Source organism: Acipenser ruthenus, chromosome 8 (genome assembly GCF_902713425.1).
Source record: "Acipenser ruthenus chromosome 8, fAciRut3.2 maternal haplotype, whole genome shotgun sequence".
Taxonomy (NCBI): Eukaryota; Metazoa; Chordata; class Actinopteri; order Acipenseriformes; family Acipenseridae; genus Acipenser; species Acipenser ruthenus.
Genome location: NC_081196.1, coordinates 13,994,208 through 14,110,695, shown reverse-complemented (window position 1 = coordinate 14,110,695; position 116,488 = coordinate 13,994,208). Strand labels below are relative to the sequence as shown.

The 116,488-nt window shown below is 37.9% G+C and overlaps 6 protein-coding genes, 1 long non-coding RNA gene and 2 pseudogenes across 7 annotated transcripts; 2 read left to right on the top strand and 7 right to left on the bottom strand.

The window, feature by feature from the left end:
- Positions 1 to 4,651: 4,651 nt before the first annotated feature.
- On the bottom strand, positions 4,652 to 5,980 carry LOC117972615 (uncharacterized). Its single transcript, XR_004663640.2, has 2 exons — positions 5,840 to 5,980; positions 4,652 to 5,143 (listed from the first exon to the last, which is right to left on the bottom strand). It is a non-coding gene; the product is annotated as an uncharacterized LOC117972615 (long non-coding RNA).
- Positions 5,981 to 12,965: 6,985 nt separating this feature from the next.
- LOC117972739 (olfactory receptor 1L4-like) lies at positions 12,966 to 13,948 on the top strand (annotated as a pseudogene).
- Positions 13,949 to 27,157: 13,209 nt separating this feature from the next.
- LOC117972741 (olfactory receptor 51F2-like) lies at positions 27,158 to 28,132 on the bottom strand. Its single transcript, XM_034922745.1, has one exon. The coding sequence runs from the start codon at positions 28,130 to 28,132 to the stop codon at positions 27,158 to 27,160; it is 975 nt and encodes a 324-aa protein (XP_034778636.1).
- A 5,730-nt stretch (positions 28,133 to 33,862) lies between these two features.
- On the bottom strand, positions 33,863 to 38,220 carry LOC117406253 (olfactory receptor 51I2-like). The gene is made up of 2 exons (XM_059029545.1): positions 38,189 to 38,220; positions 33,863 to 36,373 (listed from the first exon to the last, which is right to left on the bottom strand). Exon 2 carries the CDS (start codon positions 36,337 to 36,339, stop codon positions 35,368 to 35,370), a length of 972 nt encoding a protein of 323 aa, XP_058885528.1. The 5' UTR covers positions 36,340 to 36,373; positions 38,189 to 38,220; the 3' UTR covers positions 33,863 to 35,367.
- A 6,629-nt stretch (positions 38,221 to 44,849) lies between these two features.
- Positions 44,850 to 46,023, bottom strand: LOC117972742 (olfactory receptor 6F1-like). The gene has a single exon (XM_034922746.2). It carries the CDS (start codon positions 46,021 to 46,023, stop codon positions 45,046 to 45,048), a length of 978 nt encoding a protein of 325 aa, XP_034778637.2. The 3' UTR covers positions 44,850 to 45,045.
- Positions 46,024 to 60,795: 14,772 nt separating this feature from the next.
- On the bottom strand, positions 60,796 to 61,770 carry LOC117406256 (olfactory receptor 4E2-like). Its single transcript, XM_034922747.2, has one exon. The coding sequence runs from the start codon at positions 61,768 to 61,770 to the stop codon at positions 60,796 to 60,798; it is 975 nt and encodes a 324-aa protein (XP_034778638.2).
- Positions 61,771 to 65,475: 3,705 nt separating this feature from the next.
- LOC131737849 (olfactory receptor 52K1-like) lies at positions 65,476 to 66,709 on the bottom strand. The gene has a single exon (XM_059029632.1). The coding sequence runs from the start codon at positions 66,707 to 66,709 to the stop codon at positions 65,720 to 65,722; it is 990 nt and encodes a 329-aa protein (XP_058885615.1). The 3' UTR covers positions 65,476 to 65,719.
- A 2,305-nt stretch (positions 66,710 to 69,014) lies between these two features.
- On the top strand, positions 69,015 to 71,692 carry LOC117972743 (uncharacterized protein K02A2.6-like; annotated as a pseudogene).
- A 13,985-nt stretch (positions 71,693 to 85,677) lies between these two features.
- Positions 85,678 to 87,356, bottom strand: LOC117406339 (trophoblast glycoprotein). Its single transcript, XM_034010281.3, has one exon. The coding sequence runs from the start codon at positions 87,148 to 87,150 to the stop codon at positions 86,077 to 86,079; it is 1,074 nt and encodes a 357-aa protein (XP_033866172.3). The 5' UTR covers positions 87,151 to 87,356; the 3' UTR covers positions 85,678 to 86,076.
- Positions 87,357 to 116,488: the final 29,132 nt, after the last annotated feature.

Sequence of the window (116,488 nt, the reverse complement as noted above, 5' to 3'; positions counted from 1 at the left end):
TAGTTAAATGTGAAGATTATAATTGAAGCTAGGGTCATGTAATTATCCCAAATATTGTACATCAATTGTAATTATTAATGACAATTGTTACCAGATTAACATAAAATGATACCCCAGTACCATACATTCCCTCTAATTAGCGTCACTCGTCTGAGTGACATTCTGCTGCTAGGTAGAAAGCCCCACACCAAACCCATTCATACCTGAGACAACAGAACAAGATCAACTAAAATATTATAGAAAACACCCATGGCAGCTTACAGGTCAGTAAAACCCCTCATGTGTGCTGACTCACCATTGATCTCAAAGGGCCTCTTCAGAATCATCTGCCCTGTGGGAAAACTTTGGCTTGTACAACCATGATCATTTATTTAAAATAGTCAACAACAGAAACCTTGACAGGAGCTGTGAGGTTCTGTATTCCGGGACTCCATTCAGAATGTAACTGTAAATGGGCTCTTATCCTCAATGTTAAATTAAATTGAATTAAATTACAATGCAGTCATTAAATATTTGCAGTGACTGTCAAATCTGGTCCATTCTACAGGATTATGAGGTATAATTAAATAACTGAACTGCTTAGGATGTAAATAAAGGTTACATTTGTTTAATAAAAAAGAAGATCAAGGCTAGACAGGAAGGGCCGGAGTTGCCCATCCCTGATATAAAGACACGGCAGCATTACTAGACTTCCATTCTGTTCCTTGACATGCAAGAAACATTAATATTTGTTCAGAATGCACTTTGTCTCTATTCCCTCATCACATTGAATGTGTCCCTGAAAAAAAAAACTTACCTATGAGCTCCCTCTGGTGGCTTATTTAAACCTAGCACTATTTACTGTTGTCTTCCAGTTATGCAAGTTACTTTGGTGTCTATATTTAGATCAGTGTCAAAGACTTTTCATGGATATACTTTCATTGCAAATTCCATTACTAAAATATGTCTCTGAATAATCTTTTAAAGACACATTTTAAGTTACAAATACAGTATACCTTAAACAAGTATTGTGATGGATGAATAAATGCAGATCGACTGCAGTTAAACATTTGTTGCCTGTTTTACACCACTCAGACCACTCTGAATGTGTAATCGTCACAACATGCAAATACACAAGGAATTATTGGGTTTATATATATAAACAGGTTTCTGCTTGCATTGCCTTTTACATAAAATATAAGCTTCATACTAAAATGTTCATCTTTTATATACAGGGCTGTCATGATATATTGAGAGGATATGTCATGAAAAAGGGTTCTACTAAACTGAAGGACACCTATTGAAGTGTGTATAAATGGAAAAGTGTGAAGGACAGAAGTTTCTTAGAATAAAGGACAGAGTTTACTTTCATCCTTTTATAGTGATAACTTTGTCCTAGGTGTATATATATATATATATATATATATATATATATATATATATATATATATATATATATATATATAGTGCCTATAGAAAGTCTACACCCCCTTGAACTTTTTTTCACATTTAGTTGTGTCAGTGCCTCAGAGTTTCATGCCCCCTTTTTCTATTTATCTACACACCATGTTAAGGGGAAAAAAGTTTTATTGAGAAAAAAATTATATATTAAAAATACAAAACTGAAAGATCATAATTGGATAAGTCTCCACCCCCCTGAGTTAATACTTGGTGGAAGCACCTTTGGCAGCAATTACAGCTGTGAGTCTGTTGGGATAGGTCTCTACCAACTTTGCACACCTAGATTTGGCAATATTTGACCATTCTTCTTTACAAAACTGTTCAAGTTCTGTCAAGTTCATTGGGGAGCGTTGATGGACACCAATCTTCAAGTCATGCCACAAATTTTCGATTGGATTTAGGTCGGGGCTCTGACTGGGCCACTCAAAGACATTTACCTCTTTGTTCCTTAGCCACTCCAGTGTAGCTTTGGCATGTGCTTTGGGTCGTTGTCATGCTGAAAGGTGAACTTCTGTCCCAGTTTCAGCTTTCTTGCAGAGGGCAGCAGGTTTTCCTCAAGGACTTCTCTGTACTTTGCTCCGTTCATTTTCCCTTCTATCCTGATAAGTGCCCCAGTCCCTGCCGATGAGTAACATCCCCAAAACCCTATGCTTCACACTTATATACTGAGAAAACCCTGTCCTTCAGACTTCTCCATTAAAATAAACATGTCCTTCACACTTTCACATGGAACGTGCTCATATATGTAATTTTCTCTTTTTTTCCCCTATTTTTGGCCATTAACCTTTCATGATATAACATAAAAATAACTAATAGAAATGTATTCACATGAGTGGTATATCCTGTACACCCTGTATAGAAAAGCCAGCACGTCGGCAGCCTCAATGCTGGTGGTCATTTTAAAAATAAAGAGAAGAATATCATCGCTGGAAGTAAGAGTAGCACTGAATGGTTTCAAAGACCACTAATTTATATACCTTTCAATTTACAATGTCATCTTCATTGCAGACAACTGCAGTTTTCAGTCTTTGTTCTCCAACAACCACTTTGCTGTCTTGCCCTACACAAAAAAGGTGCATGAATGCTTTACTATGCATGTTTCCCTGTCAATTCAAAGACGACCACCAACATCTGTATAATGTATAATGTGAAATATGTGATATCTTGTAACAATTGTAAGTCGCCCTGGATACACTCTCAGGGAGAACACCGTTCCTCTGCCGGGGCTCGGCTTTGCCGTATCCCTACCGTTGAGTGACTCCACCGGCTGTTGATTGCACAGCTTGGGCGAAATAAAAATAAATATTATTTGTGTGTGCTGTTTTTGAGTGTCTACCTGTGTGTTGACCTGGTCGCACAACCTCTCTTTGCCTGTGTCTGTGCTGTGAATTTTTACTGCGTTGCAGTACGGTACTCGATGCGCATGGTACTCGGTGCTCGGTATGCACGGTGCCCTCCTCCATGCTCCCGACGTCTCTGAGCCTTGGTGCTTATCCCTCAGTGCTTTAACACTAACTGCATTGGTGCCCTCCATGCCCCCTGTCTGTAGGCAGTGCTGCACTCTGTTCAAAGCTATGCGCTGCACCGGTTGTGTGACTGCACGCGATCCAGACTAGGCACCCTTGCCAGTACCCTCGGTGCCTCGATGCCCTCTGCCTGTAGACGGTGCTCCGCTCCACTCCGCTGTAGGCTACGTGCTGCCCCAGTTGTGTGACTGCACGCAGTCCAGGCTAGACACCCTTGTTCAGTTGCTGTGATCGAGCTCTCTCTCGGGTTTTCTGGAGTTCCCCTGCAAATCTTATTGCTGGAAGCCTGCTTGACACTTCCCTGGAATAAGAAACTCTGCTTCTGTGAACTTAGCTCTAAACTGCACAACTGCGCTGCATTTCATCTTTTTCTTTTCAGCAGACTACATCGCTTTGTGAGTGTATTCTGCTTTTCTAACCTTACAGCAGTTGCTGTTTTGTGTTTTTTCCTCTGCTATTGCAGCAAAAAGAAAAAAAAAAAGAGACGCATGATCCTCCACCAGGCCCCAGCTCCGCCGTGCCCTGCTATCGAGTTGACTCCGCTGGATTGTCTCGGTCCGCCCTCCCGGTGCGCTTACAAATTCAGTTCACCCGCGTTGCCGTGGTGACTGTTCTGTTTACCCTCACAGCTTTGTGTGGGTGTGTATGTGTTTTTTCTTTTACTGCCTTGCAGTTAAAATAAATTAAAAAAAAAAAAACGTGATTCCTCCACCAGGACCCAGCTCTACTGCACCCCGCTGTTGAGTTGAAACTATTCAAAGGCAATTAGTAATGGACTAATAAATGTGTGCATATTTATTTATTAAAAACATTTTCCATCCAGCTGAAGAAAGACTTGTAGTTCAAAATGTCCTGATATCATTGATTTTATTTTTAATCAATTATTCAGTTATGTACCTACATTACCCTTTTATTTATATATATATATATATATATATATATATATATATATATATATATATGCTTGTTTTTCCAAACCACAGCATGTATCTTAACAATTTCAGTGCCATGCGACTGCTGAATGCTGCCCCCCCATGTCACCACATAACATTGCAAAGTTACATCTTCCAATTGCAGTAGCTGCTATTATTATTATTATTCATCCCATTGTTAAAATGAATTTACTTCCCCATATTACTCCCTGTGTCGAGACACCACCTTTTAATACAAAAAAATGTATTTTAAATATACCTGAGGTTACCCTATACTTGAATCACCTTACAACTTACTACTGTATCCAATGAGCTGGTTAACATTGAGAAAGCTAATCGGTCTTCAGTATGTTGTTTAGCATTATGAGATGTGTAAATACAAAAAAAATGATATTGTTTAAAGAAGCACTCACATTAAAAAATGGAAGCAAAGCAGGTAAGATTACCTGCAGAAACGTTTTAAATAAAAACTATGCAAAAAACACGTATGTGACTCCTTTAAACAGAGAAAAAAATATTCACTGTACTTAAATGGATTGTGATACTTCCTTACATGATGTATCCTATACTGTAGGCCAGCAAATGGTTCTACAGTTTGGCTTTTAATAAACAACCCATCATTGATGATTTTGCATCCTATTACTCATCCTACACATTTCTTATGACATGCACTGTATTATCACAAATATAAGCTCATTGCCTGTATTCAAGTGTGTGTGCTTAGATGAAGCAAAAGACAAATCAAACCAAAACTTCAGGTATGAAAAATAATACATGTTCCTTTAATAATACATTATCCTGACCAGCATATTGTGATATGCATAGTATTGTAACTTTACACAGGTCTGTATCCCACGCATGTCCATTTAACCTCTGGCCAGGTACTAAAATAGTGAAGGTTTTAGGTGAAATGACCATCAAGGACCCAATTTACCAAATCCTGGTTAAACAAAACAATGTCTGCTCTAATATCATCAGCTCTGTGTCTGTGGCAGTTTCTGTCTGTGTTTTGTGAGTTCTTCCCTCTTTGTTTTTTGATATGCCACCATACAGTTCTTAAAGGTTTGAACTTGCAGCTGTCACTTTCTCCAGTCCTGGTTTTCAGCCATACAGTCCTGCACAGCATAATGCAACTGGGCACAGCCTGTTTTAACAATCATGTGATCCACTGGGTCCTCCTCATCTTCACTCGGCCTCCTGCGGTTATGGGGTTGAGGGGTAGGGGAGGTCATCGTGAAGGGGTATCTGCAATACAAAAAAGGGGAAATAACTGGGAAAAAACAAAAAGCCCCACCTATGTTTGTTTGTGTGTGTGTGTGGTCTGAAATCTTTAAATAAAAATAAATATATATTTTTATTCCTGCTTAAATGCAGTGTCAGAACTTCCATGTTTTGTTTAAACGTGTGTAATATGTGAAAAATGTCTGTGTGACTCCAACTTGTTCCTCTTACCTTGAAGCAAAAATGATATGAAGAACTTTTGTGGCCAACCCCCCCACTTTGATCACATCACAATATAGAAATGATTTGATTTTTTTTTTTTTGTTAAGAAATTATTAAATCAAAAGTTGTGACAATAGTTTCATAAGCAGGAATCACACCATTCTGATTTAATTGGCTTCAGCTTTCACTTGGTGCTGTGACACATTTTTGATCTCTCAGCCAAATTCAACTGAAAGTAAGAAGCCCCCAAGACTGCTGCTAGATGATCAGAAACTTTTTTTTTTATTATTTAACTTGTAACATCTCTTACAAAATATTTTATTCTGACAAACATGTGTACTGCAGGTGATACGCACACATTTATGATACCGGTATGCTCCAATACATGATTGAGTGTTGTTTTGTAATTAAAAACATATATATATATATATATATATATATATATATATATATATATATATATATATATATATATATATATATATATAATGTACAAACCTGTGTTAATGTGTCAAACTGAAAATACGTCCGTTTTCTGTTGATCTACAAGCAAGTTCAAAGTCATTCTTCCGGTATCCGCTACAGCAACAGCAGGAATGATAAACCGGGCGGACAGGAAGTGTGTTGATTTAAATTAGGAACGACTGTACGCGTTAAATCGCCATCTTGATAAGGGCCAAACTTCCAAACACCCATAATAAAAACCACAAAATATAAAGCATGCATTACAATGTAAATCCACTAGAGGTCAACATTTATTCAATTTTGAGGTAATTGTGCATTGAAGAGGCCAAAGCTTTCAAGCATCCTGAATCATATTATGTAACGCTGGCTTTTCTCTCATGAATCTAAATTACCTGTAATGTTTAGTGTCTATTTTTATTTGATCTTTTTTTTTTTTTTTTTTTTTTTGTATTTCAGTGTGTATTCCTAAACCACACTGTCTTCTTAGTGTTAAGGTCATGCCATTGTTAATTTAAATTTCAACCTGTGAACTCTGTTTAAGAGGCTGTACAGTTGTTGGGGAAATGGGAGTCAAGGAGTGATTGAACTAATAGGTGATTTAGGTAAATTGCTTCAATGTGTATGTCTGTCATCATCTTAGCTGGGATTGACTTGATACCCACAATGATTGAACTATTTCTTTGCAGTTCAGATTTAAAGACATATATAGCAAAGTTCTTTGGAATCTATTTATCTTGGTATATTTGCATACGACAGATTAATAGCTATATGCTTTCCACTAAGACAACATACCATTACATACATATGATCCCTGCCAGTATAGCTTAAGGCCAGCATCTATAGTCCCTAATTACTTCCTGTGGAATGGTGGATGGGAGAGGTGCTCACCTGCTTGCTATAATACAGTAGTTAAATGTGTACCTATGCCAATTCAGATGTATAGGTAGCATCTGTTACACTAACAGAGGTAGGCTAACAGAACAGTGATTGAGGGGTTGTCAGTAGCTGTTTTATTATTCAGAGCAGTGCAAATCTGGCCAACACATGTTACATGTACTAAGACAAGAGAATAAAGCGATCAGCCTTAGCTACAAAAGGGGACACACATTATTAACTAAAGTTTTGGCCCCTTTGTAAATATCCCATTTTATATCCTTATTCTTGTTTTTCCATATGGTCTGATATCACTTAGAATGCGTGACTCCAGGAGAGAAGAATGTGAACCTAGCTAGCTACCTCTAGGCCATACTGACTTTTTTCTTTTTTCTTTTATCCAAACTTGGGGGTACACTAACTCTAAAAGGTGCATGTGTGCGGCTTTCCAGTTTGCAGCTTCACTTAGGCTGCATTAAATCAAACAATTCCTGAAATTGAAGGTGCCGCAGAATGGGAGGAGAGAGATATCACGCAGGCATGTTTTTCCTTTTGGGAGGGAACTAAAGTTACCATCTCCACGAATCAGACTAACTTTTACTGAAATAAAAGAAGGGTCTGAAAGCACACAAACATACGTGTTATAGGAGCATTGGAACAACGGAAGGAAAGAAAACATGTATTTAGTATTTTATTAATTGAAGCACCTCGCCCAGATATGTATGTATTTAGAAGCATATAGAAGTGTACTAGCCCTTTATTGTTGTTCTGGGTAGGTTATTGACTAGATTTACATTTCAAATAAAGATGACTAACAAATGGTGATAGATCTTTTTTTTTTAATTCACTTAAAGATGTTTTCTTAATTCACTCTAATATATGAAAGGCTACATTATGTTTATATATATATATATATATATATATATATATATATATATATATATATATATATATATATATATATATACATTAACAATGAATATGTACCTAAAAATGTATAAATGACAAACTATTTGAATAGTAGTACTGTCCAGGTTTACCCCGTAATTCAAGGATTGTATTCATTTTTATTTCTCCATTATGTAAACAATAATTTTACTGTAGATGTACCATAGTCACGGGACATGTGTGTATGGATGCAATATACTTGATTTAAAACTTAAAAAAAAAAAAAAAAAAAAAATCACTTAACTTGATGCCAGATTGCTGTCATATTTTCATTGATTTTAGACAGACACGAGTTACAAATCATGCTGGATTGCATCACTGACAGGTTCCACATTGTAGAGGGTATCACACCGTTGATTTCAATAGGGATTTGGTCGGGAGCCGAACATTATGCAGAAAAATTTTTGTTTTAATACCAACATTTATCCCACTAAGATTGAATCTGCCTCATGGCTATGTAACCCCCTAGTGGCCAAGGTGACCATTAAAAATTCAATTATAAAAATCAATATATGTGCTAAATGATTTAATTCCCTAGATCATCTCAACCCCTGGAGGATTCTGTCTTCATATATGTTTTTTCACGAAGAACAGGCTGAACTCTCTCCAACACAGTAGCTTAGCAACATCTGCTGCTTAGACCTGCTGGGTGTAAACAGACGCCGGGCTGGCCAGCAGGAACAGATTTTCAGTTCTCCCGAGTTGTACATGGATTGCTAATTGGTAGTGTCAATAACACAGACACCACATGGAATGAATCACTCTTTAAATGCTGGGTAGTAGGGTGTGGGAATCCACTGCGAGAGATTAAGAGACACAGGAGTTTGCAGTAGCAGTGTGAGGTCGTGCAGGATAAACCACATGACTGGACCCACTGCTCCCACTAAAAGGGAAGTCTCGCTACAGGAACCTACGCTGACACTCCCTATGTGTACTTTTGCAGGATTTAACACTAAAACAACCGAAGGGCCATTTTGACACCATTTTAAAACATTGTTACTCATGAAATCCACAAAACTTGATATTAAATCCTCCTACTCTGGTACATTTTCTTAAGTTTATAGTCTATATGAGATTAAATGGAAAGCACTTCATTCATTTTTTTTTTAAGTAACACACACACCTACCTACTGTAGATGGAGGGGTCATTTTGACTCCTAATAGTATTCTTGCCTTTGAATAGTATTTGAAAATAGCATTTGACTTTGAATGCAGCTATTGTTGTTTTTTTTTTCAGTCAGTGATTCAGATGATGCTGACATTTCCTCTTGTGATTCTGAATCCTCGCAATGGGAATAGGACAGCTAACACATGCCTTCAACTGTCTGTGGTTCATGGGCATCAAAGAAGTTGAAACAGTTCATCTGCAAAAAGTGTGACTCCTAAATCAAGACCTAAGCCTCTTTCACACTGGCATGATCTACCCGGGTCAGGACCCGGTGTCATGCGGGTCAGATATGCGATTTCACACTGCTTTTGATAAAGCAGGGTTGACCTGGGTGACAGACGCAAGAACGCAATGTGCGTATCAATGCCCCACAAGCAGCTTGTTACAGACTCTTCCATCCAAGCTTCTCTGGATTGAACCGTCGGCCGAAATGTTGATTAGAGCAAATGTTTCTTCATCCCTGCTGCAATATGGCTCATGGGGTGTCTCAAGCAACAAAAATATAGCTAAAAAGAATAAACAGAAACGTTTCTTGCGGAAGTGCAGAACTTTCACGCAGCAGTGGCTGTTTGTTATTGCGTCGGCTCACGAACGGCTGTCAAGCATTTTGTCTCGCTCAGCCCGAGTAAAAGCATGTCAACCCACATCCTGAGGTGGGTCACTGGGTTAACCCAGGTATGTGGTTTCACACTATGCAGGATTGTGACCCGGTTAGCCAGGATCCTGGTCCGGACCCGGGTAGGAGTGCCAGTGTGAAAGGGGCTCTACACCATGCCTATCTGTTCAATGATAAATCATTCTTGGGTTTCTTAGTCAATTGTTTTGATTTCATATATTCCCAATGATAGAGTTATATAGGAGGTTGTGTGGTCCACTTAACCTCCTTGTGCTTCGTCTTTCGGGTGAGACGTAATTGTAAGTGACTCTGCAGCTGATGCACGGTTCACACACCCGAGTCTCTGTAAGTCGCCTTGGAAAAAGGGCGTCTGCTAAAAATAAACAAATAAAATAAACAAAAGTTATAGTTATGATTGAATGTAAAAGAGAAGAATACACAATGACTTTATTGATTTTGTAAATGTACAGGTTTTGTTTTGAATCTTTTTTCTAGTTTTTTTTTTTTGCCATAAAATAATTAATTAGCAATGTTGGAAGCAGAAAACTATCAGAAATGATAATGGTGTTTTTAATTACACCACTGGTAACTATAACATAGGAAAACGCAATAGGGGTTGGACCGTCATCCCCAGCTCATCAGCCTGGTGTGTCAGCAGCTCCCTTTTATCATGAGACGCTCTGCTGCCTGAAACCCGCCCACTGGCCTGTCAGGCATCTGCAACCCACAGTTGCCATGTCCGCTTATAATAAGCGGAATTGGGGTTGTTTTTATTGAGAGTCGCTTTAATGTTTTGAGAGTTACAGGTTTTTTTGTAACAGGTGAAGTGACTTCAACAGTTAAAAATGGTTGTAGGAGTGGTTTTGGTGATTCACTGGTGTCAATGTATATGCACGTCATTAGAAAAAAATATGGCATTTGTATAAACTCCCCCACCGCTGCAATCAAACAATCCCTCGCTGCCATTCCCTGTCCTCTGGCTAAATTAAAAAAAAAAAGATTTACAAAAACAAACGAAAAGAAAAACACACAAAATACAAAACCCCATTCTGTCCATGTGCAAGGCCTCAGCCCTGCCCCATGTTGTCAGACACCTTTCTTTATGCTGCAACTCAATACATCATTCATTTGCATACCGTGGTCCAGAATGGGTTATTCTTTCATCTGTATAGCCAAATTAATCAGGAAGATGATGGGCTTTTTATTATTTTTTTGCTTGATTTGTTACATTCTCAAGCTTTCCTGTCATTAACCATTCAGTTGCTTCTTACAGTGACTAAAATGCTTTGCTGCTAGTGGCATGCATTCCCTGAAGACACTGCTAAGGTAAAATGTGAAACCATAACAGACTACCTTGAAGAGAAGGATGTACAATTAGAGCTTTCTTTAACTTAGTATGGCACCAATAAGAGATACACAAAGGATATCCCTAAGCTTAGTAAATTATGCTGACTGTCTTTCTCTGAATAAAATGGAGAAGAAATACATTTCCTTAAATAATTGATTTTAACTGAGCAATAGTCTGAAAACAGATTTGAAAAAAAAGAACACATCAAAAAGACAAAACAAGAACAAGAATAAATTACTTTTTTTTCTTTTTGTTTAGACGTTTCAAGTAGTTTGTTCCACGGCGCTAAAATGAATTGCCTTTTCGAGGTGAATCTTTATGAGTGATCCTTTTATCTAGTTTTAAACATATTGCATTCCTGGTTCATCTCAATCTCTACAAGTATGTCGAGTTTCATAAAGATCCGTCTTCATTTAATGTTTTGCATCTTCAACAAGTAGAACAAAAAGAAGAACAAGAATAATATTTATTCAGCTTTTGGAGTGCTTATTTTTCCAAAGCTACTGTTATAGTGTTAAGACATGTACTAATAACATAAGTAGATGCCCGGGACACAGGTTAGATGGACAGTCTGGTAATATCAAATAAACAGTTGCTTAGATGTGACAGCAGGGTCCTATTGGGAGTTCGGTATTTGGTATTAGGATTTGTGTTGTGCCTTCCGCCTTGATAAAAATGTTTCCAAGAAAGTTACAGAAACTAATCAATTTATTCAAACCTGGCTGGAGTAACTATTGCAATGCTCAATAAAAGTAGAAAGAGACAAATTATTTGCAGGATACAGTGGTTACATTATTGCTGTCATTTTTCCAGTTTTATTCTCTTAAGATTATTTTGTTCCCCTCTGCACTGGCTTCAAGATAATGCCCAACATGTCCTCTCACAAATCGAAAACTGCACCTAATTTACAGTAAGTGTCCTAACACAGTGCTCCCCCTTTTTGAAGGTAGGCCTTTATACTACAGCATGGCCATAGCCCCCATTTGTCCCACAAAATCCTTCCAACAGCAATTTCATTCTCATTATAAGGTAGAACACACATACCACTACTGAACACTCAGCTATAGCAGTATGGAGTATGGAGTAGTGGTTAGGGCTTTGGGCTCTTGACCAGGGGGTTGTGGGTTCAATCTCTGGTAGGGGACACTGCTGCTGTACCCTTGAGCAAGGTACTTTACCTAGATTGCTCAAGTAAAAAGCCCAACTGTATAAATGGGTAATTGTATGTATGAAATAATGTGATATCTTGTAACAATTGTAAGTGCCCCTGGATAAGGGTGTCTGCCAAGAAATAAATAATAATAATAATAGAGAACATATTACAATACAGCTTTTTCAGTTAATCAACCTTGTATTAACCTAAGGGACTTAGCTAATGATGTACAATTTAACATTTTAAATAAATCTCCTGTGTGTTTTTAATTTTTTTTTCCCACAGTGTTTGCAAGATAAATTCTGCAGCCTTCTCTATTTGTGGATGTTTATGAGGACAAGCCTGCACACAGTACAATAGCTGTGAGGTTTCTGAAACAGCAACAGCAGTGGCAAACTGGTAAGTAACCTTTGGGGTTACAACTCAAAGCCTGCATTTAAAAAAAATGTATTGAGTGGATTTAAATACTGGCAGAGAACTCACTGTATTAAAGGAATGTACTACAGTACTGTAAGACATTTTGGAAACATAAAAAACTATGCAGTATTCATATATATATATTATTTCTAAATATGTTGCTATGCAATACTACTACTAATAATAATAATACTATTTGAAGCAAATGCATAACAAATTGTATTTTTCCAAATACTGTCAGAAAAATGACTTATTCTGTAAAACATTGAAGAATGCAGGAAGGCATCTGACAGTTTAGTTACACTGAATGTTCTGAAAATCCTGTTATTAATGTGTTTCAAAGCAACTGGTAAATTAAAACACAGTGTGTATTTTTGTATAGTTTCCTTGAAACAGTATTATTCCATACAGTGCTTGCTTTGATAACACTATCCTAACAGATTGTCTTCGCAATACGTCTGTTTCGATCATTTGCTTATTGATAGCCTTCAATGTTTTTTAACAGTACTATCTTTGATTCTTTATTGAATTGTTAAAATGTTCACACATGTGTATTATTATTATGCTTATTATGATTGTCGTTATTGTTTCTACAGAAACAGAGCCCATTGAAGAAAATCAACTCTGGCATCAACAATGAACACTCAGCAAGCAACAGTGACTGCTGTCCTAAATGGCTCAATTGTACGACCACCAGGGTTTTACATAATAGGCTTTTCTTCTCTGCCAAATGTTAATTATTATTATTATTATTTTCTTAGGTATTGTTTATATTGTAACAGTGTTAGCAAACATTTTACTTTATCACAGTTATTTGGGCAGAGAGATGTCTTCATACTCCAAAGTATTTTGCTGTTGTCAACTTAGCTGTAATTGACGTGTGTTACAGTTCTTCAATGATACCCAAAATGATTGACATATTCCTTATGAATTCCCATTTTATGCCATATAATATTTGCTTGACACAAATGTTCTTTGTGTTTACTTTTTCCTCACTGGAATCTGTTTCTCTTAGTATACTTGCATATGACAGGCTAGTAGCTATATGCTTTCCTCTAAGACAACATGCCATCAATACAAATACCAGAATGTTGATAATCATAGCAACAGCCTGGGCAGTGATTGTCTCAGTGACAGGGTTTTCAGTTGTTATAATGAACCGACTGTCTTTCTGTAAATCAACAACTATTTACAGTTATTTCTGTGATTACGCACCTGTGTTTCGGTTAGCCTGTAATGACTATTCTCTGCACTGGCTCACAGCAGTTACTCTTAGCATGGTTCTGATATTTGGCCCATTGTCTTTTATTATTGTGTCATATGCATGTATAATAAGAGCTATGTTAAAAATAAAAACTGTTGACGGCCGGTTCAAGGCGTTTAAAACCTGTACAGAATATTTAACCTTGGTGACAATATTTTATTTGCCAACATTAATACTTTACATTTTAGGATTCTTTATTTTTGCTGTGGAGGTGGATACCAGAATGCTCAACCTTTCACTGTCGGCCTGAATCCCACCGCTTCTAAACCCCATTGTTTACACACTGAAAACCAAGGAAATTATGAACAGAATACATATTCTGCTTAAGATGGTTAAAGTTAGTCCAAAACCCTGAATATATATTGTAATATATATATATATATATATATATATATATATATATATATATATATATATATATATATATATATATATATTATTGATATTATCTGTAAATAAAAACGGCCAATGAAATATGTTCTTAAATCTGTTTAAAGTAAAATTTTGTTTTGAAAATTCAATGTTTAAGTTTCAATTATTCCTACTTGCTTTCATAACTAGCATGCATTTCATTTCATAACATGCTGTTTCAAAATTAAAGGGCACAATTTTCTAATCTTCTGCTCTACGATGTAATATTTATTAATACACCTGTGTGGTCCAGTGGTTAAAGAAATGGGCTTGTAACCAGGAGGTCCCCGGTTCAAATCCCACCTCAGCCACTGACTCATTGTGTGACCCTGAGCAAGTCACTTAACCTCCTTGTGCTCCGTCTTTCGGGTGAGACGTAATTGTAAGTGACTCTGCAGCTGATGCATAGATCACACCTGGTCTCTGTAAGTCGCCTTGGGTAAAGGCGTCTGCTAAATAAACTAATAATAATAATACAATAATGTGTTTTCAACCTATTAAAAAAGGCTACATGTAGGTTTATTTATTTTTTTTAATTTCTCCCCGCTGGGATTTAAATGATGAGTACTATGCTGTGTGCAATCTAATCAAAGCTTGCAAAATGTGTTTCTACTGTATGTTTTGTAACAACCTCAGCATGGTTTTAAAAAAGGGCACAATTAAAACAACACAATTAGGTGGTAACTATAGTGTTAGTGACCTAATTTAGTTTTTAAAACCAAGCTAGAGGTACAGCCTTGACACCAACTACATTATCCAAATGTTGATTTTGATTAAATGAAGCTTGGGTGTTTTTTTGTTTATTTTGAAGGGTTTTGTTTCGTAGTGTTTGCGGTGTTTTTGTTTAAAACCTTTATTTTGTTTCTGTGTTTTGTTTATTTGTTTTTGTGTTAAATAAAGGTGGTCAGGAAGCTCTTAATCTGCAGTTCCTGTTTCTGGGTCTAATAATCAAAGGGTGCAGACCAGCCTTGCCCAGGGGCTGTACCACAGAGCAGTTGAAACTAATGTATTGTACATTAAAACTATCAGTATGTACACAAAGCTTTGACAAGTCTGATAAACCAAGAGGTTTATACCAAATTTGTTTTATTTTTATTTCAGGAAAATTGTGGTTATTATATATGTAATTAACTAAGATTTCTTGAGTTTCTGGAACCACCTGGGCATAATATTATACCACCAGGGCTGTCATTCTCTGAACTGTGACATCACCAGTGCTTTGCTGTAATTGGATCATCTCCATCTCTCTCTCTCTCTCTCTCTCTCTCTCTCTCTCTCTCTCTCTCTCTCTCTCTCGTTGTAGGTTGCAATGCACATACTAAATCTGCTTTTGCAACAGACAAAAGCCGAGTGTGCACTGAATAAGACACAAGCCCAATACTTGTGTCTACTTGACTTAGTTTCTTAAAGTTGCATCACATTTTTCATAAAAGGCCTTTTATTTTATTTACTTAAAAAAACGCGTTTTACAACATAAATATACATATATATATATATATATATATATATATATATATATATATATATATATATATATATATGGGGTTTTTTTAACCTGAAATTAGTAGTCTAGTTTTCATTGCATTCCCCAACTGAAAAGATTTCATTTCTTTTTTGGAATTGGTGTACCATAAGGACGAACTTTAGCTTAGGTGCCAACTTAGCTTAGGTGCGAACTAGCTTAGGTCCCTGATATCGATGTCAGGTGACCCAGCCTTTCACCTACCATTCCTGGCAACTCCAAACACTGTGCTGATGAAGGCAATTTTGTATGAATGCAAAGTTGCTTTATCTCATGATGAGTCAAATGGCAAGCATCCAAGACCCTGAGTGATAATCTTATAGTTTACAGTACAGGCAGAATTAAAGACTTAAGCCTATTTGTAAGGGGCATTATAGTAATGCTTGCACCCTACATATTGGTGCAACAGCTGCGTGCTGAATGGTCTGTATGCTGTGTTGAGTAATGACACATGGCACCTTGTGTTATTTTATTTTATATTCTAAGTAGCGTGGATAGTGCTGTAAAAGAAATATCCAAATATCCGAACCAACATAAAAAGATTTGTGTCCGCCAGAAATTACATCAATGATAGAAAAAGTAAATACGCATTACAACGTATTTTGTCTTGCACCTATTCGCCACGTTACCAGTCGCGCAACAGCTGTCAGATGTGAGGGATTTCTATAAAAAAAAAAAAAATAGAAGCGCAACAAAATTCTTATTCTCATTTATCTTATTTATCTATATTTATCTATATTTGTACTGTGCTTGTAAATATATTTGTAACATTGAATGCACATGTGAGGTTTCCACGTGCATTACCCTATCATTGATAAATACTGAGTGTTAAAACATAAAGTGACTGGACTTGTGTGTGGTTATTTATTATCACGTACCCCTACCATTTCCAATTATTAAAATAATAGAGGCACTATAAAATGTGCTTTCGTGCCTGCAAGTGGCCCAGAGATGCGTGGTCTTTGAATGCTGTAGCTCTGAAGGTAGATGCATGGCGGGCTTGTAGTGATAAGAAGTGGACGGCGGACGGCACGCGTTTCAGAGGACGCATGTGCTCGTCAGCTCGGGGTTGCAGTGCTGAGCCAGGCTTAAATAAATTGCGCGTTTCAAATTGGGGAGAAAATGGGCGAGTCCAAATTAAAAAAAAGAATCGGCACATTTGGAAAAGGCAGAAGAGGGCTAACACCGGCAATTGTCCAGGGTTAATAGATAAGTATTTTACTTTATATTACTCTGTATCAGGGCTAATTCATGAACTCTACAAGTAGTGAATTTCTCTGCATAATTTTACCTGTGTGTTGATAATAAAACCTGATTACTGTGATTTGAAATTGTTAGTTGTTAGTAATTTTCTCTCATGTTTCAATAAATATTACGAAAATATTAGACCTTGTTTTCTTAAAGCTTTTAACACATACTGTAGGCCTATCATCATTTTAACAAAAGGGTATTCATGTGGGAGGGTGTGTTAGCAACAACAGTAATAATAATAGCACAACAGCTACAAAAGGGTAATTTATTCATTAATGTATTTGTTATTTATTTGTTTTTTTTATTTATTTTAGTCACATGTACACTTGTACTATGCAAAAAAGATATAAACCACAGGGATGAATCACAAAATATGAGCTACTTTTACAAACTTTATTATTGTAGTACATAATAAGGAAAATAATGATGGGGCTAAAGACTCAACAAACTATTGTAATTTGGTTCAGTATGGTGAACCGTTAACCCACAAACACCTACAGCATCTGCCTGCCCAGAAGCAAGAAAAGAGGCCCTATGTCTCCCAAGCCTGATGGAGCAATGGATTAGACGCCCTCCTCAATTGCCAGGAAGACCAGAATTGGTGCCTTTTGTGCTGGGAATTCGGACACATGGTGGCATGCTAGCCCCTCCTTCTCTCCCGTTCACACAGCCCGAGTGCAAGAGAAGGAGCTGCTGCCCCAAGTGCCAAAGAGGGAGGAGCCACTGCCGGCCCGAGTGCCAAAAGGAGGATCCACTGCTCTCTACAGGGCCAAATAGGGTAGGAGCCGCTGGCATATCCAACACCAAAAGGGGAGGAGTCACTGCTGTTTCCTGAGCTGGAAGTTGAGGAGCCTCTGCCGTCTCTAGTGCCAAAGGGGATGGGGCCTCTGCCATCTCCAGTGCCAAAGGGGGTGGAGCCTCTGCCATCTCCAGTGCCAAAGGGGGTGGAGCCTCTGCCATCTCCAGTGCCAAAGGGGGTGGAGCTGCTGCCATCTCCAGTGCCAAGCTGCCGGAGTGCCCAGCGCTGCTGCCACTGGAGTGCCAAGTCATGCGGTCAGAAATGTCACCGGCGGAGGGCTCAGTGGTGCGGTCAGCAACGCCACTGCTGACAATGATGCCAATGGTGTCACCACCAGCAAGCCTGGGGCAACACCCTGCCGGTCGACAGCCTGCTCTCCCGACGCCCTGACTGCATCAATCGGGCCCTACAACCTCTCTTGCCGGTCCTTGGTCTCCTGGTGGAGGCACCGGAGTCCGGATCAACCCGCCCTACAACCGACCCACAAGGCGATGGCCGGTGGCAGACATGTGTGCTATGCACAAGGGTGGGAAGTATGTGAGGGCAGAAGTCCTGCACATGTAAATTGTGTTTAAACAAAGATTATTTTTTTTTTATTAAGTATGGCAGGGATGGGGGTAATTCCGTCCCTGTGAAATACACGTGGGGAATGTGACTGGGTCTTGATTGAATAATTGATCATCAATCAAGTCCTAGCCACCTGGTCTATAAAGGGAGCAAGATCCTTTGTTCAAAAGGGAGAGTCCAGTGAAGGCAAATGCCCAGCATAAAGGGTACCTGGTGTGTGAACCTTTTATTTTGGTCATTGTACCTGTGTTTATTTTTGTTTCTGTAAATAAACATGCGCCTCTGTGCTTTAACTGCAACTCTCTGTTTCGGAGTCTCTGTCGTGCAGGTAACCAGCCTTGCCAGGCTTTATTCCAAGGTGTCCACATTGTATACACTGTCAAAGGGCTCCTGCCATGTCTTGTCACAAGAGCCCACATCTTATATATTGGATTCACTTTTTAAGAATAGCATGCAGTAAAGTAGAAACCTATTCTTAATCATCAGACAGATAGGGGTCTACTCTGCTTAACTAAACAGTTATTACCTCTGTGAATCCAGCTTGGGTCACCCCCAAGGATGATTTATTGATCCACTTATTAACATTACTACATACAGTACAATGAAAATACAGTGAAATGAGCGCTGAGAAAATTCTGGTTTATACATTTTAAGATGTCACTGTTATCAGGCTCAGGTCTTCCCAGTACATTCACACGACTTGGTATTTCCTTAGTAATTAAAATGCTCTACTTGATATTAATTGTGGAAGTCTGTTAGTTCTCTTCACTCTGGACTTAAAGGAACAAAGGTGGCATTCCTAGTATATTCCTGATTTAAGGTGCAATGTATAATGGCTACAGGCTCTTACCATATAAGCTTGTTACCCATAAATTGTTATGGCTGTGCAGCAGAGATATAAATATGTATTTACAGCCAAAGAGAAATCTATATATAAAAAAACTAAAGATGAATATGTATCACTTTTTGGGAGTCAACTCTGGAAAGTTACATTACAAACACTATAGAATGAATGAAGGTACACATGATTTTTAAAATGTTCTAATTTATGTATTGATTTCATTTCATTAAGCATTGTGTAAAACTACTGTAAATGGTCCAGAAATGTTTTTATTTTTTTTCACAATAGGCTCTGGCTGAAACCAATTACAGTACAACTTGCCTTTACAGTAATACAATGGGCACCTTCTCTTACTAGCTATTGAACCCATATCAAGAGGAACGGTAGTTTTGTCAACATGGAAATATACTAGGGAACGCATGTATTGTGACGTCCTATATCATTTATATTAAACGATTTATATCTGTTTTAAAATGGAACATTTGCCAGCAAAAATAAATAAATAAATATTTATATAAATATAAAAAGGTCTGGTATACGTGTAATTTGAACCTACAACCTTCAATTTGCAAGCATGTTGGGTTAACTATAGGTGTTACACAATTAGTAGAGACAAGCAGTATTTTGAAAGATGAACTTAGCCAGCTGAGAATTCTCGATCTTGAGCTGAAAATGTTTTGTTTCCTCTCAGTGTAATGCTCATTGTGGTCCCTATTGGCACAAGGAAGCACGGTTTCCTCTCTCTATACTGGTTGATGAGAGTAACATTATCTGAAATAAAAAGACATTGGAAATGTGAAAAAACGCCAAGTTATCAAAAGTGCCCAGCCATTTAAAGTAGAGATATCAAAAACACAAGCCAAGTTTCAAGAAACCATTGGGGCAACCTTGCCCAGCACAAAGCAAATAGCCACAACTATAAAAATTATGGGGGACAAGGTTGCCCCAATTGTTTCTTCTAACTTGTATCAAAAACACAAGCTAAGTTAGAAGACACAATTGGGGCAATCTTGGCCAGCACCAAGCAAATAGGCACAAGTCAAAGTGGTGGGTGCCAAGGTTTCCCCAATTGTTTCTACTAACTTGGCTTATGCTTTTATTGTGCCTGAAAAACACAAGCCAAGTCTGTTTCTTGAAACTTGGCTTGTGTTTTTGATATCTCTACTTTAAATGGTTAGGCACTTTTAATAACTTGGCATTTTTGTTTCAGATTACAAATATGCCACAGTAAAACAAGTAAGTAATATATTTCAAGATTTTAGCACACTTAAGTTATTAAAGACATTACTTTGTCCATTCTGAAACCACTCAAAATTAAAAGTTCAGTGTAAACCCTTCAATAGATTTTAAAATCCTACTGTACAGTGTGTGGCTTTAGTTTAGGTGCAGGTGATGTAGGGAATACACAGAACTCTATATAATAAGTCTATAAGTCTACAGGTCTGATGATGTGTTAAGCCATGAGAGCAAAACTTGAAAGTTCAATTCTTCAAATTATAGGGACAGTTTAATTTGTATAATAATAATAATAATAATAATAATAATAATAATAATAATAATAATAAAAATGCATGTTCATGCATACATTTGTACTGGTTTTTGTTAAATATATATTTCAAGCAGACAAAACAACATATTGTGCTATTGTTCTTATCAAGCTCATATTATTATTATTATTATTATTATTATTATTATTATTATTATTATTATTATTATTATTATTATTATTATTTATTAAACAGCTACTGCAATCTGATGTGGATGCTGACTAATGAATGCCTTATGAGACCTCTGTAAACTAAACACTTCTCTTCTGCTAAGCAACAGCCTAATTAATCTCAACTGGGTTTATTTCATGTACTGTAACAATTCACAGTTTTATTTAGAAAACACTTTACTACTCATAAGGCCTACTACCTACAGAAAAGTATTTTTAAGACTTTATGCTTTTCTGATAAACTAGTGCAGGTACAGCAAAGCTGATTTATTTATTTATTTATTTATTTATTTTAGGTAAATGTAAATTTTCCAAAGTAATTAATTAAAAATTGAAATTGATTACCTACAAAACTAAGAACTAAGTTGCAGTGAAGAGCTGTTAAATTACTTTAATATTTTTTAGAGTAGTTTTTTTTGCAAGTTTTACATTGTTTTTGTATTGCATTTTGTAAAATGCATTTTAAATAAGGCCCTTTGTGATTAATGACATCATTTTTTTTTTTGTTAAACCACTTGTAAGTTGACTGAGCTTCATAGTTTTATCTCAGAATATGTGATTGTCTATTCATCTCTGCTCTGAACATACACATTTCAATTGCATGTGTTGTATAGAGAATAATAGTTTTATCATATTGCTGGGGCACTGAATAGCACATTTGCAATATGATACTGACGTTAAGGTTATATTAAGTTGAAGGTTTGGAGCTAACATTGTAATTGTGATGCTCTGGAAGCAGATGTTCCTGAAGCATTTGGTTCTGGACTAATGCACAGCTTGCGATACAAGCAGGGTTTTTTTGTTTTTTTGATTTTTGGAACTCATATAGTTTAATAATCTCTGGATTACACAGGGATTGTGGTTTATATGTTCTTAGTTTAATACGTACTTGCAGTTTAACAACCAGAAACAAAGAAAAAAATATCATATATATATATATATATATATATATATATATATATATATATATATATATATATATATATATATACACACACTACCGGTCAAAAGTTTTAGAACACCCCCATTTTTCCAGTTTTTATTGAAATTTAAGCAGTTCAAGTCCAGTGAATAACCTGAAATGGTACAAAGGTAAGCGGTAAACTGCCAGAGGTTAAAAAAAAAAGTTTAGGTTACCAAAAACTGAAAAATAATGTACATTTCAGAGTTATACAAAAAGGCCTTTTTCAGGGAACAAGTAATGGGTTAACAACTTACAGCTGTTCTGCAGCAATGGAAGTAAATTAAGCCTTGAAAGTTGATGCTAACAATTCCTACAGGTGTCCCAACTTTTGTTGATTACTTACAAACCCTCTGTCTGTATAAAAGCAGTGTTGGAACAGACTGTGTTACTACACCCTCTTAAGCATTATTTGGACAGTATTGTACTGCAGAAAGTAGTATATTGCTTTCATAATGGCAAGAAAAAGGCAATTAACAAAGGAAGACAGACAGACCATTATAACCCTTAAAAGTGTAGGTCTTTCCTTTAGAGAAATTGCAAAGAAAGCCAAGGTGTCAGTGAGTACAGTTTCCTACACCATCAAAAGGCACTTGGAAACTGGAGGAAACTCTGACAGGAAGAGGTCTGGCAGACCCAAAGCCACAACAGAATCAGAAGACAAGTTTCTGAGAGTCAACAGCTTGCGTGATAGGCGGCTCACAGGACAACAGCTTCAAGCACAGCTTAACACTGGTCGAAGTAAGCAAGTCTCAGTTTCAACTGTTAAGAGAAGACTTCGAGCTGCAGGTTTGACAGGTCGAGTGGTAGTAAGAAAGCCATTGCTAAGATGGCAAAATAAGAAAAAGAGGCTTGCCTGGGCCATGAAGCACCGCCAGTGGACTATTGAAGACTGGAAGAAGGTCTTATGGACCGATGAATCAAAATTTGAAATCTTCGGTTCATCACGCAGGGTTTTTGTACACCGTCGAGTAGGCGAAAGGATGGTTCCTCGGTGTGTGACACCAACTGTCAAACATGGAGGAGGAAGCGTGATGGTCTGGGGCTCTTTTGCTGGATCCAGAGTCGGCGACTTGCACAGACTGAGTGGCACCCTGAACCAAAACTGCTATCACAGCATTTTGCAGCGCCATGCAATACCCTCTGGTATACGCCTAGTTGGTCAGGGGTTCATCCTACAGCAAGATAATGACCCAAAACATACCTCCAGGCTAATCACACTTGTGATTACCCTGCACATAAACAAATAAAAAACAACTGACATTGTGAAAAGTACAACTTAATTTTGCTGAATAAAGTTTACTACAAGAACTAAATTAAAAGAAAAAAAAAATGTGGCTATCTTAACTGGATTTGCATAAGGCTGATGAGGGAGCTTTTCACAGAGTTATTGCTAAAAACAAGCATTTGATGATAAACAACTCCTGGGGTCAGGAGTTGCCTATATCTGGTTTCAGCCAAAGGCCACACTCCACTCTCCTCTCGCTACCTGGTCCAACTGGGACTCATTACCATGCAGAACAGAATGGGAAAAAAAAAGTTGCACACAAGACTTGGAATTATCAGTAGCAACAGAAGAAAACATTAAACAAACACTCTTGTTGGCTTATGAGTTGTAATTAGACGCAAATTAGAAAATAGTATTAGAGTTATTGTAAACGACTGTTACAGAAGAAAAAGAGTTGAAAGATCTCCTGTTACTTTTCTGTTTTGGTAATACAGTAAGACCCAGGTCAATAGGACAGTGTTCTGGCAATTTGCTAATAAACCAACTACCAGCCTTTCAAAGAGCAGCACTGTGTCTCATATAACTGCTAATGATACACTCTGCTAAGTGAAGGCTGCTGCAAGTACCACCCGGTTCTGAAATAGAGAAATTGTTGATTTGACAATGTTCTCAGATCTTATAATGATGCATTATTGAGTTGAAAGTGTAATGCAAAATCCCAAACTAAAGGGGTACTAAAAGATAGAGAGGATGGGGAGGATGGACTTTGTATCAGTCATTAATGCAGAATGACACTCTCTCTCTCTCTCTCTCTTTCTCTCTCTCTCTCTCTCTCTCTCTCTCTCTCTCTCTCTCACATGCTCTCTCTAACTCAGAAGGGAACAGAGAGTCTCAGGAGCTTTAGATTTGTTGATAGTAGCTATATGCAATGTGCATGGGTTACTGTGTATCATGCTGTTGTTTCCAACCTCAGATGAAGCAATACATACTGTAGTCTCTTTATCACTGATACTCACTTCCAGTCTATTCTAATCCACAGTCTTGTTCCAACCAAATACCTTAATTATTCAATTGAAAAGTTATATTCCAATCAGGTCTTTATTGTTTACTTGAATATATTATTTGACTATGTTTTATTTGTTTGCATCATTAATATTTAACACAACAGTAAATCCAGCACAATTTAAAAGAAAGGAGAGAATCTCTGACAGAACGAGCCTCCTCAGATCGCTGCTGTCCAATTGAAACTGGCGGCTGAGGCAACCTTCCCCGTCTGTCTCACAGGCAGCCACTGATTACTGAACACCTCATTTTGTTGACAAGAGTTTGTGCAGGATACAGCAGGCAGTGACAATTTTGGGAACGTACTAATGCTGCACTTCAGTCTGTTTCATCAGTATCCGCCACCTCACTTTCAGATGCCCACAACCCGTATTTGCCCAGACGTGGTGTTGAATGCTTCCTCAGCAACTGTCAGCCATCTGGACGGGTAGGGTTTCTAAGCCAGGCTAGTACACGCAGCATCACCTGATCCCCTATATGCTGTATTGCCTGAATGAAAGGGAGATACTGTATATTTAATGTCTCTGCCGGTTTTCAGCCATGGTGATCTGCAATACCTGTTGGTCAGTTTCATTTTATACCTCCAAGTTCATTTTTAATTAATGAGTCGTAAGATAAATTAGTTGAAACAGTATTCACTACTAACAACATGCCGCCCCACTAATGACATTTGAAAAACTATTTGGGCAAGAGCAGCAAAACTTATTAACCAACCAGACACAAGGTATTTTGCTTTATTACAGCAGCTTAGATTCACTCGTGTACCAGTTCTCTGCGCATGGAAACCACATTTTCACCACAACTTCACTAGTAATCTTCAAAAACAGCACGAGAACTTTACGCATAGCTAATTTACATATCAACCTCCACCTTTCCCATTCATTTGCATGACGTCGGGTGAAAAGCCCGGTTTACTCGAGTAAAATAAACTGAGAGAATGGAAACCCCAAAAAGCATTTTACACGAGACAATAGATTTAAAAGACTTTAATCGCAAGTGCAGTGTATCCTTTTTGATAAATATATATATATATATATATATATATATATATATATATATATATATATATATATATATATATATATATATATATATAATTATGCCACATGGCTTCCTGTAAAAGTAATATTGCCACCAGAGGTATCATTTTTGTCACAGTTCATGATATTTTACTTTTGGTTAAAAATGATCCTCTTATGTTAGCAGACATTTCCTTTCCAGTGCACAAGAGAGAATAGAAGACAAAAGAGTGGCAGCAAGCTCAATTTTTCCTCAGTGTATATGTTTGAAACTTTTATTGGGTCTATCACGTTCCTTTCTAGGTAAATGTGTTTATCAATAACAGTGTATATGATGGGCAACAACTTGAATAGCAAATGGTACAGAAAGACAGCAGCACTTATGATTAAATAAAAATACAATTCATTGTTCACGGGATGAATTTATTTTTTTATTTGTAACTGTATTCCACCAGTATACAAATATGTACATAATTAATTTAACTACATATACTAGTATGTCTAAAGTCTGTTTGAGAGGCTATCGTACAAAATTCAGCTGCACAACATCTTCAAAAAAGTAGATCGAACTTCACACAGAACACCATACCATACACAAAGCTTCTGTAAACTAAACAGATATACATAGATATAAAATAGAGCTAGAGAGGGAAATTCTGCTTGTCATGCAATACTACTCAGTTTCATTTAAATCTCGCCTAAAACTCATTTATTTAAATTAGCATTCTTTTAGAATTGTTTTTTAGCTGTTATGATATATATATATATATTTTTTTTTTTAAATTTAGTCGTCGCCAATTATTTTACCACGATTTTCACCCCAATTTAGCATGCCCAATTATTATCTGTATCCCCGGCTCACCGCTCACAACCCCCGCGCTGACTCGGGAAACAGAGGCTGGAACACGCGTCCTCCGAAACGTGCTCCTGCCAAGCCGTCATTTTTCACACTGCAGATCCACAGCAATGCCACCAGACCTATAGTGCCGGAGGACAACACAGATCTGGCGGCTCCGCTGCAGAGCCACAGGCGCCCTATCGGCCACAGGGGTCGCTGATGCGCGGTAAGCCATGGATTCCCCTGCCGACTTAAGCCCTCCCTACCCGGGCAGCACTCAGCCAATTGTGCGCCGCCCCCTAGGAACTCCCGGTCACGGTCAGCTGTGACATAGCCTGGATTCGAACCTGCGATCTCCAGGCTATAGGGCACATCCTGCACTCCGCGCGGAGCGCCTTTACTGGATGCGCCACTCGGGAGCCCCCCGATATTTCTTGTTTTTAATATTGTCTACCTTGTTGTTATCTGTATATGTTTTTATGATTGTATTATTGTTATTTTCTGTCCTTTCTCATTTGTGAAGTTCTGTGTGATATTTGTTTATGAAAGGCACTATATAAAGTAAAATTATTATTATTATTATTATTATTATTATTATTATTATTATTATTATTATTATTATTATTATTATTGTTGCACAATTGGATTAGAAAACTCAAAATATTTATTGCAATTTGTTTGTAGTTGAACTAACTAGACCCACAAGAGTACAATCCTGTTTGACACAAATTGACTAATATGTATTTTTCAGTATAAATAGTAGCATATAATTTACCTTACAATGACTTGAGCTGCCTCTTTCAGTAGACGGAAGCCTATGTAAAATATGTAAAGCCAAGGATGCTTTCCACACACAGGCAGTAATTAATATACTATTGTAATGACATCTTGGGTTTGCTTCAGATGTAATCATTTTTTGTTGGGGGGTTGGGCTTGAAAAAGAGCCTGCTATGTGCGCTTTCTGTGTTTGATGATCTCATATCTAACAAGGTCCAGTCTAGGACCTACAGTAGTATAAACATGCTTATCACATCAAAATGCAATGTCTCGCTCTTTGTTGCAATACACATTACTTACTTGTGCATCTAAAATGTTGAACACATGCATTACCCTGTTGCACACACTAAAGAAAGTACTTCTGCAAACAAAACAGCATTACATTATGCAAAGGCTCGACCAAGAGAATAGGCAACTTTCAGCAGCTCCATAAGGGGACAGTAAAACACATGTCAAAATGTCATTCAAAGTTATTTAGTCTTTAATTTCTCATACCTCCAGTACAAGCATTTTAACATTATCATATGTTTTATTAAGAAACAGCTTTCAAATTGATTTGCTCTGCAAATGATCATTTCATGGGGTTAACCATTCTCTTTCTGAAGTTTTTAATCTGCTCCAAAATTTCTTCAGTTTTTAAGGTGTATATAATTGGATTTAGCAAAGGTGGAAGAGTAGCAGACAAGGAAGTGTTAAGAATTCTGACATCTGTGTCTATACGGAACTTTACCAATACTATAATATAGGTCACTAACAGAGGAATGTAAAATATTGCTACTAAGGTTAAATGGGTAGAGCATGTTTTAAATGCTTTCCGCCTTCCTTCTGCAGATGCTATTTTTAAAAGGGATACGATAATGGATACATATGATATTATAATGAAAACCAATGGCATGCCAATAATACCTATAATATAAAAGTAAGCATTTGTCCAATTTGGAGAATTATCATTACAAGCCAAGACAAACACTGGCCCATGGTCACAGAAATAGCTTTCAATGGCTGTGGATTTACAGAATGACAAGCGTTTTAGTAAAAATATTGTGACAACCATAAATACAAAAGGGATTATCCAAGTCACTGCTATGATTAAAATCATTCTAGTATTTGTGTTGATTGTATTACTTCGCAGTGGGAAACATATAGAAATTAATCTGTCGTATGCTAATACAGCAAGAGTAAATGATTCCATTGCACAAAAATAATGGACAAAAAACAGTTGAGTAAAACAAACGTCATAGAAAACAAATCTTGAGTTAAACAGAAAAACATCGATAGCTTTTGGAATGATTGCTGTACTGTAACTTACATCTACCACTGATAAGCTAAAGATCGCAAGATACTTTGGGGTATGCAGGCTCTCCACAAACCAAATAATTGCCATTAGTAGGAAATTTGCTAAAAGGGTTGCAAGATAAACAAAAGACAGGAATATAAAATAATAATGGGTGTTCTGTAGTGAATGAAAACCGTTGATGTAAAACCCCAGTGGTTTGACAATTGTAGAATTCAGCTCTGCTGGGGTTGCTGACAGCTGATAATTCATTGTGATTTTTCTGATGCAATCTTTTTTCAACCTGTAAAACCAAAAATTCAAATGATCAATAAACAATCAGCAAATCTAAACACAATAACAGGAACAATAATCACAAATATAAAGTAAACAAATATACAGAAAGTAAAGCTCATTAAAACTACAGGTATATTGTGCTATGTAGTATCAGTTTGCCACAGTGTACGTCACAGGACGATATCCAATATTGTTTGCCATGGTTCACTACAAAAACTAATACACTGAAATTATATCACCAAGGTAAGAACCAGGAGCACAAAATTATGTTTTATTTCCCTGTAAGAAGCAGACACCGCTATCCAAAGCAGCAGACTAGAGAATGAAAAACATGTATTACTACTACTACTGCTACTACTATTAATAATAATAATAATAATAATAATAATAATAATAATAATAATAATAATAATAATAATTTGTTTTGCACTGAGGTATGTAAAATATTCACAATGCTTGCAAAAAATAATATCTCTCCCTATCAAGGAATATAATAGAAAGAACTCAAATGAAGTAAATTCATAACATACCAGGTATGCTGCAAACCCACACGTTTCAGATTCAGTTCTGAAGTGCTGGCCCGTAGCAATTGAACTCCAATTTATTTTCACTTGGTTCTCTTGGGGAATTAATTAAGGTTCTAATACTCAGTTGATTAAAGTAATAATTGTCAGCAAATCTGCTAGTTACAGTAATTGCATCATGTGCTGGTTTTAACAAGGGACTGAGTTTATTTGTTTTCACTAACAGTATGAAGTAAGCTGTAGGCCTTCATTAGGTCTATCCAAATACATCAGCCATGAAACTTTCTCTTGCTGCAAGGAGTGCACACTTTGGAGTTATATTTAAGTGACAGCTAGAGGGTGCATCAAGTTTACAAGGAAATTCTGTAGCTATCATGGGACAGAAAAATACTTTCATACGAATGTTAGTATATAATGTAAGATTTATTGCATCATATATTGAAGATATAGGGCCCAGTTTTGATCCCATGGCAAGGCACTAACGCTGGGGGAAAGGTCATTAGTACCTGATTATGGGGTGCTTGGAGGGCGCAAACGAGCGCTAACAATTAATCTTCTTAGTGAATTGTATGACAAAAAAAGTTATCTGAATATTTGAGTGTAGTGCAGTGTGGACTCTTGACCGGAGGGTCGTGGGTTCAATCCCACTGCTGCTGTACCCTTGAGCAAGGTACTTTACCTAGATTGCTCCAGTAAAAACCCAACTGTATAAATGGGTAATTGTATGTAAAAATAATGTGTAAAAAATAATGTAATTGTAATGTAATTGATATCTTATAACAATTGTAAGTCGCCCTGGATAAGGGCGTCTGCTAAGAAATAAATAAATAATAATAATGTGTAAAATAATAATATAATATTTCACTGCAATAGATTTTTGATACAATACACACCTGCTTTACAGATTTACAGTGTAACATAAGGAGTCAAGTTGTGCTAATACTGCCATCTATTGGCAGAGATACATTCATACAGTTTAGATTTAACAGATGCTGTTATTTTTGTGAGTCAATAAAGTTGCAGAGTTTTTGAAACACCAATAAAGAGTCGATTGTGATTACCTGACATACGGTTCAGTGTCTGTTTTGTATTCTTAGGAAGTACAGATTTCAGTTTGCAAATCAAATGTGAGTGCTGTGTACAAATGAAACGCAGGTATAAAAAAAAAACATTTTGCTGTATTGATTTTGCTTATCAGATAAATGTGCATTTATATAAATAAGTTAAAATAAAGAGAGACACAAGTTATTTGAAGTTTTAAGTACAACACTAATATTGAATTGCTAATGCCTACATGTTGTTATCTACTGAATGTGATTATTATCTGGAGTAGCTCGCAAAGCACCAATTGCTGGAGGCCCTGGGAGCTGAGGAGCTGCGCACTCAGGTCCACCTAGCCCACTTGAGAACACTGCAGGCGCTGGAGATGGCTTTGACCATTGTTCTTTTTAATTGGGTTTGGAGGACATCACTGGCAAAAATCTGTTTCTGGCACACAGTGACAACACTATTTCAAGAATGGTTTTGGTTTTGTAAATAGCACACACTAAAGAAGAGTCTCCAAGGCAAACAAAATGCACACATTATAAATGTCAGAACCTTGTTTAAAAAATGAATAAACCAATGTCCCCCGATCCAAATAGTTGTTATTCAGCACTGTAACTGGGTTTTGTTACCTGCTACGTCAATTGTGGGTGTCGCTGAATGGCCAGACAGAGGGATGCAGTTGAAAACACCACTCAGGCGTCCAGGTTTTGTTACGGGGCAGACATCTGAAGGATTTATGATCTAGCTGGAATGGTTTATTCACAACACATGCTAAACTAGCAGCGACACAAGTATCACCTAACTCAAGTCTTTTGTACTGTGAAAATGTACATCATACCAGGCATCTTGTAAAAATAAACACTAAAGTTCTAGTCTCCAGACTATGATAATCCATACAATCCATGTTGTAAATATCCAGTGCACAATGGCCATGCATTCAGCAAACCAACAACTATTCTGCATTGAGACAAACACAATGCTCACTTGTCAGAATAATTGGACACCACTGACTCAGTGGAATTGCTGGCGCACACAACAAACACGTGTTAGGTTTTTTTAAATCTCAACAGCAGTGCTTAACGGATCTAATAAAACATTTAGTATAATATATATATTTGAAGAAGGTTTAATCATTTACTCCACTCTGTCTTGTGAATTCACAACATTAACATGCAGTCCCCAAGCTGTCTGTCCTTGCAGTCCAACCAGGGGTACTTCTCCTTAAATTCTTCCCACTTTTTCTGGTTCCAAATATCAGGCCACAAGTTTAGATTGCTGATGTCTCTGGCGTCTGAAAGCGTGGGTCGTTTCCAACCTCATCCATCGATTGCTTTCAGAATGCGCTACGTCTTCAGACTCCAAACTGGTACTTACTGAAGACTTGGGGCCCTATTTAGCAACATACGCAAACCCCTAAGGCAATCGCAAAACACTTTTGTTGACAGTTAGCGCACCAGAATCAGGCACACGTGTTGGCAAACAGACTTTGCCCACATATGTGATTTAGCAACCGTGTTTTAGTGTCCACTCAGTAAGTCAGTGTTAGCGCTCAACATGGGCTGAACTTTAAGGGAGTAGTTCATTTACATATAAATGTAGCCATTTAGCAAACCATCAAGGTTAGCGTTTGCGTTTCAGTTGACATGTGTAAACCAGGTCTAAACTGTGCACAAATTACATGGTCGAATATAAATACCGGTGAAACTACCAGGGAAGCAGGCAAAGAAAAGAGAGAGAGAGAAAAAGAGAAATACAAGAAATATGGAGTGTGCACTGGATTAATGTGGACTGGATTGTACTGTGATTTTGTAACAATTGTAAGTCACCCTGGATAAGGGTGTCTGCTAAGAAATATAATAATAATAATAATAATAATAATAATAATAATAATAATAATAATAATAATAATAATAATTTCTATGTGGCCAGACAAAGAGAGGGGGAGGTGACGTCCCCAAATATTTAGAAGTCATCTGTCTTTTCTGAGCCTGTCTGACACACAATGTATGCAGCAATTTTGCGTCAACAGACAAACAGTCACTGACAGCTGCTTCAGGCTGCCCTGGAAGGAGACATGCAGGGAGCACACTGTTTGCCTGTAGCACTACAGTACACGCACCAAATAGGCACCTCTACGTAAATCGTAAGGGGACCTATTCTGTCAACATGCAACTTGTGTGTGATCTGTGATGCCAACAACTACATCACAAATGTGTATGCAAACTATTGTTGCTCCACTCATGACTTGTTTATCCTCGCTAATTCGCAGGTGGCAGCTGCGTTTCAGCGGGATGACAGTCTGAGAGACTGGTTGAAAGGGGTCAATGGGTATCCACTGACGCTGACACCACTGCTCAACCCCACAACCCGTTGAGCAGAGGTATAACTGTACCTTTAAATGTGCTTGTACTGTAATTGAGTGAACATTTGGAATCCTCAAAATGTGATTCTGATGTTTGGATGTCTCTGGGGGAACACTATAGTACACTCCTCAGAAGGTTAGCAATATCATCTTGGCTTGTTTTACACAACATAGCTCTCTGTAATGGATGTTGAACTTACAGAGAAAGATTACAGGGTTTGAGGGAAGCAGATGCTGAACTTGAAGCCCCAGTGTTGGAGGTTGCAGATGCTGCAAGTGCCAGGCAGGTCAGACAAGGCCTTACAGACAGGGGTTCACATAACTGGTACGCAGGTACACATGTGGATCAATAAAAAACAAATGCAGACTTATTTTTACTTGTCTAAGATGCAAATATGTACCATAAGTATATTTTTTTTTAACAGGACAGCATTTATAATAAAGGCAGTGATGGTGCGCACAGTTTGAAGTTGAGCTATACATGCCTAACTTAAGGAAAACTCCTGATTCTAAATTTTATTTATTTTTTAAGCAAAATGGCTTCATCACTCACTGCCATTTTCATATTCACTTTGACATCCGACACATTCTTTCCCTTGTCCAGCGAGTGCTTCTTTAACTTGTGCTGCATACCACCAGTCTGTCAGAGGGCGGGATCACACACTGTATGCCACACTCTGATTGGTGGAAATATTATTGGTGATCCAATCCAAACCGCCAATAAAGCCAAAATAAAATCCACTCCAAAATGTCCTGTTATACGGTATGTCAAAGAAAATATTAAAGGAAGGTTGGTGTTTCTTATGCATTTCACTTATGCCAATTCCCGGACTGTCCAGGTCAAACCCGGACAGGTGGCAACCCTATTGTAACCTTGCTCCCCCCGCTGTGATTTGATTGGTTGGGCACATGGTTTGATGTGCGTTATTTAAGACCCGATTGATAAAGCACGTTTTCGTGCGTTATCGCAGCGGTTCGCTAACGCTGTCATTTTTGCCCTAGGTATAGTGTCTGTGCACATATTTGCTAAATAGGGTCCTTAGAGTCTTTTAGTTTCTTTCCAAAAAATGAAAGAATGCTTGATTGAGGCTTCATTTTTTAACAAATAAAAAAACAATTACACAATGTTGTAAAAACAAAATAAATGAACTTTTTATTGTTGGCCACATACATGTACAACGAATGATTGATAAACATGTTAGCTAATCGTCAATGTGCCCAAGAAGCTTTAATCCGAGTTGTTTCTATTCAAGTATCACATCAGATTTCTGAGAATGGTTGGATATTTGTGCTAATAAGCACTTAATAAGAAACATTTGGTCCACTTGTTAGGTAAAATACCAACATTTTGTTACTGATAAATGAAGAATGTTTTTACCCCACAAATAGTTATAACGACCTAATGGAATACTAAATCTGGGGTAAATTAACCAATTTGAAATATTACAACTACTTTTAGCATAACGACCTTATGAGAATTTTGCCCAAACTGTGTTGACTTTTTAACACATACTGTAGGCCTGTCATCATTTTAACAAAAACGATATTCATGTAGGAGGGTGTGTTAGCAACAACAACAGTAATAATAATAATAATAATAATAATAATAATAATAATAATAGCACCACAGCTTAAAAAATGTAATTTATTCATTAATGTATTTGTTATTTATTTATTTGTTTTTTTATTTATTTTATTCATGTGAAGTACACTGCTCCTATGCAAAAAAGATATGAACCACAGGATTGAATCACAAAATATTAGTTACTTTTACAAACTTTATTATTGTAGTACATAATAAGGAAAATAATGATGGGGCTAAAGACTCGACAAACTATTGTAATTTGGTTCAGTATGGTGAACCGTTAACCCACAAACACCTATTCATTCAAGAGAACATTATTTTAACCAAACAATATTTTGAATCATACAAATAGACACAAAACAATTTATTTACAGATGTCATATAGTGACTCAAAAAAGTATTCAACCGGGAACCTGAAATTAAAATTGTCTGTAATTTGTAATTGTTTTATTTTTTCAGTTCCAGTTACATGAAGATTTTATTCTTCCACATATACTCTATCATACTATTTGATTTTCTTAGTTTGTTTACACATTTTTAAATCAGTTTTCAAGCCAATAGGCTCCTTTCACTTGCCAAATGTAAGCGACAGCCAATGGAAAGCTTCCTGAAGGTTCCCAGCCAAGAGTGGCCACTTTGTGTGAGTGCAATTCAAACCATGCTTGCTTAGCTGACTCTGTAGGATGACTGGCAGTGCTTTTACTAAGTGAGCCACTGGGGACCTCTGGGGATTCATTTATTAATTATTCATGTGTGCATTTAGCCACCTCTACTGATACCCCCCCCTTTTCACTCTATATCTCTTTACTTTCCTTACTGACCGGCCATAGTCACAAAACATCAAGCACTGTTTTAAGGAATGTTTTTGAAGAGTTTTTATAAACATAATTCTAAATTAAACAGTGCTTTGAAAAATGAGAATAAACTCTTTCTAAAACAACTGGGAAAATGCCCTTCGTCAAATTCGCTCTAAAATGTAATTATTGACTGTATTCTTTATTTTGCTCTTATTTGAATTTGATCTAACTTTCCACTGATTTTACTGTACTTTATAACTGCTCTTATCTGTAATGTGATATTGTGTAATGTGATATTTTGCAATGTGATACTTTGTATTGTGATATTTTGTAACAACTGTAAGAAGTTGACTTCGTAGGTTATATATTTTTTTTAATTGGACTTTCCCTTCAAATGAATTACTGTAAATTCTACCAAAATATCTTGGTTATGCTTTTTTTTTTTAAAAAAAACAAATCCTTCTCTCAGATAACATGCCTCCTAACCCTCCTTTTTATTTAATGAATTAATAAACTAAAGTATGTAACTGATCTAAACTGCTGTTGTTTACTACACCCAGTTAAGAAAGGCATTTCAAAAACTTTACACATTGTTTAATATGTTGCTGCCATTTTCACATTATTCTGCATAAATAAATAAATAAATACAAAAATACATAAATAAACTTGTGAATAGGTGTATATGAAAAAATACAATATCCATGTAAACTGAACTGAACGCAAAAACAAAGTATGTCTGATTCCAGATTGAACATTTTAATATCATTTTTGAGGGTCTTAGACAGGGCCCAATGCGAAGATGTTAACCTTATCACAATAAGCTACTGTTTTTAATCAAAATATCGGAATCGAAGATAAACACACACATATTAAACTCGGCTCACACAGTCTGAAGATTATCCATTTATGGAGCTGATTTTTCTGTTTTTGATCAACTTTTTAATTTGCTCCATAATTTCTTCCGTTTTTAAGGTGTATATGATTGGATTTAGCAAAGGAGGAATGGTAGCAGATAAGGATGTATTAATAATTCTCGTGTCTGTGTCGATATGCACATTTACCCACGCTACAACATAGGTCACTAAAATCGGTATGTAAAATATGTCTACTAAGGTTAAATGTGTACTGCACGTTTTAAATGCTTTCCACCTACCTTCAGCGGACGCTATCTTTAAAAGTGCCCTTACGATGAACATGTATGTCAGCACAATAAAAGCAAATGGAGCAAAAAATAAACCCACAGTATAAAAGCAAGCCATAAACCAATTTGGAGAATAGTCCCCGCAAGCTATTTTAAACACAGGTCCATGATCACAAAAATAACTGTTTACAATTGTGGTTTTGCAGTATGACAGTCGTGGAATTAAAGCAACCATAATCACAACGACAATTAAAGGGATAATCCAAGAAATCAGAATAACTAGCATCATTCTTGTGGTTGAATTCAGTGTATTACTTCGCAGTGGAAAGTATATAGCAATTAACCTGTCATACGCCAATACACAGAGAGCAAACGACTCCATTGAGCAAAAATAATGTACAAAGAAAATCTGGGTTAAACAAGCGTCAAAATATACGAATCTCGAGTTAAACAGGAACGTGTGTATTGCCTTTGGAATGAGTGCAGTGCTATAACTGACGTCCACTACAGCTAAGCTAAAAATAGCTAAATACTTTGATGTGTGCAGACTTTCTGCGTACCAAATGATTGACATTATTAGAAAGTTTGCTAGCAGTGTTACAACATAAACAACAGACAAGAAGATGAAATAATAATCTGTATTCTGTAGGGCATAAAAGCCTCTGATGTAAAACCCCACTGGGTGGGTAAAATTACTGAGGTCTTCCGGTTCTTGCTGCGTGGCCATCGTTTGTTTTTTTCTTCCAAAAGTCTTGATCAGCCTGTGAATAATAATAATAATAATAATAATAATAATAATAATAATAATAATAATAATAATAATAATAAACAGAAATGAATACCTGAAGTTTACCAATTATGATTAATTTACTGTGTGTGAGTTATAATACAGTCCATGAATATAATGTATTTTCATTTCATATCACAATGTATAAGAGTACGTGCGGTGCTTGTTCTCTTAGGGCTGACCCCAATCACAGACCCCAATTATCGCTAATCTTGGATTACCTTGCCTAAGGTAACAAACATAAGTAATTGTGGAAAAGAAAATGACTGCACGTGAATATAATGTATTCAGTAACAAAGTGTTGTTTGTTTTTCATTTCGAGTGTCTCGAGATTTTCTTTCAAATAAGATAACGACAGTTTTGTGCAGACATAGTCCACATTCCATTAGATAACTGGGATGGTTTTAATTTATCACCAAACTTTAAATATGATCATATGTCTGTGGCAGGCCCGAAATTGTGTATTTTATTATTTTTGTATTTAAGTTTGGCAAGGAGGGGTTTAATTCCATTCTTGCCAGTTAGTTAGTTAAGTGAGTATCCATTAAGCCCAGCCACATACTATATAAAGGAATCCAGATGCTTTGTTTGGGGAGAGTTAGTCAAGGGAGGGACTGAGTGTAGCAGGGTGTGCTCTCTGTCCAAGCACCGTGATAGCCCAGCTTGGGTGCTGTTTTTGCTGTTTTGTTTTGAAGTGTTGTTGTTTAACCCTTTTATTTAACAATACAGTAACACAAATAAAATGGTTAAACAAAAACACATCAAAACAAAACAGCTCCAACGCTGGGCTATCAAGGTGCTTGGACTGAGAGCACACCCTGCAGCACTCAGACTCTCCCTCAACGAACTCTCCCCAAACGTAAGTACAAAAATACAAATGAAATACCTAAATACAAAATAAAAAAAAACACACACACAATGTACAATATAATAATAATAATAATAATAATAATAATAATAATAATAATAATAATAATAATATTTGTTTCAGAAAATGAAGTGAACATGTATTTAACTATTTTTTTTTTCTATTTTTTTTTTTAGGGAAGCATTGCTTCTTCCGGACATGCAAGGCGGGAAATACAGTATCCTCCTATATACATGTGCAGTTATCCGGCGTTAATATCGGAAAAAACAATTCCATAGAAAATAAAGACCAATGAATGCTTTTGACGAACAGAACACATAAGTGTGTCAGGTCAACATTATTCCTTGCCCTTGACAAAGTACCGAAGACTTTTTTTTTTTTTTTAATGCAGTTGACTTCAACTTATTTCTTTTACAGAGATGCATAACCGGCAAAACTTGTCTGGAATGCATGTATGTTTAATTACAGTATTTCATTACCTTAACTGTTGGTGTTAAAGTTTTGTTGAATTGCATTAATTTAGATTTGTAAAGTGTTGTAATTTTGTATGCTTAATGTGATAGAATAGGTTAGTAGCTATATATCATCAGCAGGTACTTGTGTACAATGTACTGTACTTGTGTATGTTAACTTTATGCTATACATTATTAAAGGTACAGTAATTGTAATTAATACCTGTTCGATTATCCGTACAAATCGATTATACAAACTAGTATCGGTACCAATTAGTTTGGATAATTGACTCTCTACTGTATATATATATATATATATATATATATATATATATATATATATATATATATATATATATATATAAAGAAATACATATAGTACATTTTAGTTTTCTGAAACGTAAAAGCAAGTACAACAAAGGCAAGGTACAATAAAGATATATGCAACAAAAAACAGTATTGTACATACCAATCCCTTTTGCAGTGCTTTCAGGTCCTGTGCTCTGTATTCTGCTGTCGAATATGGGAAACCCTTCTTATTTATTGTTGAACATTAGAGGAAAACAAACTGTAACTCTTGTATTCACTGGGGAATAAGAAAGAGCCCCGACCAATGAGATGAAGTTATACTTGTCAGTAAACTGTTTTTAAATGTGCAAGCTAATTACACTCATTTGGGATGCAATTACAGTAATATGCTTAAAGCAAACACCTGACACAAAAACTATGAACTGCATGTGTCTCTTAAAATCAACTGCTCTGGTAATAAGAATCTGTTTATATCAGTATATCAGTCAATTAATATAAGAGTAGATAATGTAAGAGATTACAGTACTGGAGACATTCCAATAGCCTACTACTGATTCACTATTGCACAAATGCAGGATTGCTACTGTGCCTACTTCCAAGAAAATGTTTATGATTTCAAGAATGTACAGTGTTGTTGGAGGAAGGCAAATCGGGGCATATTTTCAAACTTTTGAATCAACTTTTAAGAGGACAATGCAGCTCTCCCTATCACCCTCACCCAAGATGAGCAACTCAGTGGGATACAGATTAGAAGCAGAAAACTCTCAATGGCAGGATTCATCCTGCAATCCATGCTTTTACTAAGTTACTCACTGGGGATCCCATTTTTGACACATTGTATTTTGTCCCCAGTTATTAATACACAAAACATATTAAGATACACGAGAAACCAGAAATTATGGGATGTACTACATACTCTTTGTCTCCACTAATACCAAAAGGGACGTCCCAGCAGTGTTAAAAATGAATTAGACAGCGGAACAGGATCTAGCAACAACATGCCACCAGAAGAAGAGAGACAACAACTACTGCTGGAGGAACTGAAGACATGTCTTCATGGCCAACGGCATGAAAAGAACAGTTGAATGACCCTGTAAATAATGTATTTTTGGTTGGGTTTGTAAATAAAATGTGTTTAATTTGTATAATTTGAAAGTTTGGGTAAATTAAAGTGTGTGCTGGATATGGCAGAGGTGGGAGGTTAGACTTTCTTCCCTGCCTAATTGAAACCTAATGTATAGCTGGTGGCCAGGTGTTAATTGACTAATTGATTATCAATTAACCCTGCCCATATGCCGTTATAAAGGAGCTGAAAAAGCGAGTCCTTTGCTCCTGTTTTTTGTGCACCAGCATGAGGATTAATTATTATTATTATTATTATTATTATTATTATTATTATTATTATTATTATTATAATTATTATTATTATTTATTTCTTAGCAGACACCCTTACTTAGGGCAACTTACAGTTGTATACAAAAAATACATCAAGAATTACAGTACATTTAAGAGCAAGATACAAAATACAATGACTTCAGTCCTAATAAGAGCAAATACAAAACACAGTACGATTTGATATCGGGGCAGTTCACGAGCAGATAGTTACAACTCGTTAGATACGAGTGCATGTGAAATACAAAATACTACAGATTGGGTTAAGTGCAGGATTAAATACAGTAAAATAGGGAGCAGATAAGTGCAAGTTAAAGTGCATTAAAGGCAGAGTGCTATATAGTCCAGAAAGGAAGAGTTGAGTTTTACAGGTGTTGTCTGAAGAGGTGTGTCCTGAGGAGGGACTGGGCAGTCCTGACATCCATAGGAAGGTCAGGACTGAGGAGGCTGTGTGGTCTAGTGGCTAAAGAAAAGGGCTTGTAACCATGAGGTCCCCGGTTCAAATCCCACCTCAACCACTGACTCATTGTGTGACCCTGAGAAAGTCACTTAACCTCCTTGTGCTCCGTCTTTCGGGTGAGATGTAGTTGTAAGTGACTCTGCAGCTGATGCATAGTTCACACACCCTAGTCTCTGTAAGTCGCCTTGGATAAAGGCTCTGTCTTTCAGGTGAGACGTAGTTGTAAGTGACTCTGCAGCTGATGCATAGTTCACACACCCTAGTCTCTGTAAGTCGCCTTGGATAAAGGCGTCTGCTAAATAAACAAATAATAATAAATAATAAAAGGTCGTTCCACCACTGTGGGGCGAGGGTGAGCAGGCTCTGGAGGCAGGGGAGCGTAAAGGAGGTACAGCCAGTCTTCTACTGCAGGCGGAGTGGAGAGGTCGGGTAGGGGTGTAGGGAGAGATGAGGGTCTGGAGGTAGCTGGGTGCAGTCTGGTCAAGGCATCGGTTGGCGAGTACAAGAGTCTTGAACTGGATGCGAGCGGTGACCAGGAGCCAGTGGAGTGAGCGGAGCAGTGGAGAAGCGAGGCAGAGAGAACACCAGACGAGCAGCAGATTTCTGGATGAGCTGGAGTGGATGGGTGGTGGACACAGGGAGGGTGCCCAGGAGGGAGTTGCAGTAGTCTAGGTGGAAGAGTACCAGGGCCTAGATGAGGAGTTGTGTGGAGTAGTTGGTGAGGAAGGGTCAGATTCTTTGTATGTTGCTCAGGGAGAAACAGCAGGTGCGTGTTAGAGTGGAGATGTGCTGGGAGTAGGAGAGGCAGGGGTCCAGGGCTACTCCAAGGTTCTTGGCTGAGGAGGAGGGAGAGAGCATGGTAGATTACAGAGGAATGGAGATAGAGAGATCAGAAGAGGGGGAAGATGAGGAGGGGAAGAAAAGGAGGTCAGATTTAGAGAGGTTGCGTGTGAGGTGATGCGAGTGCATCCAAGAGGAGATAGCAGACAGACAGGTAGAGATACGGGAGTAGATGGTGGGGTCAGAGGGGGTGAAGGAGAGGAAGATCTGAGCATCATCAGCATAGAAATGGTATGAGAAACCATAGGATGCGATGAGGGGGCCCAGGGAGCGGGTGTAGAGAGAGAACAGGAGAGGACCCAAGACTGATCCTTGGGGGACCCCTGTTGAGAGAGGGTGAGGTGTGGAGGTTGAGCCGCACCAGGTTACCTGGTAGGTGTGGTAGGAGAGGTAGGAGGAGAACCAGGCCAGAGCTGCGCCAGAGATTCCCAGGTCAGAGAGAGGATAGGAGAATAGAGTGATCAACAGTGTCAAAGGCAGCAGAGAGATTGAGAAGAATTAGGACAGAGGAGAGAGAGGCAGCACGGGCAGAGTTTAGCGAATTAGTGACATACAGGAGAGCAGTTTCAGTGGAGTGAGCAGAGTGGAAACCAGATTGGAGAGGGTCATGCAGAGAGTGGTTAGACAGGAAAGCTTGCGGTGTACTGCCTGCTCGAGGGTTTTAGAGAAGAAGGGTAAGAGGGAGACAGGATGGTAGTTCTGGAGGGAGGTGGGGTCGAGGGTAGGTTTTTTGAGGAGGGGGTGATAGAGGCTTGTTTGAAGGCAGAGGGAAAGAGACCAGAGAGGAGAGAGGTGTTGAGAAGGGAGGAGATGAAGGGGAGTAGAGCAGGAGCAGCAGCTTGAAAGTGGTGAGTGGGGAGGAGGTCCAGGGCGCACGTGGTGGGTTTGTGGCCCTGGAGGAGGGAGGAGAGGTTAGAGTCTGAGAGGGGAGAGAAGGAGGAGAAGGAGGGTGAGTTAGTAGGCGAGACATAGGGTGTTGGGGTTGGAGGGGATGGAGAGAGAGAGAGAGAAGTTTAAGGAGTGAAGGAGAGGAAGGAATCCGGGCAGAGTGGGTGGGGTTGGAGAGATGGATGTTGAAATCACCTAACAGGATAGTTGGGGTAGACAGAGAGGGGAGGGAGGAGAGGAGATAGTCGAGTTCATCGAGGAAGTGAGTGAGAGGTCCAGGGGGACGGTACAGTACAAAAAGAGGGAGTTGACAAGGAGAGGTTAGTTGGACAGCATGAAATTCAAAGGTGTTAACAGAGAGTGAAGAGAGGTCAGAGGGGACAGAAAAGAGTAAGGAGGGAGAGAGGAGAAGACCGATCCCACTTCCCTGTCCAGTGAGACGCAGAGTATGGGACAGGACGTGGAAAGAGGACAGGGCAGCAGGAGTTACAGTGTTATCAGGAGAGAGACAGTATTCAGTGAGAGCAAGGAAATCGAGATAGAGGTGGGAGGCAAAGGCAGAGATGAAATCAGCTTTGTTAGCAGAAGGGTGACAGTTCCAGAGGGCACCAGAGAGAGTGCAGGAGGGGAGAGAGTGGGAGGGGGGAGAGGCAGAGGGATGAGGTTAGAGGAGTTAGGGGAGCAGCGGCAGAGATAGGACAGAGGATGGGAGTGAGAGGACAGAATAACAGGGATGTGAGAGACAGTCATAGTAGGCCTGCCAGAGTGCCAGAGAAAGAGGGGCTTCCTCCCTGAGTGCAAGAGAAGGAGGATCCAGTGTCGCAGTTGCCAATACTGCCCCTGTCAGAGTGCCCAGCGCCAACAAGCCAGGGGCTTGCACCTACGCTTGGGTCACCCTCCAGAGAGGAGACCAGAGGGGAAAAACAACACATCAGATTTAGGGGGTAGCAAGGGGGCTAAAACAGGCCCCACCTCATCAAAACCCAGGGGTCTTAAAAGGGGTTAAACAGGCACCTCTGATAGAAGATGCAGAACCAGCGGAGACAGAGGAGTCTGGTCCAAGTCGCCCTACAACCCACCCACAAGAAGCCAAAAGAAGAAAAACCAATAGGATGGGACTTGTGGGGAAATGGCTGGGGTCTAAAGGGGGTTGTGATTGTTCAAGGGGGGAGATGGCCACTGGTCGCCATGTGTGCTACGCACAAAGCGAAGGTACCAAGGTAAATTGTGTTTAAACAAAGATGAATTATTTTGTTTTTAATTTTGGCAGGGATGGGGTTAATTCCATTGTTTGAGAGGGAGAGTTGAGTGATGGCTAATGTCCAGCCTGAACAGGAGAATTTTGGAGAAACAGAGGACCTTCCATGAAGGCCTTTGCCAGCCTAAAGGGTTCCTAGTGTGTTTTGTTGAATCCTTTTATTTTGGTCATTGTACCTGTTTTGTTTTTTTTTGTTCCTGTGTTTATTTTTGTTTCACAGTGGACAAAGGCTTTATTCCAAGGTGTCCATATTGTATACACTGTCAAAGGGCTCCTGCCATGTCTTGTATTCTATTGAATTCTTCATCTTCAGACAGACATGGGTGTAACTCCACTTAATTAAGCAGTTTTTACCTCTGTGTGAATCCAGGTTGAGTCACCCCCAAGGGGGGGATCTACTGATCCACTTATTAACATTACTACATACAGTACAATGAAAATACAGTGAAATGAGCGCTGAGACAATTCTGATTTATACATTTTAATTTACTGCTATTTAGATCATCAAAAAAAGGGACCCTGCTTTGGGAATGGTAGCTAGTACAATTTTGTAGTATTTTGTTATTAGGTAAGTTGTTACAGACAGCTCCATATATTATTATTATTATTATTATTATTATTATTATTATTATTATTATTATTACTATTATTATTATTATTATTATTAGTAGTAGTAGTAGTAGTAGTATTTTTATTTATTTTAAATGTGAATTGAAGCCTCTGCACATTAGAGCTAATAACTGCTGTATTTATTATTACAACTCAGAAACAAATGATGCCTGTTATCAGGCTCAGGTCTTCCCAGTACATTCATACGACTTGGTATTTCCTTAGTAATTAAAATGCCCTACTTGATATTCATTGTGGAAGTCTGTTAGTGTGACATTCTTAGTACAGTCCTGATTGAAGGTGCAATGTATACTGGCTGCTGGCTGTTACCATACAACACATTGTGCTTGTTACCCAGAAACTGCACAGGAATTTCAGCAGAATCAAAAACATTTTGGGAGTCAAGTCTGGGAAGCTACATTACAAACACACTATAGAATGAATGTGGGGACACATGATGTTTAAAATGTTCGAATATATGTACTGATTTCCTTTAATTAAGCATTGTGTAAAACTACTGTAAATGGTCCAAACATGTTTTTATTTTATTTTTTTCACAATATGCTCCGACTGAAACCAATTATAGTATAACTTGTCTTTACAGTAACACAATGGTTACTAGCTATTAAAACCCATATTACAAATACATCACAGTAAAACAAGTAAGTAATATATTTTAAGATACATATATGTTATTGAAGACTGTTGTAAAAAAATTGGGAATATTCTCCCATTACAATTGTGGCAACACAATTAACATTACTTTGTCTATTCTGAAACCACTCAAAATTAAAAGTTCAGTGTAAACCATTTAATAGATATTAAAAGCCTACTGTACAGTGTGTGGCTTTAGTTTAGGAGCAGGTGATGTAGGGAATACACAGAACTCTATATAATAAGTCTATAAGTCTACAGGTCTGATGATGTGTTAAACCATGAGGTTAAATTGTTCAGATTATAGGAAAAGTGTAATGTGTATAATAATAATAATAATAATAATAATAATAATAATAATAATAATAATAAATGTTCATTCATGTTCATATATATATATATATATATATATATATATATATATATATATATATTTCAAGCACACAAAATTAACATATTATGCTAGTTATTTTTTATTAACTCTCTAATCAAGCTCTTATTATTATTATTATTATTATTATTATTATTATTATTATTATTATTATTAGTTAGTTAGTCCTATTTTTTCATGTGAGCATTACAAAATAGAAAATAGAGAATTATTATAAGATTGTCAAAGCAAAACACACACAAACCTTTGTGCAAAATAATAACATAAAAAACAGTTCATCTTGGACTGAAACCTTAGAAATTAAAATATGAATGCCAGTGCCAATAGGAATTAGCCCCAAGCTACTGTAGTCCACAGTAGACACAAAGTACACAGTATACACAAAGTACTGGTTTAATATCCCATTTTGATTTCATTCAACATACAGGAATACAATACTCAAAAATGCATTATACTCATTGCTAACTAGTTTAAATTAACGTACACTTTGAATATTCATATTTAACAAGAAAAAAAAGCACTTGATCAACTTACAGTGTTAATTGTTCGATTTCTGAAATATTTTTTTATTTGCTCCATAATTTCTTCAGTCTTTAAGGTGTATATAATTGGATTAAGGAGAGGAGGTATAGTAGCAGACAGAGATGTGTTAAGAATTCTGGTATCTGTGTCGATAGTCACGTTTACCCACGCTATGATATAGGTCACTAACAGCGGTATATAAAATACTGCTACTAAGGTTAAATGACTTGTGCAAGTTTTAAATGCTTTACGTCTTCCTTCTGCCGATGCAATCTTCAAGAGGGCAAATATAATGCACACATAGGACAACATAATGAAAGCCAAAGGGAGAAAAAATAAAACAACGATATAAAATGCAGCCATAAACCAATTAGCAGAATAATCACTGCAAGTATTTTTAAACACTGGTCCGTGATCACAAAAGTAGCTGTTAATAATCGTAGACTTACAGAATGACAATCGAGGTATGAGAGCGACCATGATCGTAACTACAATGAAAGGAATTGCCCAGGAAACAATTATAACTAAAACCATTTTTGTGTTTGAGTTGAGTGTATTGCTTCTCAGGGGAAAGCAAATAGCTATTAACCTGTCATAAGCTAAAACAGAGAGAGCAAATGATTCCATCGAAGAAAAATAATGTACAAAAAACATCTGCGTTAAACAGGTATCATAAAAAACAAATCTGGCATTGAAAAGAAACGCATCGATCGATTTTGGAATAAGTGCTGTACTGTAACTTACATCCACCACGGCTAAGCTAAAAATTGCAAAGTATTTTGGTGTATGCAGGCTGTCTGCAAACCAAATTATTGACATGATCAGAAAGTTTGCTAACAATGTTGCAATGTAAACAATTGACAGGAATATAAAATAATAATCGGTGTGCTGCAAAGCAATAAAACCTCTGATGTAAAACCCAACTGGCCGCACAAAGGTAGCGTTTTGGACCGATGCGGTGGTTCCAACCTGCGTGTCCATGTTTTTCCACCTGTTAAAATAATAATAATAATAATAATAATAATAATAATAATAATAATAATAATAATAATAATAATAATAATAATAATACGTTTGCCTACTAATTAAGTCTGTATAAAACAAACACACAAAAACATGAACTACATTATACACATTTAAACCGAGCAGATTACAATACACGCACACTCATTTTAAAGGAAATATTAGTGTAATGCATGTATCATTGTCCTCTAAAAGTTCTGTAGTCATGGTGAGCATGCAGGTGCAGTAACCTGGCACAATTACTGAAATAATAAAACAATAGTATGCAAAAGAAAGAAATGTATACCAACCTCTCAGAATTGTTATGGCAGAACCTTATCTCTGAAATCTGTGCCTGTCCTAGAAAAGCAGGGAATGCTGGCTAATATATAAGGGAACCCCTAAACAAATCATGTCTCGATATTCACTGGAGATCAAATCATATTTGGTCATTAAATTTCTTCTAGAATTGCAGGGTAATTACATCATCTAATACTCAATAGGATACTGCACATTATTATTATTTATTTCTTAGCAGACGCCCTTATCCAGGGCGACTTACAATTGTTACAAGATATCACATTATACATTATTTCACATTATACAGATATCACATTATTTTTACATACAATTACCCATTTATACAGTTGGGTTTTTACTGGAGCAATCTAGGTAAAGTACCTTGCTCAAGGGTACAACAGCAGTGTCCCCCACTGGGGATTGAACCCACAACCCTCCGGTCAAGAGTCCAGAGCCCTAACCACTACTCCACACTGCTGCCCCCGCATACAGGTATGACTATGACATGTTATCAAGCTGGCATGTATGCTATGAGTTAAGAAGAGGAATAACCAAATTGATAAGTGTACAGCACTGGCATGTCACTTTTAATGTGACTAAACCAATCTATTTGTGTTTGAAAGTTTTAATTTAACCAGCATGTTAGTTAAAGGAAGTAAATAAATAGAATACCACGACATTTCCTGCAGGCACATTTCTTTAATGTCCATAGTTCCTTCAAAAGTTGCCAGATAAAGTGACCTTCCTTTCCCAGAGGAGACCAATGTTGAACAATTTACAGACAACAGGTATCACTTTGACTGCCACTGGAGAAAATACAATGATGGCACAATACAACATAAAAAAAAATAAAACAGATCCTGTGTAATGCTGGTTTTTGTGCACATTGATAAACAATAGCATTTTGAATTCTTTAATACAGGTTTTCGCTCATGGATTTTCTATACATAAAATACATAATATAAAATAGATGTAATCATCGGCAAGATATTATATACTTTATTGTTTATTATATTTTCTGAAGGTTCAGTGCTGTTTCAGCAAAACGTCACAAATTTCTCAAAGCACTTTAATTCAAAGGTAGTTCTATAAATCTGTTTTGTTTTATCAGAAAAGAAATACAAACCCCATCGAGATTAACTAAAAAAACATGAGTTAGTGATTAGAATCCAACAAGTGCATCACATTTGTATCACAGGCAGTGTCTCACTGAAATATAAGAGGCTCAAACATTTGCTCTGGTGAAGTTTCAAAATGGAATTTAGGCCCTGACCACACTATGCCTTTAAACCATATTTGTTGCCTTTAAACTGACTTTAAGTGCTAAATACGGTTAGCGTACACTATGCAGCATTTAATACCAGACTCGAGACCACCTCAGGTAGTGCAGTTTGTCAAAAGTGTGGATGTTGTAATACCGAACTACATATTTTGTGTATTCTCCAATATCCCAAAATGTTTTCTGATATTTTTTGGCGGGTGGACATTACAAATACAGTCCTCAGAACAGGCATCTGAAGGAGTTGAGAATGACTATCAATACTGCTGTACCGTATGCAATTTCTGAGGCTTGTTGTAAAATGGTGGATCATGGAGCGATGGGATCAGATGCCGAAATCAAGGCACATTGATATCTGGAGCGATGAAATCAGTCAAGGAGAACTTCAGAGTTCAAAACGAAACACACACAAATTATGATAAAAATGTACCTTGTATTTTTAAGAAACAAAGCCATAGCGTCCATGCTAAGAAGCATTGTCATGTTAAGTCCCACATTTCATTACAAACTATTTTAATAGTCTTTGTACGCATTAAGACTAATCATGAAAGGGTACTTTGGTGTGGACGCTTTGAGCTGTATTAATTCAAACGTTTTTGAGAACAGTTCTTGAGATCGGTTATACAGTGTGGACAGAGCCTTAAACTATACTAGTCAGGGATTCAGAGGGATCAAATGGTTTCTGAGATATGAGGCTTTGACAATGTGATGGTGGCAGATTTGCACAGAAACCCTCAACAACCTGTCAAGGGTTAATTTTCTTGTAGGACACTGTGACAGGGTCTTCCTCGTGTCACGCGTGTGGGTAGCCGCTGTTCAAGCATACAGAGAGACAGAGGTGGTGGTGTTGAAAACGCCGGCACAGGCGCGCAGGTTTTATTCACAAACAGAAAATAAAGTAAAGGTGGTCATGTGACGTTACCAGCCATGGTAACGCACAGAGGACTCATACAGCAAGCTGTACAAAAGGCAAAATAAAGTACACAGTACAAAAACTACAAATAAAAAGTGCCCCAGAGGGCGAGCGCTAGCCTTAAAACGAGGCGTCCCACTCCAGGAACCGGCTACACTACGTAACCCTCGCTATACATCACATGGGATCACAATCCCCTAACTAACCTACTCATGAGCCGGTATTTATACAACGACTCATGCTGCTTCATACGTCCTTGGCTGGGCATTGCCTTCACAAGCACCGCTTGCAGTCTCAGGGTTGCGTAGCTGTCGTTCCTGCAGTGCGGACCCTCTCCTCCCGAGTATACGCCGCTCCCCTCTGGCATGGCGTTACAGTCGCCTCGAACCATCTCCCGCGGATGCTTTTGAACTGACGGACACTTGGTCAAGACCCGCCCACCTGCTGATTGAGGTCCAGCACAGCCAATCACTTGCTGCTCTTCCCCTCAACCAAGCCTAGCAGGCAGCAAGTCTCAATCGAGCGCCCGTCTGTAAAACAATAATTCAATTAAACAAATCAACTCCAAAACGACATATAATAAACCCATTTCCCCATACAAATGATATCAACACTAAATACACTAAATGCTACAGACACCCACGATCGAATTTGACTAAAGCCACTTAATAAAGTAACTTACACAATAAGCACCTTGTTTTGAAAACGTTTCAATTGCAGGAGTTTAAGTTTTTCTTATCATGTTTCTGAACATTTACTCTGTGTTGATGACATCAACTAGTGGCACCTTGATGTCATTTCCAGTGCTAATCTTCAAGTTCTTATAAATAATTACATGATATTTTAGATATCAGTATAGAAAATATAGCCAAAGAAATACACATGCATGCCTTCAGTACATTCACACATACTTACATACACATATCATTCATTTGTATTTGGCTAGTGCAACTTGAACACACAGTTGTTATCTCAAAGTAAAACCTACCTGTGTTAGAGATGACTTCCACACGCACACTTGGTTGTTTCTGAATGCAAGTAAGTTCACCAAAGTAGCTGGACTATTTATTACAACAAAAGCTACAGTTATGGCAAAACCTGTAAGGTCTATAGGGTTTAATTAAGTTGCGTGAATAACCTCAATACTACATAATTAGCAGAAGTGTAACAGTTATTGCTCATTAAGATCAATTCATCTCCTGGGGTAAGAAAATGTCTACAGTGTAAAAAAAATAGAGATCTATTCAATAATCAGGATGGACTTCTGCTCCTGCTGTCTGAAATCCTGATATCTCTGTATAGAGACTTAAACCATAAATACCAAAGATTATATTAATCCCGAGAGGCTTTAGCAATAAAAAGCACACATTAAGGTGACTTTGCTTTCTCAATTTTTAACTTAGTGTGGCTAATTATCAATTTCTGACCTATTTTCTCCCAATTTGGAATAACCAATCGCTTTACCTCTCACCGCAGCAATAACCCACATGGCTCAGCAGACCTGAAGGTTCAGTGGGTGTCCTCAGATCCCACAACCAACCCAGCTTCTTTTTTTACCCAGGAACTCGAGAGCAGATGTCAGCAAGCTACTGGCCTCTGGAGGACAAAGACCAGCCTTGCAGGTGTCCGCCTTTGAGCTCACTGGGAGCCTAACCAGCAGGGTTCGCAGTAGCTCTCCTAACCTACAGGAGCGCCAGAGCCTATGCAATGCTTCCTTTGGAGTCCCCAGCAAAGACCGGCCTACTTCGCACAGCCAGGACGCGAACCTGCGCTGTATGACTCACTCTGCGCACTATGTGGCTGCACTTCTACCAGGTGAGACACTCGGGGACCCCCATTTGCTTTCCAGATTTAACATTGTGAAAAGTAAGATTGTTAATATTATTTGTAAAAGAAGACGTTAAAAATAAACAAAGGCTGTGTTTCAGCTACTTATTCAACAGACACTGCACAGAAGTGTTTTACTAATTGAATTACATTTCACCGTTGGGACTATATTGGCATCTGTTTTGATCAGTAAATGTCCCCAAACATCTCAATAATTGCCCCCACACCAGTTCACAGTACATAGGGTTAAGTAAAACAATTTAGCATTGAGCAACATTAATTGTAACCTAGGGCATGGTTCAGGGGACAGAAGCTAGGGCTCCTGCCCCGTTCTGTCCCGTCAAAGTATCTGTCAATCTCCCTATTTAAATCCCAAGTCACTCGCTTATTCTCTGTCTTGCGTTTTTGTTTGCGAATCGCTATGTTCATGTATCGCTACACAGCTGACAAATCTTCCCTTGACGCTGTTGGACCCGTTGCCTCAATCCCTTCTGTGCCCACATCCCTGCAGACTCCAAATCAATCATTTAAATCTAAGATTATGAATTTAGATATAAAATGACTGCTCGCCTGTCGCACTTTTCTCTCTCTTCGGAATCCGAATTCTCGGCCTTGGAGGCCGATCGGTTTGGTATCACCTCCGCGAGGGTGGCTCTCCGCAAGACAAGAGGAACCCTGCCCTCTTTTCTAAATCACAAAGCACTCTCCTTTTTCAACTGCAGAGGTTCATCCTCCACGCAGCCCCTGCTCCTGTCCCGTGAATGCGTGCATCAAAGCATGTGGTATAATTAAAAAACAATACAGAATTTGAATGTCTTAACAGAAAGCTTGTGACTGAAATACTTACAAATTGTAAGAATTCTAAAAATTAAATGGTCTATAAATTGTATTATAGAACAACCAGATAGTCCCCTTTCTGTTGTGTACTATGGAGGTCTGCTTATTTTTCTGCTATAATTACTCAATAACAGAAAGCACGGCTGAGAGATGATACTAATTAATGACACCTGTTCTGAATCCACTGCTTACTGATGAAATGCTTCTCATGGATGATCAAGCCCATCTCTCTGTTTTAACAATTCCTGTTAAAACAAACTGTGATTAGACACATTTCCTGCTAAATTTACCAGTCCCTTATTGTAAATTACTTTTTATAGAATTCATTTAACAAGTGAAGAAAAATATGAATAAACAGCTGAATGTAAAGCATATTGGGAAATGTATTGTAGTGTACCAGCTATTCGGAGAGAAGACGGAATAGAGGACACAAGACGATTGAGGTCCAAACGGCAGTTATTTTATTCCATAGACACAGTGGACATAACTAAGACAGCTGTACAATAAGACAGCTTGCTTTTTATACACACCCCTAAGGAGCTTGTCTTTAAATAGCCTTTACCCGCAATAACATTTCAACAATGTAGTAACCCCCGACCAATCACAGGCCCCCGTCCCTTGTTTCTGCCCAGGTGCACCCCTCTGTCTCCCGAATCCCTTGGCCACACTGGCAAGGGGTCACCGAAGGTGCAAAGTTATTGAGGCATTGAGGCAGTCTCTTGCCACCCGGAAGTGATCACAGGCAGGCTGCCTAGCACCCCTTTTGTGCACTGTGCATGCAGCAGAGCACCCCTTCTCTGCACTGTGCACACAGCTGAGCTTCCCTTTTCTTCACTGTGCATGCTGGAGCTCAGTGCCCTGCAGGGCTGATGTTGCTGTTAGCAAGCCTGATCCATAACAACAGCGCAGCCACAGCACTTTGTCTGCACAAGCCCTTACAGTATTGACTTGCAACCACATTGGCGCCTCTGTGCTGTGTTTTAGTGCTGTCTGAGGAATACAGATCCTATGATACATTCCGAGTTGCTATAATGCTCACTCAGAAACGTGCACCATCCTTGCTTGCAAGAAAAAGAAAGATGTTGATACAGATTTCAACATTCCCACGATCACCTTCTCAACCATTATAAAAAGCTGGGATACAATAATACAGGCTTATGAACAGCAGACATGCAAGTCATCAATGTTTCTGAATGGCTCAATACCCTGATGTTGAGGACGCCTTGCATTTTTGAGCTTTAAAAAGGGCCTGTGATCAGAATGGGGCAGGCAGGTCTCAAGTGCAGTTAATATGCAATGTAGACTTTTTACTTTTTAAAAGTATTTTAAAATTATAATATATGTCATTAATCTATAATTAAAAATTGATTTCATTATTACTGCAGCTTCAATAAAAACTGACAACATGGACTTGCCTTTAGATTCCTTATAATACGAATTACTGATAAGACACATTTTTTGCTGGTCCCTTGAAATTCATATTACAAGATTTTCCATACTTAAGGATGTATAGTGGCTCTCTATCTGAAATGTAATTAGACTACATGCTTTTAAGTAATCTTTAATCTTTAAACACTTTACTACTCATAATGCCTACTACCCACAGTAAAGTATGTTTAAGATTTTATACTTTTCTGATAAACTAGTGCAAGTACAGGAAAGTTGAAAAACACTGTAACTCTATTTTGAAGCAACGTAGGTAAATGCACATTTTCCAAAAGAAATGTAAAAATTGAAATTGATTAATTAAAAAACTAAGAACTAAGTTGCAGCGAAGAGCTGTTACATTATTAGTTTTCTTGCTAGTTTTACATTATTAAAATTATTTTATTTCTCTCTAAAAAATGTGTTTGTTTTCAAATTAATGACATCATTTATTTATTTATTTATTTATTTATTTATTTATTGTTAAACTTGTTAGTTGACTGAGATTATATAGTTTTACCTCAAAATATGTGATTGTCATCTATGCTCTGAACATACACATCTGAATTGCCTCTGTTGTACAGAGAGTAATAGTTTGATCATATTGCTGGGATACTGAATAGCACATTTGCAATATAATAGTGACTTTAAGGTTAAGACTAAGTTGAAGGTTTGGAGCTTGGAAGTGGATGTTCCTGGAGCATTTGGTTCTGGACTAATACACAGCTTGCAATCCAAGCTTTGCATCTAATTTAATTCCCACTTGTGATTACCCTGCACATAAACACATAGAAAACAATTGCCATTGTGAAAAGTACAAATTACTTTTTTCTGAATAAAGTTTACCACAAGAACTAATTTAAAAGGAGAAAAATGTGGCAAACTTAACTGGATTTGAACATAAGGCTATTGAGGGAGCTTTTCACTGAGTTATTGCTAAAAACAATTATTTGATAATAAACAGACTCAATTTACATTTGTTATTTTCTTCTTGAAGAAAATAAGAACATTTTATAAAGAAGAGGAGGCAATTTGGCCTATCTGGGGTATATGCTGTCTGTTTGTGAGTAGCTGATTGATCTCAAAACATTGCCTTAGCCATTATAAAGTATATCTATGGTTGCAAAGGTATAATGATGTACTGATTTAGGGCCTAGATGGTTTAGGTCAGGAGTTGCCCATCTCGTGTCTAATCTGGTTACAGCCGAAGGTACAATGGCAGCTTGACCTTTGCTTGGGTCAGAACAGTTTTCTTTTTTTCCTGCTAGTAACTAAACAGCTTTTTTGATAGGAAGCCCTTCCTCTGTTAAAAAGAGAGCATTAACAATACACACTCCACTCTCCTGTCTCTACCTGATCAAACTGGGACTCATTAACATGCAGAACAGAATGGGAAAAGAGTTGCACACAAGACTTGGGATTACCAGTAGCAACAGAAGCAAACATTAAACAAACACTCTTGTTATCCTAATGAGTTCTAATTAGACACAAATTAGAAAACATTATCAAAGTTAGTTGAAAGATCTAATCATGTGACTTTTCTGTTGTGGTAATACAGTAAGACCCAGGTCAATTGGACAGTGTTCTGGCAATTTACTAATAAACTGACTACCAGCCTTTCAAAGAGAAGCACTGTGTCTCATATAACTGCTAATGATACACTCTGCTAAGTGAAGGCTGCTGCAAGTACCACCCTGTTCTGAAATAGAGAAATTGTTGATTTGACAATGTTCTCAGATCTTATAATGATTCATTATTGAGTTGAAAGTGTAATGCAAAATCCCAAACTAAAAGGGTACTAAAAGATAGCGAGGATGGGCTTTGTATCAGTCATTAATGTAGAATGACACAATGACTAAAACACCTTTAGGTGGTTGAGAGATCTTGTATTACCTTGTATTGTACTGCCTGGATACTGACTGCAGTAGCACTTTGAAAATATGGCCCTATGAACTGAATTTGTTTAAGGGACCCACAGCAGTCCAGGCACAAAATAATTTACAGTACTAAGCAACACAAAACCTGTAGAATGGACAGACATTTATCTCATTTACAGTATCCTACTAGAATTTACAAAATAATAATAAGATTTTAGAGGATGGGATTTTTATCAGTCATCAGATTACTGACTGCAGTAGCACTTTGAAAATATGGCCATACCAACTGTATTTGTTTAAAGTGACCCAAACAGTCCAGGCACAAGATAATGTACAGTACACACAAACATGAATGGACAGATTCAACTCACTTACTGTATCCTGCTAGAATTTACAAAATATCAGGCTCTATCTCTCTCTCACTCCCTCTCTCTCTCTCCCTCTCTCTCTCTCTCTCTCTCTGAAGGGAACAGAGAGTCTCAGGAGCTTTAGATTTGCAGGTATGAGCTGGTGTGCAATGGGCGTGGGTTACTGTGTATCATGCTGTTGTTTATGGGACATACACTTTAACATGCTGAGCAGCAGAAACTACATTTATAATTTCATATGGAGCAGACAGTCTGTTAAATGCACCCACAGTGTTTTAAAAACCCTCATTTGCGTTGTTTTGATGTGCTGCTCCCTAATTTCCCGATTGATTGTTCCTGGTTGGGAGAGTTCTTATGATAAGGAGCCATCATCATTTTGATTTAATTCAGGCTCAGGTCATTGTTCCAACCTTCGGCTGAATTAAATCACATTTTATAGGGCATGAATATACTTGTTCCAGAGTACTTAACTATTTATATTAATCATAAGAATTCAAACTGTAGAGGTAGGGGAGGTATAAAACACCCTGTGCTTTTTCACCATTATTATTATTATTTATTTCTTAGCAGACACCCTTATCCAGGGCGACTTACAATTGTTACAAGATATCACATTATTTTTACATACAATTACATTATTTTTTACACATTATTTTTACTTACAATTACCCATTTATACAGGTGGGTTTTTACTGGAGCAATCTAGGTAAAGTACCTTGCTCAAGGGTACAGCAGTAGTGTCCCCACTAGGGATTGAACCCACGACCCTCCGGTCAAGAGTCCAGAGCCCTAACCACTACTCCACACTGTAAGTGTATCCATTCAAACAAATGTAAAACAGAAATGTTTTGAAAATATTCCTCACTGTGTTAAGATAAAGGTATCCATGGTGCCATCTACTGTTAGAGTGAAGGAAGTGCAATTGAGAAAGTTTTTGTTGGGGTTGAATTCAATGATTCATTTGTTTGTTCTGCAACACATTTCATATTGGCAAGAAATTATTGACAGATTGCCTTTATTTCATTTTTTATATTTTATGTTATAGTTGTTGGTATTTTTATGATGATGCAAACTTCTTGGCCAGATTCTTCCATTCTCCTTTTTGCCCATTGTGCATTCATGTGCACTGAGCATCTCCCCTCCAGCTAAAATATAGTGATATGTATAGTGGTATTTTATTATTATTATTTTATATTACACAAACAATGTTGTTTATTTCACTGTTTCTATAGAATGAAAAATTTCGAATTTCACCAAAACTGTTCATTTCAAAGATTCATAGGAAAATCTCCATGCAAGTTGGCATTAATTGTAATCAATTGAATGATTCCTCTTTGTATAAAAACAGTACCAAAATAAAAGTGAAATCTGACCATTAGATGTGTTAGATTTTAATAATAATAGTTAAGAAAGATTTTTTGCAACAATTATATATGAGTGGTACAGCAAGAGAACCAGTCCACACTGAAGGTTTCCATCTGCCACTGCTGGGATTGGTCACAAACAATTCCTATTGTTTGCCTCGTCAGCAGACGGATAGCAACGTGTTTTGGACTCTGACAGACTGGGCCAATTGCAACATTGTGCTCAAAGAGTAAGTAGCGGGGTTCCGAAAAATACAGCTTTAAACACCCCCCACGTGGTGCTACAACTGTTTAAATAACGTACCGGTACCTGTAATGTTCTTTTCATTGTTAACATCCTGACAACTATTTACACTTATAACTTTAAAGTCTGTTTCAAAGTTATTTTCAAAATGTCCGCTCTTGTGCACTGGGGTTTGAGATCTGTCCTCTAAGAGCATAACAACAAGTGCTCTGGCTTTTCTGTTCTGTGCTACATCATGGATCGTTAATGCTGTGTTAACTGTTTGACAATGTGGGCAATAAGCTTTTAAACTATCAGTGCACTAGAGCTGATCTGGGTGGCTGCATGGTGAGTCTGCAGTGTGCAAAAAAGCAGGCGGCTAACGGCACACACTTCGGAGGACAGCGTGTGTTCATCTTCATCCCTCCCGAGTCAGCGCAGGGGTGGTAGCGGTGAGCTGAGCGAAACAAAATAACTGGACACTACTAAATTGGGGAGAAAAAAAAAAAACTAATTAGCGAAAAAATAACTAAAAATAGATAGAACCTTGAGCTCAGTCTGTCAATTTACATCCTCTCTGTTGTTTCCTACCATTACCAGTGTAGTGTTATAAAGTGGTACCCATGTAATGTAAGAAAGTGGTACGCTGTCACATTGAAAGTGGTACGCTGTGAGATTTTGGTACAGTTGCAATCAATTGCGATGTGATGTGTTTTCCTATTGTCAAACAGAGGTACATTTACCATTAAGATTATACATTATTTTTTTGCAAACTTAAACTGCAAACAGACAATTAATTTCACTAAAAAGAAAAAACAATTCACTACGAACAAGACAAAATGAGAAGTCTACCGCAAAGTTGCAGAAGGAAAAAAATGTACAAGACCCAATATATTGCATATGATAAATATTTGCATAGTATTTTCTTAATAGGGAAAATTATGATAAATTCAATTAAAAAAGATATGAAAGACCGAAAAAAGCATAACGTACCAGATCCGTGCTTTCTTAGCGGAAGTTGTTTAGGAATGTACGAGCAAGCGCAGTGCCCTGCGTACCACTTTTTACCACGTACCTGAAAATAACACTACACCGGTACTAATGAAAGGGTTACAGGCTGTTTGGATAAGTCAGACGCAGGCAGATAGGTAACTGGCAAGGAAATCGGAGTCCAAATCAAAACAACAATAGAAATTAGAAATGATTTCAGACAGTTTAAAATGATTTCAGACAGTTTAAAACATGTACAGGTGGCAGTATTGTTTAAACTATCGACACACAGCTCTGCCTTCAATTTCAGCAGCACACCACTGGCTTAGAATGCCACTCAAGTGAGATAACAAAAATATATCCCATGCTAGATATATACACACTAGGGCAATGTGTCAATTGTACATATATATTCATTACAAAAAACTTTTTTAAATAGTTATAGTTTATGCTTGAAGCCACAAGACAAAAAAAGACAATTAAATTACCTTCAATGGTGCAGCTTGAAGTCATAAAAGTCAGTAAAAGCCATATACCACCCATATAACTCAGCCGCATCCAGGTTAGGCTTTAGCATAGATGGTGATGGGCAGGCTAGCATTCACTGATCAGGTCAGCAGTGAGAATGGCGTTTCTTTTCCTCAGAAAGGCAGCATGTCATACTGGCATTTTAACCAAGATAGTAATGGATGGATAACGTAGTTTAACATAAACAAAGTAATACATTATATATATATATATATATATATATATATATATATATATATATTACAGTGCCTATAGAAAGTCTACACCCCCTTGAACTTTTTTCACATTTTGTTGTGCCAGTGCCTCAGAGTTTCATGCATTTAAATGATGATTTTTTTCCACTTATCTACACACCATACTCCACACTGTTAAGGGCAAAAAAGTTTTTATTGAGAAAAAAATTATATATTAAAAATACAAAACTGAAAGATCATAATTGGATAAGTCTCCACCCACCTGAGTTAATACTTGGTGGAAGCACCTTTGGCAGCAATTACAGCTGTGAGCCTGTTGGGATAGGTCTCTACCAATTTTATATTTTTTATACCCACCCACTGATCTGTGCCTTTCAATAACTTTGTCCCGGAGTTCTTTTGAAAGCGCCTTGGTGCTCATGGTTGAGTCTTTGCTTTGAAATGAACCTACAGGAACTGCTGAATTTATCCTGAAATGATGTGAATCACTACAATTTAACACAGGTGGAGGCCACTTAACTTGGTGTGTGGTTTTGAAGGCGATCGGTTACACCTGAGCTAATTTAGGATTGCCATTACAAGGGGGGTGGACACTTATCCAACCAAGCTATTTCAATTTTTATTTTTAATTAATTTTCAACAAATTTCTAGAATATTTTTTTCACTTGGAAGTTGTGGGATAGGATGTGTAGATAAATGAAATAAAAAACAAAACTATTTTCATGCATTTTAATTCCAGGCTGTATGGCAACAAAAGGTGAACATTTTGAAAGGGAGTGTAGACTTTCTATAGGCACTGTATACACAGCACATACATACAGCACTCAGCTGAACTGAAATAATTACCTATGATGCTTTCTTAAGAGACTGTACTGTACTTACTTTACTGTGCTGTATTGTGAATATGTATTTAACTGCACCATGTTTCTCAAATGCATTTTAAATGTTACCTTTCGTTACACTTCGGCATATAAGAATAGCCTCACCTTAATGCAATTAAAATGACACCTAACTGCACCATACAGGTAAATAGAAAATGTACCAGTCTTTTTTCAGGTGTAAACATGTTTTTCGAAAACAAGGCCTGCAGTAATACTTCAAATTGAATGTGTGTCATTTTAACAGTGCCTTTATGTCATCTAACATGTACTATCCCGTTCTCATTGTACTTGTAAAGTCATGTATCGGATAACTGATTTGTGTTTGTGTTTTGGGAGCACCTGCTAAATGCCTTGGTCAACGTAACTTCCAGGAACATCACAAAACAGTTCTGATGGTCTTAATTGTATTGATGCTCCTGGCAATTCTGACGGCACATAGTAGCTGTGCTCTATGGGTCTAACATGCCTCCGAACTAGTTTGAAATACAAGCTTTCCTGTAAAAGTACTATTGCCACCAGAGGTATCATTTTTGTCACAGTTCATGATATTTTGCTTTTGGTTAAAAATGATCCTCTTATGTTAGCAGACATTTCCTTTCCAGTGCGCAAGAGAGTATAGAAGACAAAAGAGTGGCAGAAAGCTCCATTTTTCCTCGGTGTATATGTTTGAAACTTTTATTTGGCCTATTGGGTTTAGTTTTAGGTAGATGTGTTTATGAATAACAGTGTATATCATGGTCGAATAGCAAATGGTACAGAAAGACAGACAGCAGCACTTACGATCAAATGAAAATACAATTCATTGTTCATGGGAAGAAAAAATATGTTTAATTTGTCACTGTATCCTGCCAGTATGCAAATATGTGCACAAATCATTGTCTAAAATCTGTCTAATATAGGCTACTGTACAAAATTTAGCAGCATGACATCTTGAAAAAGTTGATTGAACCTCACACAGTACACCATGCCATACACAAAGTATCTGTAAACTAATAAATAAATAAATAAATAAATAAATAAATAGATAAAAATACTGGACAATTCCGCCTGTCACACAATACAACTCATTCATTACAAAACTGGATTGGAAAACCCTGCAATTTATTTGTAGTTGCTAAAATACAAGCTCTTGAACTAACTAGACCACAAGAGTACAATCCCGTTTTACACAAATTAACTAATGTATTTTTTATTTTTTCATGAAAGTAGCATATAATTTACCTTTCAATGACTTGAGCTGCCTCTCTCAGTAGATAGGAATGAAAATACAGTAAACCAGTCAAAAGTGTCTATTTTAACCTGAAAAAGAGCATGCTGTGTAAATGTATCAGACCCTGTCCAGTCTAGGCCCCATTATAAACATACCAGTACTTATCACATCAAAATGCAATGCCTCAACCTCTTAAAGAAAGCAATAGAGATGTATATGATTGTTCTTTGTTACAATACACATCACTTACTTGTGCATCTAAAATGTTAAACATATACCTTGTTGCATACACTAAAGAAAATACTGGTATTAAATATTGCAGAGGCTCAGCCAAAAGAATAGGCAACTTCCAGCAATTACAATCTCCATTTGTCCATTTTAAAGAGCACCTTTCTAAGGGGACAGTAAAATGTTAAAATGTAATTTGAAGTTATTTAGTCTTTCATTTTCCATACCTTCATTACAAGCATTTTAACATTAACATATTCCTATTTTATTAAGAAATAGCTTTGAAATTGATTTGCTCTGCAAACGATCAGTTCATGGGGTTAACCATTCTCTTTCTGAAGTTTTTAATCTGCTCCCAAATTTCTTCAGTTTTTAAGGTGTATATAATTGGATTTAGCAAAGGTGGAAGAGTAGCAGACAAGGAAGTGTTAAGAATTCTGACATCTGTGTCTATACGGAACTTTACCAATACTATAATATAGGTCACTAACAGAGGTATGTAAAATATTGCTACTAAGGTTAAATGGGTAGAGCATGTTTTAAATGCTTTCCGCCTTCCTTCTGCAGATGCTATTTTTAAAAGCGATATGATAATGGATACATATGATATTATAATGAAAGCCAATGGCATACAAATAATACCTACAACATAAAAGTAAACATTTGTCCAATTTGGAGAATTATCATTACAAGCCAAGACAAACACTGGCCCATGGTCACAGAAATAGCTTTCAATGGCTGTGGATTTACAAAATGACAAGCGTTTTAGTAAAAATATTGTGACAACCATACATACAAAAGGGATTATCCAAGTCACTGCTATGATTAAAATCATTCTAGTATTTGTGTTGATTGTATTACTTCGCAGTGGGAAACATATAGAAATTAATCTGTCGTATGCTAATACAGCAAGAGCAAATGATTCCATTGCACAAAAATAATGGACAAAAAACAGCTGAGTAAAACAAACGTCATAGAAAACAAATCTTGAGTTAAACAGAAAAACATCGATAGTTTTTGGAATGATTGCTGTACTGTGACTTACATCTACCACTGATAAGCTAAAGATCGCAAGATACTTTGGGGTATGCAGGCTCTCCACAAACCAAATAATTGCCATTAGTAGAAAATTTGCTAAAAGGGTTGCAAGATAAACAAAAGACAGGAATATAAAATAATAATGGGTGTTCTGTAGTGAATGAAAACCGTTGATGTAAAGCCCCAGTGGTTTGACAATTGTAGAATTCAGTTCTGCTGGTGTTGCTGACAGCTGAGAATTCATTGTGATTTTTCTGATGACACCTGTAAAACCAAAAATTCAAATGACCAATAAACAATCAGCAAATCTAAACACGATAACAGGAACAATAATCACAAATATAAAGTAAACAAATATACGTCAAGTAAAGCTCTGAAATTATATCACCAAGGTAAGACCAAAGAGTGATTGGATTGAACCAGGAGCACAAAATTATCTTTTTGGCTGCTCTAATGTTTTATTTACCTGTAAGATGCAGACACTGCTATCCAAAGCAGACAAGAGAATGAAAAACATGTATTACTACTACTACTGCTACTACTAATAATAATAATAATAATAATAATAATAATAATAATAATAATAATAATAATAATAATTTGTTTTGCACTGAGGTATGTAAAATATTCACAATGCTTGTGAAAAATAATATCTCCCCTATCAAGGAATATAATAGAAAGAACTCAAATGAAGTAAATTCATAACATACCAGGTATGCTGGTATGCTGGTACTCCATGGAGTGACGTCCTTGGTCCCGACTTCCGAGGGAATAAGTAGTCGCTCCGCGGAGCTCACTTCCTCTTTTGCATCGAACCCGCGAATGCGAGTGATGCGACCTCGCAAGGTTTGGTGGTCGTCTTCTCTTTCAGGGAACCAGGGTTACGGTAAGTAACCTAACGTTGCCTTTCAATTCGAAGATGACCACAAACCAACACTTTTGGAAAAGTATACCGGAGCTGTCGCGAGGGAGTGTGAGCGGACAGCATACGAGGGATGCCTCACTACCGCCAACTAGTGTTGGTGGTGTGCACGTACAACCTCAAGGATCCTTGTGCCTAATGAAGGCTTAGAGAGATCTACCACATTAAGTTGGTAGAACCTGGTGAATGTATGTGAAGTAGCCCAGCTAGCCGCAGTACAAATGTCAGTCAATGAGGCACCTCGAAAGTGCGCGGCCACCCAGATGTGGGTAGGCCGGCATTATTGTACGCAGTCGATACTGTGTCCACAATCCAGTGGGCCAGTCTCTGCTTCGAGAGGGCTTGACCAAGGGTCCTTTCACCGTAGCAAACGAAGAGCTGGTCAGACTGATGCAGCGCTTTCGTCCTATCCACATAACCTCTGCCTACCCAGACCACACCCCAGCCCAGGTTGGATGCGTCTGTCGTCACCACTTGATGGTTGTGTATTACTCCATCCTTTTTGACACACACAGCAATTGAGCTATGGAGAACAGCAGTCACTGCGCCAGGCGGATGAGCTGTAAAATTGTATTATTATTGTTACTACCAAGTGCCCCGAGTAGGCGGGCTGAAACAAGCCAGCGGATTCAACTCAACAGCGGGGCGCAGCAGAGCAACATGCACCAGGGGAGACACACAGGCTGAAGCTGTGGCAGGAAGGGTCCAACAGCACAGCTGGGGGAGTGGGGCCCAGCTCCCCCAGAAGCAGCTGACATCTTGCCTACCTCCTGCATCGGTCTGCCAAGTCCAGCTGTAGTCGCAGGGAGCACAGCGATGGGGGACTTCTGCTACATCCCTGTCCTCATTGTAATGGTCCTCTGCACCCGCTGGTGGACACCGGGTATGGCGTAACACTGGTATGGCACGATGTCTACCAGAGAACCACTGGAAGTCAGCAGCACTGTCTTGAACTTACTACCGTGCAGCTGTGCACAATGATTGGGGGCCTGCCCCAAAGAGGGGGAAACGGGACTTGGAGACCCAGGTCTGGGCATCATCGGGAGCTACGAAGTATGGTTTGCAGACACCCAGAACCCCTGCATCTTGGGCTTGGACTTCTCTGGCAGATTGGCAGCATTGTGGAGTAGTGGTTAGGGCTCTGGACTCTTGACCAGAGGGTTGTGGGTTCAGTCCCAGGTGGGGGACACTGCTGCTGTACCCTTAAGCAATGTACTTTACCTAGATTGCTCCAGTAAAAACCCAACTGTATAAATGGGTTATTGTATTTAAAAATAATGTGATATCTTGTAACATTTGTAAGCCGCCCTGGATAAGGGCATCTGCTAAGAAATAAATAATAATTGTTATACGCATGGCAGCCTCTTAAGAATAATTTTATACAGGCTAAATCAGTTACAGGCCACTGTACACGCTTGGTACCATCAGTCTTACAATTAATCTGGGAACACAATTATACAGCATGACGTACAAATCGTTTCTGATGTTAGCCATGCTATTTTACTTGGTTGGGATTTCCTTTGCCAGCATCATGCTGTTATAGACACAGCAAACAGACTTTGTCAGCTATACAACCAGGACTTGCAGCTATTGATTTCTAAAAATGTGATCTCACAGCACAGGAAATGTCTCAGTTAAAAACACAACTGTTGACATATACCAATATCTTTAGTAAAAATCCAACCAATTTTGGCAGGATGGACATTTTAAAGCACAAAATATCAACTGGCAATGCTGCATCAATCAGGAAATGAGCATATCATGCATCGCCCAAAATGGAAGCTGATGGGTGATGCATGATATGCTCTTTTCGTTAAAGGAATTGTAGAAGACAGCCACAGCCTATGGGCGGTGACGGTTTTTATAGTGAAGAAAAAGAAAAAAATAATTAATAACAGCATGTTTGGTACATAACAGCAAGAATTTATGAAAGAATTATATGTGACACACATCGCACTTTCAGCAATCGTACACATGGATCCTACACATGGCCCAGTGTTGATAGAGCGCATACTTTCTGTTTGAATGCGTGTGCACACACGCATGATAAATATAGGCCCAGGTCAGGTCCATCCCAGTTATTGTTGTTGCTTTTACATTGTGGAATCATAAAAAGTCTCAAGAACTGAATAAGATGAATAACAACTGTTAGTAGATCTTGGGTGGTTGTTTTTTATTTTTTGTTGGGTGGGGGGGAGGAGGGGGGCTGATACTATTTATTTTTAAAATAAAAATATGTACAGACTTCTAAGCTTTAAAAAAGGGACTTTGTTATTATTTATTTCTTAGCAGATGCCCTTATCCAGGGCAACAAGATATCACATTATACATTATTTCACATACAATTACCCATTTATACAGTTGGGTTTTCACTGGAGCAATCTAGGTAAAGTACCTTGTTCAAGAGTAGCAGTGTCCCCCACCTGGGATTGAACCCACAACCTTCTGGTCAAGAGTCTAGAGCCCTAACCACTACTCCACACTGCTGCCTAATGCAGGTCTTCTAGCACTTGAATGAATGTGTTTTATACCACATTAAATTATACACTACTACAGCAGCAGAGAAGCTGTGGCATTGTCATTTTGTTACATGTTTTTTTTTTTTTTATTTAAATCTTGCTCTATGTACAATAAGCTTTATATGCATAATTAAACCATCAGTTAAGCCAATTATTTTTAAGCAATACCCAGGCCAGATTTAAAATGTAATATTTATGTATTTATTAACTGACTTACTTATGTTTGTTTGTTTGTGTATTACATTCAATTACATGCACCCACACACACACCCATACATCATTTCTATAGCCCATCACTTCATGAGTTATTTATTTATTTATTTATTTTCAAAGTAGCTGAAATGGCTGAGGTTCTCACAAATCACATTTTCAATAATTAAAGCCTTATTTAAAAAAAAAACATGTTTGGTGTAGTGTTGCAGGAAAACATGAGCACCAAAAAATATGATATTAAATTATTTACTTTGTTTTTGACACCCAAACACTTTATTACACAGTGCTTATAATGCTGTACAAACACAATTGTCAGTTAATTGGTTAATTGCAACTTTGATTACTGTTTAACTGTATATGTGCTTTAATTTCCTTTGCATCTTTTAAAGATAATCCACAATTACAAAAAAAATAATAACATCCTAAATTAATGGTCTTATAAAGACTTCTGATGGAAACTGTTGTCTACGCATTTCTTTGAAGTTCTTCTATTGATAATTCAGTACAGCATATCTGGATTTGGTAAAATGTTTTATGTTTTAACTTGAAACCCTTTTTATTGATTCAGGTGAAGTTTTGTGCCTCCCAGCAAGCTTCATAATTTTTTCACTTAATTCTTCAGTCTTTAGGCTGTAGATAACAGGGTTTAACATAGGGGGCAATGTCACAGATACAGTAAGAATAGCAGTAAAGAGATCAGGTGACCTTACCAAACGCAGATTTCCCAGTATGTATGCAAGTAATATTGGAAGGTAATAGATAAACACCAAAAGCAGGTGGGTGAAACACGTGTTAAATGCTTTTTTCCTCTGCTTTGCTGAGGCTATCTTTTGCACAGCAATTACTATTATTATGTAGGTGATGAAGATGAAGGACAGTGGACCAAACAACACAAATAATGTTTTGGCAGTGGCCAGTTTTCTATTAAAAGTAATATCTGCACATGCTAGTATATATACAGGCCCGTGTTCACAGCAACAGCTTCTAACAATTCTTGATGCACAGTAGGGCAGACTGGCAGCTAGTGCCACAGCGTACATTTCCATGCAGAAAACAGCTGCCCATATTACTGCCAGGATTACAGAAATCCTCATGTTTGTGTTTATGGTTGAGTAGCGCAGTGGGAAATATATAGCAATGAGCCGGTCGTACGCCAGAACAGCAAGTGAAAAGGATTCCAAGTCACCAAAATAATGCATAAAGAACATCTGAGTAAAACAAGCCTGGAATGAAATAAAATTCCAGTTAAACACAAAGACCGGCACCATTTGAGGAATTATAACACTGTTCATAATGATGTCCACCACAGCTAAATTGCAAACAGAGATATATTTTGGATTGTGAAGACTTGGGTTTAAGAACACAACTAATAACACTGTCAGGTTACCCAATAGTGTACATATGTAAATTAAAGATAAGACCAAGATTAGGTAGTTCTTATTGTCCAATGTATCAAAAGCTATGATATAAAATCCAGTAGTTGAAGAACCAGTGCCATTGTAGAATGCTGGAGTAAAGTTTGTACTCATTATCAGGTTCTTCAGTCTATGAAATAAGGAGAAAAAAAGTTAAATAAAAATATCACCAATGAAATACACATGCATACATACATACATACAATTACATAATAAATTTGTATTTGGTTAATGCAACTTGAACACACCGTTTGAAAATGTAAGTTATCTCAAAGTATAACCTACCAGTGTTAGAGATAACTTCCACAACCACTCCTGGTTGTATCTGAATCAAAGGGTAAGTTCACCAAAGTATCTGGACTATTTATTACAACAAAAACTATATAGCAAAACCTGTAAGGTCTATAGGGAGTAATTAAGTTGTGTGAATAACCTCAATACTACATAATTAGCAGAACTGTAACAGTTATTGCTCATTAAGATCAATTCATCTCCTGGGGTAAGAAAATATCAGCAATGTTAACACAGACTCCTGCTCCTGCTGTTTGGAATTCTGATATCTCTGTATAGAGACTCAAACCATAAAAACCAAAGATGACATTAACCCTGACAGGCTTTGGCAATAAAAACACACACATTAAAGTGACTTTGCTTTCTATATTTAAATGCACCAAAATCAAACAGTGTGAACAGTAATGTTGTTGATATTCTTTGTAAAAGAAGAAGCTAGAAATCAACGAAGGATGTGTTTCAGCAACTAACCAATTTTCAATCATTCTTAAAGGTAAACAACACACACTGCACAGCAGTTGTTTTTTTTTTTTAATTATTGAATTAACAATATCGGCATCTGTTTTAATCAGTAAACTTCCCCAAACATCTCAATAATTGCCCCCACACCAGTTTACAGAACATAGGATTCGGTAAAACAATTTAGGAGTGAGCTGCATTAATGCCTATATTAAAGCATTTGGTATAATTACAAAATAATACAGAATTTTAGTGTCTTCCTAAACAGAAAGCTTGTGATTGAAATACTTTGAAATTGTAATTAAATGGGCTATATAGTGTATTATAGAACAACCAGATACTGCCCTTTCTGTTCTGTGCTATGGAGGTCTGCTGTTCTATAATTACTCAATAACAGAAAAAACGGCTGAGAGGTGACACTAATTATTGACACCTGTTCTAAACCACTGCTTACTGATTAAATGCTTCCCATGGACGATCGAGCCTGTAGAGTATTGGAGTGTTACGGCTTTAAGCAACGTATGCTAGACAGGTCAAAGGGCAGAAGGCGGGAGTGGAGATGAAAAAGGTTTTGTCTGGAGAACGGGGTCTGGTGCATGGCTGGTGTAATAAAAAAACAAGAGTTCACTTATTAAACACGTCTGGCTTGAACACTTTACATTGGCGACGAGGATAAAACTGCTCCGAAGGTTTCCAAGAAAAAAAATAAAAAAACAGAATGGCGGCATACGGCAAAATTGAAGAATATAAGGCAGAACAAGAGGACTGGATTCAGTATACGGAGAGACTGTCCCAGTATTTCATCGCAAATGAAATTAAAGAAACTGAAAAGCAACGTGCAATCTTGCTTAGTGTATGCGGGGCTAAAACGTATAGCCTTTTGAGAAGTTTAGTGGCTCCACTTAAACCTAGTGAAAAAACATTTGCCGAGCTCGTGGCAGCTCTTACAGAGCATTATAATCCGAAACCATCAGCCATAGTAAAAAAATTAAATTTGATAGCTGTTCTCGCAAGCCAGGCATATCAGTAGCTGGGTTCGTAGCGGAACTCCGCGCACTTTCAGAGTATTGCAAGCCATGTTGCCAGAGTCTGTCGTAGTAAAAAGAAAGATACACGGAAACAGCCCAGGAAGGAGGAATCGATGCACGTAGTGGAGGAGGAAAGTGAAGTGTATACAATGTTCAATGTAAGAAGCAAGCAGCAGAGGGAAAAGCCAATCACTGTAGAGGTTATTATAAATGACCAAGTAACCACCATGGAGATTGATACTGGAGCTTCAGTATCAATAATTAGTGAATTAATTTACAACAGAAACTGGCCTTTGGACAATAAACCTGAACTTACCACATCTGATGTGGTTCTACGCACCTATACAGGGGAACAAGTTCCAATACTGGGGTCCATCAGCGTTTTGGTTAAATACCAAGGACAAGAGATATATTTACGACTCACTGTAGTTAAAGGGGAAGGCCCCAGTCTACTGGGTCAGGACTGGTTAAAACAGTTGAAACTAAACTGGACAGAGCTATTTTGGACACAAGCTGCAGGATACCAAACCTTGTTGGAGAAGCATAGCGAACTCTTTCAAAGTGGTTTAGGTACACTCAGGGGAACGACAGGAATAATTCAGGTGGACCCAGCAGCTAGGCCACGTTTTTTCAAACTGAGACCAGTCCCATACGCCATGAAAGACAAAGTGGATCAAGAACTGGACCGATTGATAGCAGAAGGGGTAATTAAACCAGTACAGTTTTCTGAGTGGGCAGCCCCAATAGTACCAATCCTAAAAGCAGACGGCAGTGTACGTATATGTGGGGACTACAAGGTCACAGTTAACCAAGCGGCAAGGATAGATACATACCCCATTCCCAGGATTGAAGATCTTTATGCTACGCTCACCGGAGGACAGAAATTTACAAAAATTGATTTGAGCAACGCTTACCTGCAAATTCTACTGGACAAAGGAGCCAAACCTTATGTGACCATTAACACACATCGGGGACTGTTTTGCTATAACCGCTTGCCTTTTGGAGTGTCAGCAGCACCTGGCATTTTTCAAAGAATAATGGATTCGCTCTTACAGGGCATACAGGGTGTGTGTGTGTACCTTGATGACATTCTCATTACAGGCAGAACTGAACAGGAACATCTTGCAAATTTAGAGGAAGTGTTACACAGGCTCTCACAGTCAGGAATGCGTATAAAAAAGACAAGTGTGTTTTCCAGGCTCCTGAAGTCATCTATTTGGGACATAAGATAGACGCAGCCGGTCTACATCCCGTGGAAGAGAAAGTGAGAGCCATATCAGAAGCTCCAGCCCCAAAATCTGTTACTGAGCTAAAATCCTTTCTCGGCCTGCTCAACTATTATGGACGTTTCTTGCCAAATCTGTCCACAGTTTTTGCACCATTGCATAAACTTTTGCAGAAACAGGTCCGGTGGCATTGGGGTTTGGAGCAGACAAAGGCATTTACGCAGGCAAAGGCTCTGCTGCAGTCTTCAGACGTATTGGTGCACTATGATTGTAAGAAAGCCCTGGTGTTATCATGTGATGCTTTGCCTTATGGATTGGGAGCTGTGCTTGCACATAGGATGTCGGATGGTTCAGAGTGGCCCATCAGCTATGCATCACGCTCTTTGGCACCTGCCGAGAAAAAGTATTCTCAACTGGAGAAGGAAGGGCTGGCTGTTATTTTTGGCGTAAAAAGGTTCCATTGCTATCTGCTGGGCAGACATTTTACAATAAATTCAGATCACAAGCCTCTCCAGAGCTTGTTCAATGAAAATAAACCAATACCCCCAATGGCCTCGGCTAGAATTCAGCACTGGGCTCTGACGTTGGCTGCATATGACTACAGTTTCCGATATAAACCGGGGAAGGACCTTGGCAACACAGATGCACTGAGCAGACTTCCTTTACCAGAAGGCCCACAAAAAGTGCCAATGCCAACCGAAACAGTTCTTTTATTGGAATGGCTCTCAACGTCCCCGTTAGATGCGAGACAGGTCAGCAAGGCTACCGAAAGAGACCCAGTGTTATCAAGGATACGCAGAATGGTTACAAATGGTTGGGTGGGGTTGCCAAATAGGGAAACCAAGCCTTATTTTAGCAGGAAACAAGAAATAAGCATCATGGAAGGTTGTCTCCTGTGGGGAGCACGTGTCATCATTCCACCTACAATGAGACCGCAAGTCCTAAAATTACTGCATGAGGCACACCCAGGGATAGTGTGCATGAAGTGTTTGGCACGGAGCTATGTGTGGTGGCCGAAAATGGACCAGGAATTAGAAAAGAAGGTCCAGGAATGTACCAGATGCCAAGCAAATCGGCACGCCCCTCCAGAGGCACCGCTACATCCCTGGAAATGGCCACAAAAACCATGGGATAGAATTCATGTGGATTATGCTGGTCCTGTTAATGGAAAAATGCTCCTGGTGATAGTGGATGCACATTCCAAGTGGATTGAGGTCCACCCGATGACCTCGTCCACAGCTGAGGCTACTATTGACAGACTCAGAGTCACTTTTGCTGCTTTAGGACTGCCAGAATCAGTTGTTTCCGACAATGGACCACAGTTTGTGGGAGAACTATTCAGGCAGTTTATGGACCAAAATGGCATTAAGCACATTAAAACATCCCCTTATCACCCCTCCTCTAACGGTTTAGCAGAGAGGGCAGTTCAGACAATCAAGGAAGGATTAAAGAAAATGGAAAAGGGGAATATGGAGTCGAAACTGATCAGGTTTCTTTTCAACTACAGGGTGACGCCCCAAGCCACCACAGGTAAATCACCAGCGGAGCTCCTGATGGGACGGAAACTTCGCACCCACCTGGATTTGCTATACCCAGATGAGAGAGCCAGGGTCGAGCAGAAACAGGCGCAACAGAAAGCAAATCATGATATACACGCCAGACAACGGTTCTTTAAGGTGGGGGACAGTGTGTTTGCTCGCAACTTTGGCACAGGGCCGCATTGGTTGTCAGGCACCATAAGCAAACAGACAGGTCCAGTGTCATACGTTGTACAATTGCAAGATGGTAGAGCCTGCCGGAGACATGTGGACCATGTCCGTAGGGGTTTTCCTAAAGAACCTGAGACAGACATGCCGCAGCCTGACAGTCCCCAACTAGAAGTAGAGGACACTGTGTCTGACCAGCCCAGTGTGGACCAGGGTGACTCAAGGACAAAGACACAGGATCAGTTTGCAAACTATGAAGAAGAACAGGAGATTCTAGAAGACACTTCTGAGAATCAGGACATTACAGTGGGGGACCAAACAGAAGACACAGCCCCTTTGCGTCGCTCTAGTCGTATCCCGAAGCCTCCGGTACTGATGGACTGGTAAAAGCTAAAACCAGATAGTTACAGGCAGTTACGGAAGAGAGGGCAGAATAATCCCTCATAATTGTCTGGAGGAACAGGGTAGTCCACCTCTGTCCTCATAGTGGGGTCAGGGATTGTTTGTGTTCTTGTTCTACATGTTATTATTAATAATAGTATTTTGTTTAAAAAAAAATATATATATAGGGGTTGACAAATACTTAAAGGGGGAGGAATGTAGAGTATTGGAGTGTTACGGCTTTATGCAACGTATGCTAGACAGGTCAAAGGGCAGAAGGGGAGAGTGGAGATGAAAAAGGTTTTGTCTGGAGAACGGGGTCTGGTGCTTGGCTGGTGTAATAAAAAACCAAGAGTTCACTTATTAAACACGTCTGGCTTGAATACTTTACAGAGCCCATCTCTCAAAAAGGTAGCTCTTTCAATGAGCAGCAGTGATTATTTCAGACAAACAAAAGTTAATAAAGCTTTACAAAGTTGTAGTGTACTTGTGAAAATAACAGTCAATAAAGCCTCTGGTCCCAGGATTTATTGACTCAGAAATTATATTATTACCTTGTAATACACCACAGCAATGCCCTTATCCCTTAATTATATTATAATTTATTATCAATCAATCAATCTTTATTTTATATAGTGCCTTTCATAGTGGACCACCATCACAAAGCGCTTTACAAGATGAGAAACAACAAGAAAATCCATAATACTTTAAATACAGAGAAATGCATAATATATTATATACAGTAAAAAAAAAGCATAATACATTAAATACAGTGGCAAGTGCATAATACATGATAGTAACATAATACATGAAATAGTAGCAGCAACACAGCAGCTAATAGCAGATTTAAATAGCAGGCTTAAAGAGCATGGAAAGCAAGAGAGAACAGGTGGGGCTTGAGAGTTGATTTAAAGTGAGCGACGGTGGGAGAGAGTTCCAGAGAGTCGGAGCCATGAAGTTAAACGAGCGTTCTCCAAGTGTGGTGCACTTTTGCTTGGGGGATAACAAGCAGGCCAGAGTCGGAAGACCTCAGCTTGCGGGCAGGGACATAGCAGGTCAGCAGGTTGGAGAGATACTCTGGACCTTTGTGATGAAGGGTATTGTAGGTGAGCAGGAGAGTTTTGAAAATAATCCTGAATTTTACAGGTAGCCAGTGCAGCTGGGCAAGACGGGGGGTGATGTGATCAAGTTTTTTTGCATCTGGTAAGGATCCTGGCAGCGGCATTCTGGACTAGCTGCAGTCGGTTTATGGTGCGTGCCGGGAGACCACCATATAGAGAGTTGCAGTAGTCGAGTCGAGAGGAGACAAATGCATGACAAAGTATCTCCGCATCTGGGAGGGAAAGGTAGGGACGGACTTTGGAGATGTTTCGAAGATGGTAGAAGGAAGACTACGGAGGAGATATGGGCAGCAAAGGAGAGGTTGTTGTCAAGAAGTACACCAAGGCTTCGTACTGTGGGGGAAGGCAGCAACAGACAGTTTCCGAGGTTCAGGGCAGCTATATTGAGATTCTTAAGTTGAGTTTTAGATCCTACCAGAAGGAGTTCAGATTTGCTAGTGTTCAGCTGAAGAAAATTGGCAGACATCCAGGCCTCGATGTCTTGAATGCAAGCCGAGAGCCAGACCATGGCAGAAGGGCTTCCAGGGTCAAGTTTTAAGTAGAGCTGGGTGACGTCAGCATAGGAGTGAAACATGAGGCTGTGTTGGCGGATGAGGTGACCCAAGGGAAGCATGTTGATATTGAAGAGAAGGGGCCCAAGAACAGATCTTTGAGGGACACCGCAAAGTGACTGGGTTTGCAACACCACTGCTTCCATCATAGAAGACAGACTGCATGCCGACACAGTCAAACCTGACTACCCAGAGAGAACAGGCTCTGTGGTCACTGTGAGACAGGAGAGGTCGAGACAGAGATGTACTTTCTCCTACACTGCGATAAATACACCCAAACAAGGGACATATTCTTTAATAAAGAGAACTACTACTCTCCCACATTTCCAACACATGACGGACCCAGAAAAACTGACAGTTGTACTGGGAGAGGGACACTCAGCCCCACTAGCTTCCCAGTATGTAGCCGCCTGTCACAGCCTGAGGGACACACAGTGAGCACTCTGCACAGGGGGAGGCACTGCTGGGGAGGGAGGGGTGTTATTTAGTGTTTCAGTGTTTAATTCAGTGTATTTGTCTTGTTCTATTTACAGAATTTGGGACGTTATCTGAAAACCAAAGCGGCCCAGCATTTGGGACGTTACCTGAAAACCAAATCGGCCCAGAATTTGGGAATTAATGCACAAATATCACGATCCTGGAGCATTATTATTATTATTTATTTCTTAGCAGACGCCCTTATCCAGGGCGACTTACAGTGCCCTTTGCTGATGATGTCTTTCCCTCTGAGTTCCATGCTGACATCACCTTAGACACCATTGCTCGTGAAACATCAGCAAGTTGAGCTGTCTTGGTCACTGAAGCTCCTGCCAAACGCGCCCCAACAATCACCCCTCTTTCAAAGTCACTGAGGTCTCCTCTTGCAGCCATGCTAGCCATAATTATAGGCAACCAGGCCTGTCCAGCATTTTTATACATGACCCTAAGCACGCTGGGATGTTATTTGCTTAATTAACGCATGAGCCCTTGCTTTCAATATACTTGGTGTACCTCATTTACCCAGGTGTTCCCATTTTTTTGTCCACTACCTGTATATATATATACACAGTCAATTCCCATTAAAACAAACTGGGATTAGACACATTTCCTGCTAAATTTAGCAGTAGCTTATTGTAAATTACTTCTTATAGAATTCACTTAACACAAATTTCCTGCTAATGAGAATTATTTTGGAGTCTTCCCAGGGAAGAAAAATGTGAATGAAACTAAACACCCTAGTTCGAACAGCTGAGTGTAAAGCATATTGGGAAATGTATTGTAGTGTACCAGGTATTCGGAGAGAAGACGGAATAGACGAGATGAGACGAGACGATTCAGGTCCAAACGGCAATTATTTTATTCCATAGACACAGTGGACATAACTAAGACAGCTGTACAATAACACCCTCAGCTAGCTTTTCATACACACCCCTAAGGAGCTCGCAGGCTCCCCTTAAATACCTTTTACTCGGCCACAACATTTCAACAATGTAATGCCCCCGACCAATAACAGCCCCCCGTCCCTTGTTTCTGCCCAGAAGCGTCCCTCCGTCCCCCGAATCCCTTGGCCGCACTGGCGAGGGGTCACCGATGGTGCAAAGTTATTGAGGCATTGAGGCAGTCTCTTGCCACCCGGGAGTGATCACAGGCAAGCCGCCTAGCACCCCTTCTCTGCACTGTGCACGCTGGAGCTCGTGCCCTGCAGGGATGATGTTGCTGCTAGCGAGCCTGATCCATAACCACAGCGCAGCCACAGCACTTTGTCTGCAAGAGCCCTTACAGGATTGACTTGCATCGGCATTGGTGCCTCTGTACTGTATTTTAGTGCTGTCTGAGGAATACAGATCCTATGATACATTGCCATAATGCTCCCTCAGAAACGTGCACCATCCTTGCTTACAAGAAAAAGAAAGATGTTGCTACAGATTCCCACGATCACTTTCTCAACCATTCTAAAAAGCTGGGATACAATAATACAGGCTTATGAACAGCAGACATGCAAGTCATCAATGTTTCTGAATGGCTCAATACCCTGATGTTGAGGACGCCTTGCATTTTTGAGCTTTAAAAAGGGCCTGTGATCAGAATGGGACAGGCAGGTCTCAAGAGCAGTTAATTTGCAAAGTTCACTTACAGCCGTATTTTTCATAAAACGCACAGTACTTTAAAATTATAATAAATGTCATTAATCTATAATTAAAAATTGATTTCAGTATTACTGCAGCTTCAATAAAAAATGACAGCAAGCATTTGGCTTTAGATTGCTTATAATATAAATTACTGATAAGACACATTTTTTGCAGGTCCCTTGAAATTCATGTTAACAAGAATTGACTGTAAATTGACTGTATATATACAGTATCACAATAATGTAATGCAAAGGATTAAGTTATTTCTTTCTATTTATGCATTTGTTTTAAATAATTCAGTTGTATTTAACATAACTATGAATTTTCAGAATCTTTGAGCACTGCTTCTCTGTGGCATTTCCATTCTTCATTTTTTGTAAGGATGTATAGTGGCTCTCTATCTGAAATGTAATTAGACTACATGCTTTTATGTAGTCTTTTCCAAAGCGATATTTTAATGAACACTGCAGAAGTTCTGGTGTGGAGCTATCTATAGCTGAGTCGCTGTCACTTTATTCTTCATTTGACCAATACCTATTAAAGAATAAATCATGAATACATTTTATTTGAGTATTTTCAAAAACCCTTTAAGGGTTTTAGTAAGTGGTTAGGATAATGGAGTTGTGCAACATTGTTTGAGGGAGTTTTTAAGTAACAGAATCAACTACTTCACAATGTTTTGTAGAATATTGTATTTATTTTAATTTTCTTTCAGCTTTGTTTGTTTTTTAACAGATTGTTAAACAGATACAGAGATCTCTAATTAAACAGCTACTGCAATCTGATGTGGATGCTGACTAATTAATGCCTTATGAGACCTCTGTAAACTAAACACTTCTCTTCTGCTAAGCAACAGCCTAATTAATCTCAACTGGGTTTATTTCATGTACTGTAACAATTCATAGTTTGCATTTAGAAAACACTTTACTACTCATAAGGCCTACTACCCACAGTAAAGTATTTTTCAGACTTTATACTTTTCTGATAGACTAGTGCAAGTACAGGAAAGCTGAATCATTTTCTTTTTTACCTCTATTTTGAAGAAACATACAAATTGAAAATGATTAACTACAAAATTAAGAACTAAGTTGTAGCCAAGAGCTGTTAAATTATTAAAATATTTTAGTAGTTTCTTGCTAGTTTTACATTGTTTTTGTATTTCTCTAAAAATAAAAAATAAACATTTTTGTTAAACTACTTGTCAATTGACTGAGTTATAGTGTAGTTTTATATATAGTATATAGTTTTATCTCAGAATATGCGATTGACTATTCATCTCTGCTCTGAACATACACATTTCAATTGCATGTGTTGTATAGAGAATAATAGTTTTATCATATTGCGGGGATACTGAATAGTACATTTGCAATATAATAGTGACTTTAAGGTTATATTAAGTTGAAGGTTTGGCGCTTGGAAGCAGATGGTCCTGAAGCATTTGGTTCTGGACGAATGCACAGATTGCGATACAAGCAGGTTTTTGTTTTTTCTTTTGATTTTTGAATTAGTTTCAAGAATCCAGTGAAGTGGTGCTGCTGTGATGCTGGATTCACGACGATCAAGCAAAGCAGCACTCGTCGAGCAAAGCTTTGCATCTAATTTAATGATTCCCACTTGCGATTACCCACATGAAAATAAACAAATAGAAAACAATTGCCACAAGAACTACATTAAACAGAAAGAAAAATGTGGCTAGCTTAGCTGGATTTGCAAATAAGGCTGTTGAGGGAGCTTTTCACAGAGTTATTGCCAAAAACAAATATTTGATGATAAACCTACTAAATTCTGATTTGTTATTTTTTTATTGAAGAAAATAAGAAAATGTTACGAACTAGCGGAGGCCATTCGGCCTAGCTACAGTGTATGCTCATCTGTTTTCTAGTAGCTGATTCATCTCAAAACTTTGCCTAGTTGGGTCATAAAGTATCCCCATGATTCAACATGTCTAGGTAACATGTCAAAAATAACTGTGCATGGAATGTACATATTTTAAACTGCCTTGGCTTCTAGCACAACATACCTGTCAACATTGAGTGTTCAAAATAAGAGAGCTTTTGTAAACTGAAGTCTTAGTGGCCTGGATTTAAGTGACTACGTACAAAAAACCAAGACATACAACTATTCCACTTTATTATTTTGGGAGATTGGTAGACTGTGATATGCTGCTCCTTCTAATTGCTTTTAAAAAGGAACAATGTCAAACATAAAAACAACCATGAGATGCTTCACAATCCGATTCTCTCTTGGCCCCTGTGGTTCTTGTTGTACTGTAGTTGTAGGTGGCTCATTTGGCATCAGCCAATACTTTGTAAACAGGTCTACTGTTGTTGATTTTGCACAACAGTAAAGCATACACAGATGCCATTGTTACTTCCATCACACAACAAACCTAAAGGCTGAGTTTGGTACTCCACATTGACCTTGTCATCAAAATTCATTAAGTCCATCATAATTAAATAAATAAAAAGCCAAATTACACAACAACGTGGTATTGCAACATTATTCATTACACTACACATATATTGTAATGACCCTGGGTCTGTTGTACCCATATTCTGGAAGTTTCTGTGACCCAGAGTCAAAGGTTCTACCACAGCAGGTGTTCAGGGACATCAGAGACGGGAGAATTGCCACCAATCAGGAGCTCGGCTTGCAGAGCGAGCGGGACCCGGCTGTGACAACAATGTTCCAGGGATCAAGAGCGGGAAACCAGGGGCCACGAGCGGGAAGCTGTGCATGCTCGGGATTGGTGGACAGGGGGAATAAGTAGCAGAGTGAGAGCAGTGAGTGGCAAGCGGCTGCAGAGACTTAAAGAGGGCTGTGGAGACAAGAGAGAGCTGCTGAGACAAGAGAGAGAATTGGAGAGAACAGCCAAGGTGAGCCAGAGAGAAGCGGGGCTAAAGAAGGAAGAAATAAACCAGCCGGAGACTGCACTTAGTTGGGCGTAGCACACCCCCTAAACAGTGTGTTGGACCGAGTACTTGCTTACCACAAACATCATTCTTGCTCCCATGCCCCAGTGTTAAAATCAGTCCTGCATCGTTTACAGAAAGTATGCCTTTTTCCAGCGTTGCTTAGGATTATGTGAGAATATGTTGTGGTTGAAGAAACTTGAAATTTGCATCAATATTTTTTTTACCGGACGAGGAGGGCTTATTGCATGTGCAGCCATTGTAGATGGTCAAGTATGTGAGCTTGCCTCGTGCACTGAATGCATGCCTGTCACACAGCTCACCTGGGTCCACCCTGCCAGATACAGACAGGGATTGCAGTAACCACAGACCGTACATGACACAGTATCCATGATTTTAGTACCTGAAATGTTAGCAAGAAATGTACTTTTGCAGAAGTTAAAGGTTAGCTGACCTAAACAGGTTTAACAGTAGAGCTTTGAGCAAAATACGTGAGAAAATCTGTCCCTGGAGTTGTCTGGAAGAAGTGTCCAAAAAACGGGAGTCCCGACAAATATGGGAGAGTTGACAGGTCTGGTTCAACCCGCTCTGTAATATTTTATGTTCCTTTACCAAACAACCGCTGCTAAACTTACCCAACCCCTACAGAAACAACCGTTCTTCTGAATCAGTTTCTGATAACTAATTCCTTTGACTTTGAAAAGATTATGTAAGGTTTGTGTATTAATTGTTGATACACAATAAGTGGGTTCAAAAGACTTTATTGGGAGAGCACACGGTATGAGGAGGTGTACAAAGCAAAAGGAATAGTGCAGCTGTTCAGTCTTGCTTTACAGCCTCACTCACGTTTCTCTCTCATTCTCACTTATCCCCTACAGAAAGGTCAACCCCCAATCAATAAACACGAACCCTAACAGTCCAAATCCAAACGTGCATTCATTCAAATCTTTATTTTAAAGCCGTAGACACATATTAAGCAATACAAATTACTTACTTTCTGTCTTACAGTTGTTGAAAAAAATCTATCGATTTCTGGTTGCTTCCAATTCGAAAAAAGAATGGCTTGAGCATAGCAACGACAGTGATGTCAACTTACTGACTTTTTAAAACTCTGTGTTCTGTTGAGTCATATTGGCTGACTCCCCTTAAAAACAGTGTTGTCAGTGAATTCGCTGGTTACCGGTGTCTGTATGGTAGAAAGTATCATATGCGGTAGCTAGAAAACAATGAACACCAGCAAGGCATTGCGCTGCATGAGAAGAAGCATACATGTATTTATGTATTTGGGTATTTGGGCATGAATATTATCTGCGTAAATGAAATCTTTGTAAAAAGACATTGTAAGCAGTCAAATCACATCCTTAGTAACACTACTGCTTCACAAATACAAATGATGGCATTGCCTTAGCCATTATAAAGTATATCTATGGCTGCAAAGGTATAATGATGTACTGTGATTAACTGATTTAGGGCCTAGATGGTTTAGGTCAGGACTTGCCCATCTCGTGTCTAATCTGGTTACAGCCGAAGGTACAATGGCAGCTTGACCTTTGCTTGGGTCACAACAGTATTCTTTTTTTCCTGCTTGTAACTAAACAGCTTTTTTGATAGGGAGCCCTTCCTCTGTTAAAAAGAGAGCATTAACAATACACACTCCACTCTCCTGTCTCTACCTGATCAAACTGGGACTCATTAACATGCAGAACAGAATGGAAAAAGAGTTGCACACAAGACTTGGGATTACCAGTAGCAACAGAAGCAAACATTAAACAAACACTCTTGTTATCCTAATGAGTTCTAATTAGACACAAATTAGAAAACATTATCAAAGTTATTGTAAACAACTGTTACAGAAAAGTTGAAAGATCTCCTGTGACTTTTTTGTTGTGGTGATTCAGTAAGACCCAGGTTAATTAGGCAGTTATCTCCCAAATGACAGGTATAATGATCAGCCAGTTGGAAGAAATCTACTAATGAACAGACTACCAGCCTTTCAAAGAGAAGCACTGTGTCTTTTATAACTGCAAAGGATACACTCTGCTAAGTGAAGGCTGCTGCAAGTACCACCTGGTTCTGAAATAGAGAAATCGTTGATTTGACAATTTTCTCAGGTTATTTTCTCAGGAATACTACAAATTATAGAGGATGGGATTTGTATCAGTCATTACCTAGTTGGTCAGTGTGGTTTTCTACTTTCAAACAATAGATCAGATTACTGACTGCAGTAGCACTTTGAAAATATGGCCATACCAACTGTATTTGTTTAAAGTGACCCAAACAGTCCAGGCACAAGATAATGTACAGTACACACAAACATGAATGGACAGATTCAACTCACTTACTGTATCCTGCTAGAATTTACAAAATATCAGGCTCTATCTCTCTCTCCCTCCCTCTCTCTCTCTCTCTCTCTGAAGGGAACAGAGAGTCTCAGGAGCTTTAGATTTGCAGGTATGAGCTGGTGTGCAATGGGCGTGGGTTACTGTGTATCATGCTGTTGTTTCCAACCTCAGATGAAGCAATACATACTGTAGTCTCTTTATCATTGATACTCAGTTCCAGTCTATTCTAATCCACAGTCTTGTTCCAACCAAATACATTAATTATTCAATTGAAAAGTTATATTCCAATCAGGTCTTTATTGTTTACTTGAATATAGGGGTTGAATGAAGTTGTTAGGGACATGGTTAGAAAAAGGTCCTGGATTGGTATGGACTGAAAGAACCACACGTGATTATTGGTGGTTCAGAGCAAGGGGTAGGCAGCAACCATCCTAGAGGGCCATTGCACTTGACAACAGGTTAATTATCTTTCATTGGGATTCATTTCACTAAATTAAATGAAATCAAAATGATGGCAGTGCCAAAACTATTATAAAATATCACTATGATTCCGACATGAACTTTGATATATTTCAGGCCATGGTCAGAGGTTTAAATAATGTAATATATGAATTCAGGACAGACTAGCCTTGAGGTAATGTGTGTGATATCTGGGGCAGTGGTAGGTAACCCCTTCCAATCCAGGGCCTACATTAAATAAAAGTTTATACTTTATAACAGCTGAGGCACCTCCTTAATTGTGGTTTAATCCAGGCCCAGGGCATTGTTCCAGCCTTGGCTTCAATTAAATACAATGTTATAGGACATGATTATACTTGTTGGCACCAACTTTGACTTGATCCCTAATCCTTGTCCTAAATCTTCAAATTAAACCAATTACATCACTGACCAGGTTCTAGAGTACTTTTATGTACATGGATGGGAGGTATAAGGTACCCTGTGCTTTTCATATGATGATAATGATGACTATGATATACCTAACACATACTGTAAGTAATAATATTTTTTTAAAAAATCAAGGTTTATTAAGTTGTGTAACATTAATATGTAAGTTTCTCTCTATATATAAAAAAAGGCTTTGAAAACAAGATAAAGGTATCCATGGTGCCATCTACTGTTAGAGTGAAGGAAGTGCAACTGAAAACTTTTTGTTATTCAGTGACTCATGTATTTATTCTGCAACACATTTCATATTACCAAAGGTTAAAGGCTGGTTTAATAAACTGTTTCAATGGACAGATTATGCAACCTAAAAAGTTAATTATACTGTTTTTATTTCTTATATGTAATGTAGGTATATATACATATAATTATATATATATATATATATATATATATATATATATATATATATATATATATATATATATATATATATATATATATATATACACACACACACATATATATATATATATATGACACTAACGAACAATGATGTTTATTTCATGGTTTCTATAGAATAAAAAAAATGTCGAAGCTCAAAGCTGTAAATTTCAAAGATTCATAAAAAAAGCTACATACAAGTTACCTTTGATAGTAATCAGTTGTATTATTTCTTTATGTATAAAAACACTACTTTACAAAATGTAATCTGATCATTAGATTTGAATAATGAAAGTTAAGAAGGATTTTTTTTGCAACAATAACACGTTATATATGAGTGGTACAGCAAGAGAACAAGTCCACATTGAGTACACTGAAGGTTTCCATCTGCCACTGCTGGGATTGGTTGATTCTTATTATTTGGATAAGCAGCTGATCTTTGACACATTGGGTCAATTGCAGCGTTGCACTTAAACTGGTTGAACTGAGGTTTAAAACTAAGGCTGCGTTCACGATACGCAGACTTTGCTAAGTCTGTGCAGATTCTGCAAAGATTCTGAAAATTCATTGGCTACTTGCTCCGATTCTGTGCAGATTCTGCGCAGAATGACGAAAGTCTGCTTGTCGTGAATGCACCCTAAAAACGAGTCTTAAGAAAGACTGCTTTATGCTCACTTTCTACATACCAATTTAAACCACAACGTGTCAAAACAACCCTATTTCAACTTGAACTTACTGCAGGTTTATGTTGGTTATTATTTTTAATTTTTTTTCCTTACCATTTTTCTCCGCTTCACCCAGACAAAGACTCTCCACATTAGGGTTTTTATATGCCAGCAGTAATTGTTAATTAATTAACTCTTGATTGATTATGCTCATTTACAGACAATCACCTTGTTAAAGAATCAAACCTAGCTTTTGCTCTGAGGACCCTGAATTTTTCCGACCAATGACCTCTAGTGGTCACCTCACTGGTACTGCAAGCTATTTCACCCAATCCCTTTACTCGGTTTCAATGTGGGCATAACCCCTTCTCATACGTAGACTAACATGCATTCTTTCGGTCACTCTCATATATATATATATATATATATATATATATATATATATATATATAGAGGGTCGGATCATGCCTTGTAGCTTGAGTGGTTCACTAAATTCTTCAAGATACACAGAAAGTTCCCTGTGACCACATGACCACACACCACCTCAACAAATATATAACATACTTTAGGTAAATGTTCCTTAAAGTAAATTTAAGTAACATTCTAAGAACTATAACAGGAAATACTTGAAGTTATTAAAATATGAAAATAGTTAAAACATTTGAAAACTTCCATGTTTTTTTCCCACTCTTTCCCTATAAGCTGAATTCAACTGGTGATGTACACATGTTTTAGTTTGTTGCATCACAGATACAAAATCATTGCCAAATATTACTGCTGCTTTGTGGAATTCTGAATTCTGATGGTCTTGTGAGGGTTGGGAACCCGTCTCTCAGTGTGCCACTGCTAGATGTCTGCAGGAGGGCCCGACCCTTGCAGTGGACAAACTGGGGGAACTAGCCAACACCCCGGGGCAACCCTGAAGAGACCGGTGAGCTCCACCGCCACCCGTCTCCCATCCACGGACTAGTGACTCAGCAGCAAGTCCTCGCCAGATGTCTGAAGAAGGGTCCGGGGAAACCACCCCACCAGGTCCTGGGGGAGATGCGGGAGGCAGGCATCATCAAGCCGTCAGAGCCCATGGACTGTGCCCGTGACCTTGGTTCCCGAAGAAGGATGGAGAGTGGCAGTTCTGTGTGGACTACCTGCGGCTGAACGAGACCACCCGCAAATACTCGTACCTCCTGCCCCACATTAATGAGTCCCTGGATTTGGTGGCTGGCTCATCATGGTTCAGCTCACTGGACTTAAAAATCGGTTACTGGCAAGTGGAGCTCGCTCCTGCAGCCCGGCCTTCTCCACCGGCCGAGGATTATGGCAGTTTAAAGTCACGGAATAGGCGGTGACTTTAAACTGCCATAATCCTCAGCCGGTGGAGAAGGCCGGGCTGCAGGAGCGAGCTCCACTTGCCAGTAACCGATTTTTTAACCGCAGACCAGCAACAGCTATGAGGGTTCCTGGGGCTTGCTTCTTACTACCAATGATTTGTTGCCCCCGCACCACCAGTTGCTGTGGAAGGAGGAGCCGTTCAAATGGACTGAGGCTTGTCAAAGTGCTTTTGACAGCCTACAGGAAGCGCTAACCCAGGCGTCTGTTAAATTGTTGTATCCACAATAGATCTATTTAAAATCATTTGATTTTATATTGAACCACTTTTAGAACACACTGCTACCCGCTGACAGTAATAAACACAAATAATTTTTTCAGAGAAACTTTGGTTATAGAACCCCCAGGAGCCTTGTTCAAGAATTGTATTAATAAAGTGAAATGCCCTTTAGTAAATTTTTCTCTCAATAAATTGGTATTTTCCCCAAATGTTGCTTCAGAGTATTTTGAGAATAAGAAATTGGAAACCCAGCGTGTTCTTTTTATTTGTCATTACCATGAATACTCTTCAGGCAGGCTAACAGGGCATTGGCAATCTAGTTTCACCCAGCACAGCAATTTAGTGTCATATTCAATACAGTCATGTGGGCTCAATTAATGGCATTGATATAAGTACTACATATTTTATAATGGCTACGGCACAGCCCTCAGTTTTATTCATATCAGGCCATAGTTGTTTTGTGGTCATGGCCCAATAAAACTAAAACTGATCTTTTACAAACTTGGAAACACCGACCAGGAAGGCTGCTAACTAAGGTTTTGATTAATATAGTACTGTACAGAATGCCTTCATTGCTACAGTAATGTGCAATCTTCTTAACCCCTGTCTACTGGGGTGGAATGTAAAGCAACAAACATAATTGGATATACTGAATGTTGCTATCTGCAGAGCATTTTCACTCTTTTCAGCTTTTAACAAAAACTTTTTTTTTTTGTACTTTTATATAGGCTATTTAACCTAGGTTATTTTTATTTTCAGAAATGTGCCTGTCCTTTCCATTTCACCACACACACACATATTTCAGTTTTCTGTAATCTCATGGCTACTTTTGTTCTAGATGGATTATAAGTAATCTGGTTTTCCGGGGTCCAGAATGAGACATTGCTTTTCAAGTTCAACACCTTCCTTTCGTAATTTGTCACCAACTTGCAATCCCTGTAGCCTGTAGCAACATAGTGCTTTTGCTTTAGCATGTGACTTCTACATTTACTAACATGTTAATTGACATCCTAATACCAAACCTGGTGAGAATAATTATGTTTTCACTTTAATTAGTACAAAAGTCATGATTGGTCATTTCTTTCTTTTATCAGAAGGCTTCCCAACCCTGGTCCTGGGGACCCCCTGTGTCTTCTGGTTTTCATTCCAACTGAGCTCTCAATTACTGAACAAGACCCTTAATTTAACTAATACTTTGCTTAATCAAACCGTTTTAATTGTTCTCAGCTCCTAAAAAGTTGCAGAGTTCAAGTTACTTATAAAATGTTATAACTTGAAACCTGCAACTGTTTTTATATGCTGTACACTATAATGTTTATTTTGGTAACACTTGTGTTTTGTGTACTCATAGTAGCAATAAGAGACACTATTTGATTTTATAATTTATACATATTGGGGATAACACACATGCCGCTGAATGCTATCTTTTAGTGATATGACAGAGTTGTGGCAAAATACAGTTTATAGGAATATGACATTTGAAAACAATGCACATTCGGTTTTAAAAGTGACAGAAATGATACAAAGATTGAATTATTATCTCTTTACTTTAATCTATAATTTACAAACTTAAAACAACAATAAATGAACATTGCGCTATAGTCAATAGTCACCTTACTTTCTTACTGTAGTAAACACATACTCAGTTTTTTCAACATAAACTAGCAGATTGCAGTTACAGTAGTGGGGAACTTGTATTTGTCTTCCAGCTGTTAAGTATCCAGCTTATATATACTGTAATTACATTTACAGTAATTGATTATACAGCAACACTGGCGAGTCTAGGGTCGGAATCATGTTCATATCTGTAATGATATACCTCCATTTGGTCACGACATGCTTCTCTAATGTTGTTCAACCATCTTTTAATACCTTTCCTATTCAAGTACAAGACCATGAGGAAAATGACCCCGATCAGCGCTAATACAATACCAAGGAATACATAGGACACTGTTTCCAAATCCGCATTTCCGCATTGCAGATCCTCCGTTTTGAGTTTCAAAACTAGCGTTCCATTTAGGCGCTCAGGACCAAAACACCTGAGGTGACCGGCATCTGGGACCTGGGTTGTGTTCTCTAGCCATAAATATAACGTTTCCAGGCTGCAGTCGCACATCAAAGGATTAAACTGTAAGTAAACTTGAATTTTCTCATGTTGTGACCATTTTAAAATGATCTCGGCTTCCACAGTCTTAAGGGAGTTATTGGTCAGATCGAGGGCTTTAAGATTCTGCGAGGCAAATAGTTTGGTAGGGAGACTCGACATTTTATTACCTGATAGCTCCAGCCTTGTGAGACTGCTCAAACGTTCAAAGGTGAGAGTATTAATGATCTGATTTCCAACAGAATAGTACAAAGATGTATTCAAACTTAAAATATTCAGTTTGTGTAGCCCAAAAAAAGCATCGTCGGATATGTAAAGTAACCTGTTGCTGCTTAAATCCAGTGTTTTGAGATTGGGCAAACCTTCAAATGCGAACGCTTCAATACACTGAACGTTGTTACCAGAAAGCGAAAGAGTGGCAAGATGATGTAGCGACGTCCCGTTTGTTGCAAAGGCGCCTCTTGTTAAAGTTGTAATATTGTTTCCATTCATCTTCAGAGTTTCAACCCACATGGGGATGTCGTGTGGTAACTTACTGAGGTTCATGTCAAGACAGGTGACAGTCCTTGCATTTTCAAAGCAATCGCAGGAGGATGAGCACGCAAAGTCAGTCCGTGTCAGCAAATACAGCATGCAAATCACCGAAACCCAGCAGAAACATGGTCGTTTGGGAATACGAAACGCGATGCTGTTTCCATGGAAATATAGCCAAAGCTTTCTTCTTGCCATTTTGTGTTAAATTCCCTGTAGCAGTATAACAGCATCAACAGTCTGACATGTCGTTGCACGCAGACACGGTTATGCGATTTTTAGATTCTGCATATTGTTGATTTCCTATATGTTTTATAAAAATGAGATGACCGAAGGAGCTCAACCCCAGGTTTTCACAAGCACAGGCTTGCTTCTGACTTTTATTAAAGCTCAAACCCATCTGCTATTGGAACTCTCCAGCAGACCAGCAGGGTAGGTCACTGTCCTTATGGTTAGAAATAAGCCTCGCCTCTTTTTGTGATGAAAACTGCAGTTGATAGTGTATATGTAAAAAGCTAAAATAATGGGAACAGACATTTTCTTGCAGATAGTTCTGGCCAGTATAACAATGTGTCTATTTACATAGGAGCTATATGTGCAAATTATAGCTCATACTGTTTGCTTTAGTTTAATTCAGTTGTTTCTTTATCACTCCCTCTGCCCCAGTCCTTGTTTGACTGTGTTGCATGGGACTAGTACAGTTGAAGCCATCAGTACAATTACTTGATAAGTCTCACTCTTTAAGTATATGCCATCACAGTAAATAGTCGTACTGCAGTATAACACCTTCATTTATGTCACACTAAATAATGTACAGTACAATGCCATTACCACCTTTCCATTTGCATACTTGAAGGTGGTTGAGTATTCTGCAATATTTACTTTTCCATATTTCTCTTACCTTTTTTTGTCCCACCCAATTAAAAACCTTTCTGTCATGATTTCGGTATTAAAGGGCTTTAAAAGCAAATCTTTTGACCTGAAAGGGCATTGACCTAGAGTTGACCTAGTGCAGTATCTCTAGGTTACGCTGTGTTGCAGAGTTGTTCTCTGTTGCAGAGTTGTTCTCTGTTGCAGAGTTGTTCTGTGTTGCAGAATTGTTCTCTGTTGCAGAGTTGTTCTCTGTTGCAGAGTTGTTCTCTGTTGCAGAGTTGTTCGGTGTTGCAGAGTTGTTCGGTGTTGCAGAGTTGTTCTGTGTTGCAGAGTTGTTCGGTGTTGCAGAGTTGTTCTCTGTTGCAGAGTTGTTCTGTGTTGCAGAGTTGTTCTGTGTTGCAGAGTTGTTCGGTGTTGCAGAGTTGTTCTGTGTTGCAGAGTTGTTCTCTGTTGCAGAGTTGTTCTGTGTTGCAGAGTTGTTCTCTGTTGCAGAGTTGTTCTGTGTTGCAGAGTTGTTCTCTGTTGCAGAGTTGTTCTGTGTTGTAGAGTTGTTCTGTGTTGCAGAGTTGTTCTGTGTTGCAGAGTTGTTCTCTGTTGCAGAGTTGTTCTCTGTTGCAGAGTTGTTCTGTGTTGCAGAGTTGTTAGCGTATATATTGTGTTCCTCTTAGATGTGATTTTTATTTATGTTGTTTTTTTTGTTGACCAAGCACTTGTTAACAGTAATGGGTGTTAATTTATTTATATATCTGTTTGTTGTTGCTGCTAGTAGAGGTCTGTTAAATTTGTATTTCCATAACTGCACTGCTGTTGTAAATTAATGGGATGAGGTTTATGCTATAGTGTGACGGGGTACACCCCGCCCCTGTGTGTATTATGTATTATTTTGTATTTGTATTTTGTATTTACCCAGTTACAACTTAATTTGATTACCAATTATCGCCGTTAACCATTTTATTACCTACAGGTGTTGGCAGAAAGTCTAGATTGTTATAGACCAGCAGCCTTTAGTGGTCATTCCACTGGTAGTACAGGCTGTTTAGTTACCCATTTTACAACATAGGAAATGGCTCTACTTAAACAGAGGTTTTACTGTATATATATAAAGGGTGAATGTGACAGCAAAGGTCGCATCAAACATCATGTCAAATAGCCTCATGCGCAATTGAGGTGTAATTGAATAAAAGAGCAGTGATTCATGTGACAAGAAGACGAGAGAGAAAAAATAAACTCAATGGCTTCCTTCCAGATAAGTGGGGAAACAAAGCCCTTCAGAAGTCATTTTGAATGACTGATGGACTATATCACCCGGAGATCCTGTTCAAGCTCTCCTTATCACTGCCAGCTGACAGTGTCATCTGAAGGAGACATCAATAAAAGGCTGCAATTACGTTATCACCAAGGACTTAGCACCTTGGCCCTGAGCGTATCTCTGGCACACTGCCTGAAGCCAATTTTATTATAAAAACGGTAATAAAATACCCCTCTAATGATATTATAATGTACCCTGCATGCTATCTCTCTGTGATATTGGAACTGGCAATCGATCTAATGAGAACTTGTAAACAAAGCTTTTTATTTTTATTTTATGCAATTGCACTGTACGCTATTTTGTAACATTTTACATAAAACTGCACATGCTTTCTGTTGGTAACCTGATAATACTATTACTACTACTTCTAGTGATAATACTACTACCGGTAGTACTACTATTACTACTACTACTACTACTACTACTACTACTACTACTACTACTAAGGACTAATGTGTACCCAACTGTGCATATTATATCTGTAATTCTATCTCAGGTTTCCGGTGACATATAAATCATGAGAGTGATGTATCTATGTCCAAACCAAGTTTCATCACAAATAAATAAGAGATTCTGTAACTTTTAATAAGTTGAACTAAAGAATGTTTCATTACAATTGGACAAGCAGTGTATACAAGCGTGGCATCAGACAGTCAGACACCCTCTATGTAGTATTAATTAACTATACTGTACTCATTTTAGAACTGGTAGAACTTGATTTTTGTACAACTCAGATGTAGCTTGAGTTACTCTTTCTCACAGGCCTCATAGGTCTCATCCAAAATTGACTTTCTGGAATATACTACAAAGTTTAATCACAAATGGTTGATCGGTTCAGTAAGTAGGGGTGCGCGGAGGATCTGTCACTCATACTTGTACTCGGAAACCAGTACCCACATGAATACTCGTACTCGAATGACATCTCTGGAAGTGGGCGGTGCTAACTTCACGAGCAACTCTGGAATATATCTTACCTCTGTGATGATAAAAAGCAATATACAGTACTTTTGCTTTTCGTTTCAACAGGCTAAATGTTTTAGACACAAAATACAGTAGCTGTTCATTCTAGGTATACCTTCTTTTTTTCTGCTGTAAGAGGATGTTCCAATAAATCAAGAGCCCTTATGGGGAATAAAAAACGTATACCACAAACAATCATTCAGTATTCTGTTTGTACCACAAGTGCATGTTTAAAATAAATAACAATACAATTATTATTATTTATTTATTTTTTAAAATAAATTCATTCAGGGATTATTTTACCTGGCAAATAGTTACTTTCATTGTCAAATGACTATGCCTCGACGCTGATTAATTTCGAACTCTGTTTATGGCCTCTTCGCAACTGTCTTTTTAGATAGAACCTTGAGCACAAGGTTTGCAGGGTCTTTGTTGTTTCCTACTGTTACCTGTGTCAATGAATGGGCTACAGGCTGTTTTATTTAATGTATTTTTGTTTTCATTGTCTTTAAGGAAACTTTAAGGTTAATTTTCTCTGGTCTCTGTTGTTTCCTATCATTCGGTCACTGGTCATTTCTTAACTGAACTCATTCACAAGGAAATCGAGTGGGATAACGAAAATGTATCTTGCGTTAGACATACCCACGCCTGTTGTATGCATTTTAATAAATTATATTCATTTTGAAAATGTGTTAGGAAATCCTTTTTTCAAAGTGAAAGTAATATATATCTGAAAAAAACATCTGAGCCGAACGTTCTGTCTGTCTGATCTCACCAATGCAAGACAGAATGACGCTTAGTTCCACGTGTCAGAGCATTGGTGCCCGCAGCTGCACTCATGTTACGCACAGTGCACAGCATTGGTTTGCAAAATTTTGGTTGCATAAGTGTGGACTTGCATATAATCTTGTGCGATCGGTTGTAGCGAAACAGACATTTTAAGCATATAGGACTGTACTGTTTATTTAGTGGTAGTAATGAACAAATGGAAGCAGATAAGTTTGGTTGAAGCTTGAAAAGTAGCAAAAATCTTTCTTCTGATGACTCAGAATGTCAGAGGGAAAAGATCAGTAAAAGCACCGAGCTGTCTGTTTAAAGTGCCAGAAATATGTTGGCGGTATTGAATGTTAGTACTGCATTACCTGAATTCTGTTGCTCAGTGCACGTGTATACAAGTTTAACTTGTATTTTAATTTTATCAGTCTTATATTAAAAGGAATAATACATTTCTTAATGATTAACACATAATTGCCAAGTTGTGTTTTATTATTATTATTATTATTATTATTATTATTATTATTATTATTATTATTATTATTATTGTTGATGTTTTATTTTTTTAACTGCCTATTTTGTCACAATGTAAGATAAAAAAAAGTTTATGTTTCTATGCCATGCTTAGGGGGTGAGTAATGATTACATTAGTTGTAGTGATGGAAATGGAAAATGGAAATGGAAATGGAACCAACATAACCGATTTGTGAGCTAGTTTTCCTCCTAGTTTAAGTCTGTATTTCAAATAGGTTTATTTGTACCTTTTGTTGTTGTCGTGGACTATTTGGCTGTCACTGTAGTTGCTGTTCTGTCTCGGTGGCAGTGCCCTGTGTTTATTCATTTTTAGAAAACGAAACGGTGATGCAATTTGATTGCAGTTTTCTAATGTGACCGTGTAGGTGCTGTGAAACTCAGGAAAGAAAAAAAATGTAGCACTGATTGGCGGAAACACTTCACAGCATGTTGATGCAGAGTCGTTATCGGCATGAGATGGGATGTCGTTGTGCTTCAGTTTTGCATGCCATGTGAAAGATTTCTGTGTTAGAGAATTTGTCACACTTGTCCCTCCTCCTTTCTACTTGTATGGGCTCTCTAGCTCTAGACTTGAGATTGATGGTAGACACTGCCCTACTGGAACCAGGAATTGATTCATTGCATTTTTTACATACTCCCCACCCCCACCCCCCCTCAGCAATAGCAAAATTATTTGTGTATTACTTGTACATGGAAACATTGCCACATTTGTCACGAATAACCGTTTGTACTCATTACTCAGCACACTGCTTGTAAAAAGTCTAATATACATATGGGTCAAATGTTTTCCACAACCCTTATATATTTATCCTTTGTGAACTACTTAGTTACACAGAGTGCTCCAGTTAATTAGAATTAAAATCAAGTCAAAGACAAACATTTAATTAAATTTAGCTATTAATTTTGCACAAGTAAACCACTAAAAACAAAGCTACTTACTGTAGATAACTCCTCAAAGTGAAAAGCAGCAGAGTGGACTAATGCAGAATCAATTCCTACTTTGATGACCTACCCAACCTCCGGTGTAGGATTTAATCCTCTTTGGATGGATGTATCCTGACTTTCACATCTGACTTCTCCAAATCCCATGATAATTGAATTTAACGATGATAGATTCGTTTACTAAGAGAGAAAGCATACTAACATTATAATTCATGTGTATTTTTTTGTTTTAAAAAAGGCTGTACTGTTGTCAAATGAAACACTCTAAATAATTAATTGAGTATGATTGCTTAGCAATATTTGCAATATTTTTACAATCAATTGATCATAACCATAGGGGATTCCCAAATGCATAAATATTTTTTTCAGATTTCGAACATAGAGCACTGTGGATATGTTGGCAAGACTCCAGGAACAAATGTAGTGGTTTATTGGATACTGTAAATAACCCATCTCATTGAGTCAATTTATGTGGAATGTCTCATGCAGCATAAGCAAACAACAAGGTCAAATGTCCAGAAAGAATGCAAGACAAAACTAATTTATAATAATTATTTGTCTAAAGAAGATTTATTCTCTTTAATTGTATTTAAATCATGATGTATCCCTAATGTTAATATTAACAAATAACTGGCAAAGGCAAATAAATCTACATTGTGGCTACTACAGCCCCACTCTCTTCCTTTTGATCTGTTCCATCTGTGGCAGTTCATGTTACATGATGTTAAATAAAATATCTAAATTATGTTCATATTTTTTTTATTATTATTATTATTATTATTATTATTATTATTATTATTATTATTATTATTATTATTATTATTATTATTATGTCTCAATCCTAAAATTCTAGGTGATGCAAACTTTTGGCTATAGCTGTATATGCCTTACAGTGAATGAATGGTGTAAGATGTATGTATGCTATTTAGGTCAGGTGGTGAGTGTTTTCTATAGTATTTGAACTGTTAATTTTCATTAATATTAAACATAGTTTACTAACTGGAGGGAATATATGCATCTAGTTATGGGTGCCAGAAATCTTTGATTTGTTTTTAATTTCTGAAATCTGGAGATGACGTGCTCATGGAAAGCAAAATTGCTCTCTGCTACAGGAAATGACCTTGCAGAGATTAATGCAAGAGCCAGCTGATCTCGTCACATAAATTAAATTAATGGAGCAAGTCTGTCTGCAGAGGAGACTGGGGCAGCCTGCAGAGAAGGAAATGAAGAGAGTTCATCCATCCACATTTTAACACTTATCAGATTATAGTTTCATTCTGGAAAGAAGAGTCATTAAATCTTTTGAGCTTGATTCATACTAGGCATGTTCATTTTCATATTTTAATATAATGAAGAAAAGATTAAGTGGAATAAACATATTTTTTCTTGGTGAAAGTAGCAGTTTTACATCTGTAACACATCAGGGTTAATTTGTAAACAACAAGGTACCAGATCTTATAGTTAAGGAAGAGGGATAGCGTTTTTGTTTGTAGATCTAATGTACTGACCTTGATTTAGTAGCTTCCCTATATGCTTCATGTTGTGGATCAGGGTTTTATTGTTGGTGTCGGTAGCTGCATGTCAAGCTTTGCCTAGCCGAGTTTTAACATAATCTTCAGGAGCGACGACAGTGTTGTTGTTAAGAGTTCTAGCTTTTTGGCGTTTTGCCGTTTGAGTTGTGAAAAAAAACAACTAATACTGTAATTTTCTTACTCTTTTATCATTCAATTCACGGAACAGGAAAGCGTTTTTTAATGTACATGTATATAGAGTTTAAAAAAAATATATATATATATATATATATATATATATATATATATATATATATATATATATATATATATATATATAAATAAATAATTCAGCATTTACAAACTTTATAATTCTTGCTTGTTCACCAGATCTTGGATCTGGTGCTATCCAGCACAAATTAACCCCTGTAGCACATTATATTCAATTGAATATATTAAATCTTAGTGGACATACTGTATTGAAAATACTTGTGTAGAACCTGCACAATTATTTTATAGTATAAAAGCATGTGCACGAGGCCGGATCCTGAATGCCGAATTCTACCAAATGGTATATTTGGTGGTTTTAGGGACTTGCTTCCATTCTTGACTTGTCTTGCATTATGACTGCAGCACCAACAAAAACATATCACAGTTCAGTAGTTCGGGACAAAATGTGGAGTATGCGATTTTACAGAGAAGTGTGTTGTATATACACATTCATTTGGCATAAAACCTAACTTGGTTTGAGGGCTCGCTGCCTGGCCGGCTGTACAAGGCGAAGACTCCCATTGATAAAACCTAGAAATTGTTTTTAAGACAGGTGGAGATGGGGAGGTGGTGGGTTATGATGAAATCGAAACACAACTGAGAGGTAAGTGAAGAGGGTATTTATAGTGCTAACAATCTTAATTAGCTAATGCGTAAATTGAATGATTCAATTTGGTGACACGGAGATTGATGTATGACCCTCCTCCCAAACTTCATTTATTGAAAACGACATGTTACCCACTAATTGAGATTAGTTGCGATAATAGCTTGTAGCTTTTTTTTTTAAATGACAGTAAATGTGTTGAGTACACTTTATGACATTACCTTACAGGAGAACACAGTACAGTTATGTTTGCAGACCCATGATATATTGGAGACTGTATATTATAATACCAGCTGTTTTTCAAATCCTCTTTCTTATACCGGTCAATGCTGTTATAAACTGTCTTAATTAAAATGGTTTGTGGGACTGTAAAGGGAGTATCAGAATCCACTGATAGTACGAAAGATGGAGGCTGTTGTTTAAACAGAGCTCAGAAATACACAGAACAAAAAACTGCAAGCTGGAAGCTTCAACAAAAGAAACCGCCTGTGATGCTTCACCCAGACAAGACATATAAAAAACAAAGTTTCCCTAACAAAAGAAACACACTTCCACAAATCCCTTTTCCATTGATGTACAGAGAGTAGAATGCCAAAATATTAAAACAAAAAATGAAGTTGATTTCTCACAGGATTTCAACATTTTTCTTGCCATTTAGATTTTTTTTTGTTTTTTTTTGTTACAGATTTAAAAAAGAAATATTCCCGTTTCCCCTGGGGTGCTGACAGTTAATCAGGACATTTTGTATCGTACCTTTATTAACTGGCTGTCAAGCCCAGCTATTTCAGATTACAATGGGTGAAGTCAAGCAGCAGCAACAGCAAATAAACCTTGAGCTCTGCTTCCCGGGGATTAGCATCAAATAACATTATCAGGCACCACTAAATTTGGAGAGCTTATAAATCGCTGCTGAAAATGTTTTTTCAGTCTGATGCCTGTCCTTTTGGCAACACCACTGTACTGTGATATTTTTGGGCACAACTGTATAGGCCAATGTATAACAGACTATGATAACTTTCAGTTCAGGCACTTAAGGCCATTTTATATACAAGTTTAAAGAGTAAGTAGGGGGGTTCCGACAAATATAGAGGTACACATCCCCACGTGTTGATACAACTGTTTAAATAATGTACCTGTCATTTTTCTGTTCATTGCATTCATCCTGACCACTTTTTTTACACTTATAACTTTAAAGGTTGTTTCAAAGCTCTTTTCAAAATGCCTGTGTGTGTGTATATATATATATATATATATACATACATAAATACATGCATACAGTACAACCTCGCTATAACAAACCTGTTGGGGTCCAAGCCTTTTGTTCGTTATATCGAAGGGTTTGTTATAGTGAAAGGACAATCAACATGAATGATAAACTGTTAATGAGATGAGATTGTGAATTATAAGCAAATTAGCTATGTTTTATTATTACTATATTGCAGGAATTGCACACTATTGACAATAAAACACTATTGACAATTAAAAGTATAAATATATGCAGTATTATCTGTAATCCTTGAACACAATTGAATGCTCGTTTTTATGTACTGTGCAATGTTGTAATCAGACACTATTGAATGTTGGTTTGTTGTAATTATGTACAATAAGATTGATTGTAACAATGCAAAAGCATTAGAGTCACATACGCTGCGGTACACTTGACAACCATCTAGTCACAGCGTGAGCCCAGACTGAGTGGAGCCAAGCTCTGTAGGATTTTGACCAATCAGAGAGTTTTGATAAGAACCCCTTACTTTCTATAGGTTGCCTGCCACAGGGACTAGGGGCGGAGAGAAGTTTCGCAGGAGTAGGAGGGACTGGCGAAAGCAACATGAAAACAGCTGTCGACCAGTCCCCAGCCGGTATTTGTGACATTTTGAAGGGGAGGAAACAAGGCGGTAACATGCGAAAAGGCAGGCGAAGACAGTCAGGGCAGAAAAAAAAATTCAATAGAAATCTGTGTTGTAGGCTACTACTGTTTCGTTTGAATATCAGTGAATGCTATTACATACAACTACTACTAGTAGTAATAATAACAAAAAATATTATTATTATTATTATTATTATTATTATTATTATTATTATTATTATTATTATTAATAATAATAATAATAATAATAATAATAATAATAATAATAATAATAATAATAATAATAATAATAATCTGCTTTTATTTTTATTGTGTACAATATTGAAAAATATGGACACGGGTTTGAAAGAAAAACACACACACACACACACACACACACACACACACACACACACACACACACACACACACACACACACACTTGGCAATTACCTCATTTCCACGACATCTGCAGCATCGTGCTACATTGTTCTGTCACTGTTATGAAAGCGTGCCACATTGTATCTGCACCATGCAATGCCAGCATCCTCATACCCGACTGGTACAGTGCTGCCCAGAGCCCTGTTGTGCACAAGGCTCAAGAATGCAGATTTAAAAAAAAAGAATGTCTATTAAACTCTGTGCGAGTATTATCAAATTAAAATGCTGTTAAAAAAAAAAAAAAAAAAAAAAAGATATAGATATTATACAATAAGAAGTCGAATGAAATGCTATCCAGTGTCGTGAAAAAAAAGCAGATTTTTTTTATTTTTTAAACGGACAGAGTCGGGTAGTTGTATTATTATTATTATTATTATTATTATTATTATTATTATTATTATTATTATTATTTCTCCTGTCGAAAGTCCAAAGCAAATTTAAAAACTTCATTCTGATGATTCTGAGGTGACAGTTAGGTGACCATTAGAGGTATTATGTAATTTTGTTATCTACACGGATTTATACGTTTCAAGGGGACCGCTTGGCATGCTGACACGGTACAGCCAAAATAAAATGTGTGCTACCTTGTTCTAGCATGCTGAGAATTTGGGCTTCACGTAATCCCTCTGTAGGCCTACATGTTGAAGTACTTTACGACAGTAACCAAATGTTAAAAACTAAAAGTTAAAAGCGGTAAAAATATTCATACGTTCTTTATTAGTATTCTAGTTTGTTTACATTTGCTAGCCTTGGGTTTCATCAAAGTTCAATGTAATGGAGCACTGTGCCTTTAAGAAATGAATAATTTGGACAGAGGTAGGTGACATCACAGATGACATGCGAGTATGTCCATGGACTTAAAAATAAAAATGTACTGTATTCGTAGCTTACTACAAAGATAAGAAATAAAAGAAAATATATCTAAAAAAGCTTTACCATCACTGAAAGAGACACCGCTTCAAGCAAACCTCTCCGTGAGTAGAGAAGAGTTTATTGTTTGTATGTATTAAAGAAATAATACGTATTGCTTTATTAAACATTTAACTCGAACTGTGGAAAAAAAGTAGTAGGCTAAAGAAGAAAACAGTCTTGTGGGTGTTTCATTTAAGGGTGCAACAAACAGAACATATATTATGATTGGAGCGTCTTGAAGCATGTACTGTTTTTCTTTGTGCAAATATCAAGATGTTTAGTGTTATTTTTTTTACTATTTGCTTAATACGTGATAGCTTTCGACAACTTCAAAGCTGACTATAAAATCTGGTCCTGCGAAAGTCTTGCGATGTGATTTATAGCTGGAATTGAGTAGATTTGGTTGGGTGATAGCAAACCACTCCTCCTTCTCAACCCACTTGTAGTCAACAGGAGATAGCTGCTTTTTGAAGGGCAAAAAGGGCTTGTTTTGGTTCTGTGAAATTGTTCTTGGAATTTTTCTTGTGTTTTATTATCGCGTCCTTGTTCGCTAAGTGCTAACTTTGATTTGGTCCGGCCTTTAGTCTTTCTCTTTCTTGTAGACTTTTGTCACTGAATTAAAAAAATAAATAAAAATACTTTTAATATTTCCAAAACTGAGCTACAACACAGGAAGGGATTTTCCCCATAGCACGGACTTGGAAAAACTGCACATTCCAAACTACAAAAAGCACAAATAACCAAGAGATCTTCAACATAAAAAAATGGTCACCAGTAATAAAGGAGGCTGTGTGGTCCAGTGGTTCAAGAAATTGACTTGTAACCATGAGGTCTCCGGTTCAAATCCCACCTCAGTCATTGGCTTATTGTGTGACCCTGAGCAAGTCACTTAACCTCCTTGTGCTCAGTCTTTCGGGTGAGATGTAATTGTAAGTGACTCTGCAGCTGATGCATCGTTCACGCACCCTAGTCTCTGTAAGTCACCTTGGGTAAAGGCGTCTGCTAAATAAACAAATAATAATAATATTGTTGCTATTGTTAAAAATAGGTACGAAATTTTAAACCGGGGTTAGTCATTTCAAAAGTCCTCAACAATAATTTCTTCCTCTGGAGGGTGGAAGATTGAGAGTTGTGGAGACTTATATTCTCTTGTTACTAGAAAAGCTGCAGGTGCTGCAGGTGCACCTCAATTTACCTCAGCCTCCAAGTGAGGCATCCGCTTCTAGAGTTTCAGAAGAAACCTAATTTCCTGTTCTCTTCAAATTTGTGTCCTTTCTGAGGCACTGAACAGAAAAGGTGTCATTAGCCTCAAGAATGATGAAGTCATGCTGCGCGTGATGCATCTGTATATTCAGCAGGGGTCTAACACAGAATCCAGTGACCATCCAGGGGCACAGCAACTCACTTTAGACATCATGTGTAGTGTCCCTCAAGCAGCTGTGATCTAAAGCTGCGTTTCACGTACAGATTTAGAATAGCAGTGCTTTCATAAAGACGGCTTCAGGGCAGTTACTGACATTTTTATTTTCATCAGAAAATAAAAGGAAAACTGTTAATGCTACATTAATTGGTTAATGGTGCCATTAACATGAGTGATGGAATGGAAAATAAAACATAAAATCTACAAGAAAACATCATTATAATGAACATCCAAGTCATTGGCATAAGCATAGCTTACTTTTTGTAGGGACACTTACAGTCTGTCGTGTCGTTTTTGATTCTGCACTCTCTTTCAAAGTTCTTATGTTCTTAAATGTTTGCTGTCATGTAATTGTATCCTGAATAATTATTATAACTCTATTTGCAGGACCACATTTAACAGACATACAGTAGGTTATTCACCAAGATGAAAAAGCACACAGTGTCACTCCTATTTTAAAGGCTCTACTCCCTGCTGAGCACACAGTTCCAATAGCTTTGGGAGATTGCAGTAACACATTCAGTGTAAGTATTAGTTTTGGGCTTCTGATATGTTTTGTCTTTGTGGGTAGAGCATGTTTTTGTGGTACACAGTATATTCCCTTGCTTGTCATTTTAACTATAGGTCTCAGGGCAGTGAAGCCCTAACTTTCCTTCTGGATACTGATGCGACAGAGAAAGCCGTAGCATATTACAGCCTGGCACTGAACAAGTGGCAGCTCAGCTTCCGTGAGCCGGAGGGACAGGGGTGCCGCTGGATCGAAGCACTGCAGGGGTATGGCTACTCCGTCCAGCACTGAGCTGCTGACCTGCACCAGAATGCCCATGCCTTGTCCCGGCGCCAGTGCAGGCACTGTGCACAGCTGGAGGAGAAGGAAGCACAGCAGACCCCAGATGAGCAGGTAAGTTCCGCTGCTGTGGGCGTGGAGCCCCAGCTGGAGCTGTCTGAGGGTGAACTACAGCGCCTGCAGGGTCTAGAGATGGAGCAGCGCCCAGCGAGGGAAGCGGGTTTGGCCCTTGTGGCCCAGGGGAAGGACCAGCTACCGAGACCTTGGGCCGGCTCAGAGAGTGGTTCTACTAGGGCCGGTGTCTCAGCGACAAGGAGACCTTCTCCCAGAAGGACCTCTTGAACCGCTCTCATGCCCCGTTCCAGCAGTACCAGGTGGTGGCACTGCTGGAGTGCATCGCTGTGGACATCCTGGGACACCTGTCCCTGGTCCTGATGGCTGTCCAGGAGTCCACAGGGTGCACGCCAGCTGCTCTTCTATTTGGGAGAGTGCTCCGCAGCCCGGTGGACCTTGTGTTCGATAGGCCACTGCAGCTCAATACCCCTGAACCGGCTAGACCGGAATACCTTCAGCAGCTTCAGGACCAGATGGATTTTGCTCACGCGTTCACCCAGAAGCACCTTTCATTGGTTTACTGGGTCTGGGTATACTTATTATCTCAAATTTTAGAGTTTAGATAAACTGTAGCTGTATTGTAGCAGTCATGTGAGCACCTTTAAACTAAAATTTTCTCCATGGACAACATGTGACTAGATTTTTTTTTTTCCATGGACAACATGAAAGCATTGCTGCCATTTACTAAAAACCTTTCAACAGACCGGTGAAGTAAATACAACTTCATTCCCCCAAGGGATCTTAAACCTTGACATGTGTCTGAAAGGAAAGCACAGGAAAAAAATCAATTAAGGCTTTATCCTCACAACTGACCTTTTAACATTTCCTGAATGATATCATTTTAAATCCTGTTGTTTTAAAAACACTTATGGTCTAATTATTTTGGTAACTTGATGTAAGAGCGTTATATGTATACAATGATTTGAAGTTAGAACTGCATTATCATTTTATACAGCTCACTACAGAACTGGGGATGGAGAAAATAAATTAATAAAACAACTCAAGTTCTACCGGAACTAAAGCTGTAAATAAGCATTCAAAAAAGGTTAAGGAAATAAACCAAGAAAGGCATTGGGCTGTCTTTGTCATAAGTCACCCCATGCACTCAAAAAGGGAGTTAAAACAGGTAACTAACCAGGTCAGGAGTCTATTGCATTTTTATGAGCAGTGATGTGATGACTTTGTGCACTGCCCAAAGAGCTTACTGCCTTGTAGTTGGGTATGCATGAATCCTTCCTGAGGTAATTTTTATAGATTTTAAGATTAAGTAGTTTTAAATGACATTTCATTTTTTACATTTTGTTACTATTTTATTGTGTTTGCAAACATGAGGGTGGTCCATATTGCTCCATTGAGTTATAATGTTTCTATAAAGCTTCCTTACCTGGCTTCTTAGAGTACAGAATCCTAAATTCCTGGACTGAACAGACATCCTCATTCCATTAAACCATTTGTCAATGTGACCTTTCAATTCTGCTAGCCCCACCTACATTTATATAAGGGAGCTGTATGGCAGAGTTGAAAGGTCACAATAAACTTGGATTGTGGGGAACTGATCAGTGCCTCCAGGCAGTCAGTTTAAAGACAGGTAAAGGCACATTTCCGAGACAATTGATGATAACTTAATATTGGAGCAACAGAACCACAAAGCATGATTTATTATAAAATAGTACTGGAAAAGGACATTTAGAAAAGCAATTTAAAATGAGCACTGTATTATACTGCCCTCTTCTGGATTGTTCTTGTAATGAAAAGATAGAAAATTACAGTGCTCTTAAATAACAGCCAACTGAGAATGAACAGATCTGTCAGAGAAAAATGCACAATGCATACAAAATGTTTCTTACAGGGTTTTCACATTTTTACCAGAAATGCTATATATTGCCTGCCAAAAAAAAAAAACTATGTGCAGCAGTGTGGAGTAGTGGTTAGGGCTCTGGACTCTTGACCGGAGGGTTGTGGGTTCAATCCCCAGTGGGGGACACTGCTGTTGTACCCTTGAGCAAGGTACTTTACCTAGATTGCTCCAGTAAAAACCCAACTGTATAAATGGGTAATTGTATGTAAAAATAATGTGATATCTGTATAATGTGAAATAATGTGATATGTTGTAACAATTGTAAGTTGCCCTGGATAAGGGCGTCTGCTAAGAAATAAATAATAATAATATGTATTTTCACATGACTGTTTTGGTATCATATTTGCTCCTTGTGAAATGTTCTAAATATATTTCTGCTTACGTCTGTGATTGAAATATTTTGGTGCCCTGTACTGTATAAAACAATGTATAGTGAAATGTATTATTCTATGTAGACATTTCTGTTTGTATATTTCCATTTGGATATATTTGTATTGCTAGTTTATTTACACGTTTATTGTTGTATTCACTAAAAATTTTATAACTATATTGTTTATAGATATAGGCTACCAACAGCACTGAGCTTTGTACTGTAGTCTACCACCAGATATGCCTTCCATAGCTATTATTTTCTTTCCCATTATCATTTAATATTTCATGTTCTATGTTTTTGCTTCCTCAGATAATGTTGTTGACGCTGACACCCTTCAAGAAGCTGCTTGATGAGATTCTGGGATCAATAAGCTACTAACAATCAAACGAGCAAGATGGGCTGCATGGCCTCCTCTCGTTTGTAAACTTTCTTATGTTCTTCTTACGTTCTTATAAAGAACAGGAAGAAAAATAACAATTTATAGAAAAAGCGATATTTATTGAAAATTTAAAACACATTCTTAAAAGTTACATTCCCTTCAAAAAACTGAAAATGTATGTATACACATCCTTTTCAGCTGTTTGTTTATCGTGCATGTGTCCAAATACCTCTGCACAGACATGGAGGTGGAACCGACAACCTTGAGATTTGATCCACAGACCACATGTATGAAAACTTCTCTAAATAAAATGAACTCTGTTACCCCTTGAACTGATAAAGAAAGCAGGTTAAGATTCTTATCATTGACCAAATGTTTTGCTTTCCCGGTGCCCTACTGGGCTGATAATAAACCAGACTTGATAATAATCTGACAATACACATTAGAACTGTGCGGAGTAACAAGTACTCAAAACAAGTAGTATAATTTATACGCATGTAAAATCCTTTTATTTTAATTTGGGGCCATATTTTCAATGTAAAAAATGCATGAATTAAGAGCCAGTCCAGAGGGGAAGGACCGAGGGACCATGAGCTTCAACCTGTCAGTCATTCGACACTGCAGACAGTGAGTCACATTAAACATTCCACTGAGATCAAACTCTTTTCAGAGACAGACTTTCACTTTAAAAATGGTATTTCCAAATCATTTGGATAACATGGATTTTTCTGGGAACATATTTCTGGGGACGTATGTGCAAAAGAAAAGTGAGATATTTTCTATGTTTAACAAATTCCCAAATTTGTATCTGACTTTCCAAAGTATATTTTTGGAAAAACATGTATGTCTGTATTTTTAAGGCTGAAGATGTCCAGAGAGGTTCTATAATTGTGAGTCTTAGATTGAACTTCGATTTTATTTGTCTTTCCAACTGTTGAGTATAAAAAAACACCTGAATAATCACTTGAAACCTCCAAATAACTAGACAGTTATAAATAAAAGGATTGCAAAGGATTTCCACTGATTGATCACCTCATTCTTTTGTGTGTACTGTACACAAGCTCCTCCCCAGCACAATATACACCTGAAACCCCCAAGTAACTAATAATACATAATATAAATAATAACAGATAACTGTTGGTTGAAATCTGCTCTAATTTGTCTCATCATGCTTCAGCTGTTTACACAAGCACCTTCCCCATCACCATACATACACAATGTTCTTGCTTCTTGTGCAGTGATACCTTTTTGTTCTCTACTCATATCGTCATCTTTCTTGGCCAACAGTCATAATAATCCTTGTGCCCACTTTCAGTGACTTCCGGGTACGATCTCAGTACTGATACAGTTCTCTGCAGACCCCTTCAGGTCAGCATTTAGATGCTTAAACTTTGTTGAAAAATGGGTTTGCAGCAAGAAGAACCTCAAACACATGGACAAATGATGGTGATGCTACACAAGTACCCACATGCTCTCCAAGCTTCAGGGGTGATCAGAGTTATCCTTCACATATCATTCTTAAACAGAAGACCTATTGAAAGGTAAACACAGGGAAAAAAACAGCAGATATGTTATTCATTCTGTAGATATGATACTAGCTCTCAAAGCATTATGTCACACACTTACTGATGACATTATTTCCTGTTGCTGGAACCCAAAGAAGGAAGTTCATGAGCAATGTTTATAAAAAAAGAAGAAAGTGTAAGCATTGCATTACACAAGAAGGGGGTCATGTTCTAGAGAAGTAAAACAATGTCTGTACTTTTAAAGCCAACTAGGGACAAACAAAGGGAAGTGAAAAGACTGTTTAAAGCAGATTGCAAAGTGAAGCAATAATGCCTGGCTGGAGAGTAGGGATATTTCAAGTGAAGAGTATTAGTCATTAGTTTGACTGGATACTCACCCTAAAACCTTTCTTCCCTTGTACAAGGCACCCTTTGAGTGGCAGGTGTATGTGGCAGAGATGTATGGACCTTCGATAGAACCAGCTTAATTTCTTTGGGGTTTCCCCCTGATGATGGAGATGAGAATGCAAAGATGGGAGCCTGGCTAACAAGGCTTAAGTTTTTTGCAGGCATCAGGCTTTTAAAACTGTCAACCACACCTGGGATGCACAAAAATGGAAAAAGGAGCCTGTAATCGCTTTTACAGATCCGCTGAGAGCAGAACCTGACCCAGATTTGCAGACCTGTTGGGAGCAAGCTGATACTTGGAGAATGTTATTAAGAAAATGACTTTTGCGAAACTGTAACAATGTTGAATATTGTAACAACTCTGTACTCTGTTAAAGGTTAATAGAGCCAGCAGAAAAAAAACTATTGCAGCAGAGGAAGAGCAAGCAATGGTCTAATGTTGGATAAAAAAGTTTGTCTGTATTCATCCTTGGAACTGGCCAGACCTTAAGACATGGCCCCTGTTGGATAACATGGAAAATGAAGAATGAATGCAATATAAGATGCAAGCATTTACAGTTTTGTACACTCTGTTGGTTTTGCAGAGAAGCTGATAAGTGCAAGATTGCATCAAGTAGTGCAATTCGGCAGAGTTCGGCCTATCCTACAGGTCTGTGCATAGAATAACAGCGGCAGTTAGCAGCTGAAGAAACTACAATCACCCAGTGCTGGAGGGATCGATACGCCCAATATGATATAGTTTACGCATAGTGTGAGAACAAAAAGAACACACAGATGACATAAACACAATCAAGCCAGAACCAGTTTACTTTCTGCAATAGCAGCCTCTAGATCACTTTAGCCCACGACACGTCTCTGTCTCTGCACATGGGACCCCTCCGCTGGGGTAGCCCACAGGGTGTTGCCCTGTGGTGATTGGACCTACAAAGAAGCGGGTGGGAAAAAACCTGAGTGCAAATGGGTATTAAAGAGCTTGTTTCTGTGTGCATCTTTGAATCTGCTTTCTACCTGTTACTGGGAAAAACAATTCCCTGCATATACTGAATAAACCAATATCTGAAGAAAAGGACTCATCAAGGTCACATCAAGAAACAACTACTCACTACTTCATCATCTTCTTTAGCCCCCATTCTTATCTGTAAAGATACTGGTACGAGCAGTCTCTTGAAATATGAAAACTATGAAATAATTTAATTAACTTGAAAATGTACCTACAGTCGGTTTCTTATTTGCAAAAAGTAACTCCAGCTGAAAGTAGTGACCCTCGGATCCTTATTTATAAGTTGCTAAGGACTGCTGAGAAAAGGGATTTTATAGAAGAGGTCAAGTTCATTGAAGACACACTTTAAATAAAAAAACAAGCTCTATAGTTCGCTATTTAAAAGAAGAGGAAATATATTTTAGACCAAGGCCAGAGTAATTGACTAGAGCAGGTGCTGTACATCAAATAAACCCTCTCTATATACTCTTATCTAAACGCTTTCAAGACCAAGCATTTTTCAGTGGGTTGCTCCCCCAAGACCAGGTGTTTTTTTGGCTGTATTTGACTCTCTTCCTATAAAAAATCACTACAAATCTTTTTTTTACAGTATCATCTTGGAAATGGTGTTCTTTTTTTCAGAACACTCTGGGGAACATGAACCATACAAACTGTTCACTTTTTTTCAACACAATATTTGTTTTTTGTGTGTTTTTTCTAATGTTAAGTATTTTTTATTATGTATTCTGCTTAGAGATGCATGTATACAAAATTACATGACATTGTTTCACCTGAGTGATTGCAATGACATAATACACGTTTATTCTCAGGGTCTTTATAAGCAATAATGGACGCTACTCTCGATTACTTTCTCAAAATAAATATTTAGAAAATAAAATAATAGTTATTTATTCCATTATTATCAGTAATAATGAAAAAAAACTACTTGTTAAATTTAGTTCATGCAATAGTATCTGCTTATATCCACTTGTTTCTTGATATTCATGAGATGTGCACATGAGATATATATTTGAGAGAGGTGCGGTTGGAGAGGTAGAGGTGTTAAAGAGTTTGCAGATATCAAATATTTTAGAGGACAAGAAAGCAGAAAAGTCGTCAGAGGAGAGTTGAAGAGGGAGGAGGAAAGGGGGGGAGGAGAAGGTAGAGAATATTAAAACCCATGTTCTTTGGCAGGGATATGTCTCCTCAGTACACTGTAAACAGAAATCCTTTCTACCAGGTTCCGTTATAAGTGCAGTGCACCTAAAAACGAAGGGTTACTTTTTTATGCAATCTGGGCTAAATTGTAGTTGTAGGCTAAATCGTTGTTGTGACTATGTGATGTAGCAAGCACATACCACGCACATTCCTCACACAATGGGAAGTGCGCAGCCAAAATGGAATGGCTAAAAATGGTGGGTAAATCACCTTCTCATGCAAAAAAGCTGCACAAATTTACCAAGTTTCTTTGCACGGAAACATGTCCGTACCAAGCAATTATTTATTAATATTGGATCTGTTGGAATTAGCGTTGGTAAGCTTTTGTGACCCAATAGGAAAAAGTAAGCATCTCTCATGGGTACCAAGGACAAAAAAAGTCACGTTTGTACCTCAAAATGTATTCAATTAGCATAACTGTGAATTGGTGCCAGTGGTCTCCTGTATTATTTTTGTGGGCTACCAGGCTTGCCCACCAATAGATTTGAAGTAAAATCTCTTAAACCTAATTCATTGAGCAAGATTTGTTTTAGAAGAACATAAACATGAAAAAGAAAAAAAAATCGAGGCTTAGCATCAGCTTAACATCAGCTTGTTGCCAGACTTACATAACAACGTTCAAGAAAGTTACAAAAATGATCAGAATTGCTGAAGCTACGGTTCTGTAGGAAAACTTGTATATGATATAGTGCTGGGACGAACATGTTAAAATCCCAGGAGTAAAGAATAAGTTATGTAGGACTTTACCCCAGTGAATTAACTACAAAACAAAGGATGCCAAATGACAGTTCAAGTTAAATATTGTTTGTTTATTCCCCAAAGAAATATATATAAAGTTGACACAGCATTTTAATTTTAATTTTATTTTTCATTCCTTGTCATTGCCTTCACAGTAAACACAAGGTTTACTTGTGCCTTTTTGTAGTTGAACAAGCAAACAAAAACTGAAATGTAAACTTTAAACACTTCTGTGGCAGGCTGGCTCAGTGGTGACGTCAGGTCAGAAGCAGGAAACAAAAACACAGGCACTGCAGCTACGGTGCAAAGGCGCTTGCGCAGTTTTATTTTTAAATAATAAAAATAAAATAAATGTTTAAACAGAAAAACACTGTGCTCACAGAGCAAAATAAACACAAAATAATATTACGATCCCAGGACAGGCTGGGAAGTTGCTGTCAATGTTCCTCGAATCTTTGTTTTAAATATCTCTCTCCTTGTTCACTCTCCCGTACTCTCCTCTGTACACTCCCACTGAGTGCAGAGAGCTGCAGGCTTTTATATCGTGGCCGAGGGGTTTAACTGGCTAGTAATTATTCTACTACCTCGCGGCCACAATCTGCACGAGTTTATTAATTATCCCTGGCAGAGGACGAGCACCAATCTCACCTCTGCCAGAACACGTTTTAAAATAAACAATACAATAACAAAACATACGGCACTTCGCCGACATGTATACATACATAAATAAATCATAATACAAATACAAAATAACACAGGGGCGGAGGGGGAATCCCCGTTCTAAAAATAAATAAACAATATTTTTAAAACATCAGGGCTTTATATTATTTATTTATTTATTTATTTATTTATTTATTTATTTTTATCACTTTTTAACCAGGAGGCTGTGTGGTCCAGTGGTTAAAGAAAGGGCTTGTAACCAGGAGGTCCCTGGTTCAAATCCCACCTCAGCCACTGACTCATTGTGTGACCCTGAGCAAATCACTTAACCTCCTTGTGTTCCGTCTTTTGGGTGAGATGTAATTGTAAGTGACTCTGCAGCTGATGCATAGTTCACACACGTAAGTCTCCTTGGATAAAGGCATCTGCTAAAATAAACAAATAATAATATTTAAACCAAGTTCTACAAGAATGCAACCATATCTAAGCATTTGATATGCCATCAGTACGGTTAACCAGGTTATGTTTCATCTGTGCAGATTAAGTGGTATGAAATTATCCTTATGTCTTCAGTTGTTGACTGAGATTTCGGTAACTAACAAATCATACATACCTATAAAGACAGCTATACATTTAAAAAAATAAAAAGTAACATGTGCCACAATATCCTTGAATCCTGAATTGTATGACCTTATAAATGATAAGGTTACAACCACAACCAAGATGTTTTTGAAATGAAAGCTAATTCCAGCACGGTACCTGCTACATTTAAAAGATTCATGCAATGTGTTATACTAACTGGTTTGTTTATAAATATGTATGCTCCCACCCTTGGGTATTTGTCCCAGCACTAATTATATATGTATGTTTATAATGGGTTTATAATAAATATTTATCCAGACAAAAAATGTTTAGCAAATAATACATGGAAGGTACGCAGCACTTTCGTGTGGCATGTTTGTACGGCCCAAGCTGTTACCGGCAGGATTACAGACTCAGAAACAAGATAGTTACAGTTAAGTGCTGTTCGGTCATTTGAATTTGGAAAGAGAACACAACTACATGGAAACCCAAATTATGTGAAAGGTACTACCAAAATAGCAGACTTATTTTTTTTATTTTTTTATGGAAACCCTGCCATGGTTACCAACAATTTTAATATTAATTACATTTATAAGAAATACAGGGTGTCGGAACTATTCATTGTACACAACGTTACATAGAATTAATAGTAGTATAGGCAGCAGGGTGGAGTAGTGGTTAGGGGTCTGGACTCTTGACCGGAGAGTCGTGGGTTCAATCCCACGTGGGGTACACCGCTGCTGTACCCTTGAGCAAGGTACTTTACCTACTACTGCTCCAGTCAAAACCCAACTGTTAAATGGGTAATTGTATGTAAAAATAATGTTTTAAAAATAATGTAGTTGTATGTAAAAATAATGTGATATCTTGTAACAATTGTAAGTCACCCTGGATAAGGGCATCTGCTAAGAAATTAATAATAGTAGGGTTCAGATAGTTCACATTCATGAGATCTTTGGCTACCTTTTCCTGGTTTGGAATTTTTTTTAAATTGTACCCAATATAATAACATCTTGCTCAGATCTACATATAAAATTACAATTTTTTAAAGTCCCATTACAGGTTGTGTCCAGTGAACATTACCAGTAGCCATTAACCCATTAATTGTTTTTCTGTCAACTTCTGATCAGATTACAGATCCAGATAATTGACTTTCAGACATTACAAGCTGTATTTTATGATTCTCAACAAAGTTTCACTACAGGTGGTCTCCAGTAGAAATGCACGTTTCACTTTTTTTAACCTCTGGACATATTAATGATTCAGATATTTTACACATTTTCATATTACTTCATGTTTACACACCAGGGTGCTTGGTTTCTAAGCAGGGTTAAAATAATGTTGACAGAAATTGATTATTTCAAAAAGCAACAATGACTATGGCTATACTGAATTATAAACAAAACATATTTAAGCAATTGTTTATTCCAAGTCACAATATTAATCCAGTTCCAAGTTTATCAACACATCACTGTTATACAACTACTTTCTATATCTTTAAAGAAATGTGATGCTATTCTCTTGTTTTCCTGTCTAGCTTTATTGGAGTGACTTGAGTACCACATGGTGTACAATAGGATTCAAGGAAATCCAGTCTACTGTTCAGCAATACCAATTTCTAGTATAAGAATCTCTATTTACTTTTACATTTGAGGGTCTTATTCAATTTTTACCACTTGTTAGCTGGAAAAAGTAACTGACTGGTTTGCCAGAGAAACTATTAGAAGTATGTAATTTAGTGGAGTTCATGTTTGTGTGTGGGGGTGAAAGGAATGGAATGGGGAGGCGAGGTTGAGGTGATAGTATGCTCTGCAGTTTTTAGTTGTTAAAGAATTGCTTGATGAGGCATTTTCATTATTGGAAAGTTGTGCAATGCTTAGTCACTGATGATGTCTTAATCACATAAGTGTTGATTTAATATGTCTAAAATTTGACCCTATTAATGATTTGGAGTAAATGCTTACTAAATATAGGTTCCTGACCAGATAAGCATTTGAAATGCAGTATACAAATGCTTTTATTCACCTTTTCTGATGCCTTTATCAGTTATTTGTGTTTTTCCTTACATACAAAATGGGTATTTCCAACATTCTATTGCTTTTTTAAAAAACATTTAACATCTTGTTCCAATTCAACAGCTAGAGTGAATCTGGACTTTCCCACAGTTATTCTCAGTAAATATTTGTCTCTTAAATCGGCTAAGGAGAATTTGTACTTCATACTATTTACTAATGTATTTTAACAGCTGATTCTGTCTGCCAGATGTTGCAATAATCTTAGCCACTAGTTTCCAAGTAAAAAATTGTGCCAACAACTTTGTTAAAAGCACCATTTCCCAGAAGCTTACATATGGGACAGATATATCCTTTTGATTATCTCTAAATACATTCACATAGAAAACTAGACAGAAAAGCTTTGGAAATATTAGTTTCAAGTACATTTTTCTGTCACAAATTGTTATAAGAGGATTTATGAACAGTTACAGTTGATTTGCCAGATATACAAAAGCCATGAACTCGTATTTCTCCTCACCACCAAAAACAAAGTATATAGACAAGTAACTATAAGAGGTTAAGACAATATTTATACTGTATTGCTTAATACTGCATTGAAATAAGGGCACACCTGTGACATGTCATAGCTTACTGAAAGATCATGTGTGTATCGATTCACCATAGTTTACATAATTACAATGAATAACATCAACAGTATACTTAAATGTCTTTGTGAATTGCCATTATAATGGAACCAATGTACTCAAGGCACAAAATTGAATTCTTAAGCAAAATCATACTTACGTTAGGTCCCACCCCACCCCCACACCCCCACCCCCCAAAACTTTCTGCCTCATCTGATCCCACTCGATTGCATCAACTACAATTTCTTGTTAGAATTTCTTGTTAGTGAGCAATTTCTTTCCCAGAAAAAAATCCCTTAGACTATTTAAATACATAATTTGATTAACTGGTTCAGACTTGGACTCAAAAATGTAATTTCAATCCTTTTTAAATCAGGATTTGTTTAAGCAAATTGTTTTAGTGGCCTTCTTGAACTTACTCAAACCATTCTTGTTACTGAAATCTTAAATTGGTGGTAGATGACAAAATTATTTCTTAAATCTTAATTGTTCTGCTCTTCTGTTAACTGTATAGTTCTTAAGGTTACACAGTTTATCATGCTTAACAGCACTCGAAACAGTGGATTATGTTTTTACAGACTCAACACTGAGTTGTTTGTCACTTAAAACATTTCTTCCTAGTTGATACTTGTTCGATAATGAGGTTCAATTGTTAATTTGGTAATTGGATTTGGTTTTTGCAACAAAAATCCCAGCGCTGCTGGCCCGCTCCCACTGTTCCCAATGATCAGATTTCTTTATTTACTATCCACTGCCAATCCATCAGCTGTTCAGCAAACCAAACTTTGCAGCGAACACTCCTCCCCCGCTGTGCATGCACCCAATCCTGCTCTTCCTACTTAGATTTTCAGCCTGTCGTGTTACCTGATCCTTGTTTCTCCTGATTGCTTCTCCAACCTGCCAACGATATCAAGCATCTTAATCAACTCTGTTGAGCTTTCAATCTTCACTCTCGCTACTGCTTCCAGATCTGGCTTTGCCTCTGATTCTCTGGTCCACCGGATATCTCTCTCTCTCTCTCTCTCTCTCTCTCTCTCTCTCTCTCTCTCTCTCTCTCTCTCTCTCTCTCTCTCTCTCTCTCTCTCTCTCTCTCCCTCAGCTTAGATGCAATATTATTTAAGGTTTCCCGGTTCAGACGTTCGGTTTCCCTCAGCTCATCTGTTCTCCTGCCTGTTCTTCACCTTTTAATTTTCTTGGAGCATGTGACATGACCCAGTAGCCTGAAATTGCAAGCAAGAATAATAAAACAGCTCCTTCAAAAGCTGCTTGCTGAGCTGTAAACAGAAATTATACTTTTTAGATAAACTGTTTCCATTGTTTTAGGACACGTATATATGTAGTCGTAGATACCTATATTCATGTTTTTGAGGCATTGTGACATATAGTTATGGCTGTGTTTTTTTCACGGTAAAGAAATAGCTTATTCATGGCATTTCAGGTCTAAAAACAGGTATTTCAATATATGTCCTGATTAAACATAATATTTATTCCAACCTCAACATCACATCAATGTCAAAAGGTCTTCCACTGCAGTGGTCTCGCGTTCGTTCCTCTCCCCATGATATATCTATTGACCAGAGTGGGGGCCATCTCTCTGACTGGACCACCAGAGGTCTCCTCCCCTCTCCACTGAGCAGTGAGATTAGTCTTTACTTCCCCCATCAGAGGGGACCCCCGGACAAATGTATCCTAACTCTCTTTCGTTTTCCCATTTTCTCCCCTCTAGATTCCCCTCTTTCCTAAGTTACAAAGCACTTCTCTCCTATTCTTAATTCCTGAGGTTCTTCCCCCACCTAGCTCCTGTCCCGTGAACTAAGTGTTACATTTGAAATGTGTAATGCTATAATTATCTAATTGTTGAAATGATTGTTGTGTAATAAAATGGTATTCGCTTTCGTGTTGAATAGTTCTGACTGTGGTTTCATTGACAAATCAACAGTTATCTACAGATTTGTAGACATATCTATGGATTAGTTAATCAACAATATATCTGCCCCACACTCCCCTTCTCTTCAAAGCCACACAGCCACTTTTAGTTAGAAAATTTGTAGAATTAATCAATCAAAAAAAAAAAAGGCGGCAGAGATATTCAAGTTCTGTTCATTCTGTTTACAGGCTTCACTTTCAAGTAGTACTATACTTCCTTGGTCCTTTCACATTGAGAGTGAAATTGTCCCCACCACTTCTTTCATTTTATTTCTTGTCATTAAGCAACTAGCTGCTTCTCCTAATAAATTACATTTATTTATTTGTTTTATTTTAATTACCCAATTATTTTACATCCAATGTTCTCCTCAATTTAGAATGTCCAATTTTTTCCCCCTCACCTCTTTTATTAAGAATACTTATTAGTTTCTATTTGCACCCATTCATTGTTTTTCACTCAGGGTCGGTTTGTGATTTTTTTGCTGAAGCAATTCCTAATTCAAAACAATGGCTGAAATCATGGTTTCAAGTACTGAATTGTACATATACAGTGCCTTGCGAAAGTATTCGGCCCCCTTGAACTCTGCGACCTTTTGCCACATTTCAGGCTTCAAACATAAAGATATGAAACTGTAATTTTTTGTGAAGAATCAACAACAAGTGGGACACAATCATGAAGTGGAACGAAATTTATTGGATATTTCAAACTTTTTTAACAAATAAAAAACTGAAAAATTGGGCGTGCAAAATTATTCAGCCCCCTTAAGTTAATACTTTGTAGCGCCACCTTTTGCTGCGATTACAGCTGTAAGTCGCTTGGGGTATGTCTCTATCAGTTTTGCACATCGAGAGACTGAAATTTTTGCCCATTCCTCCTTGCAAAACAGCTCGAGCTCAGTGAGGTTGGATGGAGAGCATTTGTGAACAGCAGTTTTCAGTTCTTTCCACAGATTCTCGATTGGATTCAGGTCCGGACTTTGACTTGGCCATTCTAACACCTGGATATGTTTATTTGTGAACCATTCCATTGTAGATTTTGCTTTATGTTTTGGATCATTGTCTTGTTGGAAGTCAAATCTCCGTCCCAGTCTCAGGTCTTTTGCAGACTCCATCAGGTTTTCTTCCAGAATGGTCCTGTATATGGCTCCATCCATCTTCCCATCAATTTTAACCATCTTCCCTGTCCCTGCTGAAGAAAAGCAGGCCCAAACCATGATGCTGCCACCACCATGTTTGACAGTGGGGATGGTGTGTTCAGGGTGATGAGCTGTGTTGCTTTTACGCCAAACATAACGTTTTGCATTGTTGCCAAAAAGTTCGATTTTGGTTTCATCTGACCAGAGCACCTTCTTCCACATGTTTGGTGTGTCTCCCAGGTGGCTTGTGGCAAACTGTAAACAACACTTTTTATGGATATCTTTAAGAAATGGCTTTCTTCTTGCCACTCTTCCATAAAGGCCAGATTTGTGCAGTATACGATTGTTGTCCTATGGACAGAGTCTCCCACCTCAGCTGTAGATCTCTGCAGTTCATCCAGAGTGATCATGGGCCTCTTGGCTGCATCTCTGATCAGTCTTCTCCTTGTATGAGCTGAAAGTTTAGAGGGACGGCCAGGTCTTGGTATATTTGCAGTGGTCTGATACTCCTTCCATTTCAATATTATCGCTTGCACAGTGCTCCTTGGGATGTTTAAAGCTTGGGAAATCTTTTTGTATCCAAATCCGGCTTTAAACTTCTCCACAACAGTATCTCGGACCTGCCTGGTGTGTTCCTTGTTCTTCATGATGCTCTCTGCGCTTTAAACGGACCTCTGAGACTATCACAGTGCAGGTGCATTTATACAGAGACTTGATTACACACAGGTGGATTCTATTTATCATCATTAGTCATATAGGTCAACATTGGATCATTCAGAGATCCTCACTGAACTTCTGGAGAGAGTTTGCTGCACTGAAAGTAAAGGGGCTGAATAATTTTGCATGCCCAATTTTTCAGTTTTTTATTTGTTAAAAAAGTTTGAAATATCCAATAAATTTTGTTCCACTTCATGATTGTGTCCCACTTGTTGTTGATTCTTCACAAAAAATTACAGTTTCATATCTTTATGTTTGAAGCCTGAAATGTGGCAAAAGGTCGCAAAGTTCAAGGGGGCCGAATACTTTCGCAAGGCACTGTATATGTGGAGTACTTTTTTTTTCTTGAAAAGGAACATGTTATAGGTTTTGGGATTGTTGCATTACTTTGGCTGTTTTGAGCTGTTACTGGACCCACGTGGATTTGGAATTCATTCTTTCGGAGAATGTCATGGAAGAATGCAGTCATCATGACTAGTTATGAGTTCCGTTGCTCTAAATGTGGGATTTGCATTTTTCTCCCTTGCTCAATCTGACAGTCATCTTGCTTGTTGTCATAATATTGTAACCTTTCAACTCTGTTGGTAGTATGGTATGGTAGTCTCAAATTAATGAAAATCCCAGTAATGATGATGTACTGTTATTTTAATACAACATCCCTTGTCAAACTGTCAGAACATAAACTGCATGTTGACCAATATGCAGTGGAAAACAATATTTATTAAAGCTTACACAAGAAATACTATGCATATTTCCATTACATCTTTGGCCTCGCCCTTCGAGGTACCCCTGCCTATAATTTAGTTTGCTGATAGTGGAGAGAGTGACTGTAGGGAAGCCATGGACAGAGGGGGGTAGGATAGCTGCCCTCCTCCTTATACAAAGCCGAAAAACAGGTGGAGGCTGGGGAGGAGGAAGCGAACTCTGAAGTGCAGCGGGAATGAATGGATTGAGGTAATATATAAAGACCTTTCTAGCTGATCATTGGACATGTTGTTTATCGAATGATGAATGAGATACTAACCATTTGATTGATGAATGTTCTGGTAATAAGGGTGCCTAATATGCTTGATTTTAATCTAGCTTAAAAAGGGAGTTCCCTGCCTGAACCATCACTTT

Coding starts and splice junctions, on each gene's coding strand:
- LOC131737849 (XM_059029632.1), bottom strand. CDS start 66,709: ATGAGTACAAACTTTACTCCAGCATTCTACAATGGCACTGGTTCTTCA.
- LOC117972741 (XM_034922745.1), bottom strand. CDS start 28,132: ATGAATTATCAGCTGTCAGCAACCCCAGCAGAGCTGAATTCTACAATT.
- LOC117972742 (XM_034922746.2), bottom strand. CDS start 46,023: ATGGACACGCAGGTTGGAACCACCGCATCGGTCCAAAACGCTACCTTT.
- LOC117406339 (XM_034010281.3), bottom strand. CDS start 87,150: ATGGCAAGAAGAAAGCTTTGGCTATATTTCCATGGAAACAGCATCGCG.
- LOC117406253 (XM_059029545.1), bottom strand. CDS start 36,339: ATGGCCACGCAGCAAGAACCGGAAGACCTCAGTAATTTTACCCACCCA.
- LOC117406256 (XM_034922747.2), bottom strand. CDS start 61,770: ATGAATTCTCAGCTGTCAGCAACACCAGCAGAACTGAATTCTACAATT.